Source organism: Lepidochelys kempii, chromosome 12 (assembly GCF_965140285.1).
Source record: "Lepidochelys kempii isolate rLepKem1 chromosome 12, rLepKem1.hap1, whole genome shotgun sequence".
In the NCBI taxonomy this organism is placed as follows: Eukaryota; Metazoa; Chordata; order Testudines; family Cheloniidae; genus Lepidochelys; species Lepidochelys kempii.
In genome coordinates, this window is record NC_136391.1 from 11,191,403 (window position 1) to 11,313,298 (window position 121,896).

Here is a 121,896-nt window from a genome sequence, read left to right on the forward strand (position 1 = left end):
CTTTAGGGCTATGGGCAACCAAACATAATAATAGCATTTGAGGTATTCTAATTTATCCCAGGGACCAGATGGGTCTCTGGCCTGCCCCAGAATCCGGAGGCTACAAAGATGGCTTAAACTCAACTTTTGTCCCCACTTCCTGACCAATAGTTCAGGCACATCTTAGAACTGGGGCTGGCAAACTATTCTAATATTCTTGTCTGAGGGACACTGCCTTACTCTGTCTCTGCGTCCAGCAGAGCTATGCAAATTATTCAGGCCTCCTTCCATTTTTGTGCTATTGAATCTTAAGCCTACTTATATATCAGCCTCAAATGTATATGTCTTTTCTAGATCTAGACAGTCCCTTCTCGGAACATGTCCAATCAATAGCTATTAGAGCATTTAACTCACTTCTAGGGGCGGTGCACACACTAACATTAAAATAATTGTTACATTTTGCCTGCTATCTGCTCAGTCAGGTCGAATATTGCTTCTCAGGATCCTACAGGATTTAATGGATTTTTGTCAAAATATGGGGAGAGGGTGAAAACATAGCTGTGATGAATTGAACTTCTGTGTCATTGGGATTATTGTAGTTTTCTTTGTGAGCTAATTACAGCCTTGGTGTAAAGCCTTGTAAAAAGTGTTTAAAAAAAGACAAACCAAAAAAAAAACAGTCTTCACACTGTGATAACATGATTCGTCTCCCTAATTGACAGACGTGTAAGCTACTCCAGGTTCACACACTATGCTTGATAGTGGCCACTCTTGGTCACCATTTCTATCAACAAGGCTGTTTAAAAAGAGAGAGACAGAGAGAGAGCCTGTCAACACACAAAAAGAAAAGGAGTACTTGTGGCACCTTAGAGACTAACCAATTTATTTGAGCATAAGCTTTCGTGAGCTACAGCTCACTTTGTTAGTCTCTAAGGTGCCACAAGTACTCCTTTTCTTTTTGCAAATACAGACTAACATGGCTGTTACTCTGAAACCTGTCAACACACAGAGGGCTGAATTTTCAGATGGAGACTAATTCTGCTGTTGCAATATTTTGTGTGCCTCCCTTTGCTTACAATTTGTGTTTCTAAGTGTAATGTCATGTACAAACTGGCAGTTAGTTGTCAGATTTGTGTACTCCTTAGTTTACACTGTGTTCACATAATCAGTCTGCTTTGAGATTGGCTGGTAATTCGACCTTGAAGCTGTGCTGAAACCAAGAGCTCTAACTGTTTAAGAACAGCTTGTCAATTGCAGAGCATGACTCTCCTACCTACCAGTGTTGACAGGGCCTTAGTAAACGTGATTTTAGGCTAGGTATTTTGTGGATGCTTTGAGATGAATTGACCCTTTACATACCTTGCTACATCCTTGACATATTGAAGCAGGGATTCAAAGGAATCTCCCAATGACCTATTATCCAGGGGTTATTGACATAATAGACCATAACAAATTACCCTGTTTTCTGGGCCAGTGCATATCTAGGGAGTCCTTCATCTGCTAAGCATTAATATGTTACATGGCCCCAAAGCAACCATTTTGATCGGTTGGTGTCTAAGGGAGTTTCAATATTTTTAAAGGTTACAGTGTAATTTTATAAAGCCCTCTGTCTATATGCAATAAGATTTCATATATTCACAAGGCAAGGAGTGGTCCTTTACCAGTTCGTGTGTGTGGAGGCAGTGTTATTAATAGGTTTATTGCATCCATCTCTAACTTCTTCTTCATTTATTTCTATTAATGGAGCTCGAGGAGTCTCAGCCTTGAACCAGGATCCTATTGTGCTAGCAGCGGTTCTCAAACTGTGGGTCAGGACCACAAAGTGGATTGTGGCTCTGTTTTAATGGGGTCACCAGGGCTGGCATTAGACTTGCTGGTGCCCAGGGCTGAAGCCAAAGCCTGAGGCCCACTGCCTGGGCCGGTGGGTCTCAGGCTTTGGCTTTGGCTTTGCCTTCTTCCCCCACTCATGGGGTAGCAGGTCTTGGGGGGCCTTATGCTTTGGTCCTCCCTACTTGGGTTGTGTAGTAATTTTTGTTGTCAGAAGGGGGTCACAGTGCAACGAAGTTTGAGAACCTCTGCAGAGGTTGTACAACCACAGTGACTAGTTTTGTTAGTTTGTTTTTCTTACGGATGGTCTATATTAAGTCACAGTATAAAGTGTCTAGTAAGTTTTTTGTGCACCTAGTTGATCTGACAGTCTTTGCCCCATTATTTTGCCTACCCTATCAAACAGATCATTGAGGTTTTTCCTTGGGATGCATGGGGGGGAGTGAAGTGAGGGCTAGCCTGGTTTGTAAGGTTGCCACATAAAAGTAAGTTCTGTTATATGCCACTAACAAAGTGAGGGAGAAAACAAGTTTGCTTCCAAATTTAATTACAAACCAGCATGCATGAAAAACAGTGGCAAATTTTATATAGTGCCATGAGCGTAAGTGACTGTTCAATACATTAGGTGATTTTGCCAAACAGCTGTACCCTGAAGACACTAATACATACAAGGACAGTGCCAGAAAAATGATGTATGGTCTTTAGGGGTCAAATCCTTGCTTATGTTATTTGTATTACAGTAGTGTTCAGAGGCCCCAATAAAGACTGGAGGCTCATTTTGCTGGTTAAGATGCAGCAAACTGGTTTAAAAGAGGGAATGGAGAATGAAAACAATAGTATTTGGAAAACATGACTAGTTATTTGCATAGCTAACAGGCTTCAAGACAATTTTATATATATTAGGGCTATCAAGCGATTGAAAAAATTAATCGCGATTAATCGCACTGTTAAACAATAATAATGTACAGCAAATTTATAAAATGTAGATCCAAACATCCCTTACTTTTCTGAAAGTTCAAATTTGGATCTGAACTTAGTGCCTCCAGCCTAGCTCTACCTATCTGTCTCTCTGGCTTTTTTAAGTTTAAGGGCCAGATTCAGATCTCAGTTCTGCCAGTATGAATCCAGTGTAAATCCTCTGAAATTAGAGAGGACTATGCTTCCATTACCAGTAAGGTGATATATCACTTTCTTATACAAAGAAGATAAAGAGCAAACACCCTCATTTTTGCATTCCCTTAGTGAACACAGGAAACTGGTCATGTGGGGTAGTCTCATCTGATCCTAGCACATAACCAATGCTCCAGATCAAGATTCCTCTCAGTACTCTGGGATGGAAGATTCCTTTCTGACCCCAGGTTTGGGGACAGAGAAGGGCTACTAGGATGGTCCGAGGAATGGAAAACTTGTCTTATGAAAGGAGACTCAATGAGCTTGGCTCGTTTAGCCTAACTAAAAGAAGGTTGAGGGGATTGCTCTCTATAAATATATCAGAGGGATAAATACCATGGGGGGAGAGGAATTATTTCAGCTCAGTACCAATGTGGACACAAGAACAAATGGATATAAACTGGTCATCAGGAAGTTTAGACTTGAAATTAGATGAAGGAATAGAGGAATGAAGTTCTGGAACAGCCTTCCAAGGGAAGCAGTGGGGGCAAAAGACATACCTGGCTTCAAGACTAAGCTTGATAAGTTTATGGAGGAGATGATATGATGGGATAGCCTAATTTTGGCAATTAACTGATCTTCGACTACTAGTGGTAGATATGCCCAATGGCCTGTGATGAGATGTTAGATGAGATGTTAGATGGGGTGGGATCGGAATTACTACAGAGAATTCTTTCCTGGGTGTCTGGCTGGTGAGTCTTGCCCACATGCTCAGGGTTTAGCTGATCGCCATTTTTGGGGTCAGGAAGGAATATTTCCCCAGGGCAGATTGGCGGAGGCCCTGGGGTTTTTTGCCTTCCTCTGCAGTGTGGGGCACAGGTCACTTGCTGCAGGATTCTCTGCACCTTGAAGTCTTTAACCCACGATTTGAGGACTTCAGTAGCTCAGACATAAGTTAGGGGTTTGTTACAGGAATTGGTAGGTGAGATTCTGTGGCCTGCGTTGTGCAGGTCAGACTAGACGATCGTAATGGTCCCTTCTGACCTTAAAGTCTATGATTCTATGATTAGTTTAACTATAGTCATCTGTGTGCTCACATGCACACGATCAATTATCTACTCTCTTGACTAGGATGAAGTGCAGTATCAGTTTGATATGACACCACCTTGGGAGAGAGAATAATGGAGAAATGGAGGTGACATCCTGCACTTGTGGGAAAAGTTCTAAAAAGTCTCTTCCATTTCAAATTTCTATGATCCTATTTATATCCCATTAGTATCCAGAAAATTCATTCTGTTAATTTCTTGAGTTCCAGTATGGAAGATTCCCCCAGTCCCTTTGTAAATGATATCTAGCTCCTGCATAAAGGAGGTCAGGAACATTATCCCAATTTTACAAATAGGGAAATAGAGCCATAGGGAAATAAATTAATTACTCAAGGTCACCCGGCAAAACAGTGGTAAAGCTGGGAATAGAACTATGTTCTCCTAAGTTTCTGTCCAGAGCCCTAACCACCAGTGTCTGTGTACAAATGTTGGACAAAATATTACATAAAGTGACAAGAAAAACAGAAAAATATTGTGACTTTAGCTTATTTAGCACAACTAATGCTCTGTGATCTGTTTAGTGATTTTGGATTTATGAGAAATGGTTTTCAATTGTAAGCTAGAGAATGCTAGGCTCATGTTGGCAGAAGACAAATTTGCATTTCAGATGAGGGACAGTTAACAGAAAAGCCCGTAAGCTATTTTACATCTGGGTTTCAGAAACTCATGGGTTTCTTGTAGCTTTTTGCAGGGATAGCTGTATGTCAGGGGAGTGTCAAGAGTCTTGCAAGATGAGTTTCTCTGGTTCCAAAACATCTATCCAGACCATGTTTTTGTTCTCTTGGAATCATGTGCAATGAGAAGCCTTAAGCAAAAGCAGATTAAGGAAACAGCCAGGTCTGTTGCTGTCTGGGATGTTGCTCCCCCCAGTGAGTGCAACTGAACATACCTGTTAGTCTCTAAGGTGCCACGAGTACTCCTTTTCTTTTTGCGGATACAGACTAACAGGACTGCTACTCTGAAACCTGAACATACCTAACATAGTTGCATGCTGACAGGTGGGGCAGCATTCTTGCCTTGGGGCTGGGAGGGTGGAGTTGAGGGTAAAACCATGTCTGTTGCATTGAGTAATTGCTGAAGGGGGAACCTTGCTTCAACCATGGGTTTGGCAAAGTTTGCAAAGAAATCACCTCTTCCTCTTTTATTTAGGATCAACTGAAAAAAAACATCTTCAACTAGAGCTCCAGGATGAAAAAAATATATATATCCCTGAATTAGCATGATTAAGCCTATAGAGAGTTTAATGATAAAGGGGATCAAGGGTGAAGTCACATTTTAAAGGAGAATTAAGTAGATGTTTAAAATATGATTTTTTTATTCACAAGAGTTTGTGGGTTTGAGGCCTATGCTGAGTTGCTTTAATTTACTAAATACTATAAAAATATTATCCCACTGCATTTCTATCTTTAGTACCATATAGCCCCAAACTTGTGCCCACTCTGAAATCAATGGTTTCAGAGTAACAGCCGTGTTTCACTTTGGATGGGCTATTACCAGCAGGAGAGTGAATTTGTGTGGGGGGGGGTGGAGGGTGAGAAAACCTGGATTTGTGCTGGAAATGGCCCAACTTGATGATCACTTTAGATAAGCTATTACCAGCAGGACAGTGGGGTGGGAGGAGGTATTGTTTCATATTCTCTGTGTGTATATAAAGTCTGCAGCAGTTTCCACGGTATGCATCCGATGAAGTGAGTTGTAGCTCACGAAAGCTCATGCTCAAATAAATTGGTTAGTCTCTAAGGTGCCACAAGTACTCCTTTTCTTTTTTCTGAAATCAATGGAAGCTTTGCCATTGATTCCAGTGAGTGCAGGATCAGAAGCTATGTCAGTGTTCTCCCCCAGAATCATATATCAGGAGAATATAAAAAAAGTACAAGACTACCGGCTTTCCAAGAAGTTTTCCTCTTATTACTCTTGTACTTACAGTGCTATAATGTTAGGCTGCCCAGCCAAGGAGAGAATTAAAGAATAGCTAAATGTTAGTGCTGCAAATAAAAGAATGGTGGCATACCAATGCAACAGAAACTTATTTTACATTTTATTCTTGCAGAGGCTCTTGCCTTGTGATGTCCTCTATGGGTACAGAGATCCATTTGCACAGTACTCATTGCAGTATCGTGGATGGAAAGGTTCTTCATTAAACTTTGTGAAATGCTGTAATTTCTCATAAAACAAAGCAGTTGCTTGCTAGCATATAATGACAATATCTTTTCTTTGGTCAAACAATGAGAAGACAGAATAGCAACTCCCAATTCTGACCCTAGAATTCCTAGGCCATAGCCTAAGATCAGTTGTAGGGCCAATGAAAGTGGTTTACACTTATATTTTCTAAGTGGTAGAAAATGGCTTAACTGCCAGGAACATGCAGGTCTTCCAAATGGGTGAGGTCTGTACATTTTATACCTGACATACCATTAAACCGCTTGGGATTGATTTGTGTGTGATTTAAAGATATTCAGCTTCAGGGAACTGGCCTACATGATGGCTTCCAGCAATACCAAAATAAATGTGGCACAGGAGTTGGTGAACTTTTTATTTCAGCAACCTTACCAAATATGAATCCAGGGAAATGCCTCCACTGAAAAGAAAACTGTAAATTCACTGAATGGGTCTGATTCTTCACTGCCTTCCACCTTGTGTAGCTACTTACACTGTATAATGCAAATATAAAATGACCATTCTGAGGTGATGTATGTAGAAGTCGTACTTGAAGTTAAGCATGAGTATCTTTCCAGGTACTTATATAGTTCTCATCACCATCCTAAGTACCCCAATTGTAAGTGCATTTTATCCTCACAACACCTCTATGAGGTAGAGAAGTACTGTTCCAATTGGAGACACAAGGTGGGTGAGGGAATATCTTTTACTGGCCCAACTTCTGTTGGTGGGAGAGACAAACTTTCAGACTTACACAGAGCTCTTCTTCACAGCGCTTCCAGTTGTACAGATGGGAGAATTTAGGCAGCAGGTAGATTAAGTGACTTGCCCAACATCATACAGGCAGAACTAGGGATTGAACCAGGGTTTCCAGAGTCTCTGGCCATCAATATCAATTAATAAATAGGCCATGCTTCCTCCTTAAGTGCTTAAATGTTTGCATGATCCAGGCTGATACAATGATATATTTCTTTAGAGAAAGTAATAAAATACACAGGGGAAAAAAGATTTTTTTTACATTTAAAGGTTTCTCTTTAATTTATGGGTTATGTGACCCTAGCACGCTGCTGCTGGGCAAGGCCGAAGTGTGAGCGCCCCTGCTGGCTGGGGGTTTCTGCATCTGCACTCTCAGCTTTGCCATGACCCCTTGATAGTTAAATTTCTTGAGCAGGTTTTCAGTGACTCAGCCCTCCAGCTGAGTCAAACACAGTCTGCAGGTGTACAATAAAACAGACCCCTTCTGGCGTACAAGTCCAACAGGGCCTCTCATGGTGCCCTCTGTAATGTCTCAGTCCACAGCCCTGTCTCCAGGCTTGGTTCTCAGTCAGTCTAACAGGGCCTATCACAATACCCTGATTAGCCTCAGCTCCTCCTGGGCTAATTTCCAACGGTACCTGCTCTGTTATGGAGCAGTGGGGCCCTTCCCTGATGACTCTTCACTCTGTAACAAGCCTTCCTGACCCCTGCTGCGTGACTAGTTCAGTTTGATCCCCTTCCAGGGTTAACACTGTTCAATTAAATGCAGACCCTCTTTGGGGTTTTCTGCCCTCTTGTCTTGGCACAGTTAAGATCCCTGCTCTAGGCTCAGACCGCTTGGCCTGTGGTGGGGAGACACAGACCCACCCGCTACTCCAGGTCCCAACCCAGGGACCCTATAAATAGCAGGTGCCAACTGCTACCCTTTAACTGTTTGCTGCTGCATTTTCTTGGGGAATTTCCCTTCTTAGTCCCAGCACTTTCAGCTTCACCCTTATCTCAGGGCCAAAGTCTTGTCCACGTCCCAGTCATCAGCCAGGAGCATCTTCCTTGTTTCTCTGGCTCCAGCCAGGAACTTATCAGTCCAGCAGCTCCTTTTATAAGAATATGCTGGGTTCAGATTAGCTGCTTCCCTGTAGCCTCTCTATGAAGCCTGGAAGGCCCTCCTCTACCGCTCTTTCCAGCGATGGGGTGTAGTAGGACCCTGAGGCCTCCAGCAGGGGGCCTCAACTGGCCTGAAACAGCCATCACGGGGCAACCAGTGACCTCACAGCTACCAGAGATTAGGTTAGGTTTATCAGCATCCTCACCCCTCACCTGCAGGAAGCTCCTGTTGGGTTATCAAGGCTAACTGCCAGCAGACACCTGAGTCCCCATGACAGTGTGGATATAAATTCATTTGAGAGGCTTTGCTGGCAGTTTGAAGAGATTAGACATTTTCACCTTTGTCTCTGAACTGCAAGGAGCTTTATATTTTTGGGTAGCTGGAGCTGGGCTATTGTGTGTCTCATATTGACTGAAGGAAACAGTCATTTTATTCTAAGAGGTAGTAGTGATGCTATTTTTAACTTGGGCTAACCAGTGTCTGTACTGACTATTTGAGCATTTTTCCTCAAAAGCTGTGAAGTCTATGTTTCCCTCAACTTGTATCTCCTGCACAGAAAGGTTTTATCAAAGTCAGATATGACACCTAATTCTCCACTGCTTTGTATAGTGACTTTACACTGATATGGATCTGGTTTGTTTTACACCCCCTTGCTGAGCTGTAAATGACCGCAGAAGGCCGTGGAGAATAGGGTCTTCATGCTGGTGAAGAAGGAACCAAAAAGATAATTTTCCTACATTTGTACTGGTCACTTAACTGCACTCTTCATAGATATCGAAATTACCCTTTTAAATACCATTCTCTCTCTGGAAATAAAGAATGATGTCTTATAGGCTATGTTGTGGGGCAATTCTCTATCATAAAACTAGCTGGTAAGGAAGAGGATGTGAATCTGCCAAGAAAAAAAAAAAATCTGTATGCTGCAGGACATGGTGCTAGTGGATCACTAGGGGGCTCTCCTCCCTCTGAACTAGTATTAAACAATTCACCAGTATTAGGGCTGGTCAAAAATTCTCCATTAAAACTGTTTTTGATCACAAGTGGGTTTTTGACTAAAGTAAATTTGTCACAGAAAGTGTCTGCTTTTTTTGTAGAAAATTCTGACTCTTTGTAAGGAGAATGAACAAAATAAAGCTTTTTGGCTTTTGAACAAAGGCTTTGTTCAAAAATTTTCTGTTTAGGGTTCCTTTGATAAAAGAGTTTTTCATCTAAATTTTCATTTTTCCTCTAAATTTTCTGTGGCTGGCAAAAACAATCTTCTGACCTGCTCTACCCAGGATGGTGTCAGGTGTCAATGTGCTGCTGGCGGAGCTATCTTTCAGAGAAGATTCAAAACAAAGGTGCTCTTTGCATGTGATCATTAAAGATCCCCCGACACTCTTTGAAAGAAGAGAGTTAACCCCGGTGTCCTGGCCAAACTCCAGTTGGATAATTACATTTTGCCTACCTAAATTCTTCCCTCTAATTTCAATTAGACAAGGTATTTTTCACTTCCTATCCTAAGATGTTTAGCGTTATTGGCCCTCTCAGAAGGCTGTGGTCTTTCACCTTAGGAGTCATTGCATTTCAGTGAGGGGTAAAATTAGTCCCTGTATATTGTATGTACTTTGTAATTACTTTAAAAAAGAAAAGGAGTACTTGTGGAACCTTAGAGACTAACCAGTTTATTTGAGCATAAGCTTTCGTGAGCGACAGCTCACTTCATCGGATGCATACTGTGGAAAGTACAGAAGATCTTTTTATACACACAAAGCATGAAAAAATGGGTGTTTACCACTACAAAATGGTGACCCATTTTTTCATGCTTTGTGTGTATAAAAAGACCTTCTGTACTTTCCACAGTATGCATCCGATGAAGTGAGCTGTCGCTCACGAAAGCTTATGCTCAAATAAATTGGTTAGTCTCTAAGGTGCCACAAGTACTCCTTTTCTTTTTGCGAATACAAACTAACACGGCTGTTACTCTGAAACCTGTAATTACTTTGTAAAGCTTTGTGTCTGGGCGATATGGATGACAAGCATTATGTAAAAGTAAGATCATTCTATAATGCACAGACAGTAACGCTGGGGTGGAGTCACTTGTATAAGGCACAGTTTCACAATATATAGGTCCATGTAATCTTGTCTATATTTTTGCTCAGTGTCTAAATCAAAACATCCAGCAAGCTCCATAGACTCTACTCATACTGTGTGTATTCAGTGTGTGACAAGATAACTGAAAAGTTCAAATTTGAAAGTGATTAAAATCATAATTAGAAGCAAATAGGGAAACACCTCAATTTGTATGAGGCTGACCATCAAGAACTAAAATCAATATGGACATGTTTTGACTAGTGAGCTAGATGAATGCAGGGAGGAGGAGGTAATAAAATCAAATGTGAACGAGCTGAGTCTTATCTGCCTCTGCCTGAGGGCTTATATGATGGTGGGAAATGTCAGCAGTTACCAAATTGCTGGGGCTCACAAGCCTTGGACAGAAAACAAAGCATCACATTTACTCTTGATGTAACTCCACCTGAAACCAGGGGAGTTACACCATGAATAACCTTGATCTATTTTACTGAAGCCCAGGAACTAACTTCTGCTCTAACTTACTTGGGTGTAAATCCAACATGAGATCAGAATCTGGCTAAGGATTTCTATGGAGCTCTCCTCTTCCTGCACAAACAAGCCATTCACCTACTTTCCCAGACTGTAATATACACGAAGAAGGGTGCTGTCCTAAATAATCACTGGGGAGGACAAAACAGGAATAGATTTTTTCTAGCGTGTGAATGTCAGTTGTTGCATACTATGGTTAGCACAGTGACTTTCAGAGATGTTCTGTCCTTCCCCCTTGCATTACACATTGCATATCCCTGCAGTTGCTGCTAGTAAGGGGTCTTAAGAACTAGGCTTGGTGTATGAGACAGCTGTAAGATCTCTCGAGTAGCTGCTCTACGCTGATGGGAGAGAGTTCTCCCGTCGACATAGCGCTGTGCACTCTAGCACTTATGCCTGCATAACTTATGTCGCTCAGAGGGATGAAATAATTACACCCCGAGCGACATAAGTGGAAGTATAGACATAACCTTAGACTGTTCTCTACTATCACAGTCAATGCATAACTTGCCATTATTGATCTGGATTTACAATTTACAATGGCAAAACAACAGATCCACTTGCAAACCCTATCTCCTGCACAGAGGGGGTTGCTACTACAGCCATAAATTTTGTGTACCTGGAGACTGAACAACCCTGTCACTGCTAGCAGGAGCAGAACAACATTAATGGGGCAATGTAAGGAAGCTTATATTACCAGTGCCCATGAAGTATCCTGTCTGTGGATAAAGAGGATTTCAGTCTCCCAACATAGACACGTTTCACCAACATGAAATTCATCTTTTAAAAAAAAATAGTTTTTAATTAGTGAAGGTCACTCTAATAGTGCACTGGGGACAGCTTTTGGACCAACGTTTGCAGCACTCCTTCGTGCTAGCTGCCTAGACCACCTTTCTTCTTCCCCTAAACTTTTCTCTTTCACACACAAAACCCACTGGAGAATGGCATGCAGTCGCACCCCTTGATTGCCAGCATACAGCTATTGTTTCTGAAATAGGCTGGCTAGTAGAGCTGTAGCTGGTAACCACATAAGCAAGCCTTCATGGCCCCACTGCTTCTGCTTCCTTCCCTTCTCCCTCTCCAACTCCAATCTTTCATCCCAGGAACTGCACTGTGCCACTTCATCCTCCTCTGTGCCACTTATCTGTGTGTTTCATTTTACTGACAGTTCTGTGGTGCTTATCCCCATCATATCTGAGCACCTCAAAAAGATTAGTAAAATAACTTCTTGAACCCATGGCTAGCTAGGGAACAAAAATCCCTATTTATCAGGGGGAGAAAACCGAGGGACAAAGGTTGAGTGGTTCACCACGGTCATAGATAGGAGCTCTGTGGCAGAGGAAATGAAACCCAGCTCTCTTGATTCACAAAAGAAAATCTGTAAATATTGCAGTGTGCAGAATAATTGACACTTAAAAGTAACATAATGAATGTGGCTAAATAGTCCATTCTTTCTCAATCCCTTTGTCAGGCTTACAGAATTGATTCCAGTCCTCTGATCTTTCTAGTAAGGTTGGGGAGTTTTGTGTCCCTTAACAATGCATTGAATCAAAAAGAGGCTGCTAATGAGTAAAGGCCTCAGGGCTCAAGGGACATGGCAGATTCTCTGAGCAGGTGCATGGGGAAATATTTCCAGCACCATCATTTGGTCAAATTTAAAACTCTCATCTGTACTCTAAGTTTCCATAACAAAATGATTACATGAAAACCTGTGATGAAAAATAGCAGGGTTGCATGTACACTTTTATTCTTTGCTAAAGTATTTAATATTTAGCTTTTAATTTCCTGGCATCAAAGACAAGTTGTCGAATAAGTAAAATTTAGACATATACAAAAGTTTCTTTCAAAAGTTTCTTAGGAGGCTAGCAATGACTTTTGGTAAAATGGAGAATTATTTAAGCATTTATTTAAGGAGAAGAAAAGGCAAAGCTTAAGTGATATACTGGAACAGTAAGGTTTTTGATCTTTGTTTAGGCTTGGATGATGACAGAAACTGGCTGTGGAACATTTGGGGAGGTAATTTGTATAATGCTTCATTGTACACTCTATTCTTAAAAACCTCAAGGCAATTAAAAAAAATTGTTGTCTTTTGCTCTTTATACACACACACAATACGGAAGAACCACAGGCGTACAGTGCGTCCCAATAACTGTATTTTCTAACTATCATCAACAAACAAGGTTTAGCTACAGTATTTGCTGCTGCTCTGGCAGGGGTCCAGTGGCTCCTGAAACAGACAGCAAGAGACAGGAAAGGGCTCACAAATCATTTAAAGGGAAGGTACCCAATTCCTTTATACTACAAGAGCTAGCTACAGCAATGTCCCTAAACAGTCTAGTTTATACTAATGTTATAATAGTGTTTTAGGTTATTGGGCCAATTCAGAATGGATATAGTTGTGAATACTGACTGCATGAATCTCTCTGAAATATTCTGCTTTACCTGACAGAGTATGTCTATAAGTATAGCGCTGCAATGCCTCAGCTGTGCCAATACAGCTGTATCTGGTGAAGAGGCTCTATTATGTTGACAGGAGAGAGTTCTCCTGTTGGCATAAAAAACCCAGCTCTGCAAGCGGCAAAAGCTACGTCAGCAGGCGAAGCTCTCCCACCGACATAGTGCTGTGCATACGAGTGCTTATGTCAGTGAAACTTATGTCCTTTGGGGGGCGGTGGAATAGTCACACCTCTGAGTGACATATGTTTTGTCAACATAGGCTATTGTGTAGACATAGCCTAAATGTTGCCCTGGGATTTGTTTGACCACAGGCATGGGATGAGGAGGGGAATGTCTCCCTGGAAAAAATGAGTTAAGACTTAGGGTTTAGCTGAACTAGGTAACTGTGAAATGAGGACTGCAATCACCAAAATACTGAGTTGCAGTGGCTTCCAGTGAATTGGCTCATTTTACCCCACTGCACCGTCAACAGCTTGGACACTACGAGAGCTCACTCACCCATCGGCACTACCGTAAATAATTATCCCTCTTCTGAATTAGAGAAGACATGAAGGAAGAGAGGTTGCCCTTGTTGGGGGAGGACTAGGGGCTCGGGGGAAAGAAACAAAGGGGTCAGCTAAGAAGAAAGTCATAGGCGAGAAGCTGGGAGGCAATGCTGGTATAATAAGCACAAATGCCTCCCCCACCAGGGATGAAAACTGAATAATTCCTATTCTGCTTGTCTGCGAGATTGGAGGTGTATGGATGGGAATAGGGGCTTATATTGTTTTGTTCCCTTTCCCAGTTAGGCAGGGGAGTTCTACTAAGCCCTTGTAGTAACTTTACTGAAGTCTAAAGGAGCCTTAACTCAGATGCAGAACATGAGGTCTTTGATGGAAAATGTGTCTTTTCCCACTTCCTCTCCACGCTCCCCAGGGCTAACCCTTAAACCACACAGCCTGGGTATGTTATAACAGGTAGTAATTGCAGGAGTCTTTGAGTTTAAGGATTAATCTCTGTACCGTAAATGGCATTGGCTGTTTCATGACTCATTTGGCACTACTGATACAACGTATAGTGCTAAAATGGGAATCCTGCCAGCAGGTGTGGGTGGGACAGAAGTAAATTTGAGACTGAAAAAAGTAACATCTTTTGTAATAAGGTTCCCATGTTTGTTCTACTTTTAAACATTTGCTGCACTCTTGTTCTTAATTTACATTTTGAATTGCTACAATGTACAAACAAGATTTCTAAAGTTTCATGGGAGAAGGAAAGTTAATGACTTTCTGGTGATAATACTATCTACTCCTCAAAGCTCCAGGGCTGACCTTAACTACTAGCAAGATCAGTGACTTATTTTAATGCCCTGTACTTTAGGGGTTCAATAGTAGTCTTGGTAACAAATATTCTTTCTAACATCACCAGCAGAAGAGGAGTCCTAGAGCTCAGGAAACCATGGATTGCCTTCCTTACTTGGGACCTCTCTAATCAAACGCCTGCCCTGGGAAAGCCTTGGCTTTTTTATTCTTTATTATATTTTTATTTATATATGTACATTGATATGAAACACTGAACTTCTTACAGTAAAGAATCTCTCGACAGCAAGAAAAAGGAAACTGTCCACCAGTAGGGGGACACTTACGAGTGCCTGGGATAGAACTTTTACAGAAGCTAAACTGAGACAAATTCATTTCTGGATAAGAGGACTAACTATTAATCTTATAGCATTGAGAACTAAATGAAAAATTAATCTTTGCAAGTGCATGCCTAAGAGAGAATTTTGACAGAAAATCGAGTGACTCTAGTCACATCAAACTACTGGGAAGATTGTTACTTTTGAAGATACCTGAAAATACTGATAGGTGTCAGATAAGAACCTCATCACAGACATCCTGGGTGCTCCAATTGATATTGCACCCATGAACCAATGGACGAGTGCTCTTATTTTTCAGCCTTAGGAGGGTACAGTCTCTTCAGAGCCAATCATTCACCTGAAGATATTTTTTTAAAAAAACAAGTAAACTAATATTTTGCATTTTCCTTCCTGAGCTAGAGGATTATCCTCCTCTGTAACAGAGATATGGTATCAAACATTTGGGAAAACCTATGCATATTAAATTCCTCTGAGTGAGGCGCCAGATGAGCCACAAACCTTGGAGACAATTGTATATAATAGCTCTTATAAGGCTTAGGGAAATCATATTAAAAGCAAATCACGAGATCTACTGTCTGTCTTTTATTTACCTTTTGAATATTCTAGTTAAATTGTAGTTAAAACTGTTTACAAAAAATCCAACATCCAAACAGCTTAAGAGAAAAGGTCTCTCTACTCATGCAAATTTAGGTCCCAAACCCCTGTGGCTCATTTAAGTAATTAGTGTACAATTGTGTTGAGAATTGACTTCATCCAAAAACTATACTGTTTCCAGCCTGCCATACTGCTCAGACAGAGAAGATGCCTGGTTAGGTACATCTTGCAATTCCATGGTTGGTTTAGCTTTCTACAAAACACTGGATCTGTCCCATAGAAATTTTAGGGTTTGTACTTCACCACTTTTAAAGATACTGGTACCAAGCTCCCCCTTGGCACTTATGGAGACATTGTATATAATTTTTCTAGTGAACTGATGATGCTGTACGCTGTCTCCTCTGTAGACCAGTGTAGTATATGTGAAAGTGACAATTCAATGCAAATAATTTACAGTGCAAAATCCTCACAGGACTGTTAATACACATTGCATATATTACTGCAGACTTAGCATATGCAGAATGAAAAGCACAGAAAGCATGCTCACTGGTCACCTTCCAAAGTTAAACAGTTCACTTTCATAAGATGAATGTTTAAAATAGCTGATGCGCCTTTGGATGATTACTGGGAATTATTTTTTTTACATCAAAACTCATTTCTGTTTAATACTATCTTTTATAAATGTTTGATTAGAATTTATTAACTCTAAGGTAAGGCTTTTTTTCTGCCGGTGAAAGTTGCATCTACCTAAAGAATGAATACAACACAGGCAGCAGCTATACAAGCTATCCCAAAGGGCTTTGCCCAGCATGCCTCAGCTGTGACCTGGCAGCACCAAAGCGTAAGTGGCTCAAACTGGTAACTTTAGGTCAAGTCTACATGGTAAAAACTGGACTTATGTGTCTGATTATTTGCCACTTGCAGTTCATTAGAGAGCCATCCTGGACCACATTAATCCTCTTTTATAAAGCAGAAAAAAGGATTGTGGAATTGTCAGAAAAGAACCTGTCTGGCCCTCATATTATTATACAACTGAGTAGCAGCATAAGATCTCAGAAATAGTATTAAAAAATATAATGGAAATATCAACATACCCTCAACTTTGGCAGCACTGTACTGTTCCTTTGTGACAAGCTGTCTTCTGCTTCCCCCATTCTTCATTGAATAAGGACCCTGAATGTAACTAAGCAATCTGTCAGGTTCTTGTATCCTGCAAACCTAATTATAAAGAGTTACAGACTATGTCTCCACCATGTGCTTTTCTGGACAGCTATTATTTGCAGCATCTTATCCACTTATTTCTCTGAAAGTGAGCTAAATTCTGATCTATTGTCTGTGGAGTAACACTACTGACAGCAATAGTATTACTCCAGATTTAGGGCTTGGCTATACTTGCGAGTTACAACGCAATAAAGGAGCCCCAGGCGCACTAGCTCACTACCTGTCCACACTGGCAAGGCATGTAGAGCGCTCTGACTCTGCGGCTAGAGTGCTCCTGGTACTCCACCTCGGCGAGTGAAATAACGTTTTGTGCACCCCTGCTGGAGCACAGTGTGGATGCCCTGGTCTGTTAGTGTGCTCTGATTGGTCTCCAGAAGTATCCCACAATGCTAGCCTCTCTGGTCATCACTTTGAACTCTACTGCCCTGCCCTCAGGTGACCAACCATCAGACCCGCCCTTTAAATTCTCTGGAAATTTTGAAAATCCCCTTCCTGTTTGCTCAGCCAGGTGTGGAGTGCTCTCAGCGAATCTTTCCAGGTGACCATGCCTCCACGCGCCAGGCGAGCCCCAGTATGGAGCAATGGTGAGGTGCTGGACCTCATCAGTGTTTGGGGGGAGGAAGCTGTCCAGTCCCAGCTGCACTCCAGCAGCAGGAATTATGATATCTTCGGGCAGATATCAAGGGACATGATGGAAAGGGGCCATGACCGGGACACACTGCGGTGCTGGGTTAAAGTGAAGGAGCTGCAGAATGCCTACCACAAAGCCCGCGAGGCAAACAGCCACTCCACTGCTGCCCCTGCTACCTGCCATTTCTATAAAGAGCTGGATGCGATACTTGGGAGCGACCCCACCTCCACTCCGAGTACCACCATGGACACTTCAGAGCCCAGTTTAACAAGGAAGAGGGGGAGCAGCAAAGCCGGAGCGAGGGTGCTGAGGAGGAAGGCACCCTGGCATCTCTGGATGCATGCAGCCAGGAGCTATTCTCAAACCAGGAGGAAGGTAGCCAGTCGTGGCGGCTGGTGCTTGGGGAAGGACAAACACCAGAGGAGGTTCCCGGTAAGCGGCTTTTATTTTGGGAAGGAGGTTATTCGGTGTGGGCTCTTAGGGCGAGGAGGGTTAGGGCTGTATGCATGCCTAGATGCAGAATAGCGCATTAATGTGCTCTCTCACATCACGGTAATCGGCCTCAGTGATCTCTTTAAAGGTCTCATCCAGAACTTGGGCAATGCGCTTGCGCAGGTTTCTCAGGAGAGCCACTGTGGTCCCTGTCCCAGTCAGGCTAACTTGTCCGTGCCATAGGCAAGCTGCATATGGACCAGGGCTGAAGCCGCATTGCGGTAGAAGACCCTCCCTTGCTTCCCAGGTCACCCTCAGCAGTGAGATATCTTCCAGGACTAACCCCTGTGGAAAATGTGGGGACAGTGTTCAGCATAGGGGCTCCCCAAGGCCCCTGTTGGCTCTCCCCAAGGCACAGAAACCCAGAGGACAGTACAGCCGTGAAACAATCAGTCACGCTTGACCCTGTGCTTACTCACCATTTTAGGGCTCCCGTGGGTTATGTGTGCTCGCTTTGGGATGGGCAAATGATGCTATTGTGTAGACTGTGCTTGCCCTTAAGTACGGGGAATCATTGCTCTGTCTGGTGTGAACAATGCTTCCTCTGTTAAGTGTTGCATTTTGCCTTTACAGATGCAACCTTGAGATCTCAGCCCCATGTTATCACCGGCCGAAAGACTCCAAAGAATCAGAAAAAGGCTACGTAGAAGCAAGGAAGACATGTTGCATGAAGTAATGCAGCATTCAAGTAATGAAAATCAAAAAGTGCAGGAGCGGCGGGACAGTGAAAGGAGGATCTGCCAGCAGAATGAAGAGTGCCGGCACAAAAGTGCGGTGCTCCGGCAGCAAAGCACAGATCAGCTGATAAGCATATGGAGCATCAAATGGACTCTATCCAGGTGCTCGTAGCCATGCAGGCAGAGCACTACTGCCCCCCCCCCCGCAGCCCTTGTCCCAAAACTCTTTCCCTTGTGTCACCTCCAACCCACTTTCCCCAACATCCAGGTTCTTACCACCACCAGCTGCCTCCAACGCCTGTAGCTTCACCACCCAGCCCTGAAAACTACAACTCTTACCCACTGCACTCAACCCCCATCACCATGCAGTAAAGCCATCCTGAAGTGCAGCACTCATTGCATGGCTCTCCAGACAGGAAGGCTGAGTATGATAACAGAACATACGCAAATCTGTCAATGTACTGTTCCCCACCCCACCCCCTTGTGCTTTCTGTTTCCCAAGCAGTTGTGTTTCTTTTCAATAAATGAATTTTCTTTTCAATAAATGGATTTTTTGGCTTTGAAAACATTCTTTATTATTGCATAAAAGTAAAAGATACCTTAGCCCAGGAAAGAAACAGGCACTGCAGGTCAGTGTAGCAAACACAGATTCCTACTAACATTGGAACCACTGAACTTCACTTCCGTGCAGGGCACCAGTCATTACTGGTGGCTTTCAGCCTCAAATTGCTCCCTCAAGGCATCCCTAATCCTTGCAGCCCCGCACTGGGCCCCTCTAATAACCCTGCTCTCTGGCTGTTCAAATTCAACCTCCAGGTGTTGAACCTCCAAGTTCCATGCCTGAGTGAATCTTTCACCCTTCCCTTTACAAATGTTATGGAGGTATAGCACGCGGATATAACTGCGGGGATGCTGTCATCGGCCAGGTCCAGCTTCCCATACAGAGAGCGCCAGTTGCCCTTTAAACGGCCAAAAGCACACTCCACAGTTATTCTGCACCGGCTCAGCCTGTTGTTGAACCACTCCTTGGTGCTGTCAAGGCTCCCTGTGTAGGGTTTCATGAGCCATAGCATTAAAGGGTAAGCGGGGTCTCCAAGGATCACAATGGGCATTTTGACTTCCCCTACGGTGATCTTCTGGTCTGGGAAGAAAGTCCCGTCTTGCAGCTTCCTGAACAGGCCAGTGTTCCAAAAGATGCATGCGTCATGCACCTTTTCAGACCAGCCTGCTTTAATGTCCGTGAAACGCCCATGGTGACCCACAAGCGCCTGGAGAACCATCAAGAAATACCCCTTCTGATTAACGTACTCGCAGGCTAGGTGGGCAGGTGCCAGAATTGGAATGTGCATGCCATCTATCACCCCTCCACAGTTAGGGAAACCCATTTGTGCAAAGCCAGCCACAGTGTCATGCATGTTGCCCAGAGTCACGGTTCTTCTGAGCAGGATGCGATTAATGGCCCTGTAAACTTGCATCAACACGATTCCAGTGGTCGACTTTCCCACTCCAAACTGGTTAGCGACCCATCGGCAGCTGTCTGGAGTTGCCAGCTTCCAGATTGCAATAGCCACCTGCTTCTCCACCATCAGGGCAGCTCTCAATCTCGTGTCCTTGCGCCGCAGGGCAGGGGCGAGCTCCTCACACAGTCCCATGAAAGTGGCTTTTCTCATCCGAAAGTTCTGCAGCCACTGGTCATCATCCCAGACTTGGATGACGATGTGATCCCACCACTCAGTGCTTGTTTCCCGACCCCAAAAGCGGCATTCCACAGTGGTGAGCATGTCTGTGAATGCCACAAGCAATCTTGTGTCATATGCGTTACTCGAGTCGATATCATCTTTGGAGCCCGCACTGTTCCTCTGGATCATAAGGAATAACTCGACTGCCAAACGTGATGTGCTGGCGAGACTCATCAGCATACTCCTCAGCAGTTCGGGCTCCATTTCCACAGACCGAAAGGGAAGACAGGGCGCGCAGTACAAAAAACATTGAAAGATGGCGTCAAATGTGGACGGAAGCACAGGGATTGCTGGGATGCAAACTGATGCATCACAGGGTGTTGGGACAGGACCCAGAATGCCCCGCTCCCCCACCCCCTTCCCACGAGCCACAGAAGAGGTGCTCTGTGGGATAGCTGCCCATAACGCTCCCAGTGCCGCTGCAAGTGCCGCAAATGTGGCCACACCAATGCCTTTGCAGCTGTCAGTGTGGACACATTGCAGCGCTTTCCCTACTGCGCTCTCCAAAGGCGGGTTTAACTCAAAGTGCTCTACATCTGTAAGTGTAGCCATGCCCTTAGACTAGTGTCACTGTGCTCAGAATCTAGCCCAGCATTGTTTTCTTGTTTTACTTAGAGTTAGTAACTGGTTTCTTCGCTGAGTCATATAAAATACAATCTTCTCTCCAGCACAATATTCCCTGTACATAGCCTTTTAGAAACAGAACAAACACCATGCTTTAAATCCTATTAAGTTAAGAAATGGGAACCAGTGTTCCCCCAACACCCTCTCTAATTTCTTCCTGAAGATGTCAGCTATGTTGTCCAGAGATAACAGCAACAGATGCTGAAAATCTCTAATCGAGTTGCTGTGGTGGCTTGCTCTTTGTGGCACATAGACACACAGCCCCCTAAAAGGTGTGGCTTCTCCCTCTAGTCCAGGAAATAACTCTGAGAGGAGAGGGGGTGCTTTCTGCCAGGGGCTGTGGGAAAAAGTTGTCTAGGATAGTGGCTTTCAATCATTCCAGACTACTGTACCACTTTCAAGAGTCTGACTGGTCTTGCGTACCCCCAAGTTTCATCTCACTTAAAAACTACTTGCTTACAAAATCAGACATAAGCATACAAAAGGTCACAGCACACAATTACTGAAAAACTGCTTACTGTCTCATTTTTACCATATAATTAAAAAATAAATCAAATCAATTGGAATATAAATATTGTACTTACATTTCAGTGTATAGTATATAGAGAAGTATAAACCTAAACACACCATTATCTGTATGAAATTTTAGATTGTACTGACTTGGCTAGCGCATTTTACGTAGCCTGTTGTAAAACTAAGCAAATATCTAGATAAGTTGATGTACCCCCTGGAAGACCTCTGAGTAGGGTTGAGAGCCACTGGTAGGAGTCAGCATCAGGAAGGGAGATGCCACCTGTCCTCTCCGCCAGTAATAAATACACGTTCTGTTGCCTCTGAGCTCACACCACTGTCATCATTCCAGAGACACTGCTTGCTTGTGCTAACCCACAAGAAGGAGCAGTGAGGTCACACAACAAATCTTTCAAAACTGTAATAGGGAAGAGAATCTGACAAAGCAGTGAGGGGGCCAGATACACTAGCACCCAAAGCCACAGTTTGACAGAGCCATGGGACTCGAACACTGGAAGCTGAGTGGACAGAGTAGCTACCTTTCTAATTCTACTAGGGTTGGGCAAACAGGTTTGGACAAAGTTTAAGAGTTTATTGAAACTTCATCAGAAAGAGTGGACCGAACTGAGTCCAAAACCTGTCTTGAAACTTTAAAATATTTATTTTTTGCTTTCAGCCATTGGTTTAGGACTAGACCAGTGAACAAATACTGAAATACACCAAAGTTCTTCCACCAGTGTGGCCAAGCCTAGTTTCATGAGATTTCCAGCATGATATTCGGAGCAGCCTCTGAATGTGTGGGTGCTTATCCAAACTGAACCTCTGGACCCTTTGAATCGTTGATGCTGATTGTCTGGCAACACAGAAATACTCCTCTCAGAGAATCAGCTAGGAGAGAGCCCCCACTTCCAGTCCAGGTTGACATACTGACTGATAAATTCAGTGCCTTGCATAATGACAGGTTTCAGAGTAGCAGCCGTGTTAGTCTGTATTCGCAAAAAGAAAAGGAGTACTTGTGGTACCTTAGAGACTAACAAATTTATTTGAGCATAAGCTTTCGTGAGCTACAGCTCACTTCATCGGATGCATCGGATGCTGTAGCTCACGAAAGCTTATGCTCAAATAAATTTGTTAGTCTCTAAGGTGCCACAAGTACTCCTTTTCTTTATACTGACTGATAGTGGCTATCACAATGGCTATTCACTAGCTTGTGAAATGCATTAATGGTACTCACTCAACTTCTTAGTTGATAGTGATCCACAACACCATCAACACATGTAGCACTGATCTTATTTGTAAAAGAAGAATACTCCAATAACTACTCAAATATTGCAGTATCATTACTATCATTTCAGTCTGTGACTGAAGTGCTCTTTTATTAGGGTAACTAGCCATTTTATTGGCAGGCTCAGCAGTGTGGAAAAGAACTGAATGTACATGAACCGGGCACTGACACAAGGCTGCCACTGTTCCCAAAGCCAACAGCAGTGGAAACACAAAACAAAATGGTTAGACAGCAACAAAAGCGTGTGAGATGGGCTCCTCCTTTTCCCACCATATGTAAGTTTAAACTAACAACCAAACTGGCAGAAGGCTGTGGTGTCTGACATTGTCAAAGAACAAGCTCAAACCAGCCTTGTTGTTTTTTCCTATCAGGATCATAAAAGTTGGTACACAAAGGCAAATGCCTCCCTGTTCTCTCTATATACAAGCTTTCTCTAAGCCTTTGCTTCCTCAGTGCATGTCCTACTTTGACTTTGGCCCTTTTCTTCTACTGATGACATGGTGTGTTGTTGTCTTCTGTCTCTGGAGTAATTGTTAATATCAGATCTGCATAGACTGTGCTAGCTCCATATTCGCACCTAGGTGCAGCCTGGATATTGTCAGTGCAAAAAGCTCTGCACTTTTGTGGGACACAACCTGAATCTGGGACATAACCCTCAAGACATTGCATAAAGCCCATCTCTTTACTTAGCCTCTCTGAGGTTTCAGATTATGGTCCATGGATCAGCTGGCTAATCTCATGATGTTGGCATCTCCGTAGTTCCAGCTGATAAACTGCATTAAGAAGTAGTATATTTGATCCTTTCCTAATGTCACTCTTCCATGTAAGCAATTGCTGTAGTTGCCAAAGGGAGTGGCATGAGCAGTGGAAGGGACTAGCAGACTCAGAAAAGTGCCTTACATGGGACTGGACTCAAGGAGGCTAGACCGTGCTACCGCATTTTTAAACGATAGCTCAAGCAGAGCTAGCATGTGTATATCTGCCCAAGCTGGGAATGACATCTCCCAGCTGCACTGTCGGCATGCCCTATTTTTAGTGCATTGCTTGATTAGAGCTAGTGTGGGTAGCCTCCTTGAGCTGGGAATCACAACTCCAAGCTCAAAGTGTAGACATACCCTAAGGCAGCTCCTGGTGGCTACCCACTAGGAACTGCTCAAGACCTCAGACTCTAATCTTCCTCTTGGGGACAGTGCGGGAGACCATAAGTACAGCAGCTACAGGTAAAGAAAAACATTACTAGAGTGGATGATTGGATGAAAACATGTTTAGGTAGGTCAGGCTTCCAGGCAGGAAGGAGAGGCCTGAAGGAGAAGAAGGGGTGTTTCTTTTGTTGGCTAGCCTAATTTACTTTCTTGCTATAAGAATTGGGGATAAGAACGTGCTGGTTGCAGTTGTTGCTATTCTACAAGATCATTCCACCAACTTAGACACATACAAGAACTTAGAGGGTGTAAACAGGCATGAGTTAGAACTCCAAAATGGTAGAGACCAAGGGAACTCAGACATTCACTTTAAGATTTTATTTGAAACAATACACTTGTGTTAAAAAGGTCCTAGCAAATCTATTGATCAGGTTTTCCTCCATGCCAGTTTTATTGTCCTTTTCAATCTCCTGTTAAGCAACTCAGATCAGAAAGAAAAGTAATTCCCCACTTATATTTTAGTACTTGTAGCTCCTCAATGTATCTTAAGCATTTGCAGAGCACTCTTTATCACTGTAGTATTTGGTGCTTGATGCAGACTTACTGTAAAAGCAGTGTAGGGATTGTGCCAGATCCTGACCTCTTAACATTCAAGAACACTACCTGAGTCCTCTCCTGCTGGGACATGCCAACATTAAGTAGGTGTCTTTACCTTTGGTAACTGGATTCAAACTCTGTGTTCAAGTGAGTAATCTTTAGCAGAGTCCAGATACAGATTCAAAGGAGCAGCAGACAAGAGAGTAAACCCGGTGCCTCCCGCAGCTCTTAAACATCCACACAAAATAGATCATTTAGAGCAGTGCTTCTCAAGCTATCTGAGGTGGGGGACCGGCAATTTTTTACCCCAATGTGCATGAAGACCGGCAGCTGCTGGCTCACGGACCGGCACCGGTCCGCGAAGCACCACGTTGAGTAGCACTGATTTAGAGCAGTGTTTCTCAACCTTTTTGATACCAGGGACCAGCTTGCTGCCTTTTTAAACTGTGTCAGGGAAATCTCAGGGACCAGTGCCAGGCCATGGACCAATTATTGAGAAACACTTATTTAAAGCCTTATGTTCGGTTCAGATCAGATTGCAAGACACACCACAACATTCTCCAAAGAACCAGATCAGAAGAAAAGCAAACATCATGTTCGAAGGTAGCAACCCAGCTTCAAACCTAGTGTAGGACAGATAAGTGACTACTGTTCTGAACAGTTCTGGGTTTTTTATAATCCATTCACAGTATGTAGATATTACAGCAATAAGAGCTTTGGAAATGAAGTGAGCTGTAGCTCACGAAAGCTCAGGCTCAAATAAATGTGTTAGTCTCTAAGGTGTCACAAGTCCTCCTTTTCCTTTTGTGCTACAGTGGAAGTCAAAGACTAAAAACAACCAAAAATTCCAGCAAGGACTAAATTATGCTCTCAGTTACATCCACATCATCCTGCTGAGTTAAATGGGATTACATGAACGTAACCAAAGGCAGAATTTTCCCCAAATTTTAATGATTGTTTTTGTTGGACATCTGAGAGCCCTGAAATTTCCATTCTTATTATCGGGCTGTTGAAAACAGAGTGAACTGCAGCTACAGTGCTAGTAGCACCACAGTGCTGATCCATGCAGGGTGTTAATGTCACATTATTATTATTTACACAACAACAATCGTGGAGCAGGCCATTTTCTGGAGATTAACAACTGATAGAGAGGGATTGATGGCCTGAAGCTGCTTTTGCAATTAAAAGATGGAGATCAAACAAACAAACAAAATAGGAAAAAAAACGAGGAGTCCTTGTGGCACCTTATGGACTAAGAAATTTTTTTGGGCATAAGCTTTCGTGGGCTAAAACCTACTCCCAGCTACCTTCGAGACACCACTGACTTCCTGAGGAAACTACAATCCATCGGTGATCTTCCTGATAACACCATCCTGGCCACTATGGATGTAGAAGCCCTCTACACCAACATTCCACACAAAGATGGACTACAAGCCGTCAAGAACACTATCCCCGATAATGTCACGGCTGACCTGGTGGCTGAACTTTGTGACTTTGTCCTTACCCATAACTATTTTACATTTGGGGACAATGTATACCTTCAGATCAGCGGCACTGCTATGGGTACCCGCATGGCCCCACAGTATGCCAACATTTTTATGGCCGACTTAGAACAACGCTTCCTCAGCTCTCGTCCCCTAACGCCCCTACTCTACTTGTGCTATATTGATGACATCTTCATCATCTGGACCCATGGAAAAGAAGCCCTTGAGGAATTCCACCATGATTTCAACAATTTCCATCCCACCATCAACCTCAGCCTGGTCCAGTCCACACAAGAGATCCACTTCCTGGACACTACAGTGCTAATAAACGATGGCCACATAAACACCACCCTATACCGGAAACCTACTGACCGCTATTCCTACCTACATGCCTCCAGCTTTCACCCTGACTACACCACACGATCCATCATCTACAGCCAAGCTCTGCGATACAACCGCATTTGCTCCAACCCCTCAGACAGAGACAAACACCAACAAGATCTCTATCAAGCATTCTTACAACTACAATACCCACCTGCGGAAGTGAAGAAACAGATTGATAGAGCCAGAAGAGTTCCCAGAAGTCACCTACTACAGGACAGGCCTAACAAAGAAAATAACAGAACGCCACTAGCCGTCACCTTCAGCCCCCAACTAAAACCCCTCCAACGCATTATTAAGGATCTACAATCTATCCTGAAGGATGACCCAACACTCTCACAAATCTTGGGAGACAGGCCAGTCCTTGCCTACAGACAGCCCCCCCAACCTGAAGCAAATACTCACCAGCAACCACATACCACACAACAGAACCACTAACCCAGGAACCTATCCTTGCAACAAAGCCCATTGCCAACTGTGCCCACATATCTATTCAGGGGACACCATCACAGGGCCTAATAACATCAGCCACACTATCAGAGGCTCGTTCACCTGCACATCCACCAATTGATATATGCCATCATGTGCCAGCAATGCCCCTCTGCAATGTACATTGGTCAAACTGGACAGTCTCTACGTAAAAGAATAAATGGACACAAATCAGATGTCAAGAATTATAACATTCATAAACCAGTTGGAGAACACTTCAATCTCTCTGGTCACGCGATTACAGACATGAAAGTTGTGATATTACAACAAAAAAACTTCAAATCCAGACTCCAGCGAGAAACTGTTGAATTGGAATTCATTTGCAAATTTGATACAATTAACTTAGGCTTGAATAGAGACTGGGAGTGGCTAAGTCATTATGCAAGGTAACCTATTTCCCCTTGTTTTTTCCTATCTCCCCCCCCCCCTGCCCAAGACGTTCTTGTTAAATGTGCTGGAAATGGCCCACCTTGATGTGGTGAAATGTGCTGGAAATGGCCCACCTTGATTATCATACACATTGTAAGGAGAGTGATCACTTTAGATAAGCTATTACCAACAGGAGAGTGGGTTTGTGGAGGGGAGAGGGGTGTGTGTGAGAAAACCTGGATTTGTGCTGGAAATGGCCCAACTTGATTATCATACACATTGTAAGGAGAGTGATCACTTTAGATGAGCTATTAGCAGCAGGAGAGTGGGGTGGGGGGAGGTATTTTTTCAGGCTTTGTGTGTATATAAAAAGATCTTCTACACTTTCCACAGTATGCATCCGATGAAGTGAGCTGTAGCTCACGAAAGCTTATGCTCAAATAAATTGGTTAGTCTCTAAGGTGCCACAAGTACTCCTTTTCTCTTTGTACACAGCACTTCTCAAAATGCCTTAGACACTGAAAATCAGGAATTTTCACTAAAGATGTCAATCAGTTTATGACAGGTTTCAGAGTAGCAGCCGTGTTAGTCTGTATTTGCAAAAAGAAAAGGAGTACTTGTGGCACCTTAGAGACTAACCAATTTATTTGAGTATAAGCTTTCGTGAGCTGCAGCTCACTTCATCAGTTTATGATGACCAGGCTGATTCCATATAATGATGAGATGGAATATGGAAATGGTACCTGTTTCAGGGTGCTGATCCAGGCAACAAATCAGGAAATCAAGTTGTTAGGAGTTATTTTCACCTCTATCTATGTACAAAGAAAAGGCAAGTGCTCAGTCCAAAGGGACAGCTAAATACATAGACCCTGTTTCCTGTCCAGCTGCAAATTATTGCCCTCTATCCAGGACTGTTTGTGATTTATTTGGCATGGACACTCATTCTTATTTAGGCTCAGTTTGTTTCCTTTTGCACTATCAAGGACATGTGCCAGCAAATCTCATACTCACAGTTATCCCTGCTGGCTTAAACAGGATAATGTTTTACAGCAGACTACTTGCTTTAATTTGGTTACATGGTTCAGGCCCAACGTCACTTAACTGTTGCACATCATCACCATTAGTTAGTGCCTGCAAGGTGCTTTGAAAGTGTACAACTTTAAGAGTGATTATAAAGAGATCTATGAGTATTTGTCACCAGGACATCACATGGATTCATATATTTACTGTAAATATTTAGAATAAAAAATATTCTTAAATAGCAATGAACATACAATCCATTTGCTAATGGAAAATTGGCTACCTCCTGTTTAATCTCATGTAGCTGCTTCGTCTGCTGCTGTGACATATTTCCATGGAATAAATAATTGATATATCTTTAGACTAGTACTGGGCCTGGCATGGGCTGAATGGAAAATGTGCCATAATATTTTAGTTATGAAACTTGCATGAGGTCTGTTCTAGGTGTCAACCTGCATTCTGATGTCTTTCTTAGTCAATATTTATATTAGATTTCTGTAGAGCTGAATAGGGGGAAAGTGGCAAGCTTTTTCTAATATGATGAGTTGAGGTCCCCTAAGATAGCTAAAATCACCGAGGCTACCTAAAGTTCCCATTTTTTCTAAACAGACTCCCAATTCCACATGTGCAATCTACCTTTCATGTTTTAGATGTAGTGAGAGGCAATCTGAGTAATAATTCTCTGCCACCTTTTTTTTTCTTCTAGGCAGTAACTTAAGCAGTGCAGAATTCAGCAGCTTCATTTCACAGGGCTCTATGTAAGCTTTCCTTTGGTTTCACTTCCCACCCTTAAAGTATCACATGAATTTCAAAAACCAGCTAATACTATCCAAATTCCCTTAATTACATCATGAAATCAAACAAAATAGACAGAGAAAAATACCTGCAACTGAACCTGCCAAGACTCTTACCATAATTTTACTGAACCTATTAACATGGAAAGGCAAAAAAAAAAGAATGGAGTAGTTTACTATAACATTAAAGCAGGTGTTTTTATTTTAGTTTTAAACAGTATATAAACTGCATGCACAGATTACTATATAAACCAGCCAAAGAAGTTACTAGTCTATTAGTGGTGAAAATTAAGGGGTGCAAATATTCATCCAAGTACATGGAGTATTTCTATTAGAAAATACTTTCTACTGTTCAATAGTTGTACGGATTTCAAACTCTCCATTTACTGTTCCCAAAACCACAGACTCAAAGCATAAAACAGATCCAGGTTCTCTCCAAAAACTTGCAATATAATTTTAAACCAGCTAACATACTGTATCTGGGCAGCAGGAGAGGTTCATGTGGCCTCATGTATCAAGTGTATTGAGCATCTGCTGCACAAGTTCCTTTACCATGTTAAGTGAAGACCAAATTCAAAGGTGGCTATAACACCCTAGTATTGGGTTTGCTATAAACCACAACTGACTACTGAATGGGGAGGAGGAAACAGAGAGAATCCCCCTGAATCCTCCTTTGGCAACCCCAAGATTGTCAATCTGTCATCCCCCATGTATATGAATGCCTCAAGTCTGATTCCCACATCATTATGTAAACACAGAAACATAGAAATGTAGGACTGGAAGGGACCTCAAGAACTCATCAAGTCCATCCCTCTGCTCTCTGGCAGGAACAAATAAACCCACACAGTCCTAGACAGGTTATTATGTTGGCTCACATTAAAGAAGTTCTGTATTAAAATCACAAATGAATTTGATTCCCCATAGTTTAAATTCCAAGAGGTCTCTTGGTTTTTGGTACTGTTTCTCTCCCTCTATGTGTGAAACTTGCAAGCTGCTAATTGTGTTAGCACATTCTAAGACAGAGTCTGTTCTCAAAGCAATTCTTTGTAACAACAACTACTCACACAGAGAGACTCGAAACAATACTCTGTAACAACAGAAACAGCACCCAGAGACTCCCCGCCCTTTTGTTGTATTTATCTTGCTTTGTTAACAATTGTGATTAAAATAGAGATAGAGGATGTATGTGGATGGATGCTTGGTGTGGATAATAACTGAATGATCAGGGAGGTGCCAGCCTAAGAATCCAGTATCCATCAGTTGAAGAAGGCGTCAAGTGGAAATAACCAGAGGACCCCCAGAGGGCAGACTGGAATCCACCCAACAGCCTCAGGAATGGGAGAACCAAAGAACAAGATAATATCTGGCAGAACGGAGCCATCTGGAATGTGCCATCTGCTGATTGATTCAGCAATAGCATGATGAAGCAATTCCCATAGACTGGCATAGGAAGAAATTCCTATAAAAATGGACTCTAGAAAGTGAGAACTTTGGGGTCTGATTCTGCAAACCAACTTCCAGGAGCATCAGATGAGCATCTGACAAGGCCCTGCTCCCTCCTCATGTCCAGGCCACCTGGCCAGTGGCTTGGCATGAACAACTCTAAGGCTGGTAACTACGATAACAACCTTGCAGAACCTCTGTGTGTGTGTGTGTATGAATGAATGTGTGAATAAATATGAAATTGAATGGAATGTTATAGCTATAACTAACTGCTTACTATGATTCTTTCTGTATTCACAATAAATGTGGAATTTTGCCTTTTCCCCTTTAATAAGATCCTGCTGGTTTTTATTTTATTGGTATAACATGTCCAATCTGTTCTTAAAAACCTCCAATGATGGGGATTCCACAATCTCCCTTGGAAGCCTATTCCAGAGTTTATCTGCCCTTAGAAAGTTTTTCCTGAATCTCCCTTGCTGCAGATTAAGCCCATTACTTTCGGTCCTACCTCCTTCAGAGGACATGGAGAGCAATTGATCACAGTCCTCTTTATAACAGCCCTTAATATATTTGAAGACTGTTAACAGATCCCCCCCAGGTCAATCTTCTTTCCTCAAGATTAAACATGTCCAGTTTTTTTAACATTTCCTCATAGGTCAGGTTTTCTAAACCTTTTATCATTTGCGTTGCTCTTCTCTGGACTCTCCCCAGTTTTTCCCACATCTTTCATAAAGTGTGGCACCCAGAGTTGGACACAGTACTCCAGCTGAGGCATCCCCAGTGCTGAGTAGAGTGGGACAGTTACCTTCCGTGTCTTACATGTGACACTCCTGTTAAAACACGGCAGAATGCTAGTCTCTTTCCCAGCTGAATCACATTTTTGATTGATAGTTTGTGATGCTTTTTCAGTAGTACTACCACGTAGCCAGTTATTCCCTGTTTCGTAGCTGTACATCTGATTTTTCCCCCTTAAGGGAAGTGCTTTGCACTTGTATTTACTGATTTTCACCTTGTTGAATTCAGACCAATTCTCCAATTTGTCAAGGTTGTTTTAAATTGTTTTGCAACTTCTCCCAGTTTAGTGTCAGCTGCAAATTTTATAAGCATACCAAGCATTCACTCACATACCCAAGACATTAATGAAAATATTAATTAAGACCCCATAAAATATAGCCTACCAGTCTGACAGCGAATCATTGATAGCTACTCTTTGAGTATAGTCTTTCAATAAGTCGTGCACCCACCTCATAATAATTTAATCTAAATCACATTTCCCTAGTTTGCTTATGAGAATGTCATGTGGGACTGTGTCAAAAGCCTTACTAAAATCAAGATATATCACTTCTTCTGCTTCCCCCTGTCCACTAGGCCAGTTAACTGTCAAAGAAGGAAATTAGGTTGGTTTGGCATGATTTGTTCCTGACAAATCCATGCTGGCTATTTCTTATAATCTTATTAACCTCCAGGTCCTTACAAATTGATTATTTAATAATTTGTTCCACTATCTTTCCAGGTATCAAATTTAGACTAACTGGTCTATAATTCCCTGGGTCCTCTTTGTTCCCTTATTAAAGAGAGGTACTATGTTTGCCCTTCTCCAGTCTTCTGGGACCTCATCTGTCCTCCAGGAGTTCTCCTCCAGATAATTGCTAACTGTTTCAAGATTGCTTCAGCTAGTTCCTTAGGTACCCTAGGATGAATATCCTCAGGCCCTGATGATTTTAATACATCTAACTCATCTAAATATTCTTTAACCTGAACCCTATTTTAGGTTCTGTTCTTTCCCCCTTGTTGTTAATATTAATTGTACTGAGTATTTACTTTTTTAGTGAAGACTGAAGCAAAATAGGCATTAAACCCAATCCATAAGTTTTCTTGATGTCACCAGTTATTAGCTCTCCTTCACTGCTAAGACACGTTCCTTCATCTTTCTCTTGATCCTAATTTATTTAAAGACCCTCTTCTTATTGCCTTTTACGTCCCTTGCTAGGTGTAACTCATTTGTGCCTGAGCCTTTCTGATTTTGTTACTACATGATTGTGCTATTCTTTTGTACTCCTTCTTAGTAATTTATTCACGTTTCCACTTTTTGTAGGATTCATTTTTGATTTTCAGGTAATTAAAGAGCTCTGATAGAGCCATAGTGGCATCTTCCTATTCTTCATATCTTTCCTAAACATATAGCTATGTAATTGGACGTGCCTGCTACTATGCGGGGTATCCTTTGTACTGCATATGAAGTTTAACATGGCCATTTGAACTCTATCCTTGTATTTTGTAGGGAAATCTACTTGTTTTGGTACATTTGGGTTTCCTCCCAAAAAAAGTTCTGGGTACCTGAAAAACCTAAAAATAATTCTAATTCCTAGGTGTATTTGACCGTCTTCTTCCAAGAGATTGAGGATGAATAGACTGAAATAACAAGAAGGCAAAATGAAACTCCAGTTAACGGGCCTTATGCAATTGTGAAGTTCAAGTTTTTGATATGATGCTTAATTTAAAAAAAATATATTTTTTTTAAACACCTGATGCTGGTGTTTGCAATTGTGAATGACCTTTGGGCAGGGTAGTGGGCAGACAATGACAAGGCAGGATAGGTGCAGTTAAGCATTGCATCCTGCAGCCATTTCATGTAGGGCTGTGATCTACCCAGATCTCACAGGCTAATCTGGATTAATATTTGGTTGGGAAAATTTGTGTCATCAAAGGGTTTCTTCTGTGAGGTGTTGGTATTGATTTAGTAGGTGGCATCTTCCATCTGGCTTAGTAGTAAATTAGTGCCTGCAGAGTACTGCTAAGGGGCACTTTGCTGCTACCAGTGGGTGCCATCTTTTGGATGAAATGTAAAAATGAGTTCATGCTCATGAAAGATCCCAATGGGACCATGCATTTTTCACAATAGGACCATGGCATCTTGCCAAAATGCCAGTGTAGGCAAATAGATCCTGCATACTTAAATTCCCCTCACCCCCCCCTCCACAGTTTCAAATGGTTCTGATATTCTTCACTTCCTGTCCTAAATTGATATGGAGGGTTGTGTTGTGCTGTAAAATAACAGCAGCATTCCACCCAAGAGAATTCTGCCATTTACTGAATGGTAAAATGACTCCTCCCTATATAGTTTGAAAAGAGTTTTGGAGCTTCAGGGTGAAACGTGTTGGTATATAAAATGGAAGTCATTAATTATTACTGATAACCTTGGTACATGCACTTAGTCAATCATCAGACCCAGCAAGGAAGATCTACATTGACAAAGAAGAACTGGGAAAATGTAGAAGACTTTGCCTATCTTGGCAGCCATCTCTCACAGAGGGCAAACATAGACATTGAGATTCAGCACAGAATCCGCTGCACCAGCCTTGCCTTGGCAGACTGTCTCGCCGGGTGTTCAACAATCACAACATCAGAACATACACTAGACTTTATAAAGCGGGGGTAATCCCAGCTCTCCTCTATGGCTGTGAGACTTGGGTGACAGTTAGAAAACACCTGAAAAACCTGGAACGCCAGCACCAGCCCTTTCTTTGGAAGATACTCAACATAAAGTGGGAGGATCACCACCCTTATGCCAGTGTCCTCACAGAGGCCAACATCTTCAGTGTTGAGGCCCTATTTATCCAGCACCAGCTGAGGTGGAGCGGGCACTGTGCGCACATGCCTGATGTACACTTACCAAAACAACAGGCCTAACTCACTGAAAGAGAAAGGAAACAGGGAGGCCAAAATAAACGCTTTAAAGACATCCTCAAGGTAAACATCGAGAGACATGGCATTGACACCACATGCTGGGAGACAGTAGCCCAGGACAGAGATAACTTGTCAGAGAGGGAACGTCCATTTTTGAGGAAAATCGCCTCGGCCTGGTTGCAGAAAAACACCAGAAAAGACAGGCAATTGTCACACAGGAGTCGCAGCCCAACCCTAACTTTCAACAACACCTGCAATGTCTGCCAGTGAGCCTGTAGCTCAAAAATCGGACTCCTCAGTCACCAAAGGACTCATAAAAAATAAATACCTGTGAAAGAGATCATCCTCGACCTCAAGGGATCGCCGAAGATACGCACTTAGTGGCAAGAGCTGACATTGCAAAATAAAATGAATGCAAAGGCTGAAAAATAAAAGTGAATAGCATGCACTCATCTTTGCAATATCTGCCCAGTGGCAGAAAGTATCTAGGATGTGTAGAGTCATAGCATAGCTATTGCATATCTAGATAATGGAGGTAGGACACTATTTTATTAATTAGATTTAAAATAATTAAAAAGATGTCTATCCAATGCACTCCTATGCAGTGCTCTAACATAACAATAAAATCCCAGCAGTATATAAGTAATCATTTCAAGAAGAACTCAGGAACTTGGTCTACACTACAGGCTTGTGTCACGACAAATATTTTGCTCAGGGTGTGGAAAATTCATATCCCTGAGCAATGCAGTTATACTTACTGAACTCCTTGTGTAGACAGCTCTATGTCGCTGGGAGGCCTTCTCCTGTTGACATAGCTACCACCTTTTAGGGAGATAAAGTAGCTACCTACTCCCGTTGGCATAGGTAGCATCATCACTAAGTGCTACCGTGGCGCAGCTGCATCGGTGCACCTGCGCCGCTGTATGTGTAGACAAACCCTCAGTCACTTACAGAAACTCCTTTCTACCCTTCGTCATTGTGGGAACTCTATCCTGAGCCCTCTCCAAAACCCCTTAGACAAATGTCTTTTGCCTCATGCCCAGAACGTCATCAAATTCAGGGCTGTTTCACATCAAGGGATGAGCACATTCTAGAGCTCTCACAAAGAATGTCCTGCTACCTCTCCCCTTTTTTATAAATTAGGATCGAGGTCAGGTGCCTTTACTGGCTGCAGCTGCGACAAACACAGCATGGAGAAAGAGGCAATCCCTGAGATTGCCTGTGCTAGGCTGCTTAGGGCTTTAAAGATCATATCCAAGATCTTAAACTTCACTCGAGACTCACGGTCAGCCAATGCAGATCCCAGAGCTGTGGTGTCACAAACAGTGTTGCCAACTCTCATGATTTTGTCATGAGTCTCATGATAATTATTGTTTTCCTTAAAGCCCCAGCTCCTGGAGTCCAGTGGATGTGTGATGATTTCAGCCTTCCTTCTGAAAGAAAAAAAATAAGTTTCTAGCCCAGTGCACCCTCACAAAAGGCTCACAAAAGTAGAAGGCTAATAAAAAGAACACCAAATCTACTATTTTTATATAATCTCATGATTTTAAAGCCAATCTCATGATTTCTGGTGGCCCTGACTCAGGATTTTTGAACATTTGGGGCTGGCAGTACTGTACATACTGCCAGTGAAATCCCCTGGTCAGTAAGCAAGCTGCTGCGTACTGCACCCGCTTCATTTTCCAATGGTGTTAAGATGTAGCCCCACACATAGCCCATTGCAATAGTCTAATCTAGCCTGTTAAGGGCTGGACAACGAACAGCAGGTGCCTTTGTATTATTTCCCCAGATAGAAGCTGTTTAAATGTAGGAACATTAGTCACAAAGGGAAGGGTATTGTAATCAGGTGTTGTATGTAGAGGGAGTGTCTCCCTTGGATAAAGTAATGTTGGAACAGGTACTGCTCCTAAGAAAGCTGGAAGAGTTAATAATCTGAATTCAACCCTAGAGTAAATGTGTTGACGTTAACGAAGTTACAGCAGAGATGAATTTGACCCATTAGGTGTGTTTATGATCAAGTAACATTTCCTTTTGCTTGGTTTTGAGCACTAATCACTATATTCCCTGAGGTGGCTGTTTTAAATAGCAGTTGTTCTTTCAAAACAGTGGTCTATTTATATCTCCCATTTTCACGTGCTTGAGAGGAAGTGCAAATGAATAATAGCTCAGTAGGAATGCAGACATGTCCATACCAGAACAGACCAATGGTCCATCTAGTCTCCACTAGTGGCCTGTATTGGACATTTAAGAAGAAAACATATAAACCTGGCCCACTGTTAGATGAAATGTTCTGCTTTTATTTAGAGGACAACAGCAGTTCCATTTCCCAGCCTGTTTTCTGACTCCTAGCAATTTGAGAATGAAGCCATTCCAATGGTTGAAACATAATTTAGAGCAGTTTAGTATGTGTGTTTTAGAAATTTTTCCAGAGAGCCAAGTTTTAGGTTTTTTCTTCCCAAGTAGGCCATGATTTTAAAGTCACACACCGTCTGTAGATCTTCATCAAAGACACTGGGCCAAATACAGTCGTACATATTCTACCCCCATTCTATGTGTGCAAAACTCCTGCTAAAGTCAAAGATGTAAGTTTCAGATGGTCATCAAGGGTGTAAAGAGGCGCTGTAGGTTTGAGACCCTTCTCCCATGCAGCTCTTGCTATCTAGAACAGCCTTTCTGTACCTCTGCCTCATCAACTATCCATTTCCAAATCCTGCCAGAAAATATATGTTCCCCTTGCCTATAATGTCTCTCTGCTATAATGTATTAAATGCTGCAGTCCTGTTATTTATAGCAAATCTATAAAGCATTTTTTAAACATAAAATGTCACAAACAAAACTGTAGCATTGTATGGAATATGACAGTGCTCTCAGGTTATCTGACCTTGATTTCTACAGCAGTATGTATTGCGGGAAAGAAAAATGAAAACTCAAAATCTGTAAAAAATAGCAACTCCTGTCACAATGGATGGCATTGTGGTTCAAGCATTAGGTGTGAAATATCCAGACCCATGGATTTGACTTGCAGAAGGGGTTGACTTTCCTTTCCTGAGGCAGATTGATTTTTTTTTCACATGAGACTTTATAATTTCTGTATGCAGTGTTGTTCTAGCCATGCTGGTCCCAGGATACTAGAGAGACAAAGTGGGTGAAGTATATGTTTTATTGGACCAACTTCAGTTGGGGAGAGAGACAAGCTTTCAACTCAAAGTTACATAGAGCTCTTGTTCAGCACTGTATAAACATGATTGCTTGTCTCTCCCCCCAACAGAAGTTAGTCCAATAAAAGATTTTACCTTTGTCACTTTATAATCCTATCAGTCTTGCACAAACATTAAAGAGCCCATGGAACTTTTCTAAGAGTAGGGATTTTCTCCCATGTGCTAGGACAAAAGGTTTCCCCTCCCCCTGTTGTGTAGTGTGTTGTCTGACAGGCAGCAGAGAAGTGGCTGTATGACTGATTGTGAGAGTATAGTGGTTATGTAAATCCCTTTGAGTATGATCTTGGGAAAGAGAGCTAATCCCCTCAAAAAGGTGTTGCTTTGCAGAGCTGGGAAACTGATTTTTCAACCTCAACCATCCAGGCTCTTTGCACAGCCAGGCCAGGCCCTATTACAGGGTATAGCTATAGCACACAAGTAAATGCTGCCGTGTGCTTTCCCCCACCCTCTGGTTTTGGCCAGTAGATCTACCATGTGTATAGAGCCACTGACCATGATTCTGCCCCCCTGCCCCACTTAGTGATGAGCTGTGGCTAGCCGCTGTGTGTATCTCTGATGCCCTGAGGCACTTAAGACATCCTGTATAGATTTGCTTCTGCTGCTTTTACCCCTATGTGACTAACAAGTGACACTTAAAAAACATGGAGCATTTTCCACTGCATCTGGGCCTTATGTGCTCAGAAAGGATGCTCACTGGAATCAAAGATGCTATATAACTTCTTGAGATGGTGCTATAACTTCTTGAGATGGTGTTATTTAGTGAGACACCTAAAGCAGATCTCTCTGGAAAGTCTGAGTAAGCAAATGTTCTTTGAGTGTGTACCATGTAGCCTAAGAGTAGGGACTTGTCTACACTTACAGCAGTGCAGCTGCGCAGCTGTAGCGATTAGCGAAGATGCTACTTACGTCCTCCCGTCAACATAGCACTGTCTACACTGGGGGCTAAATTGGAATAACCATGTCGCTCGGGGTATGGAAAATCCTGCATGACGTAGTTATAGTGGCACAAGTTCCTAGTGTAGATCAAGCCTAGCAAAGTTCTCAGTATTCTAAGATGCCAATTTTTAAATATTCCATTGTTTAAAAAACAAACCAAAAATCCTATAAGCAGCATAAATATGCTTCAGAATTTTTAATTGCAGTGATTACAAAATACTTTAACCCTCATGAGTTAAAGAGGATGCTGGATAAGTTCCCACCGAAAACAATTATTCATAGCTACTCCACCTTACTCCCAGTTTTAAAAGTGTATCTCAAAATGAACTGTCTTTACGACCCAGAGGTCTTAGAAGCTGCTGTAATTTGTAAAACATGTCATAAAATCACTTACAAATACCAAGCGATAACCTAAAGTCATGGGTCTTTATAGGACTCATGGAATAGTAACAACCATTACCTCTTTGCTTTCATTTAAACTCTCTTACTCGCCCATTCACAATAGGGAATGGCTACAAAGCAACCAAACATGATTTTATGCCTTGAATCACAGGGAGTGGTAAGCTTAGTGGTTGCACAAACTCTGCAATGATTCACCAACGGGAGAAGCTTTTTAATATCAGTATGTAGCATACTTGGGGAATATTTGCACAGCTTAAGTTTCATGACTAAGGGTTTCTGTGCTTGGTTTTTATAGTGTCTCTATGTGTTTGAAAAAAATGTTCTCTTTCAAGTTTACTGTGTAAAAATAACTGCAATATTCATAAAAATTACAGAAATTAGGCATCTTACTATCTTTCAGGACTGACATCTGTGTTAGACAAATCTAAGAAGTTAATTCATAATTGAACAGGACAGGAGCCAATAAAATGAGCAGCCCAGCAGGTTTACAGGCTCTCTCATGCTGCCCTGCAAATATACCTTGAACCTTACCAGGAGGGATCATTACTAGGGGTGAGCAGAGGAGCGGAGTTTGAACTTGTAAATGGGTTGCAAAAAAATGCCCCCTCTCTCATTAACATTTCCTTGAACAGTCAGTAACCCTGAAAGAAATGTCATTAAATGTTACACATCAACACAGGGCAGAATGGTGTGAACACCATTGGCCACAGCAGTATATACACAAAGACAGGTGACATGCACTGGCAGATCATCTGCAGGCCAAAGTCTTAAGATCTAGTTGTTTATTTTCGCCTTTTTTAAAACCTCCAGTCACTCTTAGGAGCAGTGTCTCCTATACTCATAAAGTTGCTCTGCTCAGGAAGCATTTTCATGGTGTTCACAAAGGTGTGGCTTAGCTCCCTAGCAATTCCATGGAAACAGGGGCGTAGCACTATAGCCTTAAGTAAAACAAACAGGCTTTGTGGAAGTCAAAAAGCAGAGAATGCAAGCCGTTCACAACTCTTTGATTAAAGCAGCTATTCTCGAAGAAAGTAGGCTCCACCTCCTCTCTCTATCCCCAACAAATGCATCAGATTTGCATGTTTTAAGTCCTGTGCATTGGGATGCAGTGTAAGGCAATGTTAAAACAACAACAACGCTCAATGCCATCAATCATTTTTACACAATACTTTATCAAGAAAATAATTTCAGAATTAAATCATCATAAAAAAGTAAGTTAAATCAGGGGAACAGATCTACAGCCCTTACTCAGTAAATCCATTGTCCCATACTTAATGGCACACCTCAAGTGGCAGAGTTACAAGATAAAAGCCACCCTTTTTTGTACTAATATCATTGACCTTGTCTTCTCAAGGATAAAAGGTATGGTTCTCACCATGTGGTAACTAACACACTGCAAAATCCTGATGAAGACAATGCTGTTTGTAGATGACTTCAACCTGCTAGCGTGTTTAAAAACCACAAACTGCTTTCTCTTTGCTATGGTTGTAGGACCTTATCAAATAATATTTCACTATTTTAAAAGTGTTCAATTTTTTTTAGATCAGACTTGTTTGTAAGAATCCCTTAGAAACATCTTTTTCTATAACAAAATACATTTCCCACCATCTTTTAGAGGACACATTTAGTAATGTAGACTTGTTACGTGCCGGTTAATCATGAAAAACGGGTGGTGATTTTGGATCTTGGTGATCTTGGAGATGCTCAGTTTTGAAGATTATGGGTCACAAACATTTTATTTTGACAAAAAAATACATATAGGTCCAAATTTATCCTTGGACTCAGTGGAGGCACACCAAAAATAAATTTTGCTCAATAATTTTTTTTTTTTTTGCCATCAGATAAAAGGGGAAAATATGAAGTCAAGGAAAGTGTTAGGCTTCCCAATATTATTTAAAATATCATTAAATTAACAATATAACAACATTAGACAGATAAGGTGGGTGAGGTATATAATAGAACAACACTGGCAGGCTTTTCAGGAAGGGCAGGTATGGCAGAAAGAATGTAGCTATGTCACTGTGTGTTTGGTGGCTTCAGGCTCTTGAATCTCACGGAGCTGCCTATAGATTAAATTACAGATCAAATGCTACATAGAGATGGACAAACCTGCTTAGAGAGAATAAGACCCTACCCCAGTGCCATGGCCAGCCCCATCCTTTGAACAGTGGGGCTGAACCTATTTGATGTCCAAAATTTGAATGATTCCCCCCTACACTCCTTTAAAAAAAATTTTTTTTACAAGCCTCTGCCTTCTCATTTAAAGTTGGCACCAGAAGTAGAAATACCAAAATACAACCTGAGCCACTGTTCTCATGCTATTGCTAGCCCCACCGGAAACAGGAAGGAATAAAAATCTCACAAGAGAATGTTCTCATGGTCTTGCATTTCCAATTTTGCAGAGCAGGGGTTTGGGGAACCTCCATATTCTTTATTGTTTATTGAAAACAGCCCTCTAAACCATGTTATGCTCCCCATCACAAATGGGATTAATGTTAGTGAACCATTGTAGGGTATTTGCAGAATACACCAGTCTTCAAATGGTTTGATGTGGAACCCATAGCCTTGTGCACTGTTTTAAAAGCTTGTTTACTAAAGCTCTAAGGAGCCTGGTGATTTTGGTTGGCAGGTTTTTTTTTCAGAGCTATTCTGGGGCTGCAGAGCTTCAAATCCCAAATTTTGTTTTAAATGAAGCCAAAAGATCTCAAAGTGAATTTCAGCCAAACCTGCTAAGTTGTGCCTGTGTTCAACATGAAGTCCATGCAGGCTCCAAACTGGGCTAGGGTTACCTGAAAAATCTGAATACTGTATTGAACCATTCAGCAAATCTGGGCTGAGATTCTGAGTTTGCAATCAGACATGAAGCTGGACAAGTTTCATGTTGTAGGCAGTTTGCTTGCCAACACTTTCCACAGATTTATGTTTGTCATACAGTGTTAGGCTTTGTAATATCAGGGGTTAATTGTAGTAAATGCAAAGGCATGTCCTTTTCCTTTCCCGTGGTCCAGCGGGGAATGCAGCCATGATCTTCTAGGAGAGACTGGAACAGCTACTGTAGCAATCCCTTCTGTTCTGGCGTCCAGATGCCTCTGGTTCATATTCTGCAGGAAACCAGGTGGCTTCCACCTCCCTACTTACTGCTCCAGCTGCAAGGAGGAGCAGCTAGAGAAAAGCCAGGAATGAATGCAGGATGAAACATGGAGAAGAGAGGCCTCTGCAGTCCAGGGACTCCCCTCCCCACCCGCAGCATTGCTGGGCACACACACCCTGCCCACCATGTAGTCTCAGGCTGTGCCAGGCACCACACCCCTGGGGATTGCAAGCATTCCCCTAGCACTCGTTCCACCCACCATCTTCCACTGATCCTCTGCACCAACACCCGGCAGACAGGGCTGTGTGTATAGAGTACTCCCACCACCTGCCTGTAGAGCATGTGGCAGGAGCCAGAGCCTCCCTAGGAAAAGTAAACCAGGCAGTAGCCTGGTGTGTGTGGAACATCCCCTCCTTCATTTTGACAAGCTTTCGGCTTTCCTCAGTCATGCCTAACCCCATTGTGAAGTAAGTGCAAGAATCAGACAGCTTCTACATGATAAGGGCAAAAGTTTTAGTTTTTTATGAAACAGAGATGTTATAGTTTATGAATATTTCACATTGTAGTTAAAACACTTAAGAAAATCAGAGAAACAACCTAGCCTATGTTGTATTTCCTGTCAAACAAGGGTATGCCAGACTAGCTGGGTGGCAGAGAAAGGAGGTAGGCTGGCATTGGCAGGTGAAGCCACAAGAAGGCTTTTGTCATGGTATCTCGTTATCACAGCTCCAGTTCACTAGGGACAAGAAGGGTAGAACTCACAGCACCTGTTTGCCATGTGGCAAGTTATTATCAATGTTTACAGAGCAATTCTGGTGGTTATAAAGGGATAAAATACACTGAATTGCATCATCTGACGTCTTAAGTTTCAAATTCCTGCAATGCACAATGTGAGGGATCTGCATAGGCACCTCTACCTTGCTATATTTACTCACTATGCAACATATCGTGCCATTGCTTGTGAGCAATTCACATCATCAGGTAATATCAGCCCACAAGTGGCAGTTACTAAATTGCACCTGGACTAGTATGGTATAATGCAGGGGTTGGCAACCTTTCCGAAGTGGTGCGCCGAGTCTTCATTTATTCACTCTAATTTAAGGTTTTGTGTGCCAGGAATACATTTTAACATTTTTAGAAGGTCTCTTTCTATAAGTGTATAATATATGACTAAACTATTATATATGTATGTATGCTGTATGTAAAGTAAATAAGTTTTTTAAAATGTTTAAGAAGCTTCATTTAAAATTAAATTAAAATACAGAGCCCCCCCAGACTGGTGGCCAGGACCCGGGCAGTGAGAGTGCCACTGACAATCAGCTTGCGTGCCGCCTTTGGCACGCGTGTCATAGCCTACCCCTGGTATAATGCATGAAAGTCAGATGCCCACTGTGAGAACTATATGTGCTCTGGACCCATATACCCTCTATACTCATTCTCATGGTCTGCTGGTAACCAGTTTGGTGAGAATGTGACCTAACATTTTCAGGACCCCAGTACTTCTTTCAGCACAGAGGGAGTAAAAACAAAAACAGATTGTTGCACGTAAAGCAGTGGCCTGAAGCAGTATGACAAGTTTTCCCCCATTCCCAATCAGATAGAAACCAGTGCAGAGGGCACCAGGCTTGTCTGACAGTCTGAATCTCAGATTGGAGATCCAAAGCATGGAGCAGGAATGAAATTAACATACTGAGGATAGAAGATCAGTGAGTAGGGGTAACTACTGAGTGACAGGTTTCAGAGTAGCAGCCGTGTTAGTCTGTATTCACAAAAAGAGACTAACAAATTTATTTATTTTAATTAATTTATTTGAGCATAAGCTTTCGTGAGCTAAAACCCACTTCATCAGATGCTGTAGCTCATGAAAGCTTATGCTCAAATAAATTTGTTAGTCTCTAAGGTGCCACAAGTCCTCCTTTTCTTTTTACTGAGTGATAGGCACCCTCCTCAGGTAAACATTTTATTCATGTCTGTTGGGGTTGCCCAAAGTTTCACTCATTAGTACATTCTGAAAAGGAAGTTTGCTAAAATCTAACCATTTAGTGGTAAGATTAAGTTAGATTTATATTTGTGCTACGCCGAGAAAGAGAGAGAGAAACAGAAAATGAAAAATACCTTATTCACATAAAATCACATTAAAAACTATTGCAATATTATAAAATCACAATATATATATAAAAAGATACGAATAAAATAAAGCAAAACATGTCTTAAGTGAACATTAAACATGGATCATTAAAGCATCATCATCACCAAGTTCACTCAAAATATTAACACACTAATTCAACCTAAAAATGTCCAAGTTACAAGTCAATTTATAAATGGTGTAATCAATCCATAGCCAGGCCACAATCAGTGTTCAAAACAGCTCTAGCACATCACCCTTCTCTTTTCCAGCCATTCTGTCCTAATGAGATTTCTAAATGGCTAATTTTGCTGATTCAGCAAAAAGTTAATCAGACAGGAAGCTGGCTGGATGAGCATGGTATGAGCAAGAATGAGCAAGAATTAACCGGGGCTTGGAGAAAAGTCTCAAACCCCAAAAGCTGCTGCAAAAAAACAGAAAGAGGAAGAAATGAAACACCATGTCTGAAGCCAAACAAAAGGGGCTCCGCACAGTCTACATAGGTGCTGACTCCGCGGGTACTCCGGGGCTGGAGCACCCACAGGGAAAAATTAGTGGGTGCTCTGCATCCACCGGCAGCCAAGCTCCCCGCCCCACCTCACCTCCTCCTCCGCCTCCTCCCCTGAGAGCGCCGCGTCCCCACTCCTCCACCTACCTTCCAGTGCTTGCCGCCTCCAAACAGCTGTAGCAAGCTCCGTGAGGGAGGGGAGAGGAGCGGGAAGGTGGCGCACTCAGGGGAGAAGGCAGGGAAGAGGCGGGGCTGGGGTGGGGATTTGGGGAAGGAATTGGAATGGGGCAGGGACTTTGGGGAAGGGGTTGGAATGGGGATGGGAAGGGGCGGGGTAGGGGTGGAGTCGGGGAGGGACCGGGGGCAGATGGGGGGGGGGTCGAGCACCCACCAGCACCACTAGAAGTCAGTGCCTATGCACGCAGACACCTCAGGGGTAATATGGTACACAAAACAATTGGTTGCTACAATGCTATTCAGAAACCTCCATTGAAAGTCACTGGAGCGCTTAGGAAGAGAAGGTTTGTACAATGTCCTCCAAGCTGGGGAGACACAGTCACCCAGGGACAGAGGCATCCTCCCAGCTGAATCAGGGAGATCAGAGAAGGTGGCATAGTGCTGCACCTTGACATATATACCATAGAGCTGCTTCTTGGTAACGACTGCAAAAGGAAGATTCACCAAACCCTTCCAGGACAACAATCTGCCTGGTTGCACAAAGATCTCACCCACAGAAGAGGAGAGAGCTAATGGAACACAGGTTTCCCGCCTGGAAAAACAATCCCTGCAAAAACTTTCTGCAAAACTACAGCCCATTGAGGGAGCGCTGCCTGGAATTCAGAGAGGACTTTAACCAAAAAAAAAAACAGATGGATCAGTTTCTGGTCTGAACAGCAAGGGCTGTCAGATGGGACGCCTTCATCAACTCAGCCTGAGTAAAGGCAGAAAACAGGCTCCCAGAGGAGAGAGCTTCAGAGGGGAAACGTGGGTTAAAATAAAGCAACTCTCCCACGAGCCATAAGCTGGAAAACACCTGGTCTGGCTGCACACATTACATTAGCAACCAGGCATTAAAAAAAAAAAAAAAATTACAGAATGGAGGCAAATCTAGACTCTGTAATTAACCAGGCACCAACAAAAATAAGTGAGAGTCAAAGCACATCCCTCCATCTCGAAGAAGGAAAGAAAAAGCAAGGGACTTCCAAGCCCGTGTGGAGTCAGAGTATAGCAAATGCTGAACAGACTGGAGGCAAAAGGCCACCACCCTGCTGACTAAATCAGTGAGCTTGACCCCCGTTATTTAATGGCAGGAACAGCAAAGCAGGGTCCAACCAGTGGTAAGACTTAAAAAAAAAAAAATGGTTAGTATACCTCTGAATCTGGTCCAAATGGTCCAGGAGAGGGTCCAGACATGCTAGCTGGTGCCACAACATTGAGATCACAGGGTAGTTGGCAATGAAAACCCATCCCTGAAAAAGAAGTTCAGGAAGGAGCCAGCACCATTTCTGCACATGGCCTTGCACCTTCTCCTCAGCCTCATCCCAATTCCTTAGCATATATAGTTCAGATCCAAAAAAGACACCCTCCCCAACACTTTAATCACAGAGATGCCCCATTGCAATTGTTGGGCAACAAAGGAGGACTGCAACACTGCAAGAGTCCAGTAAGATCAAATTGCTCTTAGCCCAGTTAGTGCGGACAGAAGAGGCTTGTTCATATAAGAGTAAAGTTCCTGCACATCACTGTTGGACATGATGAAAACTGAGATATTATCAACCTAGGCCATCAGACAAACTGGGAAAGCATCCAGCTCCACTGCTACAGGAAGGACAGTCAGACAGCTGAGGAGGTGCAGGAATGGCTCCAGACTAAGAGCATACAGCAGTGGTTTTCAACCTGTGGTCTGTGGATCCCTAGAGGTCCACAGACTATGTCTAAGGGGCCTGTGAAAGGTTCAAGGTTGTCGTTACCATAGAACAGTGGTTTTCAACCTGGGTCCGCCTATTTTGGTCCATATTTAGAATACACTGAATTATAAGAAAGGGATACATCGGGGGAACCTGAGAAAGCTATTCACCTCTGAGCAATTAAATCAAATGAGAATGAAACAACAACAAGCATACACACACCCCTTAGTATTGATCAGGAAACCAAGGCCTGAAAGAGGTATGTGGCACCACTTGGATCAAAAGATAAAGCTTTATTTGACTGATCATTGCCAAGACTGCCTCTCATCATCACCTAATTGTCAATGAAGCCTGAAAAGTGCTAAATTGCTATTTGGGTTAGTTACTTGTTAGTTGGGCAATCTTGACTTCCATTGCATGGAGTTATTTATTCACTTGGGGCCTTATTCTCCCATCACCAGAACACTGCAGAGCTTGTTTTTAGCCCTCTTTGGATGAAAGGGGCATATTATGCACAGCTTTCATGGAGATATTGAGTTTTTTTTTCAAAGCTGCTTAAGAGATTTGAACGCCCATTAGAAGTAATGGGAATTGGGTGTCCAAATTATTGACGGCTTTGAATATCTCAGCATTCTGTTGTTTACAAAAGGACCCAAACTGTTGAAACCTTTACATTTCCATAGGGGTGGGATGTGATCAGTGCAGTGTAAGGGTATGCTAAAGTGTGCGAGAACATATGCAAAAGTGAAAGGCTTGCTGGACAATGTTAGTAACTTCTCACCTGTTTATCCATGTGATTGAAAGTTCTAAGTCTGTCCATTAAACACAGGGTCTGAAACAGCACAATCCAAGTGGTTCATCATAGGAACATCACCTGTTCAGGTAAATCTGATTTTCAGATGCTATTAGAAGGGATATTGATCCAGCTGGTCTCTCAGCAACAGGATGTAAAATTTATACCACTGAAGTCTATTTAAATTGTACTGTTAATAGAGCAATGGGCTGATGCACATTATGTTAGTGAATGAAAGTGAACATTCTTTCTTTCTTTCTTGTGAAGAAAACGTACTCTTCTCCAAAAAGTTTTAGAAGTCAGAAATGTCCTGTCCAAGTTTGTACTTGATTTTTTCATTAAAGTGTAATAGTTGCTGGTATGGGTGGAAGTATGTGGGGTGGTGGGCAGATGCAGGGAACTTATGTTAAATCTAATTTACAAAGAAGCAAAGCAAATTTGTTTCTGGTGAATCTGGTGTCTGATTCACAGCCCAAGGGTATGTCTACACTACAAAATTAGGTCGATTTCATAGAAGTCGATTTTTAGAAACCAATTTTATACAGTCGATTGTGTATGTCCACACTAAGTGCATTAAGTCGGTGGAGTGCACCCTCACTACCATGGCTAACATCGACTTACAGAGCGGTGCACTGTAGGTAGCTATCCCACAGTTCCTGCAGTCTCCGCTGCCCATTGGAATTCTGGGTTAAGTTCCCAATGCCTGATGGGGCAAAAACATTGTTGTGGGTGGTTTTGGGTACATGTCGTCAGGCCCCCCTCCGTGAAAGCAATGACAGACAATCGTTTTGCCCCTTTTTTCCTGGATTACCCGTGCAGACGCCATACCATGGCAAGCATGGAGCCCGCTCAGCTCACCGTCACTGTATGTCTCCTGGGTGCTGCTGGTAGACGTGGTACTGCATTGCTACACAGCAGCAGCTCCTTGCCTTTGTGGCAGACGGTGCAGTAGGACTGATAGCTGTCGTACGATTCCTGGGTACTCCTGGCAGACCTCGTTGAGGTTGATCGGGGCGCCTGGACAGACATGGCTATTCTCCTCTTAGAGCACCAAATGGGAGCTGGAGACTCCAGGTCATTCTCTTTTTTAAGTTTCATGTCATGGAGATTCAGTCCTGGAATATCATGTGAGCTGGAGGCTTCTACCTCAGGCTGCTCTCCCAGCTCCACGCGGTCTCACCTACTCTAGCCTACCCCTTGCTCCTATGGCTCATGAAGCCTGGACAGTAGTAAGGAGCAGTTCAACTATAGGCTGAGCAAGTGCAGAATGGTGGTAGAATGTGCCTTTGGACGTTTAAAAGCTCACTGGCATTATTGTTTGCTGACTAGGTCAGACCTAAGTGCAACCAACATTCCCATTGTTACTGTTGCTTGCTGTGTGCTCCATAATATCTGTGAGAGTAAGGAGGAAGACATTTATGGCGGGGTGGGAGGTTGAGGCAAATCGCCTGGCATCCGATTTTGAGCAGCCAGACACCAGCGTGATTAGAAGAGCACAGCAAGGCATGCTAAGCAGAGGGGCATTGAAAATCAGTTTCATGACTAGCCAGGCTACAGTGTGACAGCTGTGTGTGGTTTTCCATTGATGCAAACCTGCCCCCTTTGTTGATTTTATTTCCCTGTAAGCCAACCACCCTCTCCCCTTTGAAATAAAGTAACTATTGTTTTGAAACCATGCATTCTTTCTTTATTAATTAAAAAAAAAAAAAAAAGAGATAATGGACAAAGTAGCCTGGGGGGGTGGGGAGGGAGGCGAGCAAGGAGGGAAGGACAAGGCGACATTGCTTATTGTAGCCACACTAAAAATCAAACTGTTTGAATGACAGCCTTCTGTTGCTTGGGCCATCCTCCGGAGTGGAGTGGCTAGGTGCCCGGAGCCTCCTGCTCCGTGTTCTTGGGTGTCTGGGTGAGGAGGATATGGAACTTGGGGAGGAGGGCCAGCGGTTATACAATGGATGCAGCGGGGGGGCTGTGGTTTTGTTGGGTTTCCTGCAGCTCCAACAGACGTTTCATCATGTCTGTTTGCTCCCCCATTAGCCTCAGCATCGTGTCCTGCCTCCGCTCTTCATGCTCACTTAATTCTTTCCTGGCCTCTGCCACTGAATGCCTCCATGCATTAAGCTGTGCCCTATTAATGCAGGAGGACTGCATGAGCTTGGAAAACATGTCATCGCGTGTGCGTTTTTTTTCGCCTTCTAATCTGCGATAATCTCAGGGACGGAGATGATAGGGGGAGCGTAGAAACATTCCACGATTCTGGGGGGACTGCATGGGCACCTGTGCTCCTGAGTTTGCCACACTGACCAAACAGGAAATGAAATTCAAAAGTTCCCGGGGCTTTTCCTGGGTACCTGGCTAGTGCATCGGAGTTCAAAGTGCTGTCCAGAGCGGTCACAATGGAGTACTCTGGGATAGCTCCTGGAGGCCAATACTGTTGATTTGCACCAACACTACCCCACATTCGAGCCAGCAAGGTCGATTTTAGCGCTATTCCCCTCATCAGGGAGGAGTACAGAAGTCGATTTTAAAAGCCCTGTAGGTTGACAGAAGGGGGGTGGTTGCGTGGACGCAGTCATTTTTAAATTGACCTAATGCGGCTAAATTTGACCTAACCCCATAGTGTAGACCAGGCCGTAGAGACTAATGTCCTCCATTTATCCAGGGAAAGGAAGAGCTTTCCCCAACAATTCCCCACTAACGAGCTTCAGTCCTGTTATGGAATTAACATCTTCAAATGAATTCAATTTTCCATGTCTCACCTGAGACCATCAAAGAGGTTACCAAATGAGGGATCTCACAAAACTATCACCCCAAGTTGTAACCTCTTTCAAGGCCCAGCCGCTAAGAATGGGACTATACACCATCACTCGTTCACATGGGTCACTGATTAGGACTTTGGCCACCGTAGGCCACATTTGAAACTATGACTTAGTGCATGGCTACAATGGAAACTTCAAGCGCTGTCGCGGGAACACTCCCACGGCAGTGCTTTGAAGTGCAAGTGTGATTGTGTGTGAGCACCGGGAGGGAAGCTCTCCCAGCACTCCTGGTAATCCACCTCCACAAGGGGATTAGCTCCTAGTACTGGGAGCCTGGCTCCCAGCTCTTGGAGCCTGTCTACACTAGTGCTTTAAAGCGCTCAGACTTGCTGCAGTCAGGGGGGTGATTTTTCACATCCCCGAGCCAGCAAGTTAGAGCGCTATAAAATGTAAGTGTAGACAAGCCCTTAGAGATGAAAGGCTCAATTTCTGATTTTAATTTTCCTCTGCCATCTAGTTTCCACAACTTTGTAGATTAAGGCTAGAAGACAACTGAGCTAACACTGCAATAAACCAAATCATAAATATCTGCTCACATGTATAACTGAATTTGCTTTTGCTATGCTGGCCTCCATTTGATTTCACTTTCCACAAACATTTATTTGATCAAACTTTACTGGCATGAATGTTCAGAGAAAGCGAATTTTCAAAATCAAAATTACTGATTGATTATTTCAAAATCATACTTACTTATACACTTATCCAATCATATAAACAGAAACAATAGAAAGTGCTTTGCCTGACCAATCAGAACTCAAAAGTTCAAATATCAAGTATGGAATAGTTTGTGAACTATCTGCAATCCAGCTACAGCATAAAAACACCCAGAAAACGGTGCTGAAAATATTTGAATCATAAATGATTTAGAAGAAATTCTGATCTACTCAATTCATTGCAAAAGGAAAGAGAAAAGTCTAAATTCACTGGAGAGAGTATCATTGCAAACTGTTTATTTAGCTCAATTATGTACCTATAAGAACCTTAAGTAAAGGATTTACTTCAGAAAAAACAGCTTGCTGCGGGGATGTATGCATGTTTTCTGTTGACAAACTTCTGATAAAAAGTGAAGATTCAAATCTGTCTGATGTTCAACTTTGATGCCTTTATTCATTTCCACTGGACCGATACAGAAAATAATGTGCTCAGTGTATTTGATAGTCAGACAGTGCACTCCAAAGGTAGCCAATGGAGCTATGCATGTGCATAAAGTTAACATGAGTGAGTGTTTCCAGGATCAGGGCATTACATTGTTTGCCTCCCCACCCATGAGAAGGGAAAGGAGCTGTGTAAAATAATGCAGGATATGTTTTAGGTTTTTTTAAATGCTAGTCCCCCATTTTGTTTTTATTACTGTAGCATTAGCATGCAGTCATACTTTGAGTGAACATGTGCAGCACACAGTTAGAGCCAGCATAGCGAGTGCCTGCAGTAATGCTTGATAGAGAGCAAAGGCATCCACTGCCATTCTCGTCAGGCAGTCACGGTTCTGGAGTATTTCCATGCATTCTTATACTTTTGTGAAGGTCTCTACCTGCATTATAATCATGGCAGAGCTAGATAGTACAGGGAAAAACTGATGTTTCAAAAACATCTGAGACAGTCACTCAAGGAATACAGTTAAGGATTTGTTTCCATGCCCTCTTAGGAGAGTTCCTTGTCAAAAGAAGGATGTCAGGGAAATCCTGATCATGTTGATGTGTCCACTAAGAATTAAACAAAAGTGTTTGAAAAACAAAAACAAAAAACAAACCTCACCAGCACAGAAAGGCTCATCCTAGGGGCAATACAATATTGTTACTGCCCACGTTATCCTTGCGTTAGATAAACAACAAGACTTTGTACTTAATGATTTTAGCACATTTTATTGGTAGTTTTCAAAGTGTTTTATGAGGTAGTATCATCATCTCCCTTTTCACAGATAACTAAAATGGGGCATAAAAAAGCAACTTGCCCAGTGTCACACAAATTGGGAATAGAGGACAGGATTGAAAACTTGGCTTCATTGCAGTTGGTAGCAGAGTTAGTGGCTCGATTTTTATAGTGGGTGTGCTGAAAACAGAAACCACGTATTTGGTTGTTATTACTATTTCAAATCAGGGGTGCTACTGCACCCCCAGAACCCCTAATTCCAGCACTTCTGGTCAGTGGCAGTTTTTACATGAATTTCAAGGGGCCAGAATTTCATCCTTGATCTTGTCTCCTAGCCTCATGCTCTCTCAACTAGACAGTAGCTACAGGAGTTCAATATCCTGGGCTCTCAATTCAGTACTTCTCAAAAGCAGTGTAACTTTAAAGAAATGTTTTAAACATTCAAGGGAATGTAGAGTACATACTGTAAGAATTGAAGTTTTCAGTGCAGATTTGTCTAGTACAATCATAAACCATCTAATAAGTCTATCATTATAAACTCATGTGATAAAACATCTCAATTTTCCAGGATTGCTTAATTCCAACTGATAGAAAATAACTGCAGCATTAAACTTGGACAACAGTTAGCGGCTACCTTTAAAAGGTTTTCTGCAGTCAGTAAAACTTGTGGGACGTTATCCTTATGTGTAGCCTGCAAACAACCACCTTTGTAAATATGACTACCAGAATTAAAGCTAAAGGTGAGCAGTCACTCTTTATTTCAGTCAGATCTTGGTTACAAATTAACTTTGCTGGCACTAAATGCACAAGGGCTTAGCACATGTGTTGCTTCAGGAAGTGGATCCTGTTTTTTGGAAACATACCATAGCATTCCTCTGCATTTTAAAAAGATAATATTGTATAGATCATTATTTTGAGTTGTGTGTGGAGATTGTGTGTAGAGGGGAAATGAGAAACTACCTGCATAATCTGATATTTTGAAATCATCTGAAATGCTATGGAAATCAGTGTTGTTTAGATGCTTTTTGTAAGACTTGTTTGACATAAAATTAACTGGAAGTTTAGAGAATCTTTTCTCTGTGAGTTGTGTGTCATCTGGCCTTAAAATGTATAGGATTTCCTTTAAGGCCATAAGCAATCTAAGTCACTTTTGAAAATGGAGCTTAGGTGCCTAAGTCATTTAGGCACCTTTGAAAGTTTTACCTATAGTCTTCTAATGATTTAATTGTTTGTTCCAACATAGTCATAAGCTACATGAAGGCTGGAGTTCAGGGGCTCTCATTTACACTGTTGTAAATCAGAAATACCTTATTAATTAGGTTATGAGACAGATAAGGTATGTACACTGCGATAAAAACCCAGCAGCACCGAGTCTCAGAGCCCAAGCTCCAGGCCGAGAACAAACATCTATGCTACAATTTTATTGCTCCACAGGCCGAGTCAGCTGACCTGGGCCAGCTGCAGCCATGCCACAGGTCTTTTACTGCAGTGTAGACACACTCAAAACTCTAACCACAGCTCTGACTATGTGTAACAGATTTGATGCACAAAAAGAGGAAACCAAACATAAAAAGTGAGTATTCTAGAAGAAACTACACTGAATACTAGGCAGATGGCTCTTTTGAAGTGTCTTTCTGGAAAATCAATTCTGATTATAACAGTATCAACTTTAAGGTTACCTGTAGCAGATCAGTTAGAGTAGAAACAGATAGATGCTGAAGAGGATTTGTACAAGAGGATTTGCTGAAATGTTGTGAGAGTTGCTGTCTTTCCCAATCTGGTTTCAAATGCAGTCTACAGTCTAGACTGTAGACTTACTCCTTTTCTGGAGTTGGTTTTGCTAAACAGAAATTAAAAATAATCCAGCAAAATTCAGATCAAAATTTCTCAGCGGGCATGGCTATTACTACAGTTCTTTCCACAGGGCTCCTCAATCCACATCCAAGAAATTCTGACTTATCCACCACAGCAGGATCAACACCTGCTAACAGGATGGGGCATTTCATGCAAACATTTCAGACTACACTATTACTTGCTGGTATATCTTTGTTTATAACAACAATGCTGGAATTAAAGGGATGGGTCAGGTTGATTAGGTACTTACTGGATATCTGTCCAACTGGAATCTTTCCCAAACAGATGTCTCTTCATAATGTACACACTTTGTGTATTATTGTACATAGACGGCCGGCTGCTGCTCCCATTGAAGACAATAGAGTTTATAGTTTTGATTACTGATTTCAGTGAGAACAATATGATCCTCACATGTACATATCCACACACTCACACGAAAGGGATTCAGCCTCTAACTGTGCTCATATATTGCGTACAGAGTAAATGATAGGCTTCTATTATATCTGTCTAGAGCAGTTGTTTTCAACCTTTTTTCATTTGCAGACTCCTAAAAAATTTTGAATTGAGGTGTGGACCCCTTTGGAAATCTTAGGCATAGGCTGCAGAGGCGTTCACAGACCACAGGTTGAAAACCACTGGTCTAGAGGGGAGTATGCCCTCTCATCACTATAATATCTGACCATCTCATGAAATTATGGAATTAGAGTTCTATCGAGTTCTTGTCATGTACTAAAGCACAAAGACAAGCACAACCCCAGAACATGATAGTGAAAATATGTTTTTTTCTAAACTCATATATTATGGATGCAATAAAGTTTTTAGCCTGTTTGTGCAAAGGTTTGTGGGTATTTATTTTCTTTGATGTGGTGGATACATGTCCTTAAGACTGATTCTCAAATAACAGTGTACTTGATTAGCAGAAGCAGCCATGGCAGAGGCTGAAAGGCAGTCAGCTACTTGCTCTAACTGAGGTATTTTGTAATTCCAAGGAGTTACTCCTGTGCATTGTGAGATTTCTCTGCCTGGCTTTTACTGTGTAAATATTTACAAACTAAATTATATCCATAGGCCCCAATCCTGCAAACACTTAAGCGGGTGTTTAACTTCAATTTTAATCAATGGGAGTAAAGTTAATGACCCATGATGAAGTTAAGTACAAGCTTAAGTGTTTGTAGGATGTTTCTAAGTCACTTAAAGCCTAAAAAAATATTATAGATTGGTTTAGATTTTTAAAAGTTCAATTGTCTCTATACTTTAACAATCAGACAACCGTAAATAAATGTACAACTATGCCGTTTCCCATAATGAAAGAGATCAGTTATCATTATACCTACACAACTGTCCATTAAATAAAAGTTATCTGGCACCCATTGACTTTTATCAGAGGGCAAATATAGTTTCTAATTGAAAACACCTTGAGTAGTCCTATTGAACTAAAGGGCAATCTTTGCACTACAAAAATGATCATAGAACCCCAGAATTTTAGGACTAGAATGGCCATTGAGAGGTTATCTAGTCCAATCCCCTGCACTCATGACCGGACTAAGTATTATCTAGACCATCCCTGACAGGTGCTTGTCTAACCTGCTCTTAAAAATCTCCAATGATGGAGATTCCACAACCTCCCTGGGCAATTTATTCCAGTGCTTAACCGCCCTGACAGTTAGGAGGTTTTTCCTAATGTCCAATTAGACACAATTCACCATGAGCCCATTTCCAGCAGCGGTAGCAATAGCTGAAGATGTTGCTAAACAGAGATATAAGGGTTTGCTTATTATTTTAAAACTAGAGCATGGTTAGACAACAGGATGCTAAAGTCATCTGAGTCTTCCACACTACAAATTCCCCAGCTGCTACTACTGGTAGCGAATTGTGCATCCAATTTTAGTCAGAGTAGACACAGTTAATGGAACTACTTACAGTGGTAAATTTCCTCAATTCTCATTTTTGGTGTGTTTCCCTCAGTTTAAAAAGAATTTTTTTCCAGTTCATTTTTGGTAAAGCAGAAAAGAAAAGAAGTTGCTACATATGGCTACACAGAGAAGAAAAACTTAACGATTGTAATCAGGCTGCAAGTAACAGCTACAGAACTGCTCAGTACACTGTGGCAATAACTTAAAAGATTTCCAGAGTGCCTTACATTTCAAGCATATATCAAGTTGTTCCATGCATACCCATATGTCAAGACAGAATTCTGTTGACTACATTGGGTTCACCCTTTGTGGAACAATACTTAAGATCAGGGCCTAAATGTACGATATTTCCTGGCTACAGTGTTGCACCCATTAAACATCTTTCCCTTATAATATTACAGTATGAAATTTGTATTTATTTTTGTTAGCTGTCCCTGGAGATTTGAATACACACCCACTGGTACACTGATTGAAAAAAAAAATCTAGATTTAAGTTGAAGGAAATGCTTCAGAGATCAAACAGCATACCATGTTAAAGCAGCTATATTAATAAATATTTAAGACTTCTACATAGTAGATTCAGTCCAAGTGAAAAAGATCTCTAGACAAACTTAAACCAACCAAATTGCATAGCCAAACACCTTTAGAACTGAGTGAACAAACCAGAGGCCTCCTGGTGCTTTAACATTCAGCTGTATGTTGCATCCACTCCCTGGTTGCTGATAAAGGAATCCTGTAAAACTGAAAGCAGGCAGGTAAAGGCACTTCCTGGAGGCAGAATTAAATAGAGAATGGGAGTTTTCCTCTGATCTCTCTGAAAAACCAATCAGGCAGGGTCAGCCAGGCGTTGATTCTCCTCACGTCCCTCCTACACCTTTTCCAAAGACCCAATGGCTTTGTCTCTTTGGGAGATTGACTTCAGTCACATGGTCCGAATCAAGGGCAGGTAACTTAGGAGAGGAGGAAGAAAAAAAAAAAAAAAAAAAGCCCAAGCCCAGGCTGGGTTGCTGCCATGATGTCAGAGGGAGAGAAACCCACAGCTTGTTAATTTCACCTCCCAATCAGACCCGGGGAGAAGGAGATCATTGGGAACAGGTAGAGCTGTAAGAAGTTTTCTCCATTTTTGTCTCAGCCCCCCTTCCCCAATAGCGCGCTCTCTTCTCTTGATATTATTACTCCTTGTCCTCTTATTTCCCCTTTGATCACTTGGAAGAAGGGGTGAGTCTCTGTGGGATTTATTTTATTTTCGTTTGTCTTTTTTTTTTTTTTTTTTGACCTGTGCTTTTGATTGTAGTTGTTTCCCCCTGTGGTCATGACGGCTTCGCACAGTGACTCTTTGGTGGTGTTGTTTGGGGCAACAGCTGGTGCATATGGGGCTAAACTGGGTTCGGATGAGAGGGAACTAATTCTCTTGGTGTGGCAAGTTGTGGATCTACACAGCAAGAAGGTATGGCTTCAAAGTCTTGATACGAGGTTGTGTTATGTGCGTACGCTGCAAGCGAAGCAGCCCCCCAGCCCTGAGCTGGCCGGGTGCAGGCATTATGGTCAGTATCACTTATCCACCTCAGCTGGGGCTGTTTGTTCATTTCACAAATGCACCAAAAGGGAGGGGGGAGGTTAAGTCTACAAAGACCTTTTGCCTTTTCTTATTCTCCGCCCCCCCAAGATTTTTTTAAATTAGGCTATTTTTATTTTATTTTTCTTTAAACGTTGGTTCTTTTCATGTTAGATTTCTCCTCATTTTTGGAGACTTCCAATCCTCTTTCCGTCTCCCCGCATGCACGCTTGGGACACCAAACGTGCATGCTTTAATGGAAACTATCTCCACAAGGAAAACAGATCCTGAATGGCCTTGTTTTTGTTCGTTTTTCTTACGATCAAGCTATTTTTTAAAATATGTACCTTATTTTAAGCCATTCTAAAGGTAATTTTTTATTTTTAATTACTGTAATGTAGATGAGTCTCAGGCTGCTAGATGTAAAGTTTTGTTTTTTAACCCCTACACACACACACACTTGTCAATTTGGTTGAGCAGAGTCTTCAAATTGTGTAAAGCTATATGATCTTCCCACCAAAAATCTAACAACTACTGAACGAACCAACGCTGAGTGGAAAACATGTTCTCCCTATGAATGCGTAAGAACCCATAGCAAGTACCCAGTGTTGGGAGTCTCCTCTCCTGGGGCAGGAGGGAAGTTAGGGAGGGCTTTGATTTGTGAAATAGACAAATACGTTTTTTGGAAAGTGATACGGACCTTTCTGACATTTCTGCTAAGCAATTGAATGCATTGTAATAACGAACTCATTCCATTGCTCCTCACTTTTCTCCCCCACTTAACATGTTTTCAGGTAGGGACATTGCACAAATCCCTGGTGAAAGCAGACAGTTTGGAGCTAAGTGACCAGTGTCGAGAAGTGAGTGGCTTAACACCAGAGGGACTGAGCAAAGCTGAGCCTTTGGACCGAGTTCTCCAACAGGTGAGGACCAGCAAGGGCATTTAAGGGTTAACTCTGGGAACAGGATTGAACTGATGCAATAAAGCAAATACACTTGGTTTTGCCTTTCAATTTGAAATCACTAGCAAACTGTTTCAAAACCAGCCATACCTAAGTCAAGGTATACCCCACAGACAGCTCTTGAGCTATGTGAAATTGGGTTCTTGGAGAAAAATGGGAAGAGCTCAAGTAAATTGTGGCAAAACTTTTGAGTCGGTGTCCTTGTTCTGACAGTTTTGGCCTATGCTTTTGATTTATTCGAATAGGTCCATGTACAACTTTTACCCTAAAGTTCTCTTCTTCAAGGCTTGGTGTAGCAGGATAATTAACAAGTCAGAAATTATTAGGGTACTTAACAAAAAATTTTCAGAGAAGTTTGATCAAAGAAATACTATTATACTAAAGATACAGATTCATCAGCTTATCAGTGCTAATATAAGACCTTGTCTTTCTTGCGTTGTGAAGAAAAACAATTCACTCTTAAAAGTAATTAGTTGCACATACCAAATTATAATTTCTGTAAAATACCACACAGGCAGTGTGCATGACTTCTCTAGAAAGTTGAACTGAATGATCTTAAATTAATGGATAAGGAAGTGCTTAATTATAGTGAGGTAGAAGTTGAGTTTGGATGTCCAAATGCATAATACAAAATCCCTGCCTTCTGTCTGTAAGCTTGTTTCTTCTATTGTTGCATTTTGCTCCTTGAAACATTCTGCATCACCTTAATTTCAGACAATATGATAACCTGAAAATTCTTATGATCCTTACAGTTTAAAGAGGAGGCTAGTTACTTTAATTTTTAGTGTGTGTGTCATATATACACCATGGCTTTTTTGTCTCTTTAAAATGTGATTGCTTAGTAAACTGAACTTGACTGGAAAAATACAATAGTGCATTTTTGTGGAGTACTGTATATGAAAACTGTCTTTCCACACCTTGCTTGAATCATTGTGGGTGTGTTTTGAAAGAGAAACTTGCTTAGGCAGTAGGACAGGTTCATGTTGTAACTTCTGGTGACACACGCATAACTTGGCAGAATAGGAACTAACCTGACTTGATGCTGAATGGTTAACAATTCACTGTACCTGGACTAAATAATTTCTTAAATATAAATACACAACCTTTGTGCATTCAACATCATTTATTTTTCAAAATTAAATGTGGATTACACTGTTTTGTTTTTTTTTTTTTTCTATGTTACACAAGTTTCACAAGAGTCCAGCTGGGAGTGTAAAGTGATTTGTGTAGCTTCAAAATAACTCTGAGAAAATGTAAAGCTGCAGGTTTGAGCTTGTCCCAGATCTTGCACTAAAGGCATCTGGAACAGCTTAGCAAAGTACACCCTGTTTACCTTTATAGTACACACTTTAATTATACTTGATACTTTTATGAGAGATTGTATCTTACTCCCATAAACTGCGCTGTAGGTGGGTCTACTCCAGCATATAAAGAGAAATATTAGCTTTTGTGTATGGGTGTGGAAGAGACTCTCTTGCAAAATATTTTTTTTCATTTGGGTGGCATATCTTGGCAATTGAGGAAGAATGTTTTTGTGATTAAAGCATTGGTGTGCAACTGCTGGTTCTGTCACTGTCTTCCTGTATGACTTTAAGCACTTCACTTAATTTCAGTGCCTCAATTGCTCCACCTGTAAAAAGAGAATGACAGTACGATGACTTCAGATATGTGTTGTGAGGATATATTAATTCATGTTTTTGAGATAGTCATGTACTATGGTAGCAAAAGTAGAATCTATAGTCCACAATTATAGGAGACGATCCCTGCGTGTTCTATTAGGTTCTTACAAATTACTTGACGCCTTCAGGTAAGGTAGAACTCTTATTGCCTGGAATAATTGGGGATTGAGTAGTTCATTAAACTGAACATCTCAAAATTATAGTAAGTATGGTGCATAAATTGCAGTCGGGTGCACTGCATTGCTTTTTTTTTGTCTTTCAAACCACTGGGAAGTGATTTTTTTTCAGTGTGTTCAAGGCATCGGAATGTGAAAGGATATCAACTTGCTCTTCATCAACGTTTTTGTTTTTCCAACCCCTATCAAGAAAAATGGTTTGTGTAACTAGATGTTCATAAGATTGGTGTTTGTAAAATCGAGGTTCTATTGTATTGTTAATGAATGCAGATTTTAAAAAAATTTAAAAGCGCATTCTGCTAATCAAAATAATCTAAAAGTGCAATTAGGCAAAGTGGTTATTTTAAAAAAACAAGTTATACCTAGATTTGAGGGCACGTTGTAGAGAACCTGATAGTGCAATTGATCAGTCTACTAAACGTTATTCCCTTCTGGAGACACTACTGCAAACTCTGCAAAGGGAGGGTGAGATCACAAAGCTAGTTGCCTTCATCTGGTCCCTCTGAAGTCCCCCACCCCAACTTATAATGACAGGCATTTATTGCTGAGAAACAGTAGCCCAGCGCTGCTGTTTCTAGTCAGGAACATTGGCAGCATTGGGAAAGGGAAGCTTGCACTATGAATGAGCCTCATTTGAGTGCCCTCAACTCCTACTGGCTTCAATGGGTATACTCCACTTCTTTGGACCAGATCCCAAATGCCCTGCTTACAGAAATACAATACAATATAATAGTACTGCACATTTATTCACCCACATTTTAAAAAGCACATTTGATTTTGAATTAGATGCATGGGTGACTATACAACTTGTATTAGCAATATATTTAAAATAGAAATCTTGCTTTTTGGATTGTGACTGAAATAATACTGTTTTTCCAGTTATACTTTTCCAGCATACAAAGCCTACAGAGAGACTGTAGCTTCAGGAAAAAAAAATCTTACACTGCAATGTCTCTTCATAGTTTGAGATTTTATATAGTGCTTTTCGTATACATAACTCCATTCTGAAAAGCTAAAGGTAAATTTAAGTGTCTTACACTTAATTTTCCCTTTGCACAAATCTCAGCCATGTAATCAAGAGTGTCCGTGCTTGTTAATTATACACTGTTCTTGCCTTGGATTCCCAATCTCTACCTATAATGGAGAGAGAGAATTTCCAAACACAAATACATTGTATATTGTAACTTTCAGCCTTGCTTCAGGCATGGAGAAAAACGGGTGAATTGCAGGTGGCTGAGCTTTGTCATTGAGCCTGAAAGGATTATTTTTGTTGTTGTTCTGGCAGAATTCAAACAACGGACAGCAGTTCTCCTGCCAGCATTGGCACATGGTCCATTAAAAGTATGTGTTGTGGGTCAAGTTATATATTACTAAAGGGCTAGGCTTTAATAATATAAGGAGATGTCTTTAAATCAAAATTGGGCTTTTTTTTAATATACACTTAACTGTTGTGGTGGTAGTGCAGGGAAAACTTTGTATTTGTATGGTCATGAATAAACTAGTCATATTATTCTACAAAGTTTTGTTTTATTATTTTAAAAACGGTATTTGAAGATCAAAGGGAATTTTCAAATAACGAATATTTTTAATGTGCATGATATGATCAATTTACACTGTGTCTCTCTAACTTATTTGTCCTTGCTTGTAGTAACAAACTCCAGTGCCTGTAGACCCAAGGGGTAGATTGCATTCTATGATGCACAGTAGCATTGTGTGTGCAAGTATCTTTTTGTCTTAGTGGAGGAAAATCTGTTCGGGATTCCTAAACCCTTTAGTCACTTTGCTTTACACCCTTTTAGTCACTTTGCTTTGTGTATTCAGTGAATTCAAAATGGAAATGATTCCAAGACATAACTTTCAAGTGTGACATCCTTACAATCTTGGAAAGCCTGTGATCTGCTCCTTTCTGGTTCGGATTCATTGTCCTAGCTTCAGAGTTTCCTTTCATATTCAATGCAAGTTTAGTATCAAGTCTCAAACTCTTCTAAAATAATAAATATCTCAGTAAGTTGAGGGCATATAGAGATTAATTTCCAGGCCACATAAAATCAGACTGATTTTATTTTTAACTAAAAATGTCTTGCACTGTAGGAATTTCTATCTTCCATACTCGAATCATATTGGACAGTCTGACCTAAAGTAGTTACTGTTTTAGGCAGCCATATGGTATAGTGAAATTGAACATCTCAAAAGACCAAACAGATTGGAACTCTTCGCACAATACTTCTGATCACTAATTATATGCACTAGATCCAGTGTTGTAAGTGTTTAAAGCAGTCATTGCCTATAAATAAATGTCCCATCAAGTACATTTTGAAATATAATCAGGTTAAAAAATAGCTGTAGCTCTCTTACAAAGAGGAAAGCATCCTAAGTACCTGGTCTAGACATTAAAAGGAAAGTATGGCCAGCTGTGGACTTTGTTTTCTTCCAGTCATTCTCATGCCATATTTCCAACCTCCAAAAGTTCAAAATTCATGAATTGGATGCCCCCCCCCCCCCCGCGCAAACAAATCATGAGTGGCTTACGAATCATCACACTTTCTTTAAATAATACATTTTGGAATAATTTTATTTCCTTTCTGGTTTCTGAGCCTTCGAGGTGCACTTACTTCATGTTTTCAAGCTTTTCTTTGCAACCAGGAGGACTAGATGTCTACTTTTGCTTTTAAATGAAAGCTGAGATTCTCATGCAGTGTCCTGATTCCAGCAGCTGGGGCTTTGAGGAAAAACAGCTATTGTGAGAACTGGCGACACTGCAAATATCTTAACTCCTCCACACCCCACCCAAGGCATGACCTAAATCGACTTGATTCACCTTGCTTAATCCTTATTGCTTGTCATGCTGAGAGAGGAAAAAGATGAAGAAAAATTAGTAATTATGGTGGAGAAATGCCTGTGATATGAAGACGTTGGGTGGTTTTCATTCCCAGTTACTGATTTCCTTTGAGCAGTAGTCCTAAAGCCTGAGTTTTCAGCGGGAGTTGTGTGCGTGACTCTCTGTTTGAAAATGTTCATCCAAGATTCAGTTATGGAACGATATGAAATCACCTTTTAGTTGAACTCAAATACTTGCCTGCTGGACTGTCCTAAACTGGCTGGCCTTTCATCATATTATGTATTGCAGCAAATAGACCAAGGACAAATTTACTTTGTCTTCTATGGCCTAAAGAACTTGGAATCAAGCAACATGCCAATTTCTTTTTCTCTTATATTGAGCAGAAGTTGAAAATACTAAAGGCTTTGCTTATACTAAGACAATACTAAATGGCCATGAAAACAAATTGCTTCTTTTACACATGCATATTTGATTTTTAAATTCTTGTTGATTAAGCAATCGAATCACACGGTTGGTATATTTCACCAAATATCAACCAAGTCAGTGGGAAACAAACTAGTTGGTTGAGCCTTTTAAGGACAAGGGGTGGTAGAACCAGTGGATTCCTGCAGCCTGATTAACCAGCTGGAACTAAACTGAAAGGGAAACTTGTTCTGCACCTTTTCTCCATAGTGCGGTGGTAAAGACTGTTCCCATTTCATTGTTTTCAATTCTTGTGATTTTTATGATGCATCTGGTGATATTTGGTATCTGTGTTAAAGCTTTTGTTTTTAAGAAATTAGTTTTTCTAATCCACATGTTCACAGAGGGAAAAACCTGAAAACATGAACTGATTTTTACTGTAAAGCCTCAGAGGCCAGAAGGCAAATAAAAAGAACTCCAAACTACTTATATTGGCAAATCTCTTGATTTTTGGGGATCTGACTCTTGAATGCTTGCTAGTGTCAATACTGATAAAATCCAAACAGAGACATTGTTGTGGGTTGTCTTTTCCTCCAGGCTTATCTAGCACTCATGCTCCTAGTCTTCATGCCAAAATGGTATCAGCAGTGTTGACAAAATCTAATGCCTACACTTACATTTTTTTTTTTAAAGAGCAATTGGTATGGTTGAAGGAAAATAGCAGCAGTGTTTAACTACTCTGCAATTATGTGATTGTTCTTCAGCCTTAGTTCTGACAAAGCATAGGAAAAACAATATGGTGGAGTCCCCATCTCAGGTCTTTGCCTATATATGAAGCATATTCTATTATTAAAATTGCAGAATAGTACTACTGAATGTGGGCACGTTAGCTCTTTGGAGCAACTGTAAATCGAAGCCCCTCCAGGCTTGTCCTCATTGCAAAGTTAACATGAGTGAGCATTACCTTTAGCTCCACCTCAAGTGCTGCTAGTCCTCCGGTGCCTTCCCACAATCCCCCCACATGCCAAGAAAGGACAGACAAGTTCTCCCAGGGTTCACTGGGAAACAATTCATAGAGCTACTCATCTTACTGCATTCCAAGAACCATGGAATATGCTCCCAGAAGTTTTAGTGCCACACACAAGTGAAGTGTCAGTGTGGACACAGCAACTTAAGTGTTACTTTGCAGTGTGGCTGCTATCACTCGAGCGAGGCTAACTCAATAGAAATAAAACCAGTGTAAATAACTCAAGTTAACTCTGCAGCAAAAACTTATCCTTAGATTGACTCCCTGAAATTGTAGCCAACAAAATCTCCAATGCTAAAAATTAGATCTTTATGCTTTTTGCCTGGTTCCAGGCACTTGTTTATATAATGGGATTTCCTATTATTAGCCGTGGAGATGGATGGTTAAAACATAGCTTCCCCAAATCTAGCTGTGATTCTGTTTTTGATGCTGTAGGTGGAGTCTGATGGTTTTTTCTTTTTTCCCATTGCTAATCCTCTATGCTGTCCAAGTCCCTACAGGTCGCATTTGGAACACTTTCTGCTTTACAGTCAGCTAGGCCAGATGACAGCTCATACCTAAGATGGCTTCTTCGAAAGCACCATTGTGTCACATATCAGGGTGCAGTCTTGGCAAGGTTTATACTCCACAGAGCTTGGGGCACAGTAATATTTTTTGTGAGACTAAAAATCATAATATTTTCATCTGAGCGATTCAGTGCTGAACAAATATTAAGCCTTGTATATCCCCAAGAAGTATATTTAGATCCATTTTACACCTGAGTAAATTGAGAACTGGGTAGCTTATATCACTTTCTTTGGGCTGCATCATGAGTGATGTGCAGACAAGGGAATAACGCTCAGTAGTGCTGGCTACTAGTGCTGTCATTCCTTAACCACTGGACCATATTAGTCACTGTAGGTGAGTGTTCATTTTAATACGGGGAAGGAGAATTTGGACATTCTCGCCTATCTGCTGCTGCTGCCTACTTCTGGTAAAGTTAAACAGTAACTTAAGCCTCTTATCAGATTGGGGTGGAGTAGTAGCTATAAAATAGCAAACCATTGCAACAACCTGTATAGTCACCCAAACAATTCATATCTTCACATGGGATAGATCGGGGTGGCCAACCTGAGCCTGAGAAGGAGCCAGAATTTACCAATGTACATTGCCAAAGTGCCACAGTAATATGTCAGCATCCCCCGATTAGCTCCCCCCTGCTCCCAGTGCCTCCCACCCCAACAGCAGCCGTGCCAATCAGTGCCTCACCATCAGCTGTTTTGTGGCATGTAGGAGGCTCTGGGTGGGAGGTGGAGGAGCAAGGGCATGGCAGGCTCAGTGGAGGGGGCAGGAAGGGGTGGAGTGGGGGCAGGGCCTGTGGCAGAGCCAGGGGTTGAGCAGTGAGCACCCCCCAGCACATTGGAAAGTTGGCGTCTGTAGCTCCAGCCCCGGAGTCGGTGCCTACACAAGGAGCCGCATATTAACTTCTGAAGAGCCTCATGTGGCTCCAGAGCCACAGATTGGCCACCTCTGGGATAGATTGATGTGCTTGGAAGCCAAGTAGCTTTTCACTGGCATATGTCACCAATGTAGTCTGACATGCTCATATGTGTCAGGCAGAACTTGAGGCAATTTTTACTTCCTTTAAAAATAAAATACGATAAATGACTCCTGGGTGAGGAGCACAGGATCCTAAGGGATTATTTGATTTACTTCCTTTACCTCATTGTAGGTAGTTATACAGTAATGAGTCATCATGCTATTGCCTAAATACCCCCTTAAATGCTTTTGAAAATTCCATTCATAACTGGCCTGGGTTCGGTAGCGGGCTGAGTAAGGCCTGTGGCTGGGACCCGGCAGGCAGCAGCGTGCCATTAAAAATCGGCTCACATGCTGTCTTTGGCACGTGTGCCATAGGTTGCCGACCCCTGTTCTAGAGCTTCTGTTTTTCACCACTCTCCTAGGATCCAACAATCTGGCTCTTGTGGCAGCTGTCCAGAGGATTGCACAGCTCTCACTGCTGCATGTTGCTCTACTCAGAACTTTTTAAGTGTTTCTAAGCCTCATGCATGTGAACATTGGGTAGCTAACTAAATGAAGACAACACCTTACTCAACATGTTGTGGCACATCTAGGTTAAATAGTCAGTCTAAGAGAAAAGCACAGATGCTGACTCTGGCTATTGGCAGAGGTAGCAAGGCAGTATTATGGAGAGAGCTATAAAAAGGCTAATTGGAGTCTGGTTTTAGAGTAACTGCCCTCATAATGCTTGCTTTATGCAAAACTATTACACTTAATACTTCGTATGTTTAGTCTAGGTATAACTCCATTTATTTTTCAAAGACTAATTTTGATCCTTTGGCCCATATCTTTCGTTTTCTTTTTTAAGCTAAAAAACTCCCTTTATAGAAATGAAACCTCTAATTCTCTCTCTATTGCATGCCTGTAATTACATGGATATTGGTGTGTCTCACGGACAAACTCCTTCCATTCAAAGATTCCAAACTTTAGTGATTTCCTCTATCTATTTTATCAAGTCTGCCATTTCAGGTACAGAGAGCAGCAATAAGTTGCTGGGTTTAGTAGGGTGTGGGTGGGGTTGGTGGCGGCAGCCTATGATATACAGGAGGTGAGACTAGATGATCTGATTGTCTCTTCTGTTCTTAAACTCTGACTCTAATAACACTGCACAGAAATTTAGGATGAAAAGCATAGAATGCTATATGTAACTGAAATTGCAGAGAGTATTTAGATGGGCAGAATGTAACTTTATTTAATTTAAGAGGAACCTTGTGGTTTATTTGAAAAAAGTGCCATGGAATCTTAATGCACATGAATGGGGGAGGAACTTGCTATCTAACATTTATCCTAAATCACATCCTGATCTGGAGGTCTGATTACAAGGAGAGACCTTGTAATTTCGCAACCTACAAATATTTTGATGATCCACAAATGCAGACAAAGTATCTGATGTGTGAATCCCTACTTCTCTGGCAGGAGGAACTCTGCATAGTCTTAATGTGGCATAATTCTGTATGACAATTGTCATGCTGTCTGGAGTGGCTCCTGACAATGAGTGCATACCTCAGGGCAGACCCCCCAAGCTGGTGATGTGTTGTATAATTAGATTTCACTAAGCCAGTAACAAATGTGAACTCCTGGATCACGGTACCAGTCTTATCATGGAGTCAGACAGTCCCCTTAGACTCTCCAGTGTATCTTGCCACCCAGACAAACTGGCATTTGTGATAAAAGGTCACTTAAACCAAAAATCACACCACATTGGGTTGCTCTCAGTCCCAAGAGACCAGTCACTTATCCCAGATCAATTGGCACTCTAGATCTTACACCAAAGATAATATTGACAGCTAATTCTATAGTAAACTTACTAAAGGAAGTGGAAAAAGAAAAGGAGTACTTGTGGCACCTTAGAGACTTACAAATTTATTTGAGCATAAGCTTTCGTGAGCTACAATAAATTTGTTAGTCTCTAAGGTGCCACAAGTACTCCTTTTCTTTTTGCGAATACAGACTAACATGGCTGCTACTCTGAAACCTGTCATTGTTAAAGGAAGTGAGAGTCATTGAGCGGTTAAAGCACATAAAATATATGTACAGGTGAATCACAGTTTGTCATTCCAAATGATGGCAGTGATGTACTAAACTGCCAGTTTCCCAAAAGTCTTGTCAGGGTAGCTGGATTGTCTCTGGATAGCTCTGCTTTGCATCTGGTTCACTTCCCTGTAAGAGTCCAAACAGTCCAGAGATCCAGGATCTTTCCTTGAATACATACTAAGAGGTGCTTCTCACAGAAAACAAGCTGGAAGTGTCACTATCCATGTGGGCTTTTCCTTTGATGACAGTGTGAGGAATGCCTTTTGAATCTTTGACTTTGGATCATCTCACATGCTGACCACTTGCTTTGAAATTGGCTCTTTCCTGTTAGAGTTCTTCATCTACATTCTACAAGGCTTCTTTCTCCTTTGATGGGATATTTCATTACATGGATATAATGTAGTAGCAGACATTTACATTGTGTATTAACCTGATACAGATAAATGAAAACAATGCAAGTAGCATCCCTTTAGGTTTCATGAATGTTAAATGTATAAGAATGTATTTGATGTTTAAACATCACTTTGCTCCATACTAATACACAAGCAAATTGGCCTGGGGCTTCAGCATGAGCTTGCACTTGGTCTGCCAGCGTCACAACAGTAAAAACTTGCTGCTGCAGTCGGTCACTGGCAGAAGGATTTGGGAAGGAATTACGATTGGAAGGATTAGGGTTTACTAGTAATCAGTTATGTGGGATTTTTGGTCCTGACACATCATCATCCGAGATAAATCTTGACTAAGTGTTTGCTAAACTTGTCTAGTGTTCTTTCTAAAACTCCACAGAAGAATCAGAAATTTCTATCTTCTCCTCCCCATTAAGTCACTGGAAAAATAATAATTTGGGTTTCATAAATGCTATATTTTTATTGCAAATAGTGGTCGTCTTCCTCCCATATATTCCTGGAAAAGCTTCTTTCCTTACAATTGCTGCTCTGCATAAAGTCCAAGAGTCCTCCATTTCTACTGGGCATGACCAGTTGTTCTTATTTCCTTTATTGCAATTACCTCCTCACTTCAGTACAAAAGGTGGGGACTGGATTGTTTGAAAGCAACTTCATGTATCTATCATTGCAGACACTGGATTAGAAAGATGCTTGCCTTGGTACCCTCCCTCTGGTAGCCTATTTGCCTCACCTCTATGATACATTTGTCTCCTTGGTTGATGTTCTTGAATCAGTTCTGTACTCTACTCTAGTTTCCTAGGATGATCATTCCACTCTTTTAGCAAATGTCTTGCTTTGTAAAAGAGACACAAGGTGGGTGAGGTAATGTCTTTTATTGGTCCAGAAATGGAATAGATGCTTTGCCAAGCTGTGTATCTATGTGCTGCAAACACAGACATTAGTAATGAACTAAACAGTATACATAAAATATTGGGAATAGAAGCCTAAATACTTAATATAAGAGCACTTTATAATTTAATAAAAGAACAACAAACAAAATTTCCCCCACTTCAGCTCTTAACAATAGATTTAAAAATAACAAAAGGGTTTTTTTGTTTTTGTTTTTTTTCTTCTCCCCCCTCCAGTCCACCTGTGTAGACTGTGAAGAGCTAATGAGGAAGAGAAGCTGAAGAAATTAGCTTTGTATTTAGTTTGGAAAGTCATGAGATTAGCAGTCATTCTTATCTCTTGTGGGAGTGAGTTCCAGATCCTAAGTCTGGCTCCCATGAAAGTTCTGGATCTTTTGACTAAACACAAACTCTACCACGTGAGCTCAAGGAGAACTTCTGTTAGCTGTCAGTAATATGGGTCTTAATCTAGCATTGGGATAGCCCCAGAGGATAACATGACCAGGCTAAGGGCACGATCCTGTGAAGACTTATGCATGTGCCTAACTTTATTCACTGTAAGCACAGCATCTAAAGTTAAGCACAAGCATAAGACTTTGCAGGAATGGGATCATAATGAGAAATTCCATTACATTGATATTCAGTGTACAACCATATAAAGCTATAATAGAGCAATAGCAATCAAATGTGGAGACCACTGACTAAAGAAACATGGAAAGCAGAGTAGGGAGGCTTTCCTCCTAGTGTAATTCTTGATATGTGTTTCCAGGGCCTAAATATTGGGATTGGTTCTAAAGATTTTTTGCAGCATCTTCTGCAGCTGAGGAAAAAACCTTTATTCTTGTTTTTTGGAAGTCTGACACTTCAGGCATCCCGGGAGAGGAAGTGTTCTGTATTACATTAGAATAACTCTTGGTTGGGAGGGAGGAGAGTGTTTGTTTGTGAGGGTGTGTTATGGGTAGGGGCTGTAAGGACAGGGCTCTGAAGGATTGCAGGAAGTAAGACTTTTACCCCATTGTATCAGCTGGAGTGTTATTTCTTATAGCAAATCAGAATTGTTAGAGGATGAACTCTTGCTTACTGAGGAACTTGCGAAAGGCCACCAGGCTTTGAAGGGGGAGGTAGGAAGACTGGGAAAAAGGCAACAGCTATCAGTGTGTACTTAAATTTATCTATAACAGCTGTGAGTAGACCTTACTACATATTTGTAACCATGTGGTAATTGATAGCTAGTCTTTTACATATTCGTGAATTAAATTTTGCCCTTTTCTAGGAACAACAAATGGTGGTGGCTGGTGTGTTGTCCATTGGTGGCTGGCCATAACAAGTTGGACTGGAGTGGCTGAAGAGGGAAGGTTCTTGTCTGATTCTTGTAGTGTTTGGGATGCTCCTGACGGGTGGGTGGGTGGGAGGGAGTTGGGTCTCTGGCTAGTTCAGGGGAACAGTGCTCCAGTTTTCCTCTGGTACCAGTTTCCCAAGCTTCAAGCTGGAGCTGTACAGGAAGGCCACCAGTGGAGCTATCATATAGGGCTGGCAACCAATGGAACAGAAGCTTGCCCCCTCTTTCCATCCCCTTCTGTATTGAGGAGAGGTACAGTGATGCATATCCTATGTGCTCTCTGGAGCACTTGGGGGAGGGGCAACACAAGAGCTCCCAGAGAAGGCAGAACATTTAGCAAGTAAAACCGGCCTTACCATTTTTGTTTCTGAAACTTATTTTGCCCTCTTCCTCTGATACAACCAAGTCCTGTCCTCCAAGATCACACTGCCAAGCCCAGATCTGGGGTGAGGATTCTGGAGAGCGATAGTATGATGATTCTTTGGGATGCATCCGAAACTTAACTGAACGATTTTGTTTTTTAAAAATGTACTGAGCTCAGGGGAAGGGAAATCTGCTGCTGCCATAGCAGAGCCCAGCTACTTTCTAACCCTCAGCGAGTTGACACAGGTTAACGTTTCTAGTGCTCTTCACAAAGAATAGGGGGGAAACTCTTGTTTTTGTTTTTGAAAGCTGAGAGATTCTTTCATGGACCCAAAGGGGGTGTGTGTACCCAAGAGTCCCCTTCCGCTCATGCGTGGTTTAGTTCCTTTGGCAAGATGTAAGGGGCAGTAGAAGGCAGAAGCATGAGAGAATCTCTAAAGATGAAAGTATATGGGGGCAGTGTGTGGAGGGGGCTGAAAAGACCTGTCCTTTCCATCTCCTGATTTTAGAAAAGAATGGGGGGGGGGAAAGGGGAAGGGTAGAGAAATCCTTTTAAAAAACTACTGTTAGAAAAACATACTTGTGTTCTCCCTCATTACAGGTATTGGCTGTCGTCCTCCCAACTGGTTAGGCTTGCACTACAAACAATGAGACAGTGTTGAGTAAACACAGCAGTACCACTATGCATTGCAATCAATAGACCCAGTGCTAAAGATCACATTGCTAATGAAAGTTTGTCCTTGAAACACTGATGTGTGAGGAGAGGGAACACTGAATACCATATGAGCACAGTTGTACTTAGCCCAAGACTTGACTTTAGGGATATAACAACCAGAATATGTTAACTAGTATGCAGAATTTGGGGACTGTGTTCAACCTTGTCTTTCCGGCTGAAATAACATGTTCCGTGAGTACTGCTGATAACACCAGGAGCCACTGGGAGCAATGAGACGCTATTCTAGTGCTCCTAAAAATAGGTTAAAGGTTGGAAATACTACATAGGTTTTGCAGCTTAAAAAAAAAAGAGAGAGAGAGAAAATACGTTCCCTGGGAGAGGATAAACAAAGATTTATATTGGGAACACTGACTGTACTTAAGCGTTCCCCCACTAGAAGACTTTGACGTTCTGAAAGGTGCCCCCCCTCCCTTTTTTTTCCATTGTCTTATTCTTGACACACTTCTCAGCTTGGTGGGTTTTTAGGATTTTCATCAGCTCTTACTTCTCCTCATGCCTTATAGCAATGGGGATTTTATCCCTCTTGCAGTGGGTAGCTTGCCTCCTAGTTACTGGTTTTTTCCCTACTCGGAGTCGTTTTCATAGCTGAGTTTTTTGGATTGGTTAACTTTTTTTTTTTTAGGCCTTGTTCTTAGAGTTTTGCCACTTTTTAACTATGTCAGAATAGTTAAAGCGGCAAAACTCCCATAGTGAGGGCACAGTATAAAAGTGCTTATGTCCATATAGCTTATTCTGGTAAGGCACATTTATACCGATATAACTGCATTTACTGTAAGTTTTAAAAATGGTATAACTGTATGGGGGGGGGGAAATGACATCACTTAGCAATGTCTACACTGGCACTTTCGTTGCTAAAACTTTTGTCACTCAGGGGTGTGAAAACACCCTCCCCCCAAGGACAAACGTTTTAGCCGTGAAAAGCACCGGTCTGGACAGCTGTCAGCAGGAGACGCACTCCCGGTGACGAAGCTATCGCTCCTCGTTGGAGGTGGTTTTATTTTTCGCCAGGAGAGCTCTCTTCTGGCAAGAGAGTGGCCACACAGCGTACCTTACAACAGCATGGCTGCAGTGGCTCAGCTGCACCGTTGTGAGGTGCACAGTGTAGACATAGCCATAGCAACATAGTTATGCCAGCAAAACTTTCAAAATGCATCCTAATCCTTAGATTTTTAAAGGTGTGGTATTGGGGGATTTCTTTTGTATACTCTTGGACCGTTCAGGTCTCCTCTTAAATAAAGAGGTGACCCGGGACCAGGCTATTGAATGTGGTTCTTAGTTTTGGTTTCTTTGCGTGTGGATAGGTAATTGCATATGAAAGTGGATCAAGCATGAAGTAGTGTCGCCGTAAAATGTTACTGTTTCCCATTGCTTTTTATTGGGAACTCATTAAGGGTGTGTGTGTCCCTGTGTAATCTGCATGCATCCTTCAACAGCTAGCAGTGTTCATGCTAGTGGGTAGTATTCAGTAGAGCATGTATGATTATGAAACTGGAGGAAACTTTTAGAACTTTTATGGAGAAGGTCCTTGCGGCCACTGTTTAGGAGTTTCAAATGCACTAACCCAGCCTGCTTCACTTCTCAACCTTAACCATTCTTAAAATATGTTCTTAGGGGCAGAAATATAACCTTATCTAGGTTTAAACTTTGGCCCATGAAGGGGAAAGGAATTAGTATTTTGATACTATGTATAGCTCTACAGTGGTGATCTTCCAAATATTCACAGTCATGGGAGGCAGAATTATCTTATTCCTCTGGGGTGGGGGAGAGTGGTGAAGAGAGAGAACCCTTTCCTCCATCAACTTCCATGTTAACCAGGAAACTAACCTCACTTTCAGCACATGGTTTTTTACCAGGATGTGTGGGATTTTTTAATTGTTTTTGGGGGTGAAGGCAAGTCCAGAAAGATATGCACCACATTTTTCTCTTTTTCCCATGCAATCTGCTTCACCCTCACTCCTTTTATGCAAAGTTTATGAGCTTCATTTCAATCCTATGGGGTTACCCTTTCTTAGCATTTATTAGTTTCTGTCCCAACAAAAGCCTTCCATTGTGTGTATCGCTGAGGGTACGTCTTCACTGCCTGCCGGATCAGCGGGCAGTGGTCGATCTATCGGGGATCGATTTATCGCGTCTCATCTAGATGCTATAAATCGATCCCCAATTCGATGCCTGTACTCCAACTTGACAGGAGGAGTAAGCGGAGTCGACGGGGGAGCCATCGTGGTCGACTCGCTGCCGTGAGGACGGCCAGGTAAATCGAACTAAGATACTTCTACTGAAGTTGCGTATCTTAGTTTGAAACATCCCCCCCCCCCGTGTAGCCCAGGCCTAAGACTAGAATACTCAAAACTTCTCTGCAACTTGGTGTTGAGCCTAACTTCTCTAGCAAACTTGTGCAGTAGCTTGTTTAGCTTCCATTACCAGATCCAACAAGAGAGGGGGAGAGAGAGAGAATTAGTTTGAAGGTGGGTGGGATTTTTTCCCACCTCTCAATAATCAAATGTTTCAGTAGTTCTCAGTTGCTTCACATCATGATAGTACAGTAGCAAAACAAGACTAACAATAATGGAACATGGCCCTGTTGTTTTATAAATGCTTGGAATGTGTTTGTCTTACAGAAGTACCACATCAAATGACTTATCTTTGGCCTTTTCCATCTATATTTTTTTCAACATTAGATATTAAAATAACCTAATTGTGGTTTTTTTTGAGTTTTCATTACCATGAAGTTCCGGTGGCCTGAACCATAATTTTGCCTTTTGTGCTTTACTGTGTTACCGGAGCTGGATGGATGCCATAGATGCTCGTAGCTGACAGGCATGAAAATATCCTGGCTCTTGTAAACTTCCACCTAAGAAATAATTAATCAAAATTGGCCATAAATATTCTAGAGGGGTAGGACTCAGGCAGTTTTTTCTCTTAGGTAGTAACTTAAAAGATAGATTGACACTCTTTCCCAGAAAGAATTAAAAGCTAAGCAACCAGCTGCCGTTTACTTTCAAGAACCATATAAAACCTCAAACCCAGTTAAAATGAAGCAAGAAAGGTATACACAATGGAAGCTCCTCTGGTAATCCTGTTGCCTTATGCTGTTTGAGTCATAGTAGATTTACAGCAGCAAGAAAACAATTAGTTCTAATGAGCCATTTTGTATGAACTTCCTATTCCCCCACCCACATTGTGCTACCTTACTTCTCCCCCTTGCCTATCTATACCCAGCAAACTAGTATTACATTAGCCCCAGCACAGTTCCACGTCTAACTTTCCAACACTTTTTTCAAATAAGTTTCCCTTCATAATTCTATATTTTTCTACCTTCTGTTGTTAACTGAAAGGATCTGACAAAACTTTATTCTGGGTAATGCCCTTAATAGCTTTTCCCTTGGACTTTGTCCCACCATTGTAAGACCTACATGTGCTTTTTATTTATTCATTTATTTATTTTATTTTATTTTTCCCAAGACTTCCATGGTTACTCTCTCCCCAGTAGTAAGGCATTGTGGTGTCAATCATATCAGTGCCTAAAATGTGGGTTTCTTGGCACCTGAGCATGAGGAGAGGGTGGCAAATTTAAAGGGGAGAAATAATCAATTTTTTAAAAACTGACATTGAGAAAAATATCCATAAACAGAATTGTTTTAATTTAGGTCCTGAATTTAAAAAACAAACACAACCCAAACAATTCTTCTTCTTTTCACTGAAGAAAATTTGCTGCTGTTTGTTAGAATTTATCACATCAGAGCTCTAAGCCTACTCTAATTTTTATAAGAACAATGTTGAGATGTTTATTATCCCTAAGCATATGCCAATTATAAAGAAGGATGAAATGGGTTTTCACAAATAACTGATTCCATGATACGTTAATCATTTTGTCTTTCATATGAACCCTGGATGTAGATGAAATTGACTTGAAAGAAGAGCAGAAACTCCACTGCACTCTAATTATTTTACTGGCATTGGAGTGGCAGCAAATGCAAGTGAAGCTGGAACAGTAATAAGAGATAAGATTAATATCTATTAGAAAGTGACATAATATTTTTCAAGGAAGATGATATTTATAATGGCTGGAAACTCAGTGCTCAGTTTTGCTTCTATCTGAGATTAGGGTCATATTTCACTCTAGTTAAACTTATAAATTCTGATATCAACCTATTGTATGCATGTTTAGGGCTACCATTACTATATTATCTGAAGCCTCACAGTCTTTAATGTATTTCCCACAACACCTCTGTAAAGTAGAATGGGAATTGAGGCACAGAGCGATTAAATAATTGCCCAAAATTACACAGGAAATCTATGGCAGAACAGAGAATTGAACCCTGATCTCCTAGTTCCTAGGCTAGCACCCTAACCCTCTGGACAGTGCTTCCTATATTTCTGTGCAATAGGGCAAAAGCAGGGCATTTCCATATGCAGAATTTCTTTTTTAGCTTTGAGAAGGAAAATCTAATATAAAATTTCATGTGGGAGGGTTTGACCTGTGTGTTTTCTCCCTATAATTATGTTGTTAACGTGAAGCTTTCCCCTTGTGGAGAACTGTAACCACTAGTATATTTCTTATTGTGCCAGCAAGGCCCAGAGTAGTATCCAGATACAGTAGCTCTTCTATATTGCCAGAAGCAGAAAGATATTAGCCACAGCTTGATGGATTACACTTTTTTCACATGGTGATTTCAATACAAGGTCACCATGTACCCTTTGTCAGCCATATGGAATAACAGTTAACAGATGAACAAAGGAAAAGGCTTACTATAGATTCTGTTTAAAAAGTTACCTAGCATAATAAAGGTTTATCATGCAGCAGTATCATGAAACACTAGCTACACACCTCTTTATCGTATTGACATGCTTTAAATTTCTCATTGCAGGGATAAGGCAGAGGTAGTTAAGATCTAAAGAGTAAAGGAGCAGAAAACTATTGGTTCAGATTGTATCTGAAATGTGGATCACTCATAAAGATGGGGCCCAACACACACCATCCAAATGGGAATATTCCTGAAGTCAAGGGGTGTTGGAATGTAGAATATATTCATACCTCTGTCTAACAGCAAGCTGATGAATTGCACATAGGGTGCTTAGGCATTGCCTGTAACTCTAATTGACTCCTTTAAGGGCCACTGAAATTTTTGAGCTGTTGCTGCTCTCCTGTTGGAAACATCAGGTCTCGTATTGGTGAGAAGCGGTGGAAGACTCTTTGAGGCTCTCATAGTGTAGTGGGTTGTTTATTTGTTTTTAAGTCTTTAAGTGCTACTGGCATCCAAGTACAGACCCTTGTCCCAGCTGGAGCATGAGCAAAATGCACAATGGAGGGAGCAAAGGAGGTCTCCTCTTAGGACCTCAGTACCTGTGACTCCATAAACATTCACTTTTTAGGAATAGAAGTTGTGGTTATTTGGTCTCTCTCAAGATCAGGCTCTGGGGCAAGGGCTGTGAGGAGAGGGTGCCTATCCAAGCGGAAGCTGTAGGCTTGCAATGACTTTCTTATCTCGGGGTTTTCACATTAAAACGCACACACCGTGCGATTTGTTACAGAATACAACCTAGTACTTCATGACACCATCAAAATAGGCCTGACATATTTTAACAATTTGATTCTGTTCTTTCACACTTCTCATTATTGCAAAAGCAGACACTACATGAGATGTTACAATCAAAAAGTGACCCACGCTGAAGTTAGACTCAAAATCAAAATTACTAACATGCACATTAAAGGATAAATGTGTATGCTTTTAAATTAACTTGAATGTAGCTGGATATAATCACATGGTTATCTTAAATAAATGGTTATTTATATTATTCAGTGTGTGGGGTGATCATCCCTGTTCAAGGTCCTATATATTACTGCATTAAGAGAAAAGTTGAACACTTATTGTGCATGTAGAAATATGGGTTCCATGTCTGCCTCCAGAGTGAATTTATTTAATTTGAATTCCCCGACCCTTCAGCTGCCAGCCTAGGAAACTTGTGGCATATCAGCTACTGTCAGTGATATATATGCAGTGAGGTGCAGAAGTACGTCACTCCAGCTGCAGTTCCCAGAGGCAGCGTACCTGACAGCAATTCCTGGAGGCATTGTGCCCCTATCAAGGTGTAGGCCAGAATAGCCCCTGCTTACACCCTTTCGCAGGGTGCAACTGTGATCCCTCTGCCCAACTGCACTGGCTGGTGCATGCGGAGCCATGCCATTGTCCTATCTTTGACCCTCACCATTATCACTGCTAGGCTCAGATTGCAGGGGAACAAAGGATGCTGAGAAGATTTTTTTTTATACCCTGGGTGCACTTACACAAGGGTAGTCACAATGTAGCTGAAATTTAGAACACAACTTGAGTTTCAATACCTTCTGCATCTTTCTTGTGCCCCACGATGGTAAAAGGTTCTACAGCCCCATTCCACTCTGGGCTACACCAAGAGCACAGAACTCGGCCTGGAACTTCGTTAACAGTTTTGTTTGTCTGAGCTGGAATAGGACATAGCTTGTTCTGCTGTAGTTGTGTTGACTCTGTAGGGCTAACAGGAGTGAAACCAAACACTTGCTGTAGACATTAAAGCAAGTAGATCTAACTCTCAATATGTGCAAGGAGCAGATCTGGTGAGTGAGAAGCTGATGTCTTTCCTGCCATTCCTTCTAATAGAACCACATGTGTATGATTGGGATAGTGTCTTACTGCTAGGTATGATTTGCTCTATCAGGCTGGTATGGATGGATTATGCAATTGAACTATGTCCTTGCAGCACTTCTACACTAACTGTAGATGCTGCATGAAACGGATGCAGATGCCTTTCAAGGATGAGTATTTTGGGCGCCGGGGAGAAGGGAAATCCAAACAGCCAGTTTCTTACATTAGCTCGTTATAAATCATAACTATGGAAAGGGGCCTATTGAAGAATCCTCACGGTTCTCTAAGATCCACAGCTTGTTTGTTCAGTCATAGTTAAGGCAACAGGAAGACGGCTATGTCATTTCAGCCACTTGGGACTGGTTTGCAGAAAACATAGCAGTCTGTGCTGGCTCCCATCCAGCATGCTGCTGGCTAAACATGTCTCTCCGCTTCTCTCTCTACTCTCAGCTGATTGACCAGAATCCTGTTCAGCCAGTTTTTCAATCTAGCATTCAAACACTCTCTCTCCTCCCTCCCTCTCCTCCAAGAACAGTCTTGGCTTCAGAGAGGTTAAGTACAAAGCAGCTTGTTTGCCACAGAACTTTATTTTTGTTGAACTTTTATTTCAAAGTTTAACTACTAAATGATTTCCCCATGCATGAAATGATTTATTAAAGCACCACCAAAGTGGCTGGCCATGCACAATACACACTACAAAGATGCTCTCCATGCTCTGCGCAGCTTACAATCTCAAAAGACAAAGACTGGCTGTGAAAACACACTGAGAGACCCAGATGGTGATGTAATCGTAGTCTTTTTATAAGAGTGGGGTGCTGGAACACTTTGTATAGAGGGGGTGTTGAGAGCCATTGAACCAAACTGTAAACCCTGTATATGATGGTAACTATTTCAAGCTAGGGGGTGCTGCTACACCCCCAGCATCCTTTGTTCTAGCACCTATGGGTGTCAGCATGTTGCCAACAGACACTAGTGTTTGTGAGACTCGAGGAAGAAGTGAGTTTCAAGGAGGGATTTTGACATGCAAGGCACATACCCTCTCAGTTAAAATGAAGATCTGCCACCTCTATGGGGCATTGTGAAATAAAGTGTAAAGATGAGTGAGAGGAGATAGAGGTGAGGTGGTTTTCATTACTGGAGCCAAGGGCACGGGGAAAGTGGTAAGAGAAGCAGAAGTCAGCATTTTGACTGAAAGCCTGAATTTCTTGGCTTTTATTAACCATTTCTCTATTGGTGTTCATCTGAAAAGACATTGGACTTGTCTATAACTGTTTCCTGGGTGCCGTGTAGTTCCCTACATGAGTCTGTGGTAACAAGAGTTGGGACTGAGCTAAGCAGTTCATATTCAAACTTCCCAGACCTTGGTGCCTGTTGAGATTGTTTTGGGTGGAGGAGGCTGGTGGGATAAGACTCTACTACAGTTGCTTAATGTCTTTATTAAATTAGTCTTTTAATCTGATAACTGCCAACTTTCCACAAGGCAATTTTTTAGCTGGTATATTATAAACCCCTGTTACAGTGGCGGATTAAGAGTTAGTGGGGCCCCCTGCGCAGCTTCATTTCCCCCCCCCCCCAGACTCGGGACCCAGCCAAGAAAAAGAACATTCTCTTTTGTCTCCCCACTGTGTTTCATTCTTTTTTTTTCTTCATCCTCTTCCTATATTATAAGTAATGGGAAGTAAATTAAAATAAAGTGAGGTACCTTGATTGGTGTAGAGGATTGGGTTGTAGGAGGGGGTGCGGGGGTTGGGCTCAGGGAGGGAGTTTGGGTGCTGGGTGTGGGCTCTGGGCTGGGGCAGGGGGTTGGGGTGTGGGAGAGGGTGCTGGGTGTGGGCTCTGGGCTCGGGCAGGGGGTGAGGGGTGTGGGCTCTGGGCTGGGGCAGGGGTTTGGGTGCGCAAGAGGTGAGGGGTCGGGCTCTGGAAGTAAGTTGGGTGTGGGAGCAGGCTCTGGGCTGGGGCAGGGGGTTGGGGTGTGGGATGGGGGCAGGGGGTAGCACTTACCTCGCGTGGTGCGGCTCCCAAAGTGACTGGCATGACCTCTGCCCTGCCCCTCCCACCCCCCCGGCAGCGGCTCCCAGGGGGTCTCCAGGTGCTGCCCCTGCCTGCAGTTGCTGGCCAATGGGAGCTGCGAAGTCGGTGCTCAGGGTGGGGGCAGCGCGTGGAGTGACGACCCCTCCCAGGGGCAGCAGGGACATGCTGGCCGCTTCTGGGATTGACGCGGCGCAGAGGGGGGGAGGCAGAGCGGGCAGAGAGCCGCCTTAGCCCTGCTGCTGGCATGTCTCTACATGCCTCTTGCGGGGGGGGGGGCGCGCAGTGGGTCTCTGTGTGCTGCCCGGAGCTGCCTCCCCCTCACCAGGGGCACGCAGAGACGTGCCAGCAGCCGGCAGCTTCCGGTAGTGGTGTGGGGCCACTGGCCACGGCATGCAGGCAGCCGGCCGGGTCTCGGGCAGATTGTTAGATGAGATTTGTCCTGCATTTTGGGGGCCCCCCTGTCTTGGGCCACCACATGATTTGTTTCACGGTAAATCTGCTCCTGCTCTGTTAATTAGGTTGGGTGATTTTATCAACCTATCTCTAGCAGTAGATGTGGGTGCTGCTACACTAAATTTCACTGTTAATGTTTTTAAAGATGTAGTGTAAACACCCTATGATTGTTTTAGAAAAACAATGCTCCATGGACTTGGTTCGACCCATTTTGCAAATACTCCCTCCCTTATCCCCTCTGCTTATCTAGTATTGGGCTCATCTGTCACTCTGTATAACCACTCCTCGTTCTTAGTCAGTCGGAGACCCTTCTCCTTTAAGGCTCCTGCCACACGAAGTCGCTGTCCTGCATCTGTCTCCTTCACCAACTCTCCATTAAATTTAAAACATCTCCTGCTTGCACTCCTTTTGCATGGACTCTGTGCCTCTTCAGAAGCATCAAGCACAAAGTTCACTGTTTGCTTCCTTTCCATGAGAATCTGTAGTTAAACCCTACAGCTATTTCTAGTCTCCCCCGCCCCATCCTACCAGGGTACCAGATGTCCCGATTTTATAGGGACAGTCCCGGTTTTTGGGTCTTTTTCTTATATAGGCTCTTATGACTCCACCACCCCCTTCCCGATTTTTCACACTTACTGTCTGGTCACCCTACTCCCTCCCCTCCCCCCCCCTTTTTTTTGGTGGCAAATATTTGTTCTCCTTTATTGTATCTATCATAGACAATAGTTACAGCAAAACTGTAAGGCGCTGCATCTAATGAAAAAACAGACAACTCTCTCAGTTTCCGTCATTACAGGGGGGCTCTTTGCTACTGGGCTGTGGATGTAGCAGTCTCCAAAGCTGCACCTCTGAGGGGCTTCCACCCCTCTGGAATGTGCTTGTCTTGCTGGTCTTTATATTGCAGTTGAGGTATTTTTGAGCACTCTTAGATCTTAATCTCTGGGTTTTATGCAGTGGCTGAAAGTCTTCCTCAAACAATAACCTCCTGTGTTGTTTCATGTTCTTCAGACCTTTGACTCTCATCTGCTCTGAACTCGAATTCTTAAACTGCAGGCTAAATATTTTAGAAGAAGACCATCCTTCTGAGCCCATAGTGGATCGAGCTGGTTAATTTTTTGTGTGTGTATGAGAGTAGACAGAGGGACTATTGTGGAAACTTCAAAAGAAAATGTTTTGTTTTTGTTTTTGAAACTTTACAACGAAAAATCTTAAAAATGTAAAACAAAATTTTCAAAATTACTTACTTTCTCTCACTTCTTGTGGTTATGATTGTTTTTGTTGTGGGAGATTTATTTCTATTTTGTTCCTGTGAAGAAAGAAATAGTGACGTGTGTGTGTGGAAATGTTCTCTCCCTTTCACATTTTTTCAAATATGAAAATTGAAAGAAAGTAACATTTTCCACCTTCCACCCCATCCTCCAAAAAACCTGGAAAAGTGTGTGTGGAGAAAAACAACACTTACCTTTTTTACACTGGAAAAAGAATGACTAATACTCTTTTCCCATGGGGGTGGGGTGCAAAGGGGAAAAAATGAAAAAAATCTAATAGAATCTTTCCCAAACTTACCTTCTCTTCTTTCTTCCTCCTTTTTACACTACAAAAGTGTGTGTGTGTGTGTGGGGCGAGAGAGAGTGATTTTTAAGACTGGAAAGTGAAAAAAGAACATTGTACTCCATTTTCCTTTTTCTTTTCCTTGGAGGGGAAGAGGGAATAATTCTTTGAGAGATGGGAGAACTGTCTTATGGTTTTAAAAAAAAAATTTTTTTTCAAAAGAAATTGGAAATTGTTTTTCAAAATAATTTTTTCCCTGTTATCAAATGAAAGTTTTCTGGTGGAAAAACTGCTTGGCCAACTTTTTTTTTGCTTTTTAATGAAAAACGTTTTCTTTGAAAAAAATGAAACCTGCTTTTGTAACGTAACCTGTTAACTGGTTAACCTTTTGTTGATTTGATTGCTTTAATGGATAGTGAGACTCTGCCAATAGTGCAAAATGTGACAGAACCATCATAAGATTTTGGTTCGTCTCTCTCTTGGTGTAAATTTCATTCAGCCCTACCTGAACGTGAAATTCTACTGAACCCTTACTCTACAGTGAGTATTAGGAGAGGGGGCAGGGCAGAGCAGAATTTTTTAGAAACTACAGGCATGCAATTCCTTGCACAAAATGTGTGCAAATTATGCACACAATTTGCTTGTGCAGTTACCATCATGGCAAGCAAAATGAGCTCAGTACGTGCATTTTCACAGGACCATGTCTTCCTGTGTGTGTGTGCGCAACACCTAACGAAATGGGGCCCTGATCTTTACTTGGGCCTTTGGGCACTGCAATTCAAAAATCAAAGAACCTGTGTAAAATTGTGGTACTAAGAGATGCAGTTGAACATGTAAAATGTCTGAAATTCTGGCCCTAAAACCTTGAAGCTACAGTTTCCAAGGGTTGCCAGGGATTAGTAAATGCTTAAGATAGATATGTGCCGGGTGGGAATGAAAACCTGAGTACTGATGCTGAATAGCCTTTGTATAGAGTGGCACGAAGATACATGCCTCAAAACAATTGTGACAGTTCATGAAACAATTACGTTTATTAACTTGAGTAGGTTTCACAGGCTGAGAGATTCTGTGCAGTTTGCTACACAGAATCTTACTAAGCAGATCAGTTCATATTTTGGGAGGGGATTCATATTCGTCTTGAAACACAGTTTGTCTTCTCAAGACTATATGATATGTGTATGTGCCTTGTGTGCTGCTCCAGCTCTCCACAGTAGCTTCTGCCCCAATGAACTCTTACCCCTGGATCTCATTCTGTGATCACAGAATGAATCAAGTGTTCTTTGTGCCATGCTGCACACCTATAAAACAAACTGTAGAAGAGTACAGCATCTCCAATCGTATGTGTTTGTTAAAGGAGGAGGTTTATCGTTTTGCTCAATTCAGTGATATGCGTGCATGAAAGGTGAAAGGTGATTTGAGGTTACTACTGTGGCAGCTATCTTGCTGGAGTAGCAATTTTAGGTCAAAGATGGAAACTTGTACTTTTTTGGCATGAGAACCAAATCCCCTTCAGACTCCTCCCCCCCCTCCCGCCCCGCAGTTGGATTGGTGTGATTTTTGTTTTGTTTTAATGAAAGGAATAAAAGAGTCAATTCTGAGTTCCCAGCTGTCATTGCTACATGGTGCCTAGATACTATAGTGATGAGCACAAATGCATCCTGGATGAGAGAAGTGCTAGGAGGGAGAAAAGCATCTTTAGTGACCTGGCTGCTATGCTAGGAACCTGCCATTTTACAGTTTGTGGGCATGTGGAAGTACTTAATCTTCTTCCTTTGCCTCTAAGGATCCCTCTGTGCAAAAGAGTCTTGGACAGGGCAGAATACTGGAATCTTAAGTCTGCTGGAGAGTAGGGGGAACTGAGAGGAGACTGGGAGCGGGGCAGGCCTGCCTGCCTATAGCTCCTGTAGGGGGAAGGAAATAAGAGAAAGGAAGGTTTGCAGACTTGTCTCCTTCCTTCTTCCCAGGATGCAGCACACTCTAGTTATTACTAGAGGCTTCCACAAACTTCTCTTCCTGTGTCCCTCCCATTCCTTCCCCAGAGGAGATGTGTGAATTAGGAGAGGTCCTCTGCAGGCAGTGTGACTTGTTGGTGAAGTGTGCAGCTCTGGGGGAGAGGAAGCATATGAAAGCCAGTGTGGGAGATGAAAAGCTTTCCCTGTGGCTGACTCATACCAGTTAGGGTTACCATACATCTGGGTTTTCCAGGATATTGCCTCTCTCTTGAGCCTCCATCTTCTGTCCGGGTGGATTTTTCAAATAACAGGAAATGTCCAGGGTTTTTGCAGAGCAAAGGCTGCAGCTCCAGAAATAGCCCCGATTGGTCGGCTTCGTGATGGTTCCCTCCCCTGCATTGGCAGTTGGATTGGTCCATTCACCTGCAGCTACAACTGCAGGCTCCCAGCTCTGGGGAGGGGGTCCCACAGGAAAGCGCTGATTGACAGCTTTCGCTGTGTTCTGGGCTTGCGCCAGCCGCCCTACCCCTGTGACAGTGAGTGACACCGCCCCATACCTCCAGTGAGTAACCCCACCGCAGGTGTACCCTCTTTTCCTCCCCCAACTGTACCTCCCCTTCAACTTCCCATTCCCCACAGTGTCCTCTTTTGGGGAACCTGAAATATGGTAACCCTATTACCCCTTCCTTCGACAAGCTCAGTGGCTCTGACTTTGTCCTGTGCTGGGACAGGAATGCATCCGATGAAGTGAGCTGTAGCTCACGAAAGCTTATGCTCAAATAAATTGGTTAGTCTCTATGGTGCTACAAGTACTCCTTTTGTATTCTACAAAACAAACTGCAAGGAAAAGCCATTACTGAGAGAGACGTGTGGATGCTGAATCATGCTATTAATTATTGCTTTGTTTGTGGTACAATGCCTACATTCTTGCAGGGAGGGGGTTGCATCAGGGGGAAATTTAAACTAATTATGTTTGTCCCCTTGAAAGTTATCTGTGTTTATCAAATCAGTAAATAGCTTGTTAGTTATGGTAATACCTATATCAGGGCCTCTAGCACTGATATAGATTGATCCGAAGGATAGAAATTTATGTACAAGGATGGAAAATAACATTTAACAATCCAGAAATTAGTGGGAAATAATCCTTTTCCGAGTGAAGATCAACACTCTGAGAAGCCTGAAAAGATGTGATAGCTTTGTGTTAATGTTTACTGTACCATATCTCTGACTAACATTCTTTTGCCTTTGCATAGACTCTTACAAATTCATTACTCAAGACATCAGACCTCAATTTGTTTGGTTTTGATTAACATGTGATTGTTAAAATACCAATAAACCCAAAAGAGTAGCGTCCTAGCTCTTCATGTTTTTTTTCTATTAAGCTTAAAAACAAAATAAAACTTGGGTCCAATTTAATTCTAGAAGTGGTGTTGCAAAATCAGTGTTATGCTTGATCTAATATTCTCTTACTTTTAACAGAAAATTGATAGTAAGGAGTCCAAATGTTTGAACCTTACTGTTACAATTACAGCAGCTTCCAACAATTCAAACTTTGCTGAAATGCCCACTTTCTGGTTTTGAGGGGGTGTCCTTGTGGTATAAATCTCTGTCCTGTAATTGCCTAATGGTAGTCTGTCTGCCCTTCAGATAACGGGAGCCACATTCTCTTCTATCAGTTGTGATCTTTCAAAGATTATCATTGTGTTTAATTTCCTTTTTATCTTTGGAAATACATTTGGTACATAAAATGGTAAAGCAGTAAGATGGACTGACAAGCTTGAACCATCAATAAAAATGAACTTTACCACTTTATTTTTAGTTTAGCCAGCTGGTCTTCAGTGATTTGAAGTTATTGGGAAGGAGTTCTTATACACTCTGCACAGATGGCCAGTTGCTCATTCGGCAGGTCCTTCACCCAGAAGCATCCAAAAAGGTATGAGATCAGAGCTTGGTGTGGAAGAAAGACAGTACTCTATTTCAAATCAACAAAGAAAATATCCTGTATATTACTCATACACCTGAGACACATAATCCTACTCTGGGAAGTAAGCTGTCTCAGTAATATTTATTGGTGGCCCCTGTAGCTAACAAAATAGAGGCGTTGACTGACTCTGGGAAGAGTCTGCTTCTTGGCTGGGAGGAAGGTGGCTACAATAATGGGGCACCAAAGGTGTAAAGTAGAAGAAATATGGAAAGGCAGTAGATTAAAAGGACTCTTCATCCCTTCTACCTATTTCTGTCTCCCTTCTCCAAAAATACTGGAGACAGAACAACTGTTTCTACCAGATTGAGGTATGGGTCTCACTCCGTTGTTAAGTTCCTTCCCTCCCCAACGTATGTTTGCATCATCTTCAAACACTATTAAAACCTCTTTACGACCCTCAGATCCAATAGGGTTCTCATGACTTCTCTTAATGATTCGAACCTAACAAAGGTGAGTGCTATTTTGCTTGGATTCAAATCAAACTTCATAAAGCACTAGGGGAGAGAGAGACTGCTGAAATAGACCTGGATTACCACCTGTCCACTTAGCTTGTTTGTTTGTAGGAAGGACGGAATAATGTTTAATGCAGCACGTATTTCCAGAATCTGTTATAATCCTATATTGGACAAAGTTATTGGAAAGTATTTTCTATACTATTACAATTTTCCTTTTTCTTTCTTAAAATATATTTTTTTTAATGTTTCAACCTGTGGTGCTTACCTTTAGGAGTCCTCTTGCTTTTGGCAAGAGCGCAGAAGAAAAAGATACAATATTCTAAATGGGAACCTTAATATAACACCACCACTCAGTTTTTAAAACTAGTAACTGTTTTGCATGGACTTACATCTGGGAAGCTGTCCTGATTTGCTACTGTAGGAGTGTATATCCTTGCAGTCAGTGACACCAACTATTAAAAGTTGGTGATAAGAGAACTAAATTGGTTGGTCTTGGTCAAATGAGTGACATGCAGCTCTGTAATCAGAGAGGGAAAGAGTAGATATGGTATAAAATAAAAATGTGTGATATATATAACAAACTGTAACTGTGGCCAGGTAAGATCCTTGTTCAACCCCAAAAACCCCTAATTGTCCTTTACTGGGATGTGGCATTCATAATGTTAATTCATTTTCTCCCTTCCTTCTTTGTAGAACTTCCTGCTATCAGACTGCTTTTATTCATTTTATGATCTACGCAAAGAGTTTCACACATGCTACCCCAATTCAGCCCCCGTGAAGGATCAAACTATCAAATCCATGGCAGAGTGTATCCTTTTGATGTCACTTCTAAACCATAATTCTCTGTGCAATTGTTTATAGTTTTCATCCCAGTAAATTAATTGAGAAGCTGGTTTTAAAAATTAATCTCTGCATAGAGCTGAAGGAGTTTTTAACATAACGCTGAAGATAGTGTTGCATTCTTCAGCTGTTAACATCTTTTTTTCACATTTAGTCTTCTGTCTAGTAATGAAATTTAGCATGGGTTCAGTACGCGCTTAGGGTTTTTTAATTCTTTGAGATATTGACACAAACTTTGCCTTATAAGAAAATGCTTGTCTAGCACTTGAGTAAAATGATGTTCTCTAGAATTGCGCACCTGAAGCTACATGCAACTGCATAAGTGCTTGCAGTTAGTTATAGTTCTGAGTGTCTGACCCAGAGGGAGGCTAATGTAAAAAAAATGTTGCTCCCAGGGAGGAATTTTGTGGGTCCAGATGAACACAGCAAAAGATCAGGTGTGTTTACCAGGGATAGTAGGAACGACTCCCGCTTTTGTAAACTCTTAGGCTGAGATGATGTCAGCTATCAGTAGTTTTCAGAATGTTGACCAGTAAAGTGAATATTAACCAGTTTAAGAGCAGAGTGACACACATGCAGCGGTCACATGTCGCTGTTAAAGTTGATCCAATTGGATTGTCAGTTTTGTGTTGACAATAGCAAAGCCTTATAACTTGTTGACAGATGATTGTGAAATCCTTTTTATTTTCTTTGACTTGCTATATAGATATAGGCTTAGAGACAGATGAAACAGAGGAGGACTTTGGTGTATGGCAAGTGAAAACCATGGTGGCTATTATTTTCAGCATGCTTTCTGAAACCTGCAGTAAGTGGGATATTTGTATGGGATGCTCTTGTGTAGAGGCAAAATTGTCAAGGGCATTTTCATTGCTGCTGAAATAGCTGTTCGGGATTATATTTTAACTTCATCTCTTATTAGTTACAGATTGCAGATTTACTGACTCTGAAACTGTGAAATACAAGTATGAAACAGGTCCCTGGTAAGTGCCTTTGTTGCAGCAGTTTTTAGCTGATGTAGGTTTTAGCTACACTAGGAACACTTTGCAAACATTTTCCATCATTGCTCACTGGGAAGCCCCAGTGTAGACAGGGTGCCACTGGTATCTTAAGCACTGTCATCTAGCCCTGCTCTGAGTATGTGCAATTGTTATAGTACATAAAATGCTGGTGGTCCATATACGCTAGTGATGGACTAGACTAACATCAGTGGAGCTGAAACCATTTAGTCAGTAGAAGATAAGTATTTAGAAACTTTCTCCAGCATGGACAGGGATAGTATCTTGGTACACACTAAACCAGTATAACCTCTCATGCTGTATACCATTTTCTTTCTTTCTTTCTTTCAGTACAGAGGGATGGTAAAAGGGAGCAATTGTACTGTACACTGTATTGCAAACTGTCTTACAAACTGCAGTTGAAGCTAATGTAAGGAACAGAAGATAATTTGAGGGATTCTGGGAGCTTGGTAGAAGGGAGCCTTTGCACTCTTATGGCAAAAAGAGTGAGAGAGCTATGTGACATGTAAATGCTGATTACTTGCTGTCCAGTCAGAGCCTATTTAGAAGTCTCCTATAGATCCTCTGACCTCTGTGGATTGCTATTTTCACTCAAACTTTTAAACAAAAGTTGTTGATTAGTGCTGACATAAATTGCACAGTGGCTCTTTCTCACTTTTGTTGCTGGTATCCCTAGCAATGTGCATTTAGGTTCATATAATGCCCTATTGTGTGGTGTACTGTGTATATTAATGAGTAGGCATTCAGCATCTGGTGTGGAAAATTCACAGGGGACCAAGGAATTATTTCTCTCTCTCTTGATCTCTCTCTCTCTCTGCTGGAATTTTCCAATCACTATCAAGTTATAGAAAGGAAGAGACGGGAAGGTATGGGGTAAGGAAAACCTACCCCCTTCCAATCAAAAGTGGCAATTAAGATAAGCTTGTCATTTGTAACTGTACCATGAAATGTCTCAAGTTATATTGGATACCATTCTCTTTGCCTGGAGATTTTCACTCTATAGCTCGACAAACTGTTCCTAAATTAATGTAATTCCTTCGTTTTCCTCTAAGAGGAGTTAAGCTTTTGTCTCTTTGTGCTATTCTAAATTGTGGCTTGGGGGGAGAAAAGAGGGAGATCTAAAATGTGTTTTGCTTTTGAAAGAAATTGCAGTAACCAGTAGTTCTGCTGTCTAAAACCTGTTTGATCAAACTTCTTATTAGTGATGGTGTGCAAACCATCTTCCAATGGATTGTTGACACTAAATCATCTCTAATAATCCCATGAATCTAATTCAATTCCCTGTGGACTTGTTACTGTGCATTCTAGCCATTGAAAACAAAAACAAAACACCTCTTTGGGTGATGGGATGGCCTCACAGCATATCTCAGGGTAGTGTATAGGTATTATTCATAGTAGTTTGCTTCTCATTTCAGTCAAGAAAGGGAAAGATTAGAAAAATCCCAACCGCAAATATGCCAGTGGTATTAAGACATTCTTTGTGGTCCATATGCTGAATTGGTACTTACAATGAAATTTGGTAGTAATAGTGTAGTAGAAAACTTGGATTAATTACCCTGAATTTTCCTATTTTCTCTTTTTCTGCAGTAGTAAATCTGAAGCAGTAGACAGCGAAACAGTAATACGTGCTAGAGGTTTGCCTTGGCAGTCTTCAGATCAAGATATTGCCCGTTTTTTCAAAGGACTCAATATTGCCAAGTAAGAGTGCTAGATCTAGTCTAATTCTGTGTTACTTTGTTTTTATCATCAGTCTTTATTTTGTAAAGTAAGTCCTAGCCTTGTGTGGTCTTCCTCATCTGGGCAGTTCACAAAATTCAGGAAAGGTTTCAACAAAAGATTTTGCCCTACCTTTACTAATTTATTCTTTCTAGTGAGCACTAATGAGTACAACTTGGAGCTATTACCAGCCATCACGTTAGGCAAGATACAATCCCTCTGTATCTGGTTTTGTCATTGATAAAATAGATTATTTCTCACACAGGACTTGTGGTAGAGTGAGGAACTGATCTAGGTTTCCTGACTCCCATTCTTAGGGTTTAGCCTGTAACAAAAATACCCATCTTCACCCTCCTCACAAGACTATGAAGCAAACAAAGCATTTCTTGAACAAGTAAATGAAGAAGAGAGACTTCTTTCATTAGAATATGCACCACAAATTCACTTGTTGCTATCACTGTGGGTACAAGCTCCGAGTGCAGTAGTCAGGATTCAGTCAAAGATTAATATGAGCTAAATAGGAAAGAATTAATTTGCGACTAATGTTTCAGAATTCTAGTCTAGCTCTTAAGAAGAATAGGCTCGGAAGCCCACAAGTATTATTTGGAAGAAATGTTTGTATAATTCTAACTCACAGATATGCTAATTTAGCATAGCTTCCAACTGATACAATCTAATTTACATATTTATAGGTGAATATATATACTTCATTATGCAGGGGTACCAGCATATTTCCATTTGAAAAAGTGAGGGAAATTCCCAGACACAACACAGTAAGCTGGAGGAGGGAGTTAGTTGTAAATATATATCAGTTAGAAGGTGGAAAATTTTTGAGCAGTTTTATTAATGATGGTAAAGACTAGAAAGCCAGAAGTGGTAAAATAAAGCAAAATTTAAGAAGGGGAAAAATTTGAAAAGACTAGAAATGCAGAGCCAAGGAACCCAGAACAACTTTTCCTCTAGTTCTGCAGCACCTCCGTACTTTCGTTTTCCAATTGGTATACTCTTACCTAGTTTGTAAGATGTGATTTTTCCATTAATAAGTTAACAAAGCTCTGACTAAGTTTTCCTAAAGATTTTGAAATCTTTTTACATTTGGGAAACCTATTCTATTTCTACAGCTTGCATATGAAAGGTAGTAAACCTACAGTATTAGTTTGATACATAGGTTTAATAGAGATTGAATGTGCAATTTAATGCACTGTGGCAGTCATTAGAATGCCCTACAGTACTGTATGTGAGATTTCTGTGTTAGGAGGCTTATACATAGATAACACAACTGTGTATTTAACTATATTTCTCTATTAAGAAGTACATGCCTTTGGGGAACAGTACAGAGTAATTGCCCCGATAAGTTTTTTTGTTTGTTTGTTTTTAATACATGAAGGGGGCCAAGTCAAGTTGATTTATAATGTTCTGGTTAGTTGTTCCTGGGCTATAGCTACAGGGATCAGAATTGAAGTTGTTTGGGTGTACCGTAACTCTACATTTATATACTATTCTCTAAACTTTGCAAGTTTATTTGTTTAACTTGACATTTTTTGGCTTTTTAACTTCCATATTCTTTCAAGGATTTTTCCTAAGTTACCACTATGAATTTACAATTCTAAACCCACCTTTTCAGTTCTTTGTGAATTTACTTCACTTTTTAACTGTACATCAAGCATGTGAAGTTTAAAATGCTTTCTGCCCGTGGGAAGCACTGTAAAGTATTGATGGCATGGTGTGGTAACACTTGCCTCACTGATCTACCAAAGAAGTGTATTGTGTAGCAGAGATGTATGTATGAATGATTTTTGGATCAATAAATGTTGTTGGTGGAAAAACTTTGAAAGTACAGGCTCTTTCTTAAAGCCTGGCCTCTGTATTTTCCTGCTGAATAAGAGTGGGGAATTATGTCAATGATGTATTATAAGGCATTGATGATTCAAGCTTACCTTTTACTTTGGTCCTTGCTTTTTCAGAGGCGGTGTTGCCCTTTGCTTGAATGCTCAAGGAAGGCGAAATGGGGAAGCCCTTGTGCGATTTGTCAACCCTGAACAGAGAGATTTGGCATTGGAAAGACATAAGCATCACATGGGTAGCAGATACATTGAGGTAAAGAACTACAGCATGACAACATATCAGCACTACTATGCTGGGAATGCAGCCAGTTTTAAACTAGTGCAGATGGTTATTCCCCAGTGCAATACTGTACTCTACAGACGTATTACATAACTAGGGGGGAATTGTCTTTCATTAACTGTGGGTGGGATATTCAAAGGAGACGAAGGGAGTTAGGCACACAACTCCTATTGACAGTCACTGGGAACTGAACCTCTGCCCTCACTAGTTGTTTCTGGAAATCCTATCCTTCATTTGAGGTTCAAAAGTTACTTTTGTTGGCTGTTTAAAGCTGGACACCTATAAAAAAATGAGACATTCTGAAGTTCTACAGAGCTCTGGAAAACGTTACTTTTCAGTTTAGTACTGGCCATTGAACGTTTCTCTGTTTGTTCATATATATAACCATTTTCTTGGTTTTAGGTTTACAAAGCAACTGGAGAAGAATTTTTAAAGATTGCTGGAGGTGAGTAATTTTAAGACCAAACCTATTTACTAAAGCGTAATGTTTACGTGGTCTGCTTCTACTCTTCAGGTGGGTGCGAACATCAAGGACTAACAAGGGGCTTTTTCTGTTTGCACTTCAGAAGTTGATAGGGTCAAATACCGGGTGCTTCCCAGCACAAGTGGACAGACACGCACGAGCTCTGCCCGAGCTGTAGCAGCCCAGCCAAAGAAGCTCAGGTGGCTGCTCGGGCCAAACACACAAGAACAGACCCACCCAAGCTCCAGTGACGCTGCTATTTTTAGTGTGCTAGTTTTAGCAGAGCTTGTGTGTGTGCTGGGAAGCACCATCCCAGTTGCTGTGTGTGTGGACATACCCCTATAATGAGTCCCTCCCTGTGGGGTTACAGACAGAACAGCCCTGACTAATATGGTCCCAGCTGCTCGCTCCCTGCGCTGTATACACACCCTGAGAGGGAGAAGAGAAGCCTCAGTTGTTTCTGCTGTGGGGGATTTCTTGTGTCTTGTATAAGCTCTTGGTTCTCGCTAATGCTAATAGAATTATTTGAAATACTTTCATATGCATTTTGTTTTAAAATGTGGCACTTTTTAAAAAATAGCATACCCAGGAGCATGAAGGCGGGGGAAAGGGAGAGAAGTCTCCAGGCTTGTCAGATGTTTGTTGCTTTAATGCCAGCTACTAATCCTCCTGTCTCATTCTTTAATGGTTTCATGTTGCTCGCCAGCTCTAAGCAACCAGTCAATGTACTCAGGGGTAGCTTCACATCAAGAAGTGGTTACTGAGCAAGTCTCTGGTACCGTGGGCTGTACAGAGCTGGTAGTTTTATCAGGAGATGTCCTTGCAGTTTCCATCCACCTTGGTTTGCTAGGTCCATTTGTGCTGGTTCCTCACGTTTATTTCCTGTCCTGCCAGGCACGTCCAATGAAGTAGCCCAATTCTTGTCCAAGGAGAATCAAGTCATCATCCGGATGAGGGGCCTTCCTTTCACAGCCACTCTGGAGGATGTCTTGGGGTTCTTGGGGACTGAGTGTCCAGTCACAGGAGGGAAAGAGGGACTTCTCTTTGTCAAGTACCCAGATGGCAGACCCACGGGAGATGCATTTGTGTTGTTTTCCTGTGAAGAATATGCACAGAATGCACTTAAAAAGCACAAGGAGATCCTTGGAAAACGTTACATTGAACTCTTCAGGAGCACAGCAGCAGAAGTCCAGCAGGTTGTAACTACTGGCTATGAAACCCAGAAAACTTACCTTTTCCAGTCATCTTCTAGTGTTACCCTGTACTTGTAAATACTGACCTTCACGTTAGGTCTTACAAAAACAGTATAGTGGGAGCAGCTTTTCTATTATATTAATCAAATACCAAGAAGGATATTTTGATTGATTGCATAGTTTTCCACACTTTTGTTGCATTGATTTTTTTTCCTTTAACACCGCCCGTATCATTAAATAGAAATCATCAGATATATTTCTTTTCCTCCGCTTGCCTGACAAGCTTGAGACTGGCTTAATTTTTTAACTTGTATTTTTATATTCAACAGTGGAAACCTAAGGAGTTGGGCTGCTAAAAATCTGCAGCATTTTTCAAAAATTCAGGTGCCTAACCACAGAATTCTTCCACACACTTTATATTCTGTTTACTTTTATAAATAGATTATAAGGGTTGATAAATTATTGATGTTTTACTACATGGTTAATCAATCATTAGAATCTAACAAGTTGTTTATAATCATCTATAACTCCCGCTACTTATAACCCATATATAATGCATACTGCTCATATCTGTAACATGTTTGTAACATCCCATTGTAAATGGTTTATAACAGGGGTGGGGAAACTACGGCCCGGAGCCGCATCCAGCCCTTCAGACGTTTTAATCCGGCCCTCGAGCTCCTGCTGGGGAGCAGGGTCCAGGGCTTGCCCCATTCTGCATGGTTCCCAGAAGCAGCAGCATGTCCCCCCTCCGTCTCCTATGCATTGGGGCAGCCAGGGGGCTCTGCACGCTGCCCCTGCCCCAAGTGCCAGCCCTGCAGCCCCACTGTCTGGAAACCTGCAGAGTCACCTGGCCACGTCTCCACATAGGAGCCAGAGGGGGGACATGACGTTACTTCTTGGAGCTGCTTGAGGTAAGCACTGCCCAGAGCCTGCGCCCCTGACCTCCTCCAGTGCCCCAACCCCATCCCTGATCCTCCTCCCACCCGCCAGACCCCTTGGTCCCACCCTCCTGCACTCCAGAGTCCGCACCGCCAGCTGGAGCCTTTACCCCCCCCTCCCCAATTTCATGAGCATTCATGGCCCACCATACAATTTCCATACCCAGATGTGGTCCTCAGGCCAAAAAGTTTGCCCACCCCTGGTTTATAAAGAGCTGTAATAGAACTGTAACATGGTGTGTGATTAAAACTCAGGTACAGTCAAGTATCTTGTTAAAATTTTGGTCATTTTAGGGACACCTAGAGTTTTTGAAAAGTGCCTAATAGATTTTTGAAGAATAGGTATTAAATTCTCAATTTCCCAAGAAATAACACCCCCCCACCCCCCCAACAACCTGCCTTTCCTTTCCTCCCCTACTCCACTTACTTTCTCTCTCTGCCTCTATTCATAGATATCTAGTAATATTTGTAAAAATTAACCCTGGCCCACTTCAATTAACCATCACTTCAGAAAGTAACAACATATCTTGTTACCAGCAAGCTGAGCCTTTGAAATTACCACATTTAAGGAGATAGCACTTCTAGAGATGGCAGACTATCTGTTTTGGGATACTGTATTCATAGACTTTAAGGCCAAAAGAGACCATTATGATCATCTAGTCTGGCCTGCATAACACACAGCATAGAATTTCATCCAGTAATTTCTGCATTTTTTTTTCTGTCCGAGCTATATCGTATGGTATACTCTTGTCCAAGTAAGCAGTGAGGCAAGTGGAAGAATATCTATGCTACATGTTAGTTGCTGGTGTTTATCAACACCACTGTGCCTATAGACATAAGACTAGTCTATTAAATCTGACACAGCTATAGTAAAACCCATTTTGTAAATGAAATGACATTGGCTTGTGGTGTTGGTTATTGTTTACTTTTGGATGTTGTGTCCTTGACGAGGATAATTTCTTTGAGCACCTAAAAACTCAAGTCCTACTATTCCAGTCCCCTTGGCTAAGGAGAACTGCATAGGACCGCATTCATGTTAGATGAATATGCTGCTGCTTGCTTTACCAGAGGGGATCTCTGGTGTGAGGCACTCAGACATTATGCTGATCCAAGGAGCAATAGTACAGTTCTGGGAATTGGAGTCTGGTTGTTCACATGGTGACGGGGAGCCCTAACCATAGAACCAGCTCACTGGCTAGTGTTAAAATAGACAAAATTGCAGTAGTCAAAACAATAACCATCTGATAGCTGAGAAATCTTCCCTTTAGTAATGTGTATATTTAAAGCATTAGACTGCTCCTACTGTTTCTAATGAAGTGCAACAATCTAGGTTGAATCACTGCTGACAAAATTAAAGCCTGCCACTGAAGTTTGCCTCTTATTTGCTGTACCTACCAGTGTAACTTGTTTGTCTGTCCTAACTTATTTTATTACTCATACTCTGTAATTAGCTTTTGAACAATAAGTCCCAACAGCATCTTCTGGCAGTCCAAGGTCTTTCCAATTATCTCTTTCTCTCGCTCTCTATATTTGTCCTTTGGGAGAGATCAGAGAGCAAATAAAATGTTAACAATGGGGGACTGAGAAAGAAGGGTTGTCCACCACCTTTACTGTTCTTTATTCAAGAACTTGCTACGAGAGCATTGACTAAGTAGTAATAATATTTAGCTCTTATGAAGTGCTCTACTATGGAAAGCAGGAGAATAGAACTCTTCTTTATTTAAAAAAAAAAACAACTTTTTAAAAGATATATAGCTGTATGTGAACTGGTAATTGTACCAATTTGGGTTTATAAGCAGGCCTGATGTTTTCAGATGCTGCATTTTGGGATCCTGTAACATAAGAAACTATAATCTACTTTTGTCTTTTATTTAATGAGATTGGTAAAAACCTAAATGGACCCTTCTAAATTCAGTTTGTCAGTGGCTCTATTTAGATCTTCCCACTATTTGAAACTAAAGTGTCAAAACAGGGGAGAGGAAGGGTGGGGGTGGGAAAGCTGGGACTATTTTATATATACAACATTTTTTTTGCCTGCTCTGAAACAGTTGGTTATGTTTGAATGTATGCTGAAGACCTATTTGCATCCCATATGGGATTTTAACTCTTATCCATCCACTTACGTTTTTTGCCATTAGGTGCTTAACAGATACTTGTCAACACCTCTCATCCCCACTCTTCCAACTCCCATTATTCCTGTCATCCCCCCACCTTACACCATTGCTGCTGGCAGCATCCGTGACTGTGTCCGGCTCCGAGGCCTTCCTTACACAGCTGGCATTGATGACATCCTGGAATTCATGGGAGATGCGACAGCAGATATCAAACCACATGGAGTCCACATGGTCCTTAATCAACAGGTAACAGAACTTTGCAGGGAGGATGGCTAGACTTCTGATTAGAGACCAGGACTAGGAGTCAGACGTGATCTCTCTTCCTGACTCAGATCTTGTGTGAACCTGCAAAAGTAGCTTCTCCTCTTTAATAAAACAGGGATAGTGCTTACTATGATCTTAGCATTGTGAAGCTTTTAATAGCGACCACTGATTCCTGCTGCATGGAGTCAGCCATAAGGGTAGCAGGGGAGAGGGTAAAATGAAATCAATGATTCTGAGCTCTACCCCTTCCAGGATTGGAAGGGGATGGAACTGTTATCAGTCGTCATCTACTCTGCACTGGTGGCTATCTTTAAATCTTCTCCCACAAGTAGGTCCAGTGCTGTGGGAAACACAGAGGGTAGGAATGAGTCTCTTTAAATAGCGTCCCTGCTTAGAGGCTGGGTTCACTGAACCGCAGTGAGAACAGGCAGCCTGGTCTGGCTGCCTGAGCAGCAGCTGCACAAGATGGAACAGCAAGCGGCTTTGCCCTGTTCCAGGGAGTTATCCTAATATCTGTACTTTTGGGTGTGGTCCACAGGAAGCCCTTGCTTTTGTAGAGCAGCTAAATTGGGACTGGTTTGAAGATTAAATCTTAGCTTTTGTGAAACATTTTGGAAGGAGAACATTTCTAGTTTGGTTTGAAAAGTCTCAATATTTTTGGAGGGGTTTGATGAAAAATTCAAAATGGCAAAGTATTCATTTCTAATTTAAAAATTCTGTTCGTTTTTTGGGTTCATTTTAGAGGTTTACGTTTTGTCTTCCCCTCCAGCTTCTTCCTTTTTTTTTGTAGTAGCCGAAAACTGGAAGAATATTTTTTAAATGGGGGTCTTACTTCCTCCCCCTTTTTTTCTACTAAAGGGGAGGGAATATGGGAGGGAGAGACACACACCCCTAAAAATCAAAATTGAGCAAACTTTCATTTTGTTAACAAAAATTTGTTGAAAAATATTTTTTTTTAATCAAAACAAATTATCATTTGTTTGAAGAGCCATTTTTCATCAGGGTTTTTTTTCCCTGTCTCTGAGAACAGCCATGGTGTTTTATGCTCTGGGAAGTCGATCTTAGCATGATCTGTTCCCGATTCCACAGGGACGACCATCAGGTGATGCTTTTATCCAAATGAAATCATCTGATAGAGCCTTTTTGGTGGCCCAGAAGTGTCACAAGAAAATGATGAAGGACCGCTATGTGGAAGTGTTCCAGTGTTCAGGAGAGGAGATGAACTTTGTTTTAATGGGTGGCACTTTAAATCGTAGTGGCTTATCCCCACCGCCATGTAAGTTACCATGTAAGTCTCCAATTCTTCTGCTCTCTGCTGCTAAAGGCTGATATGTGGTAGGTGCTCAAGCTCTGTGGCCTTTCACCTTTTTGACTTGGGTTTTGCCATGATCAATAATCATCCATCTGTATATAGCTGAGATTGGAAGTTGTTCCCTTGGGCAATAATGGGAGTGATTGAAGCATTTTTATTATGTTTTCGGTGGTGAATAGATGTCAGAGATGCCTTGCCAGTGAATATGTTGTGCACTTTTGCTTTTATGGGTGTACTGTTCTTCTGAGCTCTGCAGTAGACTTGCCTGTAGTGAAACCTGTTTGGAATTGGATTATTTTGTTTTCAAATTGAAAGAAATTCTTTACTATAGCTGCCAGTGAATGTTCTTGCTATTCTGCCTCTGAGCATTGAGAAGGTGCTACTCTTGGGGATAGCTTGTTTTTGAAGGAAACATCCATTGGGATACATTTCTAATGGAGTGGGGGTGGTAAAATTGGATGGATTTTACTGGCTGTCATCTGTGAACAGTGTTACTATCCCTACTGTGTACTGAACACTTCCAGCAAATAACAATAATTTGTCTCTTTCTTAAATTATAATCATTGTAGCATTTATATATTCTTAACATTTGGGACTTTACTGTGGGCTGATGATTTCCATTCAAACTTGTTTGATTACCCAATCACAATGCGGATAGTGGTGTATGTTTTCATTAAAATATAGATGGCCAAATTTTCCAAAAAAGCTAGGTGTGCAGTCGCATGCTGAATCTTCATATGAAAAACAGGTATCTGGGCATGCAAATGAATCTAATTAGCCATTTGTATTTACAATATCCTGATATGCTCATCAGGTTGCAGTAGTTGCATGCAGACTGTTGGTTGAGAATTGAAGGTACACTTGTGTACCTAACTTCTTTGAAAATCTGTCCCACAGAGAGCAACTTCTGCTAGAAGGAAAAGAAAGTATAAGTGTGCGCACATGTGCGGCCAATGCCCTGCATTATCTATTCATGCGGCTTCATACTTTCTTTGACTAACTGTGCAGCTTCCTAGTATCCATTTTAATATGGCTGAGGCTACTCCTCTTCATGCTCTCGGTAGGTATTGTTTATCCAAGTATCCCAGAAATCCTGTTGTTCCTGTTGACATGATAGGTGTCTCCACTGAGAGAGGGTTTAAGCAGACGGGTGAGCTTTAGTTCATTGTGGTCAGATGCTCTTAGCATGGATAGTAATCACGTTGGAATAAATAATTCTTCTCCCATCTTGTTCCCACCCCAGGCCAATTCCTGTTTTGATTGGTCTGTTTTTCTGGTTTGTTTGTTTAGGTCTTTCTCCACCAGCGTACGCTGCTTTCCAAACAGCCGCAGCAGTGATCCCAGCAGAAGCGGCACTTTACCAGCCACAAGCTCTGTTATCAACAACCAGGACTCCCCAGGCTTCTGCGGCTGCCCCTCCAACTGTTACCTACTACCCGGCTCAAGCTGCCCAGCTTTATATGAACTACACAGCTTACTACCCCAGGTACCGTGGGGCTGGTTGCCTTCTGCTGCTGAACCTCAGAATCCATTTCTTTATACAAGGAAACTCTTGTGTCACCCATGCAGACCTTTAGTTTGTGTTTCTGATCTTGACAGTCCTGAGAGTTGCTGATGTTTATCAACAGGGGCAATGATGGCCTAGGGGGCTTCATCTAGGCCTCTTAATGGGGCTTAGCCTTTGCTGGAGGGGATCAAGCCTCCTTCAGGCAAGCAAGGATGTTTTAGACACTAGGTATGTCTACAGTGCTGTGTGAGGTGTGATTGCAACTCAGTAGTCATACTGGTGCTAGCTTTAATCTAGCTAGCGTGGCTAAAAATGGCATTGAACACATGCTGGCAGAGCCTTCAGCATGCGCCGTACAAGCCCAGAATCCTGGGTACGTACTCGTCTTCGTAGCCCCTTCCGGTGTCCATGACACCTCGTCTCATGGCTATTTTTAGCCGTGCCTGCTGGGGGTATGCCTACACAAGCTGCAATACCATCTCCAGTTGCATTTGTAGACATACCTATTGCCTGTTTTTTAAATAGTCAGCTTATTGTACTGGGAAGAGCCATTATCTGCTAGCCTGGTGGTTTAGAACTACTGATTTGTATTTACTCTGATGTAGCACTTTGTAGGTTTGCAGTAGGGTTGGAAATGAAGAGCATTCAGGAGCTCTTCCCCCAAGCTAATATTGAAACTTCAGTGAAACTGACCCATCTCAAACCTTTCTCCTACCCCAAGCCCTAAAGCCACCCATTGGTCACTGATAACCATTCTGCTTCGCTCTTTCCTTTTCAGTCCTCCGGTATCGCCTACCACGGTGGGGTATATTGCAGCTCCTCCTGCAGCGGTAGCAGCTGCTGCCTCAGCCACACACACTCCAATGCTGCCCCAGCCTGGAGCTTTAGTTCGTATGCAGGGCTTGCCTTATAACACAGGAATGAAGGAAATTCTCAGTTTCTTCCAGGGATACCAGGTTAGTGTCCAGTCCCTCTCCTCAACATCTACCTTTCTGTGACTTGGACTTCTGATAGCTATTGTTCTGTGTCAATCTTACTAAATCTTTGCTTTGAGGAAAAAGAGGAAGGGACCTGCTGGCTATGCATTCGTTGTCGTATGGGCCATGTCTGCACTGCACACCACTGGTGGTGGGGGTGGGGGGAGTAGGGTGCAGGTAGCTACACGCCGCAGTGAAAAGCCTGCTGAGTCCACACTGCGGTGTGTAGTTAGTTACATGTGCCAATAAAAGGCTCGGGCAGAGGGGAGGCAACCGGGAGCTATTGGAAACTTTCTCCACTGCCAGAGCCTTTACTCACCACCGTAGCCTTTCCCTGCAGTGCAGAAAGGCTCTGGCAGCAGGGAAATAGCACCACACTACACTACTAAAAATAGCAATATAGATTGGGGGAGGCACTGCTTGGGTACATAGAGAGCCAGGGAGTGTACTTACGTGGAGGGTTTAGGTGTGTCTTTACTTGCCTAAGCAGTGCCTCACCATCTACACCACTGTTTATACCCAGGCTGGGGGGGCATGTATGTACTTACACACTGCTGTAAGGAGTGTGCAGTGCAGATATACCCAGGGTCAGCCAATGGTGGTGTGTTGTGTCATGAGTAAGTCAAGTTTTACAATAAGCACATCCCAAAATATATTTATGGAAATTTCATTTTTGTTAATTATAGTAATTCTGATTTTTCTCTTCAAAAGTTAGACGCGTGACCTAGCGGTCAGGAGCACAGGTGTGAATGATAATTTCAGCATTGAAAGGCTCGTTCTGTGACTTGCGTGGGGAGGAATTGAGATGCATCTGTGAAATGAGGGTGGTACCAATGTATCTACCTACTTCAGAGGCATTTTACAAGGCCTAACTAATTCCAGTCAACAGCAAAATATATCCTCCAAACCATGTTTTACCTTGAACAAATGCTCTAGACACCATCAGCAGTTAGCTAAATAATTATCACATGAACTGAATTCCAGTTAATAGGCAAGTGAGCATCAATTTACCATATATTTTTTTTAAAGATAAAGAAACTGATCTGCATCCATAGGATATCCATTTATTTGAATGTGTAGATTAGTCCTCCCCTGCATATTCCTGCACAGATATCAGATGAGCTTTGTTGATACACCTGCTATTTAAATCTATCTTCTGTAACTGAACACTTGCAAAGGCAAAAATAACATTGTTTAGGAGATAATTTAATGTCTGTGAATAGCAATACATGGTACAGATTCCATCCGTTTGATAGTAGGGATTAAATTGTACTGAAACATTGGAAAAATGTAAAACTTGATGTAAGTTACATTTAGGCCTCAAGCTACCATCTGTGTGGCTTATAAATAGTAAGTAAATGAGACTGTCCAGCCATACCAGCCGTGTTGCTGACTTTTACGCTCCTTTAGAGACTGCAATGCAGATGGGGTTTTTTGGTTTTGTGTTTTTGGGTTTTTTTTTCTCTTTGTGGGTAGTGGCAAACTTCAGGCAAGGAAAACACTCAGAATAAGGAGACCATCATTGTACGTTAATTTCTCCAAGATTCTTATAGGTCTATAGTAGACTTTGTTTTGTAATGCATGATATCAGCCATGTGATCTTGTCTGGGCCAGAGAAAACACTTAGCTATATATCTTAGGAGCTATTTCTCTGATAATTAGGGTGGAAAGAAAACCAAGTTGTCTTTGGTGTTGTTGAAATCATATTGCTCTGGTCTTGCCAATTCAGAAAGAATTTTGCACAGTTTGGGGAATTAATGGCTTCAAAATCACAAAACTCTTGGGTAAATTTTGTGTAAATTCTGCTAAGAAATTCATCTTACTGTTTTTCTAATCAGCTGTGTTTTTCGCTTTGTCTGAGAAATTTTCTTCTAAGGAGAAGTTCAAACTGAAGTGATGTGTACCTGTTTTTTCAGATATGACCGTGACTCTTCAGCTACTACTACTTCATTTCTATTGATTTTAATTAACTTTTTAAAACTAAATTTATTTTTATTTTTCATTTTTTCCCTGCTAGCTTTTAACATGAGATTTTATTTTGAGAATGTAGAATTATGTCCTGCATCAAAACCTCAGGTGGAAAAGTAACAAGAAAATATGTGAAATTAGACCTGCCCCCATCCGTGGATGGGACTGCACAGGGAATTGTTCGTGGATCAGTGAACTTTCCACTTCTGATAGCTGGGTGTTATTAACTAAATCTTATATTTATCGTATACAGGTTTCAGTTCTGTTGCTTAATTTGCCCCTTTCCATCACCTTAAATGGAAGGTAGTTTAAAGTGTGTGTGTGTGTGTGGCACATTTAAAAATTTTAAATGTATAGGAATGTGTTTATGAATCAGAACTAGATGTATACTCCTACTTTAACCTGTTCCCTGGTCACAAGAAATAAATACCTACCCTACTCCACCCAAAAATACTTTTAAAAGTGAAGCTTAGTCATGACATTTAAGGAGCTGGTTGCAAGTGTGTTTTTCATCACTTGCCCAGTTGAATTATCTTTCTTAGAGTTTATGAGGTGAGGAACACAGCAAGATATTTAAAAGTTTATGCATTTTACTGTCATTGGCTACTGCTGATCAAAGAGTGACTGATTTAATTAAGTCTTTAGAAGATGCTGCCTTGAGTAGATCAGGGTTTAGAGTCTTGTAAAGGAGCTGAGAAAGCACTACATGATACATGTGCTAGTCCAGGGTTTTTTTAATTTACACACGCCCATGCACACATTCACTCCTGCAATAATCTGGAAAAATACTTTTGTAAGTAAAAGGTCTGATGACTTATTGTGTTGGGACAGTATTTTGTCTCTGGTAAGAAAATCTAATGTTATCTCCTCCCTCCCTCCCCCACTCCCCCATTTCTTCTCTTTCTACTGCTACCCAGAGGATGTATTGAACGATGCTTCTGGTCCTTTATAAAGTGAGCCCTTGTTAACCACCATTGGCATGGGTATGATCTTAATCCCTTTGTGAAAATAATTGAAGTTGATTTTCAGTGGACACGGAAATTGGATCTGAGATGCTGAGAACAAAGGGTGATTTTTATCTTTTGTGTATTCCTGTCTGAAAGGGATGAATTAAGTTTTATTTATTTTCTGCTGTTTCCTTGTCTGAATCTCTTTGGTCTTCAAGGGCTTCATGTACTGCATGTATGCACACGTTGCTACTTAACTGAAAGCAGCTTTCACACCAGACCTGCCTCCTAACAGAGATACTCTTGGCTTACCATGTGCTTGAACAAGCTGGTCTCAACATCAGTACATGCTTCCAACAGTAGATAGTGTTAAAATTATAATTCAATATTTTCATCAGTTTGGCTATCAGTATTGGCTTAATCCTTACAGCACCATCAGATGCTCCTATGATTTTTTTAATTAAGTTAAGAATTCCTCCATCACAGTTAAACATTCATGATGCTTTCAGTTAACCTCACAAAAAAAATCTACAGAGCAGTTAATATAATTGTCTTTGGAGATGCTTGAAAAAACCCTCTCTCTTGTACTGCAACGTGCAATACGCTTGTGAACGTTTAACGTTCAATGCTAGCACGTTACCATCCAATAATTCATGATGTAGCTTCTAATTATTGTATTGCAGCGAATCCTGGGAGATCCCATCATAGCCCAGGAGGCCACTGTGCTAAGCATTGTACAGATAACAAAAAGATGGTCTCTACCACAGATAGCTACAGTCTAAGACTGTCTACTCTAGCACTTCTGTTGGCAAAACTTTTGTTGGTGAGAGGCATGAAAAAAAAATACCCCTCTGACTGACATAAGTTTCACTGACACAAGAGCCAGTGTGGACAACGCTATGCTGCAGCACTATCAGCTGCGCCGCTGTAAGGTCTGTAGTGTAGACATAGCCTAAGTATAAGACAAGAAACAATAGGAGGATCTAGAAAGACAGATGGGGAAACACAAGGAAATAATGAGACCATACAGGTCAACATGATTGGCAGTGGTCTCCACACATCAGCTCCCTAATCATTTGTTAAAATTTTTGGAGGGATTTGAAGGAGGACTATGAGTCAGTCTGGATATTTACTGCGAGCTCCTATCCTAACTTGAAAATCGTCTATTTCAAGGAGAACTGGATTTCTGGAATTTATTTTTAATAATAAAAATCCGCTTTTCAGCTCCTGAAACTGTGTCTCTGTCAGGGAGAAGGAATAGGGGAAACCTAGGTGGTTGATTATATTCAGCACTAGCAAATTGTACAGTTAGGTCACTGCAGCAGAACACTCTAAACACTATTAAAGCTGAGAGGAATTAAGTAAATGGTAAGTGAATGATTTGGAGAACAGCCATCAGCACTTGCAGACACACAGTGATGTTTTTATGCAAGGATAAATACATACCAAGTAAGCAAAGGTACTTTTTGCCGCTATTTCTTTAGTTATTTTATGTAACATGTACTTGCTAAATCTGCTGTGTGTTGTACACTTTATCCTTACATTTGCTTAGTGGTTAATTAGTCTTCTCGTGCTCACTAACTGAACCAATGAGATTAAGGGGAATGTTCCAAGACTCCAAGAATAATCCAAGCTTTTGATGTTTGCTACTTTCATAAGAGTGTGTGTGCCGTTAATAGAATTGTGATACTCTGGAACAGAAAGCAGATTTATCAACCCAGTTAGTCTGGATGTCAGTGTAGTCCTGTTCACTCAAGCATTGTGTTTCATTCAGAACTACAGTCAGAAATGATATGAGCTGGGAAGACTGAATTTGAGGGATTGCAGTCAACATTTGAAACTTGCTTAAAGCTTGTGAGAGTTTTAGTCCCTACTTGCTGAAACAGGGCCAGGGTGGAAACCTGGTGCCTGTTTTACTGTTTTTATATGGGATAGGTTTAAAATAAAATGAATATCATTTAAACCTATACTGGGTTTATGTATACCATTCCTCATATGTAGCTATAGAGGGTTTTGCAATGTATTTATTCTCTGACTCTTCATAGACACAGAATTCAAGGCTAAGTGCTTTTTTAAAAAAAGCGGTAATGAGGAGGTGGGGGAAATGGACGAATGGCAAAATTCCAAGAGCTTTAACAACTCCTCTCTCTCTAATACCAGGACAGCAGACTTCACTGTTGCTGACTTCCCCTGGATTAAGCTTTGCCTGAAATGTATTTTTGAACAAAGAAAGTATTCTCTGTTTTCTATGGGTCCTTTTTGAAATCTGACACCTTTCACAGTCCTAGGGGGGGATAGCTTCTTCATCCATGTCTGTTGCATCCTCTAGCTGCCAATTCTAGTCACAACACCTTCTGGGGTGGGGGTGGGAGGGAGTAGTGTGGGGGGGGGGGAGTGGGAGATAGTTTCACTTAGCATAGCTTTGCAGGCAAGCTAGCAAGCAGTAGACAATATTGTATGACTTTTCCCCCTCTAAAATGGAACACAGTCATAGCTCACAGACATGTACTGCTTTGGTTCTGAATTTAGATTGATCTTTCAGTTGGAAGCACTGCCCGCAAGGAGAGAACCTCTCTAAAAATTGGGATAGTAAATTTTGCTGTTTACCATTGCTGTCAACTAGCTGTTTGTCACACCTTAAGCAATACAGTTAAATGGCACCACTATTGTGATGGGATGTAATTGGAATGATACAGGTCCCTCCTTTACTACCTCTTCCACCAAACATTTAAGATTGTCTCTGCTGCTGTATTATGGCACTTTGCTTCAAGACCAAATACATCTAGACTGAATCAGTCTCAGTCACTTAGGGATTCCTCCCCTCCCTAGGACCTATTCTCTGGTGTGGGCTCACATTTTCAGAGGAGGCTTTCCTAGCAAACTCTTCTGATGACTAGCCCAGTAAATCCAGAATAGAATTGCTGCAGCTGCATCCCTGAAGTGGCCATTTTGCCTCGAAAGGCTGCAAGTTGTACCTCCTTTCTAGCTGGAAACTATTCTTAGCTCCTATTATGTTTCCCCTTAATTTCCCTATTCCCTTAGGGCTTAACTAAAATCAGTTTCTAAACCATTTAGTTAAACCAATGAACAAACCGTGTGTAGCCAAGCCCTTATTCCTGTTTAGGTGGTAGATACTCGCAGAGGCACTAACATAGGGTGAGGGGAGAATGGAATTCGGTAGGGCTAGTAACGTGGTGAGAGGAGTGCACTAACTTTTTGCTTCTAAAGATTTAGGTTCAAATGCATGTTTTTAGGAAAGGAGTGGAAAAGCAGCATGATCTCCTCAGGAAGCAGCACAGGTGATCTCTGCATAAGATGATAGGCTAGCACAGCAGAATTATTGCAAGTCAGAAATTAGTAAATGTTGGAAGAGCTGTGTGAAGGACGCTTGTGGTATTCCTTATATATCGTGTATCAAACTAACCTTTGAAACAGTAGAGGGAATATTTTTCAGGCAGAGAATGTGACTCTTGGGATGGACTGAGGTAAACCAGCAAAAGTAATAGCCCCTTGGTTACTGCTAGTGAGGGAGAGGTGAGGCCACCTAGATGGCACATGCGTTTGCAACTCTTGGTTCAACTTTCCCTTGGAACATGAAGTACTACTTACGATGCTGTAACTTGCCACTCAAAAGCCATAAAACCCTCAAACTGAGGAACTGCAAGAAAACAGATGAACATGGAGCAGAGAGAAGGAAACAATGGTACAAGAATGTCTTTAAATGTAGAGTGCAGGATCAAGTAATTGTAGAACTCTACTCGTTTAACAGTATGTACCTGAGAGACAGAACTTAACAACCTCTGACACCCAAGGGATGGATTAACTTTTTTTCCTCTCTCTTACATTTACGTTTTTGCCAGTTCATATTAGGACACTAGAAAAGACCCACTGAGTCTGGAAATCCTCTTGATTTGGTCAAACAGGGTTGTTGTTACCTCCTCCCTCAGCCTTCATAAATCTAGATTTCTGACAGCGATTTTTCAATGGGAAAATCCTACTATCAGTCTCATTAGTCAATAAGAGATTGATCCTGCTCTGATATAAAATGATTCAGCCTTATCTTTGCTTGCTAAAAGGATCGACCTTTTTCCTCTATTCAAACCAGCTTCGCTACTGAGCATCCGCTCCCCTCGGTACCAGCACTCTATTCCTACCAGATGCATTTTTCACCTGTTCTTGGTCTTTTGTTCGTGGCCACTCTGCAGTGTATCTTGCCATTTTTTTTCTAGCCCGTAAAGATCCACCACTTGCTATTGCTTTGCATTACTTTCTGCTGCCAAGCTACCATCTTGGTGCAAACTTTACTCCATACCTGGCTCCAATCCTACCTACCCACTGGGAGACCCGTAGCACAGGGGGGCACGCAGAGTACCATTTCCTGCTGCCCTTGAGATCAGGATCAAATGAGGAACCCTTTAAAGAAACCCCACAGTGGTGATGTGCGTGCAGCCTCTTCTTGGCTCTTTTCTTGTGCCTCTCCCCACTAACTTCAGCTGGACTTGATAGGCACCTCAGGGTGAAAAAGGAATCACTTTGTCCCTGACTTAAGGAAAATGTAAAGGAAAAATCAATCTATCTAAGAAGCAGCTCCCTCCGCTTCATCAGTATCAATAAACAAGACTGTTCTGTCAAACAGAGGAAAAAGAGACACTGGTTGACGAAAAAACATTTTCAATAGATGCTTGTTTTGTCGATGAATAATTGGATAACAGGGGTCAGCCGCTGCTGCTGTGCAGTTGAGAATAAACTCTCCTCAGAAACTTCCAGTTTTCTGAGTGAGTGAAAAGAGAGTGCCCACTGAAGAGAATGTCTTTGAAAGTGCAACATCTATATTCAGGTTAGATGTGCTGAGGCCAAATTTGATATGTCACTGGATTTATAAAGCTTTTCAAAATGACTTCCAGTTCTATGAGTTCACAGCTGGTTATCTTATCTGGGATTTTCAAACTGGCTTATCTGCCATTGACTGTAATGGAAGCAGAATTTTTGAATTATTTGAAAATTTCACCTTTTGCCTATATGAATGAATAAAGGCAAAGAACATGTTATTGAACATGACAGCTTTTCAACAGCAGGAAATGGGGTTTGGCAGTAGTTTTTGAGCTGTCTGCTTCTGAGTTTGACCTACGTAATGTTGCTTTTTGTCATCAGTACAATACGTGGCATTGGATGACTTCTGGCATAGTGCATTTTTACATTGTTGTATAATTATTTCACAATCTCAAGTTGGTAGGGGACTGGTAAAGCACAAGTACTGAGCCTAAATTAAGAGGCTTAATACTAATGACATGTCCCTGCATTCAAAGCTAGTAACACTGCAATTCCACTTTGGACACCTGAGCTGACCTCAGGTTCTTCCACTTTTGGTCATCCAGTCTAATAGTGGTGTACCTCCTCCTTGCTGGTTTAGGAGGCTTCTGAAATATAGCCAACATCTGAAACATTCATTTAATGCTCTATCTCAAGTAGTTTGGAGTAGCTGTCATTTTCTCACTAGAGACAGTTTCTTGTATGACCTCTCCTATTGCATTATTTCCCTAACTTGATTTACAATAATGACTTTGTAATTTTTTTTAACCTGGAGCTGTTCAGAAGCATTTACTATTCCATAACCTCTGTTTAATTAACTTAATACAATCTCTCCTCTTATGTCTGTCCTTTAAATAAACAACTCTTTAAAAAAAACCAAACACAATAGTTATTCAAGTTTCCTGCACGCTTGAGCTCATGTTTTATACCAATCTCTCTTCTTGCTGTTTCTGATACTGTAATTTTTCCATTCCTTGCTTTTCTTGTTGCTTATGCATATCAAGTACCTTTTTAAAAAAAAATACTCACTAGAGGCTACAGAGCTTTCCCTACTGTAAATCTGCTGATAATCTATAGTATCTAAAGTATGTACTATATTGAGACATTCCTTCCAAAGAACAAACTTACTTTTTGTAGATTGGTTTCAAGGGCAGGTCTGGTAGCTGATAATTAATATTTGCACAGCCTGGTTGCCCTGGTAGAGACTATCTAGAAAAAACTTCTTACGTTTGTACTTAACGGAGTGGGTCTAGATGTGAAGGTGGTTAGAAATCTGTAGTGAAGATTGTGGGGGTTCTTTCTCTTATGGTTTTTGGGCTCTTGGATGTTGCTCTGTGTAGTAGGTGTATTACGAGTTCTTTAAATTTCACTGTAGGTGGCTATAAAATGTCTCTTTTATTTTCTTTTATAAATACAATATTTATTCTTCCCTATAAACTGGCAGGAGACATTTTCCGTATCAAAAGAAACAAAGGGCGGCATAGCAATAGAACCCTGTGTGCTTGGGGATAGTGTAATGTGCCAATGCATGTAAAGGAAGCCATTTCAAAAAAGAAAATTCTGCTTCTTACTGCAGAAAGGACATAATGTAAACTGGGTTTGCGTACCTCTTTGCTGCAAAGTAGCATGAACCATTCTAGTAGTCTCCACAACATATTCAGGTGTTCTCTGGGATTTGTTTCTTTCCAGTATGTGTGCTTCTGGAGAGATTCTGTATAAACCAGCATTTGGTCTCACCAATCAAGATCTGTTTTATGACTTTAGACACAGACTTGCACCATCCCCTGTAACAGCAAGCACTTCTTGTGCATGGTTAAGATCTTTGACCTGATTCTTCTCTCTTAGGCCTAGTCTATACACAGCTTTTGTACTAGGGTTGCCAATTTTGGTTGGACGTGTTCCTGGAGGTTTCATCACCTGACATAATCAATGACAGGACAATCCCGGAGGGCTGGCAACCCTATTTTGTACTGGTATAACTTTATTGGTTAGGGATGTGATTTTTCTTTTTACCAAAATGGTTATACTGGCACAACTCCAGTGTGGACTCATTTATATCACTATAAAAGTGCTTTAAACTGGTATAGCTTATTCCCCTTCCTGTATGGGGGTAAGCTATACATAGGATGACCAGATAACAACTGTGAAAAAACGGGACAGGGGGTGGAGGGGTAATAGGTGCTTATATAAGAAAAAGTTCCCCAAAACGGGACTGTGCCTATAAAAACAGGACATCTGGTCACCCTAGCTATACCTATGCAAGCACTTTTATACCCGTATAAATGCATCCACCTGTGGAAGTTGTATGGTTTTAGCTATGCTGGTGTTAGGCACAGAGGTACAACTTTGGCTTTTGTGTGTGGACAACGCCTCATGCTGGCTTTTCACCAGTGTAACTCTCTACTTCAGTGGAGTTAATGTCTTATTTGCACCCCTGTAAGCAAGATCAGAATTCGGACCTTGGTCTCTTCTTCCTCTCCTCATGTCAATTTGTGCAGTCTAGAAAGCATGCTCTCCAATCCCTGTGAGATTCTCTGCTGTAACATAGTATAGCTCTCTGATATGTAGACTTTGTTACCTGGCACATAATTCTCAATATCTACATGCTGTTGTTCTATGAATATTAAGGAAGGAAAGGGTATTTGATTGTTTAAATTTCCTTATTAAGGAAGTCTTGCATTACAAAAAGCTACTATATGCAGTATATAATCTCCCCCATATTTCTTCCATAAACCTACCTCCAACCAACTCTTCAAGTAATGTATTTTAGTGATTGCATATAAGCTGTGTGTGTCAAATTCACTTTGTCTCCTGCCAGTTACTGTAGCTGATGCTCTTAATTAAGGTTGCAAATGTAGTCTGTGTGGCTTGCTGTACAAAAACTGTTCCTTCTATTGCTGATTATCGTGTATCACACTTGTACTGTAGTATGCACCTGATGACTACAATGGCCTTATTCAGCTGAACGATCAAGCAAGGAGTGTGTTACAAGCACCGAAAGAGTGGGTCTGTTTGTAACTGTTTGTAACTTCTAAAGAAGGTAAGATGGGACTGGCAGAAGCTGGGTCTCCAATGGTGAACGGGAAGGGAAATGAAGGGCTTGGTGATGTGGAGATTGTTTTTCCTTCCTAACTTGTGTTTGGGAACCTTGCTCTAACCTTCCCTGCTCCTGTCCTATTTAAAAAAAAAAAAAATCAACTAATCTGGTGAAACTGAGGCTACTCCTGTGATCTGTGGCTGATGGGACAAAAGTGGTTTAAATGGTGGAGGTTATGTGACAACTTGGCTTTGTGCAAAGACATTGCTGTTAAACTTTCACAGTGGTTTATTACCGTTTGCTGAGTGCTCCATGTGAGGCTTTTAACCCAGGGCTTTTATTCTTGTTTGTTGTACATAGCAAGAAAACTTCTTCTAACCTTTACTTCAAAAAAAAAAAAAAATAGGAAGACAGTCCTTTAAAAAAAAAAACAAAAAAAACAACCCCCCCCACCTTTCTCCATCTTTCTTACACTGTAAAGTTGTCTAGAAATGAATGCTTCTCTGATATCTCCTGCTCACTTCGCACCAGTGAGATCCCCATTCCTTAGAATTGGTCTGGAATGTTGCTCTGTCAATAAGCGTGTTTGTTTTCTTTATATGTGTGAGTAAACTTGCTAATGGTGAACTATCCCAGTCGTCCATTGCAGTCTGATCCCGGCTTCCCCAATACACGTTTACACTTTGGCCTGTGAGCTGGGACTTCTTGTGAATCATTCACATGTAGTAAAGGTAACAGACATTTGAAAAGTGTAATGGATATTGATTGAACTACTAAATCCTTCAATGAACATATTAAAAAACAGAGCATATAGTTATAGACAAAATTGTGCAATTTGAGGGCACAAAGCAATATTAAGATATCTTTATTATTATGCTGTAGGTTCAAAGTATTTCCCTGATTTAGCAGTATGAGTAGAACAACTTCAGAAACTAAAAGAAAACAAAGTAGGAGAGGGAGGCAGTTTATCCCTGGAGTCTGGAAACTTTGGTTACTTCTTCAGGATGAAATTCACTCTTGTCCAGGGCCAACCCCAAGACGTGAACCTCTTAAGCCCTTAGGTCTCTAAGCTTTGTACAGGCCCTCTGCTGAATGCTAGAGCACTAAGTTTTGTATTGCTTCATTCCCATGTAAAAAGTTTGCTCCTGAATCTTAAATACTAAGCTAACTAACTTTTTTTTTCTTTCTAAAGACGCTTAGATTTATTTTTAAAAATAATTATTCTAATACTTTTTGGAAGAGGAAACCAAAGCAAGCATTTGAGAGATCAAATGGCCCTATTTTAAATTATGCATTTAAATGTTCCGCTAATGTTCAAGTTTTTTCAGCGCAGGAACAAGTGACAAAACTTTATGCCTCTGCCTTGATATTAATTGTAATGACAATAATGAATTTTGGCATTTGTGTGGTTGTAATGCATAATTCTAATATGACCTAAAAAGTATTAATGACTTCCATAATATGAAGTCTCGCCCCTTTAAAAATCCTACTGATTAGTCCTGCTGCCCCCCCGCCCCATATGTATAATGTCATTTGGAAATAGATGACTTACAAAGAGTTGAGTTATCTGGTCATTAGCTTAGAGTGGCTTTTCTGTAAGCCATTTGTATCAAGGCATTCATGTCCGTGTGATTTCACTATAAGGGCTGTGGCATTGAAAATATCACACCTGTTGGGGAGTAAGTCATCTGAAGGCACTGTGGTATAGTGTTTAAAAGAGCGGGGACAGGAGAATCTCTGGTTCATTCTGAGCAGATACATAGACACTCACTCTCTGTGATCCTGGGCAAGTTATTCACCCCCTCTTGTGTTTCACCCATGTCCTCTGGAAAATGGGGTTAGGAACTGGGCCTTGCTACAGCCTGATGGGAGCTGAGTTCTCTCAGACTAACAGACTACAAAATGAGTGGTGGTGTAACTTTATGCAGCCTCGGGTACTGAGGTATGAACATCTCTGGTGCAAACCACCAGAGAGAATAAATATTTGCCATGATGTGTGAGTACACCTCTACCTCGATATAATGCTTTCCTCAGGAGCCAAAAAATCTTACTGCGTTATATTGAACTTGCTTTGATCCACTGGAGCGCACAGCCCAGCACCCCCCGGAGCGCTGCTTTACCGCGTTCTATCCGAATTCATGTTCTATCGGGTCTCGTTATATCGGGGTAGAGGTGTATATCATTCCCCTCCTCTGAATGAATCTTCAGCCGTAATTCCCAAAATTAATACGTTTACTTAAGGCATCTAGATTAAAACCACAGGTTAGTGTGTTAAAGTGAACACAGATGAGCTCGGAAAAGAGCTAATCAAACATAGGCAATTCTGCCTCTTGCAGCACCTGCAGCCTGTTCTGTTAGCCTTCCATACAGGTTTTTAAATGAGTTTCCTGCTACTGATATTGCTTGTTTCAAAAAAAGAGGGGTTGGGGGGTGGGGAGCACATGCTCGATTATCATAACTACATTATTTTTTTTAAAGGCATCCTATCTCATACATTGATTTAAAAACCAAAGCTGCTAAGGAAATGCTTTTTGCTGTCTCCTGTGCTCAGTGGTGTAACCATGCTTCCCATATGCTCCCATTGCATTTGGGTCTGGAGAATAAAACTCACTCATGACTGACTGACCCCAATATACTGTAGCCGTGACTTAATCTGCCAGAGGTTAGCAATCACAGATGTAGGTGCAGAACCCAATATAAAACAGACCCAATATAATTTTGTCAGTGGTTCTACCCAAATGAAGAGCTTCTTCCTCTTTAAGTGCATTAGTAATCTGAAATCTATAAAGCTGATTTCTAAACCTAACTTGGGCTTCTTACAGAAATTTATGTTTAAGGTTCCTGAAGATTTTTTGGCATGCTGCTTTCCTAATTCACCTTGTTTCTGGAGGGAGAAATGTATCAGTATATGGATCTAATAGTGTCTGTGCTAACTGCCCTGTTAAGTACCTCTAGTTCCTAACATGATTTGTTGCTTATAATTTAAGACTGCTTTTATTGCCTACTAAGCAGTTGGGTGAGTGAAGTTCTGGTATGTGCTGGCTTTACTTCTACATGTCAGAATATAAAGTTGGTGAGAAACTAGTATGGGAGGTAACCAAAAAGTGAGCGTTTTGCCATTTCTTTTACTGTAACAAGCATATATGATAGCTTCATTTTTTGGCGGGGGCAGGGGGGCTGTGAATGTTTTTCCTCTTTAAATCTGAAGGATATAGACTCCACAAAGCAAGTATTAAACTTGAGCTCTCTTTTATTTATTTATTTATTTATTTATTTATTTATTTTTTTAAACGGTGTGGTGTTCTAACTTACCAAGTGTTTGTGTTCTTTCTGGCAATGAGTTGACCCCAGCTTAAGTTTCCAGCAAATGAATCTCTTGTATTCAGAGTTTTTGCTGCTTCAACTTTTGATTTCTTAACTTGGTTCAGATTTATTAAATCAAATATACAAATGAGATTTCCAAATTTACCCTTGCAAGGGCTTCCAGGATGTCTGGTATGGGGGCACAGACAAGCTGGGGCACATCTGCTGAGTGGATTTTATACTTGATACTTTGAGGTTAAATCCTAGAACATACCAGGGCCCGTGTTTCACCCCACGTAAATTAACTACACTGACAAAATGGTCTCATTTCCCACTACTCTTTCCGCCCCCTTCCCTGCATATTAACAAAGGTTCCTTTTGATTCAATTGAAGTACTACAACTTTTACTTCTCTGGCTTTGGGGGATAATTTAGTTCTGTTAATTCTCATGCATCTTCTCCTCTCATGCTGCTCTACCCACACTTCCCTTTCTGGTGTCACTGTCTGCCTTTTTTTCCTTTTGGGTTAGTATTCATGCTGCTTTAATAGTCCTCTTTCTGTTTTTCTTGGCCAATAAGCCAGGTAGCAAAAGCATACTTCACTGCAGGCTGAGGTTTCCTTCCTTGCTTGGCCTATCTACTAAATTTTATACCTCTTCTGTCTTGGGCTAGTCTACGCTTCAAACTTAGGTCAACATAGCTACAGCGCTCAGAGGTGTGACAAATTCATGCCCCTGAGTGCTGTAGCTATGCCAACCTAGTCCGTGGTGTAGATGCAACTTAGTCGATGGAAGAATGCTTCTGACAACCTAGCTACCATCACTTGAGGAGGTGGAGTTCCTACAGCGATGGAAAAACCCCTTCTGTCACTGTCGTCTGCCTCTATACCATGTGGTACAGCGCAGTAGCTATGCCACTGTAGTGCCCATAATGTAGACACATGGCCTTGCTAACCTTAAACCTCAGTAATCGGCAGCACTTCTGTACTGGACTCTCCTCCTGGAGCTACTTCTGAATCTTTCTGACCCATGCACCAGCAGAATTCAAGTTCTTTCTGCTGTGAACTAAAAAACAGCTCTCAGTTCAGTCTTCAGTCCTTTATTCTCTGCCAGACTTGGCTGTTTGTAGCCACGATGATCTGAAGCTTGGCAGATGAAGTGTTTTTATGTATAAAACTCTGAACTGCCTTTCTGTTGGTCTAAAGCAATTAAAGAAACCAGCAAGTGTTAGGGACAAAGCCTACATCTGTGGTCTTAGGTTTTAAGTTTCTCTTCCCCCTCCCTTGTGTTCTTATCCCTGCAGCTCCACACAGATTCTATTCTTGTGCTTTACAACTTTAGTGGCCAGCCCAGTGGAGAAGCGTTGGTGACTTTTCCAAGCCTGGACCTGGCTAAGAAAGCAGTGGCTGAGAAAAATGGACGGCTCCTGGGAAGTCGCTATATAGAACTCTATCTGGTCTAACCAAAAGACTCTTGGGGGGAGAGGGAAGGGAAGGGAAGTAATACTAAACACTGTGCCTTTTAATAAAACAAAAAGTCTTCCCTTGCTATCCACACAGCAGTAAATGTGCCTTCTCAGCCTGATGTGGTAGGGTGCAGGAGTGATACTTGTTCCTGTATTTAATTTGAAAAATCTCCTGCCCTACACCAAAAAGAGAAATAAAAACTATACAACTAATTTCCTTAAGAAAGAGAAGGACAATTGATTTCAGGGTACTTGTTGAAATACTGCCACCCAGTTAACCCGTGAGGCAATCCAAGAGCACTTCAGCTATCACAGCCACGGAGGAAGAGGGGGAGACTTAATTTTTGTTCTGTAGTGTTTGAAGTGGAAAGTGAAACTTGGTTTGTTCAGATTCTTTTGTTTTAGGTTTTAAGAATTTACCCTCAGCAAAATGTCTCCAGAAAGGGCTGCTGAAACTTGCAGCTTTCCCAAATTGTAGCATAAATCCTATTGGATTTTTTGTTGTTGCTTTCCTTGACTGGAAAATACCCAGGATGCCACATCCAAACGGAATAGGAGAAACTTATTATTATTATTGTGTTTTGTAATGCAAAAGCCATATCAGTCTTTCCTATCAACATACGTGCTGCCAATGTGTGAAGCAAAAAGAACCCCAAACTTTTAATTTCTACAGGACAAAAATGGCACATAAACATTGAGTACTAGTAAGTTATATTTTTTATTTAAGCATAATAGCTTTCAGATACTGTATTAAAGATTTTGCTCTAGTTTATGTGCATGCAGTTTGTTTACATCTTTAAACTACTTTATTTGTATATTATGAAGCAACAAAATTGTTGAAATCTAAACCTTCTAGTGCATGCATTTTTCCTTTCTTCATGTGTATATACATAAGCTAGAAAAACTAGTTTGTCATGTAGCATGTGTTTAAAAAGACATCTGCTGTAGAAGCACTAAATGATTTTGTTTTTACTGTGCCTTAATTCAAGCCTATTCGAAGTGCAATACCAGCAGAGCAAAATGTCATGAGTCCTGTTGTGACAGGCTCATGGATGTCTGTGTACACTGATCTTTTTTTTGTTGGTGTACAATTTGAGTTGTACTGAAAAGAATGAATGATGTATGCTTCTTTATATTACAACAAATAAAAGAGATGCTTACAATGTGTGTTGGCGTATTAAGTGCCTGTGTTCCTTCATCCAAACACATCAAGGTGATGTAGTCCCCCACTAAAGTGTTGGTGGTGTGACTGTGGCTTAAGATATCTTGCTGATGGAGAATACTGAAATATGTCATGTATATAAAAGGTAAGCTTGTTTGTTTATTTATTCTACAATAGGTAATCCTAGTTCACAATGGGGACAGCTAACCCAAGCCATAGAACATGGCTAGTACTCATCCAAGTACAGCAGTTAGCTCAGAAGTAATACAAAACAGTCTTCTGGTTTAAAAAAAAACCAAAACACAAAAAAACAAAACAATGTGCAGAGCTGTTGGCAAGTAGCAGCTATAATTCAGCCTTTGTGTGTTCAGATGGTATTTTGAAAGAGAACCCAAAGCAAAAGGGTGGCTTGACAGTATCAAATTCATTAGTACTTCACGGCAATCTAACCTCTACCTGCCATACCTGGAGTTGCAGGAAGCTTCTGATGCAGTGGTGAGACATGCAACTTTCTGCCTCTTAGTAAATGTCATTAACTCAAGTTGTGTAGCCCATCAACAAATTTATTTTTCTAAGTATGCTGTGTGTATGTATATTTTGTAAAAGAAATTTAGATTTTGCAGTCTTGGAATCAAGCATGCATGGATTTTGTAAAACAATTAATTATCTAGCTCTGTAACTTGTAGTACAGTTTCATAAAGGCATATAATGAGTACATATGAGATTAGACCATTTCAAAGTTAATCCAGGCAGGTGAAATGAGAAATTGCAAATTTGTGATAATTTCCCCCCTTGCTCTTACTACTTAATACCTTAAATAAGTAACAGTTAGTTGATGTTGAAAAGTCTCTAATTTATTTAGCCCTTTACTTTTTCTGTGTCTCTGCTTAGATAGTGAAACTAGACTGGTCACTTTAACATTCTGGTTCTTAGTGACTTGATCAAGATAGCTTGGTTCTTGCTCAGTCTCCAGCACCATGGAAGAGGCTCTAATTGGGAAGGTGTTGTAATCCAGGAGTGAGTCAGGAGACCTGAGTTCTATTCCAGCTTTGTCACTGACCCTCCGTGACTGATGTACAGAGAGGTAAAGTGACTTGCCCAGTTTCCTCATTATAAAATGCTGACAATGGCACTTGCCTTTTTTCTTTTTGTAAAGCAGTTTTGTGATCTAGAGATGGACACAATATATAATATTTACTAAGTATTATATTGTTTTTGACTTTTAAAAACCTAAATGGGGTGGGACCTGCCTGTTTGAGATTGCCCTTTTCTCACAGTTGCAGTCAGCTGAGCATGTGAGTTGATGTCCCCTCTTTTTTAAAGAAGAAACTGGTGGTGGCCCAGCAAGTCCCATAAAGGTTTCCCTACCTTCTTCCCCAATCTGACCATCAGGATGTGCTTCAAAGTTTATCTAGTCAAGTGGTTCTCAAACTTTTGTACTGGTGACCCCTCTCACATAGCAAGCCTCTGAGTGTGACCCCCCTAATAAATTAAAAACATTTTTTTTATCTATTTAACACCATTATTAATGCTGGAGGCAAAGCGGGATTTGGGATGGAGGCTGACAGCTCACAACCCCCTGAGGGGGCCTGACCCCCAGTTTGAGAATGGAATAGGAGATTTCAGGAGATGTCCTGATCTAGTCGCTTGAGCTTTAGGGGAGGAAGGGGCTTGACTGGGGCTGAAGTGTGCATGCATATGTCTGTATTCTGTTGATCTAGTGGAGGTGGTAAATTGTCTAGAGCTGTTTGGGGTCGCTGATAGTTTTAGTTTGATTCTAAAACTTATCCCAAAGGCACCCTTTGTTTTACAGGAGGTCAGACTAGATGATAACAATGGTTCCTTCTGGCCATGGAATCTAGAGTGTAAGGGGGGTGTGTGTGTGTCTATATATTTGAGTTCTGAATAAATCCAATAAGTATCAACATACAACCCTCTCAAATGTAACAATTAAGGAAAACAGTTCATTGTGTGTGCGGGGGAATGGGGGTGTTTACAATTTTAATTTGGGGCCTATCTTGCCAGCACCACTTAAACAAGGGGGTGAAATAACAACCAAGCAACTGGCAAGTGAGACTATTCCCTCGTCTAATGAAATTTATATTGGGCACCATTCTCTGCTTTGGAAAAAAAAAGACAGCCTGAGTTTTCTGTTTGCTTGTGGTAAACAATTTCTAGTTTCATATTTGTTTGTGAGCAAGGAAATACCTATAGTAAATATTTCCCCTTGTAATTAAATGTTTCCTAGACAATTTAATGTAACCACAGTATCGGTTTAGGTTTTTTTGTCCTGGTGACAGAAACTTGACCCACTGGTAAAAAAACAAAAAAACATCTGCCAATGTACTGTAGCTCTCTACATTCCTTCAAAATAACCTGTTAACTCCTTGGTAGATTTCAAGTACTAACGGGAAGGCCAACTGGATTCTCTCTTTCTCCAAAGTGCTAATCTACCTCCTTCCACTGTCTATGAAACACCATACTGTAATAGTCTGGATGCTAATGCCAAACCCTTTGCTGTGTGTAAATGCCTCACAGTTTGAAATGTTGTTAGTCTCTGATTAAAACCCATATTGTGAGAATCCTGCTGCCAGCCATCACTGTGAAGTGGTGACATTTTCACTTGGAATATTTAAGCCACTGGAATCTGGCTGACACAAACTGTAGTTAGATGTGACTCAAGCTTGTTTGTTTCTGCTGGGTGTGTGTATAAATATTAAACATGCAGGGCTCTTGATAGGGTGGTAGTTACGGTTGCCAACTTTGTAATATTTAAAAATGACTCTCCAGCAGGAATGCCAGAACCTCCCCCCGGTGCACCCCGTCCCCCTGAGGCCCTGCCCTTTCCCTCCCAAGGTCATGCCCCCATTTGCTCCTCTGCCCCATCTCTCCCCATCACTTGCTGCTTTTCCCCTCTCCCCGACTCCCCTCTGCCTGGATCAGGAGGGACTTGCCTGCAGAGCCAGGGCTGCAGCCGCCTGATGGAGATAGGAGGCAGCCCCGGCTGAGAAGGGGATGGCGTGGGTGATGACCCAGCACCTCCCCACGTCCACTAACTGGGCTTTGGGTGTCCAGTCAGTAGATCTGACTGGACACTGTCTGGTACACTTTTTAACTGGACTTTCCAGTTGAAAACCGGGCACCTGGTCACCCTAGTGGTAGTGGTGGTTTCTTTCAAAGATGTTAATGACAAATAATCACCATTGCAAAAAGGGTGTGTGGAAAAATGTCTATGCTAGGGTAAGGCTACAGAAGCCCAATAGAGAAGAGAAGCTACTTGTGAACACGCTTGTACTTTGTTCTCTGGGTTGCAGAGGAAACACTGTCTGGTCTTGCCTAAATTGCTGAAGGAGGGAGAAAGACTACAGTAAACCACAGGTGGGGGAAACAACAACTGTTCAGCTAAATGTATATTGTGTAAAATACACCCTCTTAAGCTTAACTAAAAGAATGTTACTGATTTTGTTCTTTGAGTGATGGGTCTTATAAATAAACTCTGGAAGGTCCTTCCATGCATTAAAGGCAACATGAAGATAATTAGAAGCTGAATACTGGGCAACAGAGACAGGCACCTTTGGAGGAGCTGCTAGTGATGGTTTCTAATTCTCACTCTCTTTGAACTTCTTCATTCTGCATCTGCTCTTCCAGTATTCCTGTAAAATGTGTCTGTATGTGTCAATAGCAATTCATCACTCTAAAGAGTTAAGAACGTTCTTTAGTTTTAATCTGTTTGTCTTTTTCCACCTCAGCCATTCCCATATAATATTTGGCTTCTCTGCACTTGTTCACTGATTGTGTTTGATATAGCCAAACCACAGTGCTAATGGATGGTGTACTTTGCTAGTGCCAGTTATAGCAAGATTGCTTTATACCTCTGTTTGTTCCTGGAGCTTGGAACAAAGGGAGGAGAAGAGCTCAAGGTTCTTTTCTTTCATTACACATCCACCAGCAAGAACTTTCTATTATTATTATTATTATTTATTATTTATTTTTTCAATAGAATAGAAGAATGAACATACTAGCCCAGTATCTGGTCTTACGACGGTGTCTAGTTCCAGAAGATTCATAGGGAATGAACAGAACAGGGCAATTTTGAGTGATCCATCCCCTGTCAACTGGTCCTATTTCTGGAAGTAAGAGGTTTAGGGACACCCAGAGCATGGGGTTGCATCTTGGCTAATAGACATTGAGGGACCTATCCTCCATGAATTTATCTAATTCTTTTTAAAACCCAGTTATACTTTTGGCCATCACACTATCCCCTGGCAACAAGTTTCACGGGTTGACTGTGCATTGTGTGAAGAAGAATTTTTCTAATGTATGTTTTAAACCTGCTGCTTATTTATTTAATTGTGGGACCCCAGTTCTTTTGTTATGTGAAGG

General features: G+C 41.5%; 1 protein-coding gene across 5 annotated transcripts; it reads left to right on the plus strand.

Annotated features, from left to right (window-relative positions):
• Window positions 1-56,342: 56,342 nt before the first annotated feature.
• ESRP2 (epithelial splicing regulatory protein 2) lies at window positions 56,343-117,496 on the plus strand. 5 transcript variants are annotated; one of them, XM_073307564.1, is made up of 17 exons: window positions 56,343-56,448; window positions 56,640-56,792; window positions 57,695-57,823; window positions 85,738-85,851; window positions 87,051-87,165; window positions 87,904-88,002; window positions 88,117-88,177; window positions 89,801-89,911; window positions 91,894-92,026; window positions 92,456-92,498; window positions 93,411-93,712; window positions 96,789-97,010; window positions 98,118-98,316; window positions 99,631-99,826; window positions 100,626-100,803; window positions 111,477-111,588; window positions 116,190-116,266. In XM_073307564.1, the coding sequence occupies exons 2-16, from the start codon at window positions 56,658-56,660 to the stop codon at window positions 111,564-111,566; spliced, it is 2,127 nt and encodes a 708-aa protein (XP_073163665.1). In that variant the 5' UTR covers window positions 56,343-56,448; window positions 56,640-56,657; the 3' UTR covers window positions 111,567-111,588; window positions 116,190-116,266. The 5 variants fall into 5 exon arrangements, with proteins under 5 accessions (XP_073163665.1, XP_073163666.1, XP_073163662.1 ...); XM_073307565.1 differs by having other exon boundaries at window positions 98,118-98,304; XM_073307561.1 differs by lacking the exon at window positions 111,477-111,588 and having other exon boundaries at window positions 116,190-117,496.
• The last annotated feature ends 4,400 nt before the right edge of the window (window positions 117,497-121,896 follow it).

Bases quoted from the DNA above. Each gene is read 5' to 3' on its own strand.
- ESRP2 (XM_073307561.1), top strand. From the start codon at position 56,658: ATGACGGCTTCGCACAGTGACTCTTTGGTGGTGTTGTTTGGGGCAACA. The intron at 56,793-57,694 runs GTATGGCTTCAA...ACATGTTTTCAG, and splicing joins TGGATCTACACAGCAAGAAG to GTAGGGACATTGCACAAATC. The intron at 92,499-93,410 runs GTGAGTAATTTT...CTGTCCTGCCAG, and splicing joins ATTTTTAAAGATTGCTGGAG to GCACGTCCAATGAAGTAGCC.